Source organism: Callionymus lyra, chromosome 2 (genome assembly GCF_982586985.1).
Source record: "Callionymus lyra chromosome 2, fCalLyr1.hap1.1, whole genome shotgun sequence".
In the NCBI taxonomy this organism is placed as follows: domain Eukaryota; kingdom Metazoa; phylum Chordata; class Actinopteri; order Syngnathiformes; family Callionymidae; genus Callionymus; species Callionymus lyra.
Genome location: NC_141819.1, coordinates 3,123,577 through 3,250,517, shown reverse-complemented (window position 1 = coordinate 3,250,517; position 126,941 = coordinate 3,123,577). Strand labels below are relative to the sequence as shown.

The 126,941-nt window shown below is 38.9% G+C and overlaps 2 protein-coding genes and 1 non-coding gene across 6 annotated transcripts in view; 2 read left to right on the top strand and 1 right to left on the bottom strand.

The window, feature by feature from the left end:
- Window positions 1-15,198, top strand: part of hcn2b (hyperpolarization activated cyclic nucleotide-gated potassium channel 2b) — a 26,402-nt gene extending 11,204 nt beyond the window's left edge. Inside the window, exons 5-8 of the mRNA XM_087783253.1 lie at window positions 4,362-4,508; window positions 5,218-5,458; window positions 7,437-7,601; window positions 13,409-15,198. Of these exons, the coding sequence (XP_087639379.1) occupies window positions 4,362-4,508; window positions 5,218-5,458; window positions 7,437-7,601; window positions 13,409-14,268 (1,413 nt within the window). The 3' untranslated portion in view covers window positions 14,269-15,198. The remainder of the gene's footprint in view (window positions 1-4,361; window positions 4,509-5,217; window positions 5,459-7,436; window positions 7,602-13,408) is intronic.
- Window positions 15,199-24,313: 9,115 nt separating this feature from the next.
- Window positions 24,314-113,632, bottom strand: polrmt (polymerase (RNA) mitochondrial (DNA directed)). Of its 4 annotated transcripts, none has more exons than XR_015710476.1 (22): window positions 113,472-113,632; window positions 109,374-109,472; window positions 106,593-107,734; window positions 102,166-102,299; window positions 95,035-95,215; window positions 91,385-91,534; window positions 87,934-88,101; window positions 87,704-87,874; window positions 84,413-84,655; window positions 71,466-72,239; window positions 71,276-71,398; window positions 66,274-66,396; window positions 64,622-64,801; window positions 61,800-61,886; window positions 56,148-56,261; window positions 35,722-35,774; window positions 28,417-28,515; window positions 28,267-28,339; window positions 26,529-26,620; window positions 25,691-25,764; window positions 24,674-25,256; window positions 24,314-24,637 (listed from the first exon to the last, which is right to left on the bottom strand). XR_015710476.1 is itself a non-coding variant. In XM_087783252.1 (21 exons), the coding sequence occupies exons 1-21, from the start codon at window positions 113,602-113,604 to the stop codon at window positions 25,207-25,209; spliced, it is 4,263 nt and encodes a 1,420-aa protein (XP_087639378.1). In that variant the 5' UTR covers window positions 113,605-113,632; the 3' UTR covers window positions 24,314-25,206. The 4 variants fall into 4 exon arrangements, 1 of the variants encoding a protein (XP_087639378.1); XR_015710477.1 differs by having other exon boundaries at window positions 24,314-24,594; XR_015710475.1 differs by having other exon boundaries at window positions 24,314-24,694; window positions 25,073-25,256.
- An 8,599-nt stretch (window positions 113,633-122,231) lies between these two features.
- Window positions 122,232-122,530, top strand: LOC148085082 (signal recognition particle RNA). The gene has a single exon (XR_015710620.1).
- Window positions 122,531-126,941: the final 4,411 nt, after the last annotated feature.

The window sequence follows — 126,941 nt, the reverse complement described above, 5'->3', positions numbered from 1 at the left end:
ATCCATCCATCATCCATCTATCAATCCATCATCCATCCATCATCCATCTATCCATTCATCCGACGTTCATGTCGTCATCGGAAGTGTACGACAATATCAATTTGCTTCAATATCGCAATATATATTTTACAATACAGTATCGATAATAGACACTGAATTCAATACATCTTTTTTTTTTTTTTACACTATACATTTAAACAAAGTATGTACAATATATAACTAATCATTTTTTATTTACAATAATTATCTAAATATTCACAGAGTTTGTTCATTTTTCTGTTGCTATTCAACTTCCGGCCTCTAGATGGCAGCAGTCATTACGTTCTCCGCAGGTACATTTAAATCCAGCGGTGACTGAGGACAAGAGGATACAGTGGACTTCCTGCAGCTTTTAAAGATGATTTTCTTGCACATATTTGTGGTTGTGTGTTTTCATTATTAAATCAACAAATTATTTTTGTAGTACATTTAATGGTGCATTTATTGATGTATCGTTCTAGAAATACATAGCAATAATCAGTACGTTTTTCTTACCACCACAAACAAAGTACAACCAATAGAACAAAAAACTCAGTTTTTCTCATTTATTGTATCATTTTATTTATCACCAACATTTATGATTGTTTCAATAAAATGAGTTTTGAGTGAGAAAGTTAAAACTACCATCCTGTACTTAAAGAGTACTATTGTGTATTGTACTCACTGTACTCAGTGATTCACAAGGTTGTTTTAAATAATGAATAAACGTAAGAATGAAGTTAATAAGTATATTTTTATTTTCCACAAATGTAACAAAACTCACATCCATGGTTTAGTTTAACTTTACATGAGAACAAAGTACATTTACTTTTACAAACTTTACTTCACATAATATATATTTTTACAAACAATAAAACTTTGTTGTTCAAATGAGACGTGAAGTGAAGAAAACTGTATAAATATAAAATAATAGATGAATACACAAACAAACATATACATACAAGGTATTCTGTGTAACCTCGACTCCTGTCAATCATTCATCAATCAAATCACTGGTTCTTCTTCTATGGTCTGGACGTCACTGAGTTAATGCACAGAAGAGAAACAAACTGTTTCCTGTCAGAGAAATAAAGTCCATGTTATTAAAGTGAGCTGCATCTGTCCATCATCCATCCATCCGTCATTCACACACACACTCATGCACACATGTACGCACACACTCATGCACACATGTACACACACACACACATGCACACATGTACACACACACTCATGCACACATGTACACACACACTCATGCACACATGTACACACACACACATGCACACATGTACACACACACACACATGCACACATGTACACACACACGCACACACACACTCATGCACACACGCACACACACACTCATGCACACATGTACACACGCACACACACACTCATGCACACATGTACACACACACACACACACTCTTATGATATCCAGTCGTAGCAGGAAGTGACACAATCCATTAGTACGAGAACAATTCAATTTATTCTTTTGATCAACTTACAGTGAACGTTGTTTCTTGTCTGGAGCAGAAGAAGTGAAGGACATGATGATGATGATGAAGATGAAGATGAAGATGATGATGGTGATAATGATGAAGATGAAGATGAAGATGAAGATGATGATGATGGTGATGATGAAGATGAAGATGGTGATGGTGATGATGATGTTGATGACGATGATGATGAGGATGATGAGGATGATGATGATGAAGGTGAAGATGATGATGATGATGATGATGAGGATGAAGATGAAGGTGAAGATGATGATGTTGATGATGATGAGGATGAAGATGATGACGATGACGATGATGAAGGTGAAGATGATGATGATGATGATGAGGATGAAGATGATGAGGATGATGATGATGATGATGAAGATGGTGATGGTGATGATGATGATGATGAGGATGATGGTGATGATGATGGTGATGATGAAGATGATGATGAAGATGAAGATGGTGATGGTGATGATGAAGATGAAGATGAAGATGGTGATGATGTTGATGAGGATGAAGATGATGACGATGATGAAGGTGAAGATGATGATGATGATAAGGATGAAGATGGTAGTGATGAGGATGAAGATGATGATGATGAGGATGATGGTGATGAAGATGATGATGATGGTGATGATGAAGATGAAGATGGTGGTGATGATGGTGATGAAGATGATGGTGATGATGGTGATGATGATGAAGATGGTGATGATGGTGATGATGATGAAGATGGTGATGATGATGATGATGATGAAGATGGTGATGATGATGATGGTGATGATGAAGATGATGATGGTGATGATGAAGATGAAGATGAAGATGATGATGGTGATGATGAGGATGATGTGATGATGAAGATGAAGATGGTGGTGATGATGGTGATGAAGATGATGGTGATGATGATGAAGATGGTGATGATGATGAAGATGGTGATGATGATGATGATGATGATGAAGATGATGATGGTGATGGTGATGATGAAGATGGTGATGATGATGGTGATGGTGATGATGATGAAGATGGTGATGTGATGATGGTGATGATGAAGATGGTGATGATGATGAAGATGATGATGAAGATGGTGATGATGATGAAGATGGTGATGATGATGGTGATGATGATGATGATGATGGTGATGATGATGAAGATGATGATGAAGATGGTGATGATGATGAAGATGGTGATGATGATGATGACGATGAAGATGATGGTGATGAAGATGATGATGATGGTGATGATGAAGATGATGGTGATGATGGTGATGAAGATGATGGTGATGATGGTGATGATGAAGATGATGATGATGAAGATGATGATGAATATGGTGATGATGATGATGAAGATGATGAAGATGATGATGATGATGATGATGGTGATGGTGATGATGATGAAGATGATGATGAAGATGGTGATGATGATGAAGATGGTGATGATGATGATGACGATGAAGATGATGGTGATGAAGATGATGATGATGGTGATGATGAAGATGATGATGATGATGGTGATGGTGATGATAAAGATGATGGTGATGATGGTGATGAAGATGATGGTGATGATGGTGATGATGAAGATGATGATGATGAAGATGATGATGAATATGGTGATGATGATGATGAAGATGATGAAGATGATGATGATGATGGTGATGATGATGATGGTGATGATGATGGTGATGATCAAGGTGATGATGATGATGGTGATGATGATGATGAAGATGGTGATGATGATGAAGATGGTGATGATGATGATGACGATGAAGATGATGGTGATGAAGGTGATGATGATGGTGATGATGAAGATGATGGTGATGATGGTGATGAAGATGATGGTGATGATGGTGATGATGAAGATGGTGATGATGATGATGACGATGAAGATGATGGTGATGAAGATGATAGTGATGATGATGATGAAGATGATGATGATGATGGTGATGGTGATGATGATGATGATGGTGATGATGATGGTGATGATGATGATGATGATGATGGTGATGATGATGGTGATGGTGATGATGATGATGATGGTGATGATGATGGTGATGATGAGGGTGATGATGATGATGGTGATGGTGATGAAGAAGGTGATGATGGTGATGATGAAGATGAAGATGATGATGGTGATGATGAAGATGGTGATGATGGTGATGGTGATGATGATGATGATGATGATGGTGATGATGAAGGTGATGATGATGATGAAGATGATGATGATGAAGATGTGTCCTGAGGGAGGATGAAGATGTTTCTGGTGTCTTTCATGAACCAGAAGAACAAGCAGAAGAAGAAGAAGAAAAAGATGATGATGATGATGATGATGAAGCTGGTGAAGATGATGATGATGATGTTGATGATGATGATGGTGATGATGTTGATGATGATGATGGTGATGATGAAGATGATGATGATGGTGATGATGTTGATGATGATGATGGTGATGATGAAGATGATGTACATGTTTGTCGAGAAAGTGTCGCACAAAAAAACACACACAAGTCATTCAGGAAAAAAGATGAAGAACTATCTATGGAGTGATTATCTTCATGAAGAATGAAATCCTGGAGGACATTTGTTGGTGTCTCACATCAGAAGCACATGATGGCTCCAGATGTTGTGGTCCATAAAACCAGGGTTCCTCTCCCCGACGCCCCTCCGTAAGTGGGTCACATCTCTGTGAGCGGCAGCTCAGCAGCCACCGGGACCAAAGGTCGTCTCAGCATCTTCTGCGAGGAGCATCTGGAAGGATCTCCTGCTGATGGCTTCGATGGACCAGCCACAGATCGACAGTTTATTACAGGTTTATGACACGTTCTGATTGAATGTTTTCTTCCCGCAGTACAAGCAAGTGGAGCAGTACATGTCCTTCCACAAACTTCCTGCCGAATTCCGACAGAAGATCCACGACTACTACGAGCACCGATACCAGGGCAAGATGTTCGACGAGGAGAACATCCTGGAGGAGCTGAACGAGCCTCTGCGGGAGGTGAGAGCTCCGAGGGTGGGATCTGATCCACTGCAAGGACACATCTGCAGCAGATGTTTGACGCTCCTGTGAACCTCCCGCCAGCTGAGCCCTGGTTCAGAACCCTCTTGTGTTCCTGGATCAACATCTGAGCCTTTTAAACTGATGGAAGAAGGTCTTTGGGTCGAGAACTGATTATTTTCATCAACAACAGGGTCAGCATGAACATTTATAGTGTTTTTTGACTTGTGTTCTTGGATGAAGATCTGACTCTTCAACGAGTGATGAAAGAAGGTCTTTGGGTCGAGACCCTCTGGTGGATAAATACAACAGGGTGTCATCAGCATAACAGTGAACATTTATAGTGTTTCCTGAACATTCTTGTGTTCACGGATCAACATCTGACGTTTTTAATCTGATAGAAAGAAGGTCTTTGGACGATACGGGACTGTTTCTGCCGATTACTTCGTAGCTCAGACGAGCGGTCGGCTCGTGACCTGAGAAGTTGCCGGTTCAATCCCAGCTGAGCAAAGACGCTTTGATTGCTCCTGATGGTTGAGCTGGTGCGCTGGGTGGCAGCCTACTCCCATCAGCGTGTGATACTTAGTGTAAAACGGCTGTAAGAGCCGTTTACCATTTGACTCTCTTGGAAACGACAACAAGGTGTCGTCAGCATAACGGGGAACATATACATTCAATGACCTTCTTCACTGACCTTGTGTGTCGTCAGGAAATCATCAACTTCAACTGCCGTAAGCTGGTGGCCTCCATGCCGCTGTTCGCCAACGCCGACCCCAACTTTGTGACCGCCATGTTGACCAAGCTGAGGTTCGAGGTCTTCCAGCCCCTGGACTACATCATCCGGGAGGGAACCATCGGCAAGAAGATGTTCTTCATCCAGCACGGCGTGGTGAGCGTCCTGGCCAAAGGGGACATCAGCATGAAGTTGATGGACGGGTCCTACTTCGGAGGTAACCAGAACCGTCTTCGTCCGTCAGTGTCGTCATGTGACCTCGATGATGTTACGAACCTCGGTTTTGTCCGAGTCGGTAAAAGGAAGGACTTGATATGTGTGACGCAGGATTGTTGTCGTGTTGTGTTGCATTGACAAATACACTCGAGTGTCATCAGCATAAAAGGAACGTTTGTATATTTGTGAATAGGATCGGACTAAGAACAGAGCCTTGTGGGACACCGTAGTTACCTCTTTGGTTTTTTTAATCTCTAGAATAGACCTCGGAAAAGTACGGCACGAGGGCCACATGCGGCCCTTAAGGAGTCAAAGTTTGATTGTTTAACTACTAGACGTGATGACTAACTAACGGTACTTGTAAATAAATACCAATAAATGCATTTGTTAAATTAAATTTAAATGTTTTAATACATGTTTTTTCGACAATTTATTCACCAGATAAAAACAAACTTGTCACGTAGTAAATAAATTATAGTTATTTTGATACTTACTGAGTAACTTTATTTATAAAACCATGATAATACTATTCAAGGACGTCCTAATATATATTTTCTTTCTTTCTGGCTGATTCTCTGATTTCTTTCTTTTCGATCATCAGTTCTTTTCCATCATCATCAGTTCTTTCCCATCATCAGTTATTTTCCATCATCAGTTCTTTTCAATCATCATCAGTTCTTTTCCATCATCATCAGTTCTTTTCCGTCATCATCAGTTCTTTTCCATCATCTTCAGTTCTTTCCCATCATCAGTTCTTTCCATCATCATCAGTTATTTTCCGTCATCATCAGTTCTTTCCCATCATCAGTTCTTTCCCATCATCAGTTCATTCCATCATCATCAGTTATTTTCCGTCATCATCAGTTCTTTCCATCATCATCAGTTCTTTTCCATCATCATCAGTTCTTATCAATCATCAGTTCTTTTCAATCATCATCAGTTCTTTTCTATCATCATCAGTTCTTTCCCATCATCAGTTCTTTCCATCATCAGTTCTTTTCAATCATCAGTTCTTTTCAATCATCATCAGTTCTTTCCCATCATCAGTTCTTTCCATCATCAGTTCTTTTCAATCATCAGTTCTTTTCCATCATCATCAGTTCTTTTCAATCATCATCAGTTCTTTTCCATCATCATCAGTTCTTTTCAATCATCATCAGTTCTTTTCAATCATCCAGTTCTTTTCCATCATCATCAGTTCTTTTCAATCATCCAGTTCTTTTCCATCATCATCAGTTCTTTTCAATCATCATCAGTTCTTTTCAATCATCATCAGTTCTTTTCAATCATCCAGTTCTTTTCAATCATCATCAGTTCTTTTCAATCATCCAGTTCTTTTCAATCACCATCAGTTCTTTTCAATCATCCAGTTCTTTTCAATCATCAGTTCTTTTCAATCATCATCAGTTCTTTCCCATCATCAGTTCTTTCCCATCATCAGTTCTTTTCCATCATCATCAGTTCTTTTCAATCATCATCAGTTCTTTCCCATCATAAGTTCTTTTCAATCATCATCAGTTCTTTTCCATCATCATCAGTTCTTTTCAATCATCATCAGTTCTTTTCAATCATCATCAGTTCTTTTCAATCATCAGTTCTTTTCCATCATCATCAGTTATTTTCAATCATCATCAGTTATTTTCAATCATCCAGTTCTTTTCCATCATCATCAGTTATTTTCAATCATCATCAGTTCTTTCCCATCATCAGTTCTTTTCCATCATCAGTTCTTTTCCATCATCAGTTCTTTCCCATCATCAGTTCTTTCAGTTCCTCCTCGACTGTCATCACTGATAAACAACATGTGATCAGAAGAGTCTGGACTAGAACCTGTGACCTTTGTTTCTACGTCTGGTTTCAAAAAACCCACCTTTGTGTGTTCGTGTCTCGTCTGAACGAGTCGAACAAATTGTTTGATTACAGTTGAAAATTGTGTGATTTTAATGTAAAGTTTTTTTTACCTTTTCTTCCTCCTGCAGAGATTTGTCTTCTGACTCGTGGCAGACGAACAGCGAGCGTTCGTTCCGACACCTACTGTCGTCTCTACTCACTGTCTGTGGATCATTTCAACGAAGTGCTGGAAGAATATCCCATGATGAGAAGAGCCTTCGAGACGGTTGCCATCGACCGGCTGGACAGGATCGGTGAGAATCACTGTTTACACACATCTGTGAGAACAACACACATCTGCGAGAACAACACACATCTGTGAGAACAACACACATCTGTGAGAACAACACACATCTGTGAGAACAACACACATCTGCGAGTACAACACACATCTGTGAGAACAACACACATCTGTGAGAACAACACACATCTGTGAGAACAACACACATCTGTGAGAACAACACACATCTGCGAGAACAACACACATCTGCGAGAACAACACACATCTGCGAGAACAACACACATCTGCGAGAACAACACACATCTGCGAGTACAACACACATCTGCGAGAACAACACACATCTGTGAGAACAACACACATCTGTGAGTACAACACACATCTGTGAGTACAACACACATCTGTGAGTACAACACACATCTGTGAGAACAACACACATCTGTGAGAACAACACACATCTGTGAGAACAACACACATCTGCGAGTACAACACACATCTGCGAGTACAACACACATCTGCGAGAACAACACACATCTGCGAGAACAACACACATCTGCGAGAACAACACACATCTGCGAGAACAACACACATCTGCGAGAACAACACACATCTGCTAGAACAACACACATCAGTGAGTACAACACACATCTGTGAGTACAACACACATCTGTGAGAACAACACACATCTGTGAGAACAACACACATCTGTGAGTACAACACACATCTGTGAGAACAACACACATCTGTGAGAACAACACACATCTGTGAGAACAACACACATCTGTGAGAACAACACACATCTGTGAGTACAACACACATCTGTGAGAACAACACACATCTGCGAGTACAACACACATCTGCGAGAACAACACACATCTGCGAGTACAACACACATCTGCGAGTACAACACACATCTGCGAGAACAACACACATCTGCGAGAACAACACACATCTGCGAGAACAACACACATCTGCGAGAACAACACACATCTGCGAGAACAACACACATCTGCGAGAACAACACACATCTGCGAGAACAACACACATCTGCGAGAACAACACACATCTGCGAGAACAACACACATCTGCGAGAACAACACACATCTGCGAGAACAACACACATCTGCGAGAACAACACACATCTGCGAGAACAACACACATCTGCGAGAACAACACACATCTGCGAGAACAACACACATCTGCGAGAACAACACACATCTGCGAGAACAACACACATCTGCGAGTACAACACACATCTGCGAGAACAACACACATCTGGGAGAACAACACACATCTGGGAGAACAACACACATCTGGGAGAACAACACACATCTGGGAGAACAACACACATCTGGGAGAACAACACACATCTGGGAGAACAACACACATCTGGGAGAACAACACACATCTGCGAGAACAACACACATCTGCGAGAACAACACACATCTGCGAGAACAACACACATCTGCGAGAACAACACACATCTGCGAGAACAACACACATCTGCGAGAACAACACACATCTGCGAGTACAACACACATCTGCGAGAACAACACACATCTGCGAGAACAACACACATCTGCGAGAACAACACACATCTGCGAGTACAACACACATCTGCGAGAACAACACACATCTGCGAGAACAACACACATCTGCGAGAACAACACACATCTGCGAGAACAACACACATCTGCGAGAACAACACACATCTGCGAGAACAACACACATCTGCGAGAACAACACACATCTGCGAGAACAACACACATCTGCGAGAACAACACACATCTGCGAGTACAACACACATCTGCGAGTACAACACACATCTGCGAGAACAACACACATCTGCGAGAACAACACACATCTGCGAGAACAACACACATCTGCGAGTACAACACACATCTGTGAGAACAACACACATCTGTAAGAACAACACACATCTGTGAGAACAACACACATCTGTGAGAACAACACACATCTGTGAGAACAACACACATCTGCGAGTACAACACACATCTGCGAGAACAACACACATCTGTGAGTACAACACACATCTGTGAGAACAACACACATCTGTGAGTACAACACACATCTGTGAGAACAACACACATCTGTGAGAACAACACACATCTGCGAGTACAACACACATCTGCGAGAACAACACACATCTGCGAGTACAACACACATCTGTGAGAACAACACACATCTGCGAGTACAACACACATCTGCGAGAACAACACACATCTGCGAGAACAAAACACATCTGCGAGAACAACACACATCTGCGAGAACACACATCTGCGAGAACAACACACATCTGCGAGTACAACACACATCTGCGAGAACAACACACATCTGTGAGAACAACACACATCTGTGAGAACAACACACATCTGTGAGAACAACACACATCTGTGAGAACAACACACATCTGCTAGAACAACACACATCTGCGAGAACAACACACATCAGTGAGTACAACACACATCTGTGAGAACAACACACATCTGTGAGTACAACACACATCTGTGAGAACAACACACATCTGTGAGTACAACACACATCTGTGAGAACAACACACATCTGTGAGAACAACACACATCTGTGAGAACAACACACATCTGTGAGAACAACACACATCTGTGAGAACAACACACATCTGCGAGAACAACACACATCTGCGAGAACAACACACATCTGCGAGAACAACACACATCTGCGAGAACAACACACATCTGCGAGAACAACACACATCTGTGAGAACACACATCTGTGAGAACAACACACATCTGTGAGTACAACACACATCTGTGAGTACAACACACATCTGTGAGAACAACACACATCTGTGAGAACAACACACATCTGTGAGAACAACACACATCTGTGAGTACAACACACATCTGTGAGAACAACACACATCTGTGAGAACAACACACATCTGTGAGTACAACACACATCTGTGAGTACAACACACATCTGTGAGAACAACACACATCTGTGAGAACAACACACATCTGTGAGTACAACACACATCTGTGAATACAACACACATCTGTGAGAACAACACACATCTGTGAGAACAACACACATCTGTGAGAACAACGACAGCTGCCAACGTTTTTATGTCGTTGAATCATTTATATGTTTGTGCGTCTGTGTGTGTATATGTGTACGTGTGTTTGTATTTGTGTGTCACTGTTTTTGTTCATGTAAGTAAGTAAGTAAGTAAGTAATATATATTTATATAGCGCTTTTCGAGACCAGGGTCACAAAGCGCTTTAACAATCAAAACAATACTCAAAACAGTACATACTTCAAAGATCAAGACAACACCGAGAACAACACAGGAGTTCGAGAAATTCAAGGAAAAGCCTGAACAAATAGAAACGTCTTAAGATGTTTCTTAAAGGAGTCAGTAGACTCCATCAAGCGCAAAGAGAGAGGAAGATTGTTCCAAAGCTTAGGAGCAACAGCCTGAAAAGATTTCTCTCCTCTGGTCCTGAGCCGTGTGCGTGGAACCATAAGTAGATTCTGATCCACAGACCTCAGAGCCCGAGCTGGGGTGTAAGGCTGGATCAGATCAGTGATGTAAGGAGGAGCCTGACCATGAATAGCTCTGAAAGTAAGAACCAGAATTTTAAAGTTGATCCTGAAAGAAACTGGAAGCCAGTGAAGAGTTTTAAGGATCGGAGAAATGTGAGTTCTTCTACTAGAGCGGGTCAGAATTCTGGCTGCAGAGTTCTGAATCAACTGCAGACGAGACACATCCTTCTTGTTAAGACATGAAAACAAACTGTTACAATAGTCCAGACGAGAAGAAACAAACGCATGGATTACAAGCTCCAGATCATGTTGTGACAGCATTTTCCTAAGTTTAGAGATTTTTCTCAGTTGAAGGAAACAGTTTCTGGTCAGTTTTCTACAGTGTTGAACAAGAGACATGTCTTTATCAAATACAACACCCAGGTTTCTCAGGCTCAGTTTGACAGACTGACCTAAGTCACCCAAGTACTGACTCAACCCTGGAATCGTATCATCAGGAGCAATCACCAGAGTTTCAGTTTTGTCCACATTAAGCTGTAAAGTGTTTTCACTCAGCCATTGTTTGATTTCTAGCAAACAATTGACTAAGCTGTTCAGCCTTTGGGGCTCAGTTGGGTCAAAAGAGCAGTAGAGCTGGATGTCATCAGCAAAAATGTGATAAGAAACATCTGGAAATCTCTGAATGATTTTACCAAGGGGAATCAAGTACAGCAAAAACAATAAAGGACCCAGAACAGAACCTTGAGGGACTCCACACAACAGATCTGCCGATTCAGACCTCATTTGATTGGCAGATACACTAAAACTGCGCCCAGAAAGGTAAGATGAGAACCATTCTAACACAGACCCAGACAGTCCCACTTCATCCCTTAGTCTTCTCAGCAGGATCTGGTGATCAACTGTGTCAAAGGCTGACGACAGATCCAAGAGAACCAGAACAGTGAATTTACCAGAGTCAGCCGACATCATGATGTCACTGGACACTTTCAGTAAAGCTGTCTCCGTAGAGTGATGTTTACGGAAGCCAGACTGAAACTTCTCATGGATGTCGCTCTGATCCAAGAACAAAGACAGCTGCTCGGACACCACCTTCTCCAAGATCTTGGACAAGAAAGGGAGCTTAGAAATAGGCCTGAAATTACTGAGGTCAGTTGGGTCTAAGCCTGGTTTTTTGAGCAGAGGCTCCACAATGGCATGTTTAAATGCATTGGGAAAAACCCCTGTGGAAAGGGAGAGGTTCACCATATTGGTAACCCAGGGGCCAATTACATCAAATACTTTGATAAAAAGCCTACAAGGAAGGACGTCATTTGAGCAAGAGGAGGGTTTCATCATGTTCACTAGTGCTGAAATATCACCCAAAGATACAGCAGTGAAGGATGACCAAGAGGAGGAGATGGGCTCAGAGACAGTAGGGGTTCCCAACAAAGGGGGAGAGATTTTCTCTTTGATCAATTTAATTTTATGTGTCTGTGTTTGTTTGTGTGTCTGTTTGTTTGTGTGTCTGTCTGTTTGTTAGTGTGTCTGTCTGTTTGTTTGTGTCACTGTCTATGTTTATGTGTTTGTTTGTGTGTCTGTCTGTTTGTTAGTGTGTCTGTTTGTTTGTTTGTTTGTGTGTCACTGTCAATGTTTATGTGTTTGTTTGTGTGTCTGTGTGTGTGTTTCTTTATTTATGTGTCTGTGTGTTTGCTTGTGTGTCTGTGTGTTTGTTTGTTTGTCTGTGTGTGGTGAGGGTGGTTGTATTTCTGAGTTTGTGCGTCTGTGTGTATATGCTTGTCTGTATATGTGTATTTGTGTTTGTTCGTGTGTCTGTGTATTTGTTCGTGTGTTTCTGTGTTTGTTCGTTCGTGTGTCTGTGTGTTTGTTTGTGTGTCTCTGTGTTTGTTTGTTTGTGTGTCTGTGTGTTTGTTCATGTGTCTGTGTGTTTGTTTGTTTGTGTGTCTGTGAGTTTGTGTGTGTTCATGTGTGTCGTGTGTATCTTTGTTTTACTGTGTGTATGTGTTTGTCTGTCTGTGCGAGTGTGTGTTTGTGTGCATGTGTATGCGTGTGTCGTTTCTTCGTTACAGACATGATAGAAAATACACAAACGGAATCTCATGAACACCATCACAAGTATGACGTCACTTCCTGTTGCAATTCATAGAGATTCTCCTCCTGAAACTATTGGTGAAGAACATTAACGTGTCATCGGCGTACGACGTTCAGTCCGTTTCCATCATGTGACGCGAAGACTCTCGTGTTCCTTCGATTCTGACGACTCTGACGTTTGTCTCTCAGGCAAGAAGAATTCGCTCCTGATGCACAAAGTCCAACGCGACCTCAACTCCGGCGTCTTCAACAACCAGGAGAACGAGATGATCCAGGAGATCGTGAAGTACGACCGCGAGATGGTGCAGCAGGTGGACGCGCCGCGGCGGCGCTCCATGTCCGCGACGCCGTCGCCGCACAGCGGGATCTACGCTCCCTCCGGCTCGTCCGCCATCGCCACCCTGCAGCAGGCCGTGGCCATGAGCCTCTGCGCCTCCGTGCAGGGGAACCTTCAGAGTCCCAGGACCATGAGGAAGCTCCAGATGATCCAGACTCTGTCGAGCCAAGCGTCTCCGCTCCAGTCGCAGCTTCTCGCTTCGGGCGCTTTTGCGCCGCTCATCTCCGGCCCCTCGGCGCAGAGTCCACTTGCATTTGGCGGCCAATCCGACCGGTCTGGCTCCGGTGGTCCGGCCTCGGGCTCCCAGCTGTCCTTGGCCCCGCAGTCCAGCCCGACCCACCAACCCAGCACACACAAGAGCACGCATTCCTTGTACATGGCAAGTCTGAGTCAAGACGCCCGAGCGATGTCCGTGTCGCAGCCGTCGCTGCCTCACGAGGGGCTCGCCCCCCCGAGCCCCTCGCACTCCACCAGGGTCTCCTCCACTTCTATTGGACCCCCCCTGATGGTGGTCCGCACCACAGTACCTCACAGGGTGGTGCTGCCCCACCAACTCTCCGTCGGAGCTTTTCCCGAACCAGTCCTGCCTGGTCCGGGGTTGGTGTTCGGGGGAGCTGGTCCGGACCAGCGGCCGACCAAGAAGGACTCCATAGTGAGCCTCCCCGAGACCGACCAGATCCGGATCAGGTCCAGGCTCTCCTCAAACTTGTGAGCGACCGAACTGCAGGATTTTCTTCTTTGACTTGTACGGATGTTAGACGAGAGTTTGTGAGTCCGTGTGAAGATACACAAATACTTTAACCCGTTTACACGAAAACAAGATGTTTTTAGCCTGAAGAGGTCTAGAGAACCAGAGAGCATGAGGTCCGACCGTTGACCCTGGACCTTCGTAGCAACACCTGAGATCAGTGGTCGTAGCCGTAGATGCCGTTACTTTTCCTGAATATATCGTAGACTCAAGTCACTGCCTTTGATACTTTGTACTTCCGGTTGCCTTCGTCCACGGGGTCGCGAGTCGTGGATCCGCTGGAGCACTGAGGGAGCACATGCATCTGCCAAGGAGCTCAATTCACGTGACTTCGAAAACTGTTATTAATATGTATACAATAATAATTCAAGAGTCACAGTCTTAACTTAACCGGTCACTTAAGTTTAACCTTCTTTAAATCTCGACGTCACGTCTCTCAAACTCAAGGTCAAGTCTGTCAAACTCAAGGTCAAGTGCATCGATCCCCGGACGGTTGTGACTGAATCCAGATCAAGGTGAAGCTATGACGATTCTTTAAGACACATTGGCCCCCGAATGACACCCTTAAGTTTGACTCCATGTCTTGTCCGACCCATCAACCCTAAAACTACGTAGTTCACGACGCGAGTACGTTTGTATTCGTGATTATATTCCGTGTTTTATGAACGTTTTTTTTGTTGCCGGTTCCGTGTGAATCCGAACCCATGAGCGAGTCGTGACGATTTGATCGACACCAGAAGTAGCGTCTGAACACAAACCCATTTAAAGTCATGGGTTTGTCGACGCTCGCACAACTTTTTGAGTCATTTTGTGTAGAGACGATAAACGCCGACGACCTCCTTGGCAGAGGTAACCATCGAGTTGGTGCAGATTCATTGCAGTTGTTCACGAATAAAGAAGTTTTACCAGCGACTCCGTGAATGTCTCCGTTTCAAATGACGTTCTTGAAGGTAAATGATGTCATCGACTCTTCAAATGTTAAATATTTGATTATGAAAAACAAACATTTAACATAAAATAAATAAATATAATATAATAAATAAATGAATTGAAGACGATCATATGACCTTCAGTCTGTCGACAAATCTTTTCATTAGATTAATTAAAGAAACTAGTTTGAGTTAATGGTTATGATAATATATTTTATTTAAAAGAGGTTTATAACATTTACAGATTCGTTTTCTCATAGAGTTTAAGAGTCTTATCATCCTAGATATGATGGACGGACAGTTGGATGGACGGACGGACGGACGGATGGACGGACGGACGGATGGATGGATGGATAAATTCATAGAAGAATGGATGGATGAATGGGAGGATGGATGGATGAATGGGAAGATGGATGGACGGATAAATCAATAGAAGAATGGATGGATGAATGGGAGGATGGATGGATGAATGGGAAGATGGATGGATGGATAAATCAATAGAAGAATGGATGGATGAATGGGAAGATGGATGGATGAATGGGAAGATGGATGGATGGATAAATCAATAGAAGAATGGATGGATGAATGGGAGGATGGATGGATGAATGGGAAGATGGATGGATGGATAAATCAATAGAAGAATGGATGGATGAATGGGAAGATGGATGGATGGATAAATCAATAGAAGAATGGATGGATGGATGGATGGATGGATGGATAAATCAATAGAATGGATGGATGGATGGATGTTTCAATGCCAAGGATCCTTCCTTCCATGTTCCATTTTCATGCAATTAAAGATATTTCTAGAAACTTTGATAATCGTACTAGTATTTATATTTATATTTATATTTATAAAAGTGAATCAAATACGTTTTTCAAAGATGAATAAAAATGAAACAATAGAAAATGAAAGATTCATCTTCAGTTCTGATGGATCTAAATAAAAAAAATCAGTTTCTCTTCATGTCGGTCCGTGAACCAGGATCAATACCTGGATACTTTGCAGCTAATGCACTCTGACGTGCTCCTCGGGAACCTCCCCTGGAGGCCACAGCAGGCGTCCTCAGCCGTGAGATCCATGTTGCAGGAGAAGCTTTTCTGTGTCACATGTTTGAACATCTTTTCATTTCTACGTTTGTTTCCTTTGAGCCTCGTGAGCCACCGTAGTCTGCAATGTAAACACTGTTGTGAGTCTCTGAACTACACACAACATCATTGTGTGCGACGATGATTCCAGTGACGACATGTCCTTGAAAACCTTTTTAATTGGTGAGAAGACCTCTAACCGCTTCGCTATTGGTTCATCCTCGAGGCCCCGCCTCTTCTCTGAGAAAGATTAATGAACTCGCCACTCAGCTGGGTGCAGTCCACTTCCTATAAAGGCGGGAAACACCCGCCGCACTTCCTCCAACTGAAAACTCAGCGAGAAAGGCGGCTGCTAGGCGACGAGGTTAGAGGGCTTCGCAGCAATTCGTAGAACCTGAGATTATGTAGATAATTCAGGGGTTCTACTTCATATTGGTGCTCCGCCCTCTAACCGCTTCGCTATTGGTTTAAACCCAAGGTGAAGCCCGACGGGATCAATGTACACCCAGCTAGACGCCGCTCCTGACAGCAGCATCACTAGGGCCCCGCCGGCCCAGGATCCAAATCCATTGGGGTCGCAGGCCTCGGGGGAATGGAATCGCTCAAAAACAGTATGAGCTATTGATCCTGTCGCCATGTCGAGGAGATGGGCTCTAGCGAAGGCTGAGGTGGATGCCCAAGAGGCTCCCAAGACAACACCCCGTGAAAGAGCCACTGAAACTGCCACACCACGGGTGAAATGTGCCCATAATTCGCTAGGAGCAGATCCACCCGCTGCCTGGTAGGCCTGGATAATGGCTGATCCCACCCAATGACAGACCTCTGAGGGAAGACCGGCTCACCAGGCCAACATCTACCATGGCAAAAAATAGGGCATCAGAGCGGCCGAATGAGGCCAGGCGCCGCAAAACAAAACCCGCACAGGACAACAGGTGAAGACGATCTTGACCCTGGTCCAACTGGGGCGGCGGTTGGAAGGCCCGCAGCGTGAGAGTTGTTGCCCGGAAGGACCTGAACCTTCAAAAGACGGAACGCTGGGATCGGACGCAATGACGCTGATGACTCCTCGAGTCAAGGAAGACACTCAGGGCTAATGAGGAGAGCACAAGCTCGCTCGCTCTCTTCGTGGATGTCTGTACCAGAAGGAGTGAGACCTCAAACAAAATGTCCAGTGGGACTTGGTCAAGAGGCTCAAATGTCAGGTCTGCAAGAGAATCCAGCACCAGCTGGAGATCCCAACGAGGGCTGGAAGGCCTCACCGGAGGTCGAAGCCTGTAGGCCCCCAGCAAGACACACACCACCATAGGGTAGGTATGCGCCGAAGCACCTGACGTGCCTTGTTGCTATGGCTGATGGGAACACTCAGTGTCGCCACAGTCCGTCTGTTATCCAGTAATGCTGCAGGAAAAAACAGAACAGCAGAGATCAATCAGGAGCTGTGGTCCAGGGACCTGTCTGCACACCAGTGAGAGAACATCCCTCATTTGGAGGCATAAGCCTACATGTAGACGGGGGGCCCGGGCATTCTCCAGCGTGTGGAGAATGTCCGGGTCCAGAGTCCCGCTCAGCTTGTCCCCCGCTTCGCTCCCCGAAACAAGGGGAGGAGTCGCCGCAGAGGAGGGAAGATAAACAGTAGCCGGCTAGCCAACTTAAGTGGGCCAAAGCGTCCACGCGTAGTGGGGGGCAATCAGAGGCCCTGAGGGAGGATTAAATGTCTATTTGGAGTTCTCCTTTTTGGCCACCGTGTGACCGAACCAAGACCACATCTTGGCAGCCACGACTCGGACAGACCCCATTCGTCCTGGACAGCCCCCCTTGACAGTCTGTCTGCTACTACATTCAGCGCACCCGGCACATACTGAGCTCTGAGAGAGAGCAGGTGACGGTCTGCCCACAGCCATATCTTCTTTGCCACACTCAGAAGGGCTGGGGATCTGACTCCACCCTGGCAATTCACGTAACCGGTGGAACTGTCTGATAGCACTAGGACGTTGGACTGTGACAGTTGGGGAGAGAGAGGTGAAGCAGGACGTTGTGAATTGCTTTCAACACTAGCCAGTTGAAGTACACCGGTCTGTTACAGACACTGCTGGCTTAGGTCTGACCCGAGATGCCTCCCCAACCTGACAGGGAGGCGTCTGTGAACACATGTGTAAATGTGGAGGGATGTGCTAGAGAATTTACCCAAAGCTGATGTGAGTTCAGAACAGATCGCCTGCATGTCGGCACCGCATCACACCGCATCCAGTACATTCTAAAGCTCTGCTGGCGGTCCTGACCTGCTCGCTCGTGAGATCCGACCGCCACGCACCTCTCCAACTGCCTGACCAGCAGGGGCGGCAGTTCTTGCCCTCGTCTGGTCTCGGAAAGGTGGGAAAACCCCGCACGTAAAGGTTCCATGGTGCGTCTGTTCCATGGCGTTTCTCTGCCGCCAAACGAGACGCCATACATGGCGCCGGGATTTTTTGACAACGCTGTGAGGGAAGGAACGTCCTCCGGTCAACATAGACATGTCCGGTCTATTTTCACTTACCTCATCAGCTGTCAAACCCCGTCAGACCAGCGCAAGTCAACACGGAAGTGAAGTAAACACAGCTGATTAAGCCGGTCTCGTGGATATTTGCTTATCTGAAACACACGTGGTTGAGTCTGCCCTTCATTTGTGTGGACAGACTCCGTTATTACAGTCTCGGCATGACCTTGATGAAGGGGTTTAAAAGGTACTTCGAACTGTGTTCTGAGAGGAAACTCTCGCTTACTATGAACGGCGGAGCATGTTAACTTAGCATTAGCGGCGAAAGTGACCCTTGACCTCCAAACACGGGTGAGTCCAATCATGAGAACGGGTATTTAAGGAGGCCAATTGTAAGTGTTTCTCCTCTTTGCATCTTCTCTGAAGAGTGGCAACATCCACATCAAATGCTTTATGGAAGAGTAATGAAGAAAAAGCCTTTTCTCTGCACACGCCACAAACGGGGTCGCTTGAGGTATGCTAAAGCACATTTGGACAAGTCAGCTTCATTTTGGAATAAGGTGCTGTGTACTGATGAAACTTAAATAGAGTTATTTGGGCATAACCAGGGGCGTTATGCATGGCGGAAAAAGAACACAGCATTCCAAGAAAAGAACTTACTGCCTACAGTAAAAGTTGGTGGTGGTTCCATCACACTGTGACTGTGTGGCCAGTGCAGGGGAGTCTTGTTCAAGTTAAGCATGGATTCCTCTCAATATCATCTGGAGAACAATGTCCAGGAATCAGTAATAAAGTTGAAGTTGCTCCGGATCTTTCAACAAGACAATGATCCTAAACACTGCTCAAAATCTACTTAAGTTCATGAAGAGGAACAAGTAGAACGTTCTGGAATGATCTCAGTCCCCAGACCTGAATATTATAGAACATTGATGGTGTGATTTAATGCGTCCATGAAACCATCAAACCTGACTGACCTGGAGAGGATCTGGAAAGAAGGTCCAAAATACCTTCCACCAGAATCCAGACCCTAATTTGGAAGCTATAGGAAGCGTTTAGAGTTATTTCTGAAGAAGATGCACAAAATATTGAGTAATTTTTCTTTTGTGATCTAGATTTATGCGCATGTTTTGTTTAAATAATTCTTGCACACTTTCTGGAAATTATATAAACTTTATTTCACTTCTCATATCACTGTGTTTGTCTCTATAAGATATATTTAACTGTTTTATCCAAACAACCAATGATTTATAAAGAAAATCATGAAAATGTACAGAAGTGACCAAACTTTTTCATACCACTGTAAACACACAGACCTGTTGAAGATAAAAACACAGACCTGTTGAAGATAAAAACACAAACATGTTGAAGATAAAAACACAAACATGTTGAAGATAAAAACACAAACCTGTTGAAGATAAAAACACAAACATGTTGAAGATAAAAACACAAACATGTTGAAGATAAAAACACAAACATGTTGAAGATAAAAACACAAACCTGTTGAAGATAAACACACAAACATGTTGAAGATAAACACACAAACATGTTGAAGATAAACACACAAACATGTTGAAGATAAACACACAAACATGTTGAAGATAAACACACAAACATGTTGAAGATAAAAACACAGACCTGTTGAAGATAAAAACACAGACCTGTTGAAGATAAAAACACAGACCTGTTGAAGATAAAAACACAAACATGTTGAAGATAAAAACACAAACATGTTGAAGATAAAAACACAAACCTGTTGAAGATAAAAACACAAACATGTTGAAGATAAAAACACAAACATGTTGAAGATAAAAACACAAACATGTTGAAGATAAAAACACAAACATGTTGAAGATAAAAACACAAACCTGTTGAAGATAAACACACAAACATGTTGAAGATAAACACACAAACATGTTGAAGATAAACACACAAACATGTTGAAGATAAACACACAAACATGTTGAAGATAAACACACAAACATGTTGAAGATAAACACACAAACATGTTGAAGATAAAAACACAAACATGTTGAAGATAAAAACACAAACATGTTGAAGATAAACACACAAACATGTTGACGATAAACACACAAACATGTTGACGATAAACACACAAACATGTTGAAGATAAAAACACAGACCTGTTGAAGATAAAAACACAAACATGTTGAAGATAAAACACAAACATGTTGAAGATAAACACACAAACATGTTGAAGATAAAAACACAAACTTGTTGAAGATAAAAACACAAACATGTTGAAGATAAAAACACAAACATGTTGATGATAAAAACACAAACATGTTGAAGATAAACACACAAACATGTTGGAGATAAAAACACAAACATGTTGAAGATAAAAACACAAACATGTTGGAGATAAAAACACAAACATGTTGAAGATAAAAACACAAACATGTTGAAGATAAAAACACAGACATGTTGAAGATAAAAACACAAACATGTTGAAGATAAAAACACAAACATGTTGAAGATAAAAACACAAACATGTTGAAGATAAACACACAAACATGTTGAAGATAAAAACACAAACCTGTTGAAGATAAAAACACAAACATGTTGAAGATAAACACACAAACATGTTGAAGATAAACACACAAACCTGTTGAAGATAAAAACACAAACCTGTTGAAGATAAAAACACAAACATGTTGAAGATAAAAACACAAACATGTTGAAGATAAAAACACAAACATGTTGAAGATAAAAACACAAACATGTTGAAGATAAAAACACAGACCTGTTGAAGATAAAAACACAAACATGTTGAAGATAAAAACACAAACATGTTGAAGATAAACACACAAACATGTTGAAGATAAACACACAAACATGTTGAAGATAAAAATACAAACATGTTGAAGATAAACACACAAACATGTTGAAGATAAACACACAAACATGTTGAAGATAAAAACACAAACATGTTGAAGATAAAAATACAAACATGTTGAAGATAAACACACAAACATGTTGAAGATAAACACACAAACATGTTGAAGATAAAAACACAAACATGTTGAAGATAAAAACACAAACATGTTGAAGATAAAAACACAAACATGTTGAAGATAAAAACACAAACATGTTGAAGATAAAAACACAAACATGTTGAAGATAAAAATACAAACATGTTGAAGATAAACACACAAACATGTTGAAGATAAAAACACAAACATGTTGAAGATAAACACACAAACATGTTGAAGATAAACACACAAACATGTTGAAGATAAAAACACAAACATGTTGAAGATAAAAACACAAACATGTTGAAGATAAACACACAAACATGTTGAAGATAAACACACAAACATGTTGTAGATAAACACACAAACATGTTGAAGATAAACACACAAACCTGTTGAAGATAAAAACACAAACATGTTGAAGATAAAAACACAAACATGTTGAAGATAAAAACACAAACATGTTGAAGATAAACACACAAACATGTTGTAGATAAAAACACAAACATGTTGAAGATAAACACACAAACATGTTGAAGATAAAAACACAAACATGTTGAAGATAAACACACAAACATGTTGAAGATAAAAACACAAACATGTTGAAGATAAACACACATACATGTTGAAGATAAAAACACAAACATGTTGAAGATAAACACACAAACATGTTGAAGATAAAAACACAAACATGTTGTAGATAAAAACACAAACATGTTGAAGATAAACACACAAACATGTTGAAGATAAAAACACAAACATGTTGAAGATAAACACACATACATGTTGAAGATAAAAACACAAACATGTTGAAGATAAACACACATACATGTTGAAGATAAAAACACAAACATGATGAAGATAAAAACACAAACATGTTGAAGATAAAAACACAAACATGTTGAAGATAAACACACAAACATGTTGAAGATAAACACACAAACATGTTGTAGATAAACACACAAACATGTTGAAGATAAACACACAAACCTGTTGAAGATAAAAACACAAACATGTTGAAGATAAAAACACAAACATGTTGAAGATAAAAACACAAACATGTTGAAGATAAACACACAAACATGTTGTAGATAAAAACACAAACATGTTGAAGATAAACACACAAACATGTTGAAGATAAAAACACAAACATGTTGAAGATAAACACACAAACATGTTGAAGATAAAAACACAAACATGTTGAAGATAAACACACATACATGTTGAAGATAAAAACACAAACATGTTGAAGATAAACACACAAACATGTTGAAGATAAAAACACAAACATGTTGAAGATAAAAATACAAACATGTTGAAGATAAACACACAAACATGTTGAAGATAAAAACACAAACATGTTGAAGATAAACACACAAACATGTTGAAGATAAACACACAAACATGTTGAAGATAAAAACACAAACATGTTGAAGATAAACACACAAACATGTTGAAGATAAACACACAAACATGTTGTAGATAAACACACAAACATGTTGAAGATAAACACACAAACATGTTGAAGATAAACACACAAACATGTTGAAGATAAAAACACAAACATGTTGAAGATAAAAACACAAACATGTTGAAGATAAACACACAAACCTCTGAGGTCGACTCTAATGGAAACGTACTGTTCCTAGATGGGTTCGATTCCCTCAGGACCAGCTGACCCGTCCTTGGATCTTCTCCTTCACATGGAGCTGCTCAGAGGTCATACTTCTCCACCAAGGTCACGCATGTCAACCCCCAGAAACACGCCTGCACACACATGTTTTTTCCGCGCCAGCAGGTCGCATGTTCACGACCCACACAAGAGCTTGAAGAACATTGGAAAGGTCTCACTGGTGAGTGAAACTCATTGATCCACATCAGCAGCTCTGTGGCTCCACGCGTCACATGACACTAAGGTCGTCACCACGACGACTCAATAAAAGTGATCAATACTTTTGTTTGACTTGCAGTGACATGCTAGCTACATAGCATTGCTAAGCTAGCGCGGTGTTGCTAGCTCCTCAGTAAAGACTCTAATAGAACCTCGGTCGCCATGACGACCAGTGCAACACATTTCAAGGTCAGCAGAGAAGAATTTGATAAAAACATTCTTATTCTTATCATTATATGAAGTCATTATTCCATGTGAGCTCCATGAGTTCGACTCCCCTGAACCATGTGACCAACAAGGACGATTAAACTGAAGATATTTAAATGTAGTAAATACTTCTGTAATATCAACTATTTCAATAAACTTAAACTTAAAACTTTATTTTCTTACGTTTTGATTTTTCTTTCAGGTTCAATTTTTTTGTTTGTTTAAGTCTTGATGGTGAAAATAGAATCAGGATAATGTTCTGATCACAGCCGCTGTCAATCAAGAAACTGAAACTTAAAAATGATCTTGACCTGAAGGTTTCAGTGGGAGGTCAAAGGTCAAGGAGGCAGAAGATTCAAGTCGACAAAACAAGTCAAAACAAGAACAAGAATCAAAAACACTGGATTTAAGAAAAGTTGTGATATTTTCATCGACACGTTTATTAAAAAAATCTTTAAACAAAAGTGTTTAATTTACAAGTTTATATTATAATGTCTCTTGTTTGTGTTTCTCCAGTGACACGTTTATCAAAGTTCTCCATGAAACAAAACAAACATCAGAACCTTTGACACTTGTGAGCTTCATCACCCTGAATGAACACACACACACACACACACACACACACACACACACACACACACACACACACACACACACACACACACACACGCACACACACACACTCTTGTAATTACACACTCAAAGTCGGACCTTCATGGAATCCAGTTCGGACCTTCATGGATCAAAGTCGGACCTTCGTGGATCAAAGTCTCATGGATCAAAATCAGACCTTCATGGATCAAAGTCGGACCTTCATGGATCAAAGTCGGACCTTCATGGATCAAAGTCAGACCTTCATGGATCAAAGTCGGACCTTCATGGATCAAAGTCGGACCTTCATGGATCAAAGTCGGACCTTCGTGGATCAAAGTCGGACCTTCGTGGATCAAAGTCGGACCTTCGTGGATCAAAGTCGGACCTTCGTGGATCAAAGTCGGACCTTCATGGATCAAAGTCGGACCTTCATGGATCAAAGTCAGACCTTCATGGATCAAAGTCGGACCTTCATGGATCAAAGTCGGACCTTCATGGATCAAAGTCGGACCTTCATGGATCAAAGTCGGACCTTCATGGATCAAAGTCGGACCTTCATGGATCAAAGTCGGACCTTCATGGATCAAAGTCGGACCTTCACGGATCAAAGTCTCATGGATCAAAGTCTCATGGATCAAAGTCTCATGGATCAAAGTCAGACCTCCATGGATCTTCAGTGAGTCCACCAGGATCCACACGAGTCCCACAGACGCCGAACATCATGGAGTCTCAGCTGAAGAAATACTTGGATTGTTTCACCAGATCCAGATCAAAGTCTCCTGCAGACACGACAAGAAGATTCAACAGGTCAACACTTCCCATGATGCACCTCAGCATTTACACAGTTTGACTTTAGACCTTCTTTTATTGTCACTGCTCAGGAAACACAGCAGGGAACTGGCAACGAAATTTCGTTGCTTGGCAACCGTTAAAAACACAGCAGATTGAAGGTCTTTATAAAACGTTTCATTTATAAACAACACATTGTTGATTTTCTGATTTCATTCAAAAATACATGTTTTAAGTTGAATATTTTTGAGTTCAAATCATTAAAATTCAACATAAAAAGATATAAAAGTGTCATCAGTCATGTGACCGTCTGCGCGTCGTTTGATTGGCTGAGAGCAGCTCTGGTGTTTTTATAGTGAATCCAGATTAAACGTTGAATAAATAAATATCAACAAATAAACAACAAGCATGAACGAACTCCGACCTTTCTGAGGAACGTTGGACAGAAGCAGCAGCAGGTCTCGATAGCCCTTGAAGTTCTTCTTGCTCACGTTGCTCCTGAAAGAACATCATCAGTCGCTGACGACTCATCATGTGATCGACGCCCAGGCCAGTTATTATCGCTTTATAAACATTTGAAAACACATCCATTATGACCAGCAGAGTTTGTTATTGTAAATAAATATATATTTTTCTCTAATGTCATCATCTTAAGAAGTCGATTCTTTTCTTTACTTGTCATTTTAAAAGCTTAAAAAATCTAGTTCTTTCCATTTAATTGTAAGTTTGAATAAAAAAATGAATTTCAATGACGACGGATGTAAAAGATCAAGATATTCAGCGTCAAAAAGACAAAATAAGTCACTAATTGAACATTTTTGTTCAACAATTAAACAGTTAATATAATAACTCTTAAGATTAAAACTTGTCAGTTTTAAAAGAATATGGAAATAATTCATAATCTTAGTTAAATACAAAGTACAAGAAGATTCATCTTTTAATCTCCAACAAAATGTTGTTGTAAGTAAGTAAGTATGTAATATTTATTTATATAGGCGCTATATAAATAGAGATTATTATTTGAGACCAGGGTCACAAAGCGCTTAAACAATCAAAACAATACTCAAAAAAGTACATACTTTAAAGATCAAGATAATACTGAGAACAACACAGGAGTTCCAGAAATTCAAGGAAAAGCCTGAACAAATAGAAACGTCTTAAGATGTTTCTTAAAGGAGTCAGTAGATCATCAAGAGCAAAGAGAGAGAAGATCGTTCCAAAGTTGTGTCCCAGCTAGTCAGGGCAAGGGGCCTGCGACTCACGGCAGTCCGGTGCAGAACTTGAGGATGAGGTTCCGGGACAGGTCCTCCAGGATGGGTTGACTGTGAAGAACGACAAACTGTTCTCTGCACATCTGACGGAGAGAAGGAGGAGAAACGAGTGAAGATGAAGATAAAGATCTTGAGCCGAAGCTTCTTCAAGAACCTGATAATGAGGTCGAGTTTTGAGCTTCATCAGAACCTTTGAACACGGCTGAGAAAACTGTGGTGAATTTAGATTTTACACTTTTTTTTATTCATTTATGAAGCATGAGCTTCTGTTGTTCTCTCTTAAGATCTTCATTATATACATCTTAAGATCTTCTTTGATTAACGTTAACATTACAGTTGAAAATTGTTTGATTTTAGTTAAAATTGTTTGATTTTAGTTGAAAATTGTTTGATTTTAGTTGAAAATTGTTTGATTCTAGTTGAAAATTGTTTGATTTTAGTTGAAAATTGTTTGATTATAGTTGAAAATTGTTTGATTATAGATGAAAATTGTTTGATTCTAGTTGAAAATTGTTTGATTCTAGTTGAAAATTGTTTGATTATAGATGAAAATTGTTTGATTATAGTTGAAAATTGTTTGATTCTAGTTGAAAATTGTTTGATTCTAGTTGAAAATTGTTTGATTTTAGTTGAAAATTGTTTGATTCTAGTTGAAAATTGTTTGATTATAGTTGAAAATTGTTTGATTATAGTTGAAAATTGTTTGATTATAGTTGAAAATTGTTTGATTACAGTTGAAAATTGTTTGATTTTAGTTAAAAATTGTTTGATTATAGTTGAAATTTGTTTGATTATAGTTGAAAACTGTTTGATTATAGTTGAAAATTGTTTGATTATAGTTGAAAATTGTTTGATTTTAGTTGAAAATTGTTTGATTCTAGTTGAAAATTGTTTGATTATAGTTGAAAATTGTTTGATTTTAGTTGAAAATTGTTTGATTCTAGTTGAAATTTGTTTGATTATAGTTGAAAACTGTTTGATTATAGTTGAAAATTGTTTGATTATAGTTGAAAATTGTTTGATTATAGTTGAAAATTGTTTGATTTTAGTTGAAAATTGTTTGATTTTAGTTAAAAATTGTTTGATTACAGTTGAAAATTGTTTGATTATAGTTGAAAATTGTTTGATTTTAGTTGAAAATTGTTTGATTATAGTTGAAAATTGTTTGATTACAGTTGAAAATTGTTTGATTACAGTTGAAAATTGTTTGATTATAGTTGAAAATTGTTTGATTTTAGTTAAAAATTGTTTGATTATAGTTGAAATTTGTTTGATTATAGTTGAAAATTGTTTGATTTTAGTTTAAAATTGTTTGATTATAGTTGAAAATTGTTTGATTTTAGTTGAAAATTGTTTGATTTTAGTTGAAATTTCTTTGATTATAGTTGAAAATTGTTTGATTAACGTTGAAAATTGTTTGATTATTGTTGAAATTTTTTTGATTACAGTTGAAAATTGTTTGATTATAGTTGAAAATTATTTGATTATAGTTGAAAATTGTTTGATTATAGTTGAAAATTATTTGATTATTGTTGAAAATTGTTTAATTATAGTTGAAAATTGTTTGATTAACGTTGAAAATTGTTTGATTATAGTTGAAAATTGTTTGATAAGTTAGAAATGAACAAAGAAACATAAGTAGGATTGTTTAAAACTGTACTAATAATAAACTAGGATAAGATTGATTGATTAATAACAGTTCAAGTAATAACTAGTCATTAACAAGTACCTGGTTCATGGTGTCCACGGTCACTGCATGTGTCCAGAAGCAGTCGTGAACTGAGACGAACGTCAAACCATGACTGAAAAACAACAAGTAAACACATTGAATTCATATATAGATACATCTTGACTTCTGTCTCGCACAGGTGAGGCTCACCTGTAGCAGTGCAGCGCCGTCAGCATCATGTGTGTGGAGTCCAGAGAGTGGATGAAGTTGGGAGGGAAGGCGTTCTTCTGCTTCAGCACGTCTGGTCTCCTGAGGACAGAGTCAAGGTCACGTCAGACCAGAACCAACCATGAAGAGACTCCAGCGACTCAATGAAAGATGAAACTTTTGTGACGACGATCCATCGAATCTCTCAAGGTTTCCTTCGTCACGTTTGAATGACGCTTGGAATGAGAGTGAAAAAAAACACTCGTTTCCGTTAGTGAACTGTTCAAGGTCGTTGGTTTAAGAGTCGCACAACTGTGTAGCTACTTAAACCATCAAGAGTGTGTAGCTCGTGTCGTCATGTTTCTCTCACAGTTTAAAAATCCATTTGTTTGCTTGAGAGAAGCTGAACTTGCACACGTGTGTGAGTGTTATGACATCACAATGTGAATTTGTGTTGTGTGAGTGTTATGACATCACAATGTGTATTTGTGTTGTGTGAGTGTTATGACATCACAATGTGAATTTGTGTTGTGTGAGTGTTATGACATCACAATGTGTATTTGTGTTGTATGAGTGTTATGACATCACAATGTGAATTTGTGTTGTGTGAGTGTTATGACATCACAATGTGTCTTTGTGTTGTGTGAGTGTTATGACATCACAATGTGTATTTGTGTTGTGTGAGTGTTATGACATCACAATGTGTATTTGTGTTGTGTGAGTGTTATGACATCACAATGTGTATTTGTGTTGTGTGAGTGTTATGACATCACAATGTGTATTTGTGTTGTGTGAGTGTTATGACATCACAATGTGTATTTGTGTTGTGTGAGTGTTATGACATCACAATGTGTATTTGAATTTACTGTGACGACACAGAGGTGACGACAACACCGTGAGGACAACCCTGTGAGGACAACCCTGTGAGGACAACCCTGTGAGGACAACACCGTGATGACAACACCGTGACGACAACACCGTGACGACAACACAGTGACGACAACACCGTGAGGACAACCCTGTGAGGACAACCCTGTGAGGACAACACCGTGATGACAACACTGTGACGACAAAGAGGTGACGACAACACTGTGACGACACAGAGGTGACGACAACACTGTGATGACAACACTGTGACGACAACAATGTGACGACACAGAATTGAAGACAACACCGTGACGACACAGAGGTGAAGACAACACCGTGACGACACAGAGGTGAAGACAACCCTGTGACGACAACCCTGTGACGACAACACCGTGACGACACAGAGGTGAAGACAACACTGTGAAGACAACGCAGTGACGACACAGAGGTGAAGACAACACTGTGATGACAACACTGTGATGACAACACTGTGACGACAACACTGTGACGACAACACTGTGACGACACAGAGGTGAAGACAACCCTGTGACGACAACACCGTGACGACAACGCCGTGATGACAACGCCGTGACGACAACGCCGTGACGACAATACTGTGACGACAACACCGTGACGACACAGAGGTGACGACAACAGTGTGATGACAACACCGTGACGACAACAATGTGAGGACACAGAGGTGAAGACAACACTGTGACGACAACACTGTGACGACAACACCGTGACGACACAGAGGTGACGACAACAGTGTGATGACAACACCGTGACGACAACAATGTGAGGACACAGAGGTGAAGACAACACTGTGACGACAACACTGTGACGACAACTCCGTGACGACACAGAGGTGAAGACAACAGTGTGATGACAACACCGTGACGACAACAATGTGAGGACACAGAGGTGAAGACAACACTGTGACGACAACACTGTGACGACAACACTGTGACGACAACACTGTGACGACAACACCGTGACGACAACACCGTGACGACAACACCGTGACGATAACACCGTGACGACAACACCGTGACGACACAGAGGTGAAGACAACCCTGTGACGACAACCCTGTGACGACAACACTGTGACGACAACACTGTGACGACACAGAGGTGAAGACACAGAGGTGAAGACAACACTGTGACGACAACACTGTGACGACAACACCGTGAGGACGAAAGAGAGATGAAGACAACGCTGTGACGACACAGAAGTGACGACACATGAGGTGACAACAACACCGTAACGACAACACTGTGAGGATACAGAGGTGAAGACAACACTGTGACGACAACACCGTGAGGACGAAACAGAGATGAAGACAACGCTGTGACGACACAGAAGTGACGACACATGAGGTGACAACAACACCGTGACGACAACACTGTGAGGACACAGAGGTGAAGACAACACCGTGACGACAACACCGTGACGACAACACCGTGACGACAACACCGTGACGACAACACCGTGACGACAACACCGTGACGACACAGAGGTGAAGACAACGCTGTGAAGACAACGCTGTGAAGACAACGCTGTGAAGACAACGCTGTGAAGACAACGCTGTGATGACAACACTGTGACGACACAGAGGTGAAGACAACGCTGTGAAGACAACGCTGTGAAGACAACGCTGTGAAGACAACGCTGTGAAGACAACGCTGTGATGACAACACTGTGACGACACAGAGGTGAAGACAACGCTGTGAAGACAACGCTGTGAAGACAACGCTGTGAAGACAACGCTGTGAAGACAACGCTGTGAAGACAACGCTGTGAAGACAACGCTGTGATGACAACACTGTGACGACACAGAGGTGAAGACAACGCTGTGAAGACAACGCTGTGAAGACAACGCTGTGAAGACAACGCTGTGAAGACAACGCTGTGAAGACAACGCTGTGAAGACAACGCTGTGATGACAACACTGTGACGACACAGAGGTGAAGACAACGCTGTGAAGACAACGCTGTGAAGACAACGCTGTGAAGACAACGCTGTGATGACAACACTGTGACGACACAGAGGTGAAGACAACGCTGTGAAGACAACGCTGTGAAGACAACGCTGTGAAGACAACGCTGTGAAGACAACGCTGTGAAGACAACGCTGTGACGACAACACCGTGACGACACAGAGGTGAAGACAACGCTGTGAAGACAACGCTGTGAAGACAACGCTGTGAAGACAACGCTGTGAAGACAACGCTGTGAAGACAACGCTGTGAAGACAACGCTGTGATGACAACACTGTGACGACACAGAGGTGAAGACAACACTGTGAAGACAACGCTGTGAAGACAACGCTGTGAAGACAACGCTGTGAAGACAACGCTGTGAAGACAACGCTGTGAAGACAACGCTGTGATGACAACACCGTGACGACACAGAGGTGAAGACAACACTGTGAAGACAACGCAGTGACGACACAGAGGTGAAGACAACACTGTGATGACAACACTGTGATGACAACACTGTGACGACAACACTGTGAAGACAACACCGTGACGACAACACCGTGACGACAACACCGTGACGACAACACCGTGACGACAACACCGTGACGACAACACCGTGACGACACAGAGGTGAAGACAACGCTGTGAAGACAACGCTGTGAAGACAACGCTGTGAAGACAACGCTGTGATGACAACACTGTGACGACACAGAGGTGAAGACAACGCTGTGAAGACAACGCTGTGAAGACAACGCTGTGAAGACAACGCTGTGAAGACAACGCTGTGAAGACAACGCTGTGAAGACAACGCTGTGAAGACAACGCTGTGAAGACAACGCTGTGATGACAACACTGTGACGACACAGAGGTGAAGACAACACTGTGAAGACAACGCTGTGAAGACAACGCTGTGAAGACAACGCTGTGATGACAACACTGTGACGACACAGAGGTGAAGACAACGCTGTGAAGACAACGCTGTGAAGACAAGGCTGTGAAGACAACGCTGTGACGACAACACCGTGACGACACAGAGGTGAAGACAACGCTGTGAAGACAAGGCTGTGAAGACAACGCTGTGAAGACAACGCTGTGAAGACAACGCTGTGAAGACAACGCTGTGATGACAACACTGTGACGACACAGAGGTGAAGACAACACTGTGAAGACAACGCTGTGAAGACAACGCTGTGAAGACAACGCTGTGAAGACAACGCTGTGAAGACAACGCTGTGAAGACAACGCTGTGATGACAACACCGTGACGACACAGAGGTGAAGACAACACTGTGAAGACAACGCAGTGACGACACAGAGGTGAAGACAACACTGTGATGACAACACTGTGATGACAACACTGTGACGACAACACTGTGACGACACAGAGGTGAAGACAACCCTGTGACGACAACGCCGTGATGACAACGCCGTGACGACAACGCCGTGACGACAATACTGTGACGACAACACCGTGACGACACAGAGGTGACGACAACAGTGTGATGACAACACCGTGACGACAACAATGTGAGGACACAGAGGTGAAGACAACACTGTGACGACAACACTGTGACGACAACTCCGTGACGACACAGAGGTGAAGACAACAGTGTGATGACAACACCGTGACGACAACAATGTGAGGACACAGAGGTGAAGACAACACTGTGACGACAACACTGTGACGACAACACTGTGACGACAACACTGTGACGACAACACCGTGACGACACAGAGGTGACGACAACACCGTGACGACAACACCGTGACGACAACACCGTGACGACAACACCGTGACGACAACAATGTGAGGACACAGAGGTGAAGACAACACTGTGACGACAACACTGTGACGACAACACTGTGACGACACAGAGGTGACGACAACAGTGTGATGACAACACCGTGACGACAACAATGTGAGGACACAGAGGTGAAGACAACACTGTGATGACAACACTGTGACGACAACACTGTGACGACAACACCGTGACGACAACACCGTGACGACAACACCGTGACGATAACACCGTGACGACAACACCGTGACGACACAGAGGTGAAGACAACCCTGTGACGACAACCCTGTGACGACAACACTGTGACGACAACACTGTGACGACACAGAGGTGAAGACACAGAGGTGAAGACAACACTGTGACGACAACACTGTGACGACAACACCGTGAGGACGAAAGAGAGATGAAGACAACGCTGTGACGACACAGAAGTGACGACACATGAGGTGACAACAACACCGTAACGACAACACTGTGAGGATACAGAGGTGAAGACAACACTGTGACGACAACACCGTGAGGACGAAACAGAGATGAAGACAACGCTGTGACGACACAGAAGTGACGACACATGAGGTGACAACAACACCGTAACGACAACACTGTGAGGACACAGAGGTGAAGACAACACCGTGACGACAACACCGTGACGACAACACCGTGACGACAACACCGTGACGACAACACCGTGACGACAACACCGTGACGACACAGAGGTGAAGACAACGCTGTGAAGACAACGCTGTGAAGACAACGCTGTGAAGACAACGCTGTGATGACAACACTGTGACGACACAGAGGTGAAGACAACGCTGTGAAGACAACGCTGTGAAGACAACGCTGTGAAGACAACGCTGTGAAGACAACGCTGTGAAGACAACGCTGTGATGACAACACTGTGACGACACAGAGGTGAAGACAACGCTGTGAAGACAACGCTGTGAAGACAACGCTGTGAAGACAACGCTGTGAAGACAACGCTGTGATGACAACACTGTGACGACACAGAGGTGAAGACAACGCTGTGAAGACAACGCTGTGAAGACAACGCTGTGAAGACAACGCTGTGAAGACAACGCTGTGAAGACAACGCTGTGACGACAACACCGTGACGACACAGAGGTGAAGACAACGCTGTGAAGACAACGCTGTGAAGACAACGCTGTGAAGACAACGCTGTGAAGACAACGCTGTGAAGACAACGCTGTGAAGACAACGCTGTGATGACAACACTGTGACGACACAGAGGTGAAGACAACGCTGTGAAGACAACGCTGTGAAGACAACGCTGTGAAGACAACGCTGTGATGACAACACTGTGACGACACAGAGGTGAAGACAACGCTGTGAAGACAACGCTGTGAAGACAACGCTGTGAAGACAACGCTGTGACAACAACGCTGTGAAGACAACGCTGTGAAGACAACGCTGTGACAACAACGCTGTGAAGACAACGCCGTGACGAGCGTCTCCTCCTCACTGTTGTCTTTCTCTGCTCATCTATTTCCTCTCACACCTCACGACATGAAGGTTTATTTATAGAATAATCTACTTCATCTCTTCTCTTTATTGCACACACACACACACACACACGCACGCACGCACGCACACGCGCACACACGCGCACACACGCACACACGCGCACGCGCACGCACACACACACGCACACACACACACACGCACACACACGCACACACACGCGCACACGCACACACACACACACGCGCACACGCACACGCACACACACACACGCAACTATTGTCTATGTACCTGTACTTTACTTTACCCGTCAACAATCAAAACATAATTATCATCATCATCCTTATTAAGATCATCATCATCATCATCTTCCTCTTCATCATCATCTTCTTCATCCTCATCATCATCTTCATCCTCATCCTCTTCATCATCATCTTATTCATCTTCATCTTCTTCACTATCATCATAATCATCATCATCTTCATCTTCATCCTCATCCTCTTCATCATCATCTTATTCATCTTCATCTTCTTCATCATCATCATCATCTTCATCATCTTCATCCTCATCATCTTATTCATCTTCTTCATCATCATCATCATCTTCATCCTCTTCATCATCATCTTATTCATCTTCATCATCATCCTCATCTTCATCCTCATCATCTTCTTCATCATCATCTTCTTCATTATCATCATCTTCATCATCTTCATCCTCATCATCTTCTTCATCATCTTCATCATCATCTTCTTCATCATCATCATCTTCATCATCATCATCATCATCTTCATCATCTTCATCCTCATCTTCATCCTCATCATCTTCTTCATTATCATCATCTTCATCTTCATCCTCATCATCATCATCTTCTTCATTATCATCCTCTTCATCATCATCTTATTCATCTTCTTCATCATCATCATCTTCATCATCATCTTCATCTTCATCATCTTCATCCTCATCATCTTCATCAATATCTTCATCATCATCATCATCTTTCCGTCAGTAAAACTCCAGAATCCCCAAAAGTATTAAACAAGTCTGAAGAAAGTTTTAGTTTTCAAACGACACCATGAGTAGGTTTCCAGTGACCCGAGAGTCTCGTCTGGAACTGGAAACATGAACCCATGGAAACAGTCGTACTTATGTGAGACTTGAAGGCGACGAGAGACGAGAACTTACTGTGTGGCGTCGTACGAGATGCTGAAGGTCAGCGACTGCATGTCACAGGTGCGCTGAGGGAGAGAGAGAAGAAGACATGAACGAAGGACCGTTTTGACAAACAATCATAAACATCTCAGACGTTCTCGGGTCAACATAAGGTTGTGGGTTCGCTTCCGGCCGGGAGTCGACTCATGACCTTCCTGTGTGGAGTTAGTATGTTCTCCCCGTGTTGTGTGGGTTTACTCCGGACACTCCGGTTTCCTCCCACAGTCCAGAAACATACAGAGGCTGATTGAGAACTTGAGGGAAATTGTCCGTAGGTATGAGTGTGTGTGTGAATGGTTGTCTGTGTTTGTGTGTCCTGAGACAGACTGGCGTCCTGTCCAGGGTGTCCCCTGCCTCTCACCCTATGATACTGGGATGGACTCCAGTCTCCCCGCGACAAGGGATAAAGTGGTAGAAAATGAATTTAAATAAATACTTTTTAACCTATGGAGTTTTATTTTCTGATTCTGATAAAAGAACATATATATATATTTTTATAATCAATGGATTTATTATTCGTGGCCTTTTACGTCCAACTGTTCCACAAGAAGCATCAGACGTGTGGCTCTGGACCCTCATGAAGACTCTTTCGTCATCGTCTTCCCATGATTGACTGAAAGTTCACTGGTTTTTACCAACATTTTAGTTTATAGTCTAGGAATTAAAAACAATATTGAACTAAGAACATTAACTTTAAATGAGAATATCAAAGATGATTATTTTGAAGATATTCCATTTTGAAAATCCAATGATTTAAAAGACACTCAGGCTGGAGTGAAGACCATCATCATCCTCATCATCATCATCTTCACTCAGGTCACTTATTTTAAAGACACTTGTTGAACATTTCAAAAGTACAAATGATTAAATTCAATTCTTCTTAAATCTTAAAGAAACATTTAAGGAATAAAACTGATGATTCGACGATTCAATATTGTGACGGAACTGATGCACGTCCATAATCTCATTTGGGAAGTGGTGAAGACTCCATCATCATCTTCATCATCTTCATCTCGATCTTCATCATCATCATCTCGATCTTCATCATCATCTTCATCATCAACATCAACATCATCTTCATCTCGATCTTCATCATCATCATCTCGATCTTCATCATCATCATCATCTTCATCTCGATCTTCATCATCATCATCTCGATCTTCATCATCATCTTCATCATCAACATCAACATCATCTTCATCTCGATCTTCATCATCATCATCTCGATCTTCATCATCATCATCATCATCATCATCTTCATCTCGATCTTCATCATCATCATCTCGATCATCATCATCATCATCAACATCAACATCAACATCATCTCGATCTTCATCATCATCATCTCGATCTTCATCTCGATCTTCATCATCATCATCTCGATCTTCATCATCATCATCATCTTCATCTCGATCTTCATCATCATCATCATCTTCATCATCATCATCTTCATCTCGATCTTCATTATCATCATCTTCATCTCGATCTTCATCATCATCATCATCTTCATCTCGATCTTCATCATCATCATCATCATCATCATCTTCATCTCGATCTTCATCATCATCATCATCAACATCAACTTTCATCTCGATCTTCATCATCATCATCATCATCTTCATCTCGATCTTCATCATCATCAACATCAACTTTCATCTAGATCTTCATCATCATCATCATCATCATCAACTTTCATCTCGATCTTCATCATCATCATCTTCATCTCGATCTTCATCATCATTATCTTCATCTCGATCTTCATCATCATCATCATCATCATCTTTACTCAGATTGGAGTGAAGACTCCTCCATCACCATCATCATCATCATCTTCATCTTCACTCAGGCTGGAGTGAAGACTCCATCATCATCATCATCATCTTCATCTCGATCTTCATCATCATCAACATCAACATCATCTTCACCTTCATAATCATCATCATCTTTACTCAGATTGGAGTGAAGACTCCTCCATCATCATCATCATCATCATCCTCATCTTCATCATCTTTACTCAGATTGGAGTGAAGACTCCTCCATCATCATCACCATCATCATCATCATCATCTTGATCTTCACTCAGGCTGGAGTAAAGACTCCATCATCATCACCATCATCAACTTGATCTTGATCTTCATCATCATCATCATCATCTTCATCTTCACTCAGGCTGGAGTAAAGACTCCATCATCATCATCATCTTCATCTTGATCTTCATCATCATCATCTTCATCTCGATCTTCATCATCATCATCAACATCAACATCATCTTCATCTTCATCTTCATCTTCACCTCCATTATCATCATCATCATCTTCACTCAGGCTGGAGTAAAGCCTCAATCATCATCATCATCATCTTGATCTTCATCATCATCATCATCATCATCATCTTCATCTCGATCATCAACATCATCTTCACCTTCATCATCATCATCATCATCTTTACTCAGATTGGAGTGAAGACTCCTCCATCACCATCATCATCATCATCATCTTCATCTTCACTCAGGCTGGAGTAAAGACTCCATCATCATCATCATCATCATCTTCATCTCGATCATCATCATCAACGTCAACATCAACATCATCTTCATCCTCACCTTCATCATCATCATCATCTTCATCTTCACTCAGGCTGGAGTAAAGACTCCATCATCATCATCATCATCATCATCATCATCTTCATCTTGATCTTCATCATCATCTTCATCTCGATCTTCATCATCATCATCAACATCAACATCAACATCATCTTCATCCTCACCTTCATCATCATCATCATGATCATCTTCATCATCATCCTCATCCTCATCATCATCATCTTTACTCAGATTGGAGTGAAGACTCCTCCATCACCATCATCACCATCATCATCATCACCATCATCTTCACTCAGACTGGAGTGAAGGCTCCTGAGCCACGAGGGTCACTCAGCTGTGAGACCATCTGTCTGAGTCACTTCCTCGCTGACCCTTGGACGCCTCGGAGGGAACCAAAGACAAGCTGTCGACTCCGTACTGCCCTGTTTATACTCCAGTTACATCATGTACGTCCAGCTTCGTCCAGATTTTTTAAGCGCTTTGTGACCCTGGTCTAGAAAATCAACTAACTACGGTTTAAAAAGTGCTGTGTAAATAAAATGATTATTATTATTATCATGGAGGAATGTGTTACATAATCAACTCATGTTAGGAAATAAAAGTCTGCAAATGTTTTATTCCGTTAATGCACAGACGCACTTTACTTTTATCACTCGTTTCCTGTCTGAACCTTGACATCAACGACACGACGCAGACGAAATAGAAATCAATCCAGTTCAAGTGCGAGGATCTCCTGACACAGGACACATTCATTCATATAACACGTTAGTGTTTATTTTAAAATGGTCAGCGTGTGATTACAGACAAATAAATACTACCGTGAAAGTGAAATAATTTCTTGAATAGTCTTCAGTCACCAAAACACCCTTGATTTGCAGGAACTCTGGGAAATATCAGTCAAGATGATTCCCAACATTCCGGGGTTCAACTAACTGGGGCGAGAGACATTAGAGGGGCGAGGGCGACGTCAGGTGACCTCTAGTTTGAGTAATGGAGCACATGACTTAAAATGAGGTCACGGCAGCACGCTGCAGTACGCTCCTCTGCGCTTTTATAGGCTCTTCTACGCTTTCGTAGGCTCCTCTGCGCTTTTATAGGCTCTTCTACGCTTTCGTAGGCTCCTCTGCGCTTTTATAGGCTCTTCTACGCTTTCGTAGGCTCCTCTGCGCTTTTGTAGTCTCTTCTACGCTTTTGTACGCTCCTCTGCGCTTTTGTAGGCTCTTCTACGCTTTTGTAGGCTCCTCTGCGCTTTTGTAGGCTCTTCTACGCTTTTGTAGTCTCTTCTACGCTTTTGAAGGCTCTTCTACGCTTTTGTAGGCTCTTCTACGCTTTTGTAGGCTCGTCTACGCTTTTGTAGGCTCGTCTACGCTTTTGTAGGCTCTTCTACGCTTTTGTAGGCTCCTCTACGCTTTTGTAGGCTCTTCTACGCTTTTGTAGGCTCTTCTACGCTTTTGTAGGCTCGTCTACGCTTTTGTAGGCTCGTCTACGCTTTTGTAGGCTCTTCTACGCTTTTGTAGGCTCTTCTACGCTTTTGTAGGCTCGTCTACGCTTTTGTAGGCTCTTCTACGCTTTTGTAGGCTCGTCTACGCTTTTGTACGCTCTTCTACGCTTTTGTAGGCTCGTCTACGCTTTTGTAGGCTCTTCTACGCTTTTGTAGGCTCGTCTACGCTTTTGTAGGCTCGTCTACGCTTTTGTAGGCTCTTCTACGCTTTTGTAGGCTCGTCTATGCTTTTGTAGGCTCTTCTACGCTTTTGTAGGCTCCTCTGCGCTTTTGTACGCTCCTCTGCGCTTTTGTAGGCTCCTCTACGCTTTTGTAGGCTCTTCTACGCTTTTGTAGGCTCTTCTACGCTTTTGTAGGCTCTTCTACGCTTTTGTAGGCTCGTCTACGCTTTTGTAGGCTCTTCTACGCTTTTGTAGGCTCGTCTACGCTTTTGTACGCTCTTCTACGCTTTTGTAGGCTCGTCTACGCTTTTGTAGGCTCTTCTACGCTTTTGTAGGCTCGTCTACACTTTTGTAGGCTCGTCTACGCTTTTGTAGGCTCTTCTACGCTTTTGTAGGCTCGTCTACGCTTTTGTAGGCTCTTCTACGCTTTTGTAGGCTCTTCTACGCTTTCGTAGGCTCCTCTGCGCTTTTATAGGCTCTTCTACGCTTTCGTAGGCTCCTCTGCGCTTTTGTAGTCTCTTCTACGCTTTTGTACGCTCCTCTGCGCTTTTGTAGGCTCTTCTACGCTTTTGTAGGCTCCTCTGCGCTTTTGTAGGCTCTTCTACGCTTTTGTAGTCTCCTCTACGCTTTTGTAGGCTCTTCTACGCTTTTGTAGGCTCTTCTACGCTTTTGTAGGCTCTTCTACGCTTTTGTAGGCTCGTCTACGCTTTTGTAGGCTCTTCTACGCTTTTGTAGGCTCGTCTACGCTTTTGTAGGCTCGTCTACGCTTTTGTAGGCTCTTCTACGCTTTTGTAGGCTCGTCTACGCTTTTGTAGGCTCTTCTACGCTTTTGTAGGCTCGTCTACGCTTTTGTAGGCTCTTCTACGCTTTTGTAGGCTCGTCTACGCTTTTGTAGGCTCGTCTACGCTTTTGTAGGCTCTTCTACGCTTTTGTAGGCTCGTCTACGCTTTTGTACGCTCTTCTACGCTTTTGTAGGCTCGTCTACGCTTTTGTAGGCTCTTCTACGCTTTTGTAGGCTCGTCTACGCTTTTGTAGGCTCGTCTACGCTTTTGTAGGCTCTTCTACGCTTTTGTAGGCTCGTCTACGCTTTTGTAGGCTCTTCTACGCTTTTGTAGGCTCCTCTGCGCTTTTGTAGGCTCTTCTACGCTTTTGTAGGCTCCTCTGCGCTTTTGTAGGCTCTTCTACGCTTTTGTAGTCTCCTCTACGCTTTTGTAGGCTCTTCTACGCTTTTGTAGGCTCTTCTACGCTTTTGTAGGCTCTTCTACGCTTTTGTAGGCTCGTCTACGCTTTTGTAGGCTCTTCTACGCTTTTGTAGGCTCGTCTACGCTTTTGTAGGCTCTTCTACGCTTTTGTAGGCTCGTCTACGCTTTTGTAGGCTCGTCTACGCTTTTGTAGGCTCTTCTACGCTTTTGTAGGCTCGTCTACGCTTTTGTAGGCTCTTCTACGCTTTTGTAGGCTCGTCTACGCTTTTGTAGGCTCGTCTACGCTTTTGTAGGCTCTTCTACGCTTTTGTAGGCTCGTCTACGCTTTTGTACGCTCTTCTACGCTTTTGTAGGCTCGTCTACGCTTTTGTAGGCTCTTCTACGCTTTTGTAGGCTCGTCTACGCTTTTGTAGGCTCGTCTACGCTTTTGTAGGCTCTTCTACGCTTTTGTAGGCTCGTCTACGCTTTTGTAGGCTCTTCTACGCTTTTGTAGGCTCCTCTGCGCTTTTGTACGCTCCTCTGCGCTTTTGTAGGCTCCTCTACGCTTTTGTAGGCTCCTCTACGCTTTTGTAGGCTCCTCTGCGCTTTTGTAGGCTCTTCTACGCTTTTGTAGTCTCTTCTACGCTTTTGAAGGCTCTTCTACGCTTTTGTAGGCTCTTCTACGCTTTTGTAGGCTCGTCTACGCTTTTGTAGGCTCGTCTACGCTTTTGTAGGCTCTTCTACGCTTTTGTAGGCTCGTCTACGCTTTTGTAGGCTCTTCTACGCTTTTGTAGGCTCTTCTACGCTTTTGTAGGCTCGTCTACGCTTTTGTAGGCTCGTCTACGCTTTTGTAGGCTCGTCTACGCTTTTGTAGGCTCTTCTACGCTTTTGTAGGCTCTTCTACGCTTTTGTAGGCTCGTCTACGCTTTTGTACGCTCTTCTACGCTTTTGTAGGCTCGTCTACGCTTTTGTAGGCTCTTCTACGCTTTTGTAGGCTCGTCTACACTTTTGTAGGCTCGTCTACGCTTTTGTAGGCTCTTCTACGCTTTTGTAGGCTCGTCTACGCTTTTGTAGGCTCTTCTACGCTTTTGTAGGCTCTTCTACGCTTTCGTAGGCTCCTCTGCGCTTTTATAGGCTCTTCTACGCTTTCGTAGGCTCCTCTGCGCTTTTGTAGTCTCTTCTACGCTTTTGTACGCTCCTCTGCGCTTTTGTAGGCTCTTCTACGCTTTTGTAGGCTCCTCTGCGCTTTTGTAGGCTCTTCTACGCTTTTGTAGTCTCCTCTACGCTTTTGTAGGCTCTTCTACGCTTTTGTAGGCTCTTCTACGCTTTTGTAGGCTCGTCTACGCTTTTGTAGGCTCTTCTACGCTTTTGTAGGCTCGTCTACGCTTTTGTAGGCTCGTCTACGCTTTTGTAGGCTCTTCTACGCTTTTGTAGGCTCGTCTACGCTTTTGTAGGCTCTTCTACGCTTTTGTAGGCTCGTCTACGCTTTTGTAGGCTCTTCTACGCTTTTGTAGGCTCGTCTACGCTTTTGTAGGCTCGTCTACGCTTTTGTAGGCTCTTCTACGCTTTTGTAGGCTCGTCTACGCTTTTGTACGCTCTTCTACGCTTTTGTAGGCTCGTCTACGCTTTTGTAGGCTCTTCTACGCTTTTGTAGGCTCGTCTACGCTTTTGTAGGCTCGTCTACGCTTTTGTAGGCTCTTCTACGCTTTTGTAGGCTCGTCTACGCTTTTGTAGGCTCTTCTACGCTTTTGTAGGCTCCTCTGCGCTTTTGTAGGCTCTTCTACGCTTTTGTAGGCTCCTCTGCGCTTTTGTAGGCTCTTCTACGCTTTTGTAGTCTCCTCTACGCTTTTGTAGGCTCTTCTACGCTTTTGTAGGCTCTTCTACGCTTTTGTAGGCTCTTCTACGCTTTTGTAGGCTCGTCTACGCTTTTGTAGGCTCTTCTACGCTTTTGTAGGCTCGTCTACGCTTTTGTAGGCTCTTCTACGCTTTTGTAGGCTCGTCTACGCTTTTGTAGGCTCGTCTACGCTTTTGTAGGCTCTTCTACGCTTTTGTAGGCTCGTCTACGCTTTTGTAGGCTCTTCTACGCTTTTGTAGGCTCGTCTACGCTTTTGTAGGCTCGTCTACGCTTTTGTAGGCTCTTCTACGCTTTTGTAGGCTCGTCTACGCTTTTGTACGCTCTTCTACGCTTTTGTAGGCTCGTCTACGCTTTTGTAGGCTCTTCTACGCTTTTGTAGGCTCGTCTACGCTTTTGTAGGCTCGTCTACGCTTTTGTAGGCTCTTCTACGCTTTTGTAGGCTCGTCTACGCTTTTGTAGGCTCTTCTACGCTTTTGTAGGCTCCTCTGCGCTTTTGTACGCTCCTCTGCGCTTTTGTAGGCTCCTCTACGCTTTTGTAGGCTCCTCTACGCTTTTGTAGGCTCCTCTGCGCTTTTGTAGGCTCTTCTACGCTTTTGTAGTCTCTTCTACGCTTTTGAAGGCTCTTCTACGCTTTTGTAGGCTCTTCTACGCTTTTGTAGGCTCGTCTACGCTTTTGTAGGCTCGTCTACGCTTTTGTAGGCTCTTCTACGCTTTTGTAGGCTCGTCTACGCTTTTGTAGGCTCTTCTACGCTTTTGTAGGCTCTTCTACGCTTTTGTAGGCTCGTCTACGCTTTTGTAGGCTCGTCTACGCTTTTGTAGGCTCGTCTACGCTTTTGTAGGCTCTTCTACGCTTTTGTAGGCTCTTCTACGCTTTTGTAGGCTCGTCTACGCTTTTGTAGGCTCTTCTACGCTTTTGTAGGCTCGTCTACGCTTTTGTACGCTCTTCTACGCTTTTGTAGGCTCGTCTACGCTTTTGTAGGCTCTTCTACGCTTTTGTAGGCTCGTCTACGCTTTTGTAGGCTCTTCTACGCTTTTGTAGGCTCGTCTACGCTTTTGTAGGCTCTTCTACGCTTTTGTAGGCTCCTCTGCGCTTTTGTACGCTCCTCTGCGCTTTTGTAGGCTCCTCTACGCTTTTGTAGGCTCTTCTACGCTTTTGTAGGCTCCTCTGCGCTTTTGTAGGCTCCTCTACGCTTTTGTAGTCTCTTCTACGCTTTTGTAGGCTCCTCTACGCTTTTGTAGGCTCCTCTACGCTTTTGTAGGCTCTTCTACGCTTTTGTAGGCTCCTCTACGCTTTTGTAGGCTCCTCTACGCTTTTGTAGGCTCTTCTACGCTTTTGTAGGCTCCTCTACGCTTTTGTACGCTCTTCTACGCTTTTGTAGGCTCGTCTACGCTTTTGTAGGCTTTTGTAGGCTCGTCTACGCTTTTGTAGGCTCTTCTACGCTTTTGTAGGCTCTTCTATGCTTTTGTAGTCTCTTCTACGCTTTTGTAGGCTCCTCTACGCTCCTCTACGCTCCTCTACGCTCCTCTACGCTCCTCTACGCTCCCCTACGATCCTTTACGCTTTTGTAGGCTCTTCTACGCTCCTCTACGCTCCTCTACGCTCCCCTACGATCCTTTACGCTTTTGTAGTCTCTTCTACGCTTTTGTAGGCTCTTCTAAATTCTTCTACGCTCCCCTACGATCTTTTACGCTCCTCTACGCTCTTCTAGAATTTTTACGCTCCTCTACGCTCCTCTACGCTTCTCTACGCTCCATGTTCCAGTGATCCCTGCACTGCGACCTACACACTGATGAATGTCAACATCGCTGACCCCCCCGGTGAGAGTTTCAATCAAAAGAGACCAGATGGTCGTGGACAGCACAGACATCTGTCACACATGTCTAAAAGGTATTTCCGTCCATCAGAGGAAGCCAGAGTCGCCGACACTGTTTCCAACTGGACTCGGATCTCGTACTACACAGAACAGAACCACAGTTGCATCACAATGTTTAAGCTGCTCTTATGAAAGCAACAACAGCGAGAAGTTGGTGAAGATGGTGTTCGTTGACGTCTGAACCGTTCCCCGCAGACGCCGATTTTACCATTTAGACTCACTTTGTCAGAGACTAGAAGGCACCGAGACAAGCTGTACCTCTGCTCACGGCATAAAACATAGGGTACCTCTCCGGACAATACTACACATATATACTTGTTACTACACTATCACAACACCAGAGTCAAGTACTGGACAATACTACACATATATACGTGTTACTACACTATCACAACACCAGAGTCAAGTATTGGACAATACTACACAAATATCCTTGTTACTACACTATCACAACACCAGAGTCAAGTACTGGACAATACTACACATATATACTTGTTACTACACTATCACAACACCAGAGTCAAGTATTGGACAATACTAGACATATATACTTGTTACTACACTATCACAACACCAGAGTCAAGTACTGGACAATACTACACATATATACGTGTTACTACACTATCACAACACCAGAGTCAAGTATTGGACAATACTACACATATATACTTGTTACTACACTATCACAACACCAGAGTCAAGTACTGGACAATACTACACATATATACTTGTTACTACACTATCACAACACCAGAGTCAAGTACTGGACAATACTACACATATATACGTGTTACTACACTATCACAACACCAGAGTCAAGTATTGGACAATACTACACATATATACTTGTTACTACACTATCACAACACCAGAGTCAAGTACTGGACAATACTACACATATATACGTGTTACTACACTATCACAACACCAGAGTCAAGTACTGGACAATACTACACATATATACTTGTTACTACACTATCACAACACCAGAGTCAAGTATTGGACAATACTACACATATATACTTGTTACTACACTATCACAACACCAGAGTCAAGTATTGGACAATACTACACAAATATCCTTGTTACTACACTATCACAACACCAGAGTCAAGTATTGGACAATACTACACATATATACTTGTTACTACACTATCACAACACCAGAGTCAAGTATTGGACAATACTAGACATATATACTTGTTACTACACTATCACAACACCAGAGTCAAGTACTGGACAATACTACACATATATACGTGTTACTACACTATCACAACACCAGAGTCAAGTATTGGACAATACTACACATATATACTTGTTACTACACTATCACAACACCAGAGTCAAGTACTGGACAATACTACACATATATACTTGTTACTACACTATCACAACACCAGAGTCAAGTACTGGACAATACTACACATATATACGTGTTACTACACTATCACAACACCAGAGTCAAGTATTGGACAATACTACACAAATATCCTTGTTACTACACTATCACAACACCAGAGTCAAGTACTGGACAATACTACACATATATACTTGTTACTACACTATCACAACACCAGAGTCAAGTATTGGACAATACTAGACATATATACTTGTTACTACACTATCACAACACCAGAGTCAAGTACTGGACAATACTACACATATATACGTGTTACTACACTATCACAACACCAGAGTCAAGTATTGGACAATACTACACATATATACTTGTTACTACACTATCACAACACCAGAGTCAAGTACTGGACAATACTACACATATATACTTGTTACTACACTATCACAACACCAGAGTCAAGTACTGGACAATACTACACATATATACGTGTTACTACACTATCACAACACCAGAGTCAAGTATTGGACAATACTACACATATATACTTGTTACTACACTATCACAACACCAGAGTCAAGTATTGGACAATACTACACAAATATCCTTGTTACTACACTATCACAACACCAGAGTCAAGTATTGGACAATACTACACATATATACTTGTTACTACACTATCACAACACCAGAGTCAAGTATTGGACAATACTAGACATATATACTTGTTACTACACTATCACAACACCAGAGTCAAGTACTGGACAATACTACACATATATACGTGTTACTACACTATCACAACACCAGAGTCAAGTATTGGACAATACTACACATATATACTTGTTACTACACTATCACAACACCAGAGTCAAGTACTGGACAATACTACACATATATACTTGTTACTACACTATCACAACACCAGAGTCAAGTACTGGACAATACTACACATATATACGTGTTACTACACTATCACAACACCAGAGTCAAGTATTGGACAATACTACACATATATACTTGTTACTACACTATCACAACACCAGAGTCAAGTACTGGACAATACTACACATATATACGTGTTACTACACTATCACAACACCAGAGTCAAGTACTGGACAATACTACACATATATACTTGTTACTACACTATCACAACACCAGAGTCAAGTATTGGACAATACTACACATATATACTTGTTACTACACTATCACAACACCAGAGTCAAGTATTGGACAATACTACACAAATATCCTTGTTACTACACTATCACAACACCAGAGTCAAGTATTGGACAATACTACACATATATACTTGTTACTACACTATCACAACACCAGAGTCAAGTATTGGACAATACTAGACATATATACTTGTTACTACACTATCACAACACCAGAGTCAAGTACTGGACAATACTACACATATATACGTGTTACTACACTATCACAACACCAGAGTCAAGTATTGGACAATACTACACATATATACTTGTTACTACACTATCACAACACCAGAGTCAAGTACTGGACAATACTACACATATATACTTGTTACTACACTATCACAACACCAGAGTCAAGTACTGGACAATACTACACATATATACTTGTTACTACACTATCACAACACCAGAGTCAAGTACTGGACAATACTACACATATATACTTGTTACTACACTATCACAACACCAGAGTCAAGTATTGGACAATACTACACATATATACTTGTTACTACACTATCACAACACCAGAGTCAAGTATTGGACAATACTACACATATATACTTGTTACTACACTATCACAACACCAGAGTCAAGTACTGGACAATACTACACATATATACGTGTTACTACACTATCACAACACCAGAGTCAAGTATTGGACAATACTACACATATATACTTGTTACTACACTATCACAACACCAGAGTCAAGTACTGGACAATACTACACATATATACTTGTTACTACACTATCACAACACCAGAGTCAAGTACTGGACAATACTACACATATATACGTGTTACTACACTATCACAACACCAGAGTCAAGTATTGGACAATACTACACATATATACTTGTTACTACACTATCACAACACCAGAGTCAAGTACTGGACAATACTACACATATATACGTGTTACTACACTATCACAACACCAGAGTCAAGTACTGGACAAAACTACACATATATACTTGTTACTACACTATCACAACACCAGAGTCAAGTATTGGACAATACTACACATATATACTTGTTACTACACTATCACAACACCAGAGTCAAGTACTGGACAATACTACACATATATACTTGTTACTACACTATCACAACACCAGAGTCAAGTACTGGACAATACTACACATATATACGTGTTACTACACTATCACAACACCAGAGTCAAGTATTGGACAATACTACACATATATACTTGTTACTACACTATCACAACACCAGAGTCAAGTACTGGACAATACTACACATATATACGTGTTACTACACTATCACAACACCAGAGTCAAGTACTGGACAATACTACACATATATACTTGTTACTACACTATCACAACACCAGAGTCAAGTACTGGACAATACTACACATATATACGTGTTACTACACTATCACAACACCAGAGTCAAGTATTGGACAATACTACACATATATACTTGTTACTACACTATCACAACACCAGAGTCAAGTACTGGACAATACTACACATATATACGTGTTACTACACTATCACAACACCAGAGTCAAGTATTGGACAATACTACACATATATACTTGTTACTACACTATCACAACACCAGAGACAAGTATTGGAAAATACTACACATACCGTAAATTCCGGACTACAAGCCGCTACTTTTTTCCTACACTTTAAACACTGCGGTTTATACTACGGTGCGGCTTATTCATTTTTTTTTCGTGGCGGGAAAACCATTTTGCTCAGCAACAGTAGACCAATAGAATGAATGAGTAACTTTGTGTCAGCAGCTCCCTCCCGACTACGAGGAGAAACTTACTTCATTCCGCACATTCACTCAAACAAAGATAGCGGAGAATTCCATCGGGCCAGATGAAATCATAAATATGGATGAAGTACCTCTGACGCTTTGTAACGGACCTTCTCACAACTCCTCGAGAGATCGTCACACACACATTCTTCATGGGGCGGAGCTCTGGTGCGGACTTGGTGACGCTCCAGAGTGACGGCATTCATTATAACAACACTGACCAACACATGAAGCCGTTATAGAAGTTCATCAAAATATATTTACTTAATAACATTTAACAAAAAGCGCTCCTTAAAGGAGGATCAATCAAACGTGAACAAAACAACGAACACCCACGACACCCCACAGTCAAATCCCCGCGATCAGTGTCCAATGTTCAAGTCCATTATTGTCCAGAAAAAAGGCTGCGTTAAGTGAATCCTAGGTGAGGCGCAGAGACGCAGGACGGCCGTGAAGTCGCGTTTATCCGCGCAATCACTGCGTTACGATCAGGTGGAAAAAAGCAAACTACTCGTCCGTGTTGCCGGCGTGATGAAGAGATAATTCCCCGGTTGAAGGACACGGACAGTTTGTCCACCTGCCAGTTTGTCCACCTGTCGCTGGTTCCTCGGACTGTAAATATCTGAACAATGCTTAAGAAGAATAACACAGTGCTTTATTTATTTTAAGTGTAAGAAATGGACGTGAATTACCGGTAGTTCATTTTTTTGGCTGTTTAAACCTGCGGCTTAAAATCCGGTGCGGCTTGTATAATTACAAAATTGATTTTCTTTCTAAAATTTGAGCATGCGGCTTTTAATCGGTGCGCTCTGTAGTCCGGAATTTACGGTATATACTTGTTACTACAGTATCACTTAATATCACCGTATATCGTATATAGTGGTGGTTCATATGAAAACAATGTATTTTAATGATATGGACCGTTTTATATCATGACAACAATCATTACTTTATATTGAAACTACGATACCAATACTGGTACATTTTTGATACCTTTTCTATCTCATGTGGTCTTTAAGTTCAACAACACCAGATGCTACAAATATTACTACAGTATCACTACATATCATATCGTTGTTTGGAGATACACATGGTGTTGCTATCTTCCTGCTATTGTCTGGTTAATACTCGCTGAACTCTGTGGCACAAGTACATTATCCCTCAAACTTTAAACACACTTTATTCAGCTACACACCATGAAAGAACTACGATACAACATGTCAAAGAAAAGTCGGACGTATCTCTATTTTCTAACAGCCCTAATTATTCACATTATTCATTTCCTCTGTGAAGTGATGGCGTCGACACCTGCACCTGATGATGGAGCACCACTCCAGCCGCTCCAGCACAAGAATAACATCAGAATTGATTAGAATCCAGATCAACCTCTGGCGGTTGATTCCACTCAGAGGGCATCGTTGTGCGTGAACTTACAAACCGACAGACGACGAACATCAGACATGATTCAACCTCGTCTGCGGCGAATGAGAAATAAACAGGGATTATAGTCCAGTGACCTCTGGTGAGATTATGACACTCAGATCAATTGACGAGCTCAAGTACTCGTCAATTGACGACTTGAAAGAACAGGAACGAGCGTAAAAAACACGAGCTGGTTTAAGACTTAATTACCGTGACCCTCAGGACACTCGTGGCCTTGGATTGAGAAGAGTGCATGATGGGAGATTTTAACTTAATCCATCCGCGAAATAAATCAATAAAAAGGTGACCTTTCTTGAAGTGTGTCGTCTCGTTCCGTGATGCAACTGGATTATAGAATTATCACTGGGAACGAGGAGGTTAATCCGCCAGATGAAGCTCGTCCATGATGTTTTTGTTTGACGAGTCACAGAGTAATCTGCTGCTACAGGGACTGTTTAAAAAAAAAACTGATCACATAAAAGTAGAGCTGCATGGTATTGGAAATATTTGCGATATTCGATGAAATGTAGCCATGAGTACAGTAGTGAAGGTCCGGGGGTTTATAGAAGGAAACACTGAGATATTTCCCTTTGGTTTATTTCAACGCTTCAGTGCCGACATGATGGTAGAAAAATATCTCTTCTAACACTCAGTCTCGCGGGACTTGCATCGGTTTCCTGTGAAACTGAGCGACATCAGAGAGGAGCCGCCGGCGCGTCGTGATATCACCAAATCAATAATAAATCCTTGTACACGCACACATAACACTTTATAAATGATGCTAACAACTTAGCTCGTTAGCATACAGTGAAGACGCACACATAACACTTTATAAATGACGCTAACAACTTAGCTCGTTAGCATACGATGAAGACGCACACATAACACTTTATAAATGACGCTAACAACTTAGCTCGTTAGCATACAGTGAAGACGCACACATAACACTTTATAAATGACGCTAACAACTTAGCTCGTTAGCATACGGTGAAGACGCACAGGTTTGTTTGGAAGTTCAGGATCTTATAAGAAAACAACTGAGACGAGATGAAAAGTTCTTACAATATGTTGCTTTAAAAAAGGAGGTTGAAAGAGACGAGTGACTGGATCACTAGTGTTTGACTAGATCATAAGTTAGTATTACTTCACTGGATCACTAGTGTTTGACTAGATCATAAGTTAGTATTACTTCACTGGATCACTAGTGTTTGACTAGATCATAAGTTAGTATTACTTCACTGGATCACTAGTGTTTGACTAGATCATAAGTTAGTATTACTTCACTGGATCACTAGTGTTTGACTAGATCATAAGTTAGTATTACTTCACTGGATCACTAGTGTTTGACTAGATCATAAGTTAGTATTACTTCACTGGATCACTAGTGTTTGACTAGATCACAAGTTAGTATTACTTCACTGGATCACTAGTGTTTGACTAGATCATAAGTTAGTATAACTTCACTGGATCACTAGTGTTTGACTAGATCATAAGTTAGTATTACTTCACTGGATGACTAGTGTTTGACTAGATCATAAGTTAGTAATACTTCACTGGATCACTAGTGTTTGACTAGATCATAAGTTAGTATTACTTCACTGGATCACTAGTGTTTGACTAGATCATAAGTTAGTATAACTTCACTGGATCACTAGTGTTTGACTAGATCATAAGTTAGTATTACTTCACTGGATCACTAGTGTTTGACTAGATCATAAGTTAGTATTACTTCACTGGATGACTAGTGTTTGACTAGATCACAAGTTAGTATTACTTCACTGGATCACTAGTGTTTGACTAGATCATAAGTTAGTATTACTTCACTGGATGACTAGTGTTTGACTAGATCATAAGTTAGTATTACTTCACTGGATCACTAGTGTTTGACTAGATCATAAGTTAGTATTACTTCACTGGATCACTAGTGTTTGACTAGTTATTTAACAAAAATGATCTCATCAAATTTTATCTTTTCTATAGCTTTGACAATATAGATGGAACTTATTTATAATTAGAATAAAAAACAAACAGTGAAACCACATAAAGAAATCCATTAATCTTTAAACTAGGGCTGCACGATATATCGTGATATACATATCAAAAACATGTGATCATTTATAATGTTTTATTGTATAAATCAATCATTTCTTAAACACACACTTCGAACAATCAGTGTCACGTTCTGTAAAGTTGTCAGTTTGTACTTCTATGTCTCGTTGTTGTTTACGTCTCCGTCCGTCTGTGAAATGTGTTAGGCTCGGTTGCTATGGCGACGCGTCTTGGCTCAGTATATCCAGTGAAGTAATACTAACTTATGATCTAGTCAAACACTAGTGATCCAGTGAAGTAATACTAACTTATGATCTAGTCAAACACTAGTGATCCAGTGAAGTAATACTAACTTATGATCTAGTCAAACACTAGTGATCCAGTGAAGTAATACTAACTTATGATCTAGTCAAACACTAGTGATCCAGTGAAGTAATACTAACTTATGATCTAGTCAAACACTAGTGATCCAGTGAAGTAATACTAACTTATGATCTAGTCAAACACTAGTGATCCAGTGAAGTAATACTAACTTATGATCTAGTCAAACACTAGTGATCCAGTGAAGTAATACTAACTTATGATCTAGTCAAACACTAGTGATCCAGTCACTCGTCTCTTTCAACCTCCTTTGTTAAAGCAACATATTGTAAGAACTTTTCATCTCGTCTCAGTTGTTTTCTTAGAAGTATGCTAACGAGCTAAATTGTTAGCGTCATTTATAAAGTGTTATGTGTCCGTCTTCACCGTATGCTAACGAGCTAAATTGTTAGTGTCATTTATAAAGTGTTATGTGTGCGTCTTCACCGTATGCTAACGAGCTAAGTTGTTAGCGTCATTTATAAAGTGTTATGTGTCCGTCTTCACCGTATGCTAACGAGCTAAGTTGTAAGCGTCATTTATAAAGTGTTATGTGTGCGTCTTCACCGTATGCTAACGAGCTAAGTTGTTAGCATCATTTATAAAGTGTTATGTATGCGTGTACAAGGATTTATTATTGATTTGGTGATATCACGACGCGCCGGCGGCTCCTCTCTGATGTCGCTCTGTTTCACAGGAAACTGATGCAAGTCCCGCGAGGCTGAGCGTTAGAAGAGAGATTTTTATACTATCATGTCGACACTGAATTGCATTTATTCCTCATCTAATCCCCGGACCTCCACTACAGTACTCGCATTAACATCGATATCGCAATTCAAGACATCAAAATCAAATATCGCACATATTTCCAATATCGTGCAGTCCTATTGGAATTGCTTATGAAAATATACTTAATATTTGAATTATGTTCCATTTTTTCAAATCTTAACGTATTTTGACCAAATACTCAAGTAGTATTTACCACTCGAGCCACACTTTAACTTGATAGCGCCTCAAGTACCCGGCGTGACTCATGCTCTGTTCGTGGCTGATGTGCTGCTGCTGGCATGTTATCAGACTCTCTCTGGATCACCATGGTGACCGAGAACCAGATGATGTTGTCGAGCTCCATTACAGTCGGAACACTCCAAATAATCATGAATCACCATCAGCACTTCAACGTTCCATCAGACAGACTTGAAGGGCTGTGAGTGTGGTGGAGGGTATAGGGAGGAGGTCAACGCCAGCAGGTCAAGGGGGCACGAGACCCCTATTAAAAATGAAAATGTTTATTTTTAGATTAAGTTTGAACCTTATTCAATAGTGTACTGGCAAGAATCTGACTGTAAGATACGTATCACGATACAACGATATACTATGATACTGTAGGAACAGGATTTATCTGTAGTATTGTGAGTACTTGACTCAGCTAGAGTCCCCTGTATCCTCTTGTCCTCAGTCATTCTTGGGATTTGAATTCTCCCTTTAGACTCGAAGGACGTTGTGGCCATAAATTATAATCAAACAATTTTCAGCTGTAATCAAACAATTTTCAACTTTAATCAAACAATTTTCAACTATAATCAAACAATTTTCAACTTTAATCAAACAATTTTCAACTATAATCAAACAATTTTCAACTGTAATCAAACAATTTTCAACTATAATCAAACAATTTTCAACTTTAATCAAACAATTTTCAACTATAATCAAACAATTTTCAACTGTAATCAAACAATTTTCAACTATAATCAAAAAAAATTCAACTGTAATCAAACAATTTTCAACTATAATCAAACAATTTTCAACTATAATCAAACAATTTTCAACTAGAATACAACAATTTTCAACTATAATCAAACAATTTTCAACTATAATCAAACAATTTTCAACTATAATCAAACAATTATCAACTATAATCAAACAATTATCAACTATAATCAAACAATTTTAAACTATAATCAAACAATTATCAACTATAATCAAACAATTTTCAACTATAATCAAACAATTTTCAACTAGAATCCAACAATTTTCAACTATAATCAAACAATTTTCAACTATAATCAAACAATTTTCAACTATAATCCAACAATTTTCAACTGAAATCAAACAATTTTCAACTGAAATCAAACAATTTTCAACTATAATCAAACAATTTTCAACTGTAATCAAACAATTTTCAACTGTAATCAAACAATTTTCAACTATAATCAAACAATTTTCAACTGAAATCAAACAATTTTCAACTGAAATCAAACAATTTTCAACTGTAATCAAACAATTTTCAACTATAATCAAACAATTTTCAACTGAAATCAAACAATTTTCAACTATAATCAAACAATTTTCAACTATAATCAAACAATTTTCAACTGAAATCAAACAATTTTCAACTGTAATCAAACAATTTTCAACTATAATCAAACAATTTTCAACTGAAATCAAACAATTTTCAACTGTAATCAAACAATGTTCAACTATAATCAAACAATTTTCAACTGTAATCAAACAATTTTCAACTATAATCAAACAATTTTCAACTATAATCAAACAATTTTCAACTATAATCAACAATTTTCAACTATAATCAAACAATTTTCAACTATAATCAAACAATTTTCAACTATAATCAACAATTTTCAACTATAATCAAACAACCATCAAATAAATCAATACAGTGCAGTTAAATAAATAAAAAAAAGATTTATGGCAGTATTTTAGTGTATCAGTATTTACTTACAACCCTATTATTAAACTACATTATTAAATATTTCAGTTTAAATTGTAAGGTCTCCTCCCGCTCTAAAGTGATTTTTGTGTTTTTTAATTTTCAAATATATATTATCTATAGAGAGACGGCAAGAAAGGGTTGTTTCTGACAACAAATGGAATCCGACTGACATTGAAATTCAAATTCCTCAATGAAAATAACTCCAGTCCGAGTTCTTGTACGAGAGAAAATCTGGCGACTCCAGGAAAAAAAAAACACGCTTGATAGACAAACTCACCACTTTCTTGAGCATGCGGTGATAAGGCTGGATGACGGGCAGACCCAGCGGCGTCACCCACTCCACACTGTGTCCGGACATGGAGATGTTTTTGGCGCTCAAGGTCAGCCAGTCCTGGAACAAACACCAGAGTTAAGTGTGGAAGCAACAGACGTTTGTGTCTCATCCTGACAGTCGTGATGGAATCTTTCTCACAGAGAAGCTTCAAAACTTCAAGTTCACCAGCGAAGAAACTACTGTAGCTGAGAAGGAAACAGGTGATGATGGTGTTGCTTCTGCGGACGAACCAGTGTCTGACACGCTTGTTCTAGAAACATCTGAGGAACCATTGAAGTCCCACAGGGATGGAACACATGCCGTCTGGCCCAGTTCTGCTCCGTTCATCTCTTGAATTATTGTAGATATTATTCTTATTTATATCTCTTTGTGTCCCTGACATCGCTTTAAAGTATATTTGTAAGTTTTAGTTTTAGTTTTATAGATCGTACACTTTTGAATTGAACACATTTTTGCTTTGTATGAATCATGAATGAACCACCGTATGTTTTTTAGGGAAATCTAACAATTTCAATGGAAATCTAACTATTTAAATCCAAATTTGAAAAAAACCAGATGTTTTGAGATTGAAAGGACAGAATAACAGTCAGAATAAAGGACAGAATAACAGTCAGAATAAAGGACAGAATAACAGTCAGAATAAAGGACAGAATAACAGTCAGAATAAAGGACAGAATAACAGTCAGAATAAAGGACAGAATAACAGTCAGAATAAAGTACAGAATAACAGTCAGAATAACAGTCAGAATAAAGTACAGAATAACAGTCAGAATAAAGTACAGAATAACAGTCAGAATAACAGTCAGAATAAAGTACAGAATAACAGTCAGAATAAAGTACAGAATAACAGTCAGAATAAAGTACAGAATAACAGTCAGAATAAAGTACAGAATAACAGTCAGAATAAAGTACAGAATAACAGTCAGAATAACAGTCAGATTAAAGTACAGAATAACAGTCAGAATAAAGTACAGAATAACAGTCAGAATAAAGGACAGAATAACAAACAGAATAACAGACAGAATAAAGGACAGAATAACAGAAAGATTAACATAAAGAATAACAGATAGAATAACAGACAGAATAACAGACAGAATAAAGGACAGAATAAAGGACAGAATAACAGAAAGAATAACATAAAGAATAACAGACAGAATAACACACAGAATAACACACAGAATAAAGGACAGAATAACATGAAGAATAACAGACAGAATAACAGACAGAATAAAGGACAGAATAACATTCAGAATAAAGGACAGAATAACAAACAGAATAACAGACAGAATAAAGGACAGAATAACATAAAGAATAACAGATAGAATAACAGACAGAATAACAGACAGAATAAAGGACAGAATAAAGGACAGAATAAAGGACAGAATAACATAAAGAATAACAGACAGAATAACACACAGAATAACAGACAGAATAAAGGACAGAATAACAGAAAGAATAACATAAAGAATAACAGACAGAATAACAGACAGAATAAAGGACAGAATAACAGAAAGAATAACATAAAGAATAACAGACAGAATAAAGGACAGAATAACAGTCAGAATAAAGGACAGAATAACACACAGAATAACACACAGAATAACAGACAGAATAATGGACAGAATAACAGAAAGAATAACATAAAGAATAACAGATAGAATAACAGACAGAATAACAGACAGAATAAAGGACAGAATAAAGGACAGAATAACAGAAAGAATAACAGAAAGAATAACAGACAGCATAACACACAGAATAACAGAAAGAATAAAGGACAGAATAACAGAAAGAATAACAGACAGAATAACAGACAGAATAACAGACAGAATAAAGGACAGAATAACAGAAAGAATAACATAAAGAATAAGAGACAGAATAACAGACAGAATAAAGGACAGAATAACAGTCAGAATAAAGGACAGAATAACACACAGAATATAGGACAGAATATAGGACAGAATAACAGAAAGAATAACATAAAGAATAACAGACAGAATAACACACAGAATAACAGACAGAATAAAGGACAGAATAACATAAAGAATAACAGACAGAATAACAGACAGAATAAAGGACAGAATAACAGTCAGAATAAAGGACAGAATAACAAACAGAATAACAAACAGAATAACAGACAGAATAAAGGACATAATAACAGAAAGAATAACATAAAGAATAACAGATAGAATAACAGACAGAATAACAGACAGAATAAAGGACAGAATAACAGAAAGAATAACAGAAAGAATAACAGACAGCATAACACACAGAATAACAGACAGAATAAAGGACAGAATAACAGAAAGAATAACAGATAGAATAACAGACAGAATAACAGACAGAATAAAGGACAGAATAAAGGACAGAATAACAGAAAGAATAACAGAAAGAATAACAGACAGCATAACACACAGAATAACAGACAGAATAAAGGACAGAATAACAGAAAGAATAACATAAAGAATAACAGATAGAATAACAGACAGAATAAAGGACAGAATAAAGGACAGAATAACAGAAAGAATAACATAAAGAATAACAGACAGCATAACAAACAGATTAACAGACAGAATAAAGGACAGAATAACAGAAAGAATAACATAAAGAATAACAGATAGAATAACAGACAGAATAACAGACAGAATAAAGGACAGAATAAAGGACAGAATAACAGAAAGAATAACATAAAGAATAAGAGACAGAATAACAGACAGAATAAAGGACAGAATAACAGTCAGAATAAAGGACAGAATAACACACAGAATAACAGACAGAATAAAGGACAGAATAACAGACAGAATAAAGGACAGAGTAACAGAAAGAATAACATAAAGTATAACAGACAGAATAACACACAGAATAACAGACAGAATAAAGGACAGAATAACATAAAGAATAACAGACAGAATAACAGACAGAATAAAGGACAGAATAACAGTCAGAATAAAGGACAGAATAACAGTCAGAATAAAGGACAGAATAACAAACAGAATAACAGACAGAATAAAGGACATACTAACAGAAAGAATAACATAAAGAATAACAGATAGAATAACAGACAGAATAACAGACAGAATAAAGGACAGAATAAAGGACAGAATAACAGAAAGAATAACATAAAGAATAACAGACAGAATAACACACACAATAACAGACAGAATAAAGGACAGAATAACAGAAAGAATAACATAAAGAATAACAGACAGAATAACAGACAGAATAAAGGACAGAATAAAGAGTCCAGACAATGAAGGGAGAGAAATATGATAGTTTGGGTGGATCGATGTGATTGATCAGGTGTGACAGGTGAGCCAGGAGGACGTCGAGGTTTCCCGGCGAGTCATCAATAGATGTTCAAGTTGACAGTAAGACGATGGATGTCAGTGGATTGGAGTGACAGGTGACACCTGTGATCATCGACCTTCACAGACTCTAGAGGTCACGTGACCTACTTGACGACAGCTTCATGAACACGACCAGAGAGACAACAAAGCAGGTCATGATGGTTCTTCATCCGAGGCGAGGGATGTCCCGACACACCCTCACCCCCCACTGGGTCGACACCAGCTGGGGGCGCCGTCGCTGCAGGACGCCCCGGCTTACCTGTCTCCAGGTGCAGCTGCCTTTTAAAAATAGAGCGAGAAACACTTGTGCTCGAATGAACCGGTCGTTACTCTTCAGGTGTTGAATCACCAGCACGAGGTATTTTTAGAGTTTGTGGCGAAGAAAAACAGGATCTTTAGTGTGAGTTGATGAAGAGAAGAAACACAAGGATGAGGAGAAAGAAAGAGAAGAACTACAAGAAAATATCAGTGTCATCAGAAGATTTTACACTTTGTTGTTTACTATAATCAAACAATTTTCAACTATAATCAAACAATTTTCATCTATAATCAAACAATTTTCAACTATAATCAAACAATTTCAACTAGAATCAAACAATTTTCAACTATAATCAAACAATTTCAACTATAATCAAACAATTTCAACTATAATCAAACAATTTTCAACTATAATCAAACAATTTCAACTATAATCAAACAATTTTCAACTATAATCAAACAATTTTCAACTATAATCAAACAATTTTCAACTATAATCAAACAATTTTAAACTATAATCAAACAATTTTCATCTATAATCCAACAATTTTCATCTATAATCCAACAATTTTCATCTATAATCAAACAATTTTCAACTATAATCAAACAATTTTCATCTATAATCAAACAATTTTCATCTATAATCAAATAATTTTCAACTATAATCAAACAATTTTCAACTATAATCAAACAATTTTCAACTATAATCAAACAATTTTCAACTATAATCAAACAATTTTCAACTATAATCCAACAATTTTCATCTATAATCAAACAATTTTCATCTATAATCAAACAATTTTCATCTATAATCAAACAATTTTCAACTATAATCAAACAATTTCAACTATAATCAAACAATTTCAACTATAATCAAACAATTTCAACTAGAATCAAACAATTTTCAACTATAATCAAACAATTTCAACTATAATCAAACAATTTTCAACTATAATCAAACAATTTTCAACTATAATCCAACAATTTTCATCTATAATCCAACAATTTTCATCTATAATCCAACAATTTTCATCTATAATCAAACAATTTTCATCTATAATCAAACAATTTTCAACTATAATCAAACAATTTTCATCTATAATCAAACAATTTTCATCTATAATCAAACAATTTTCATCTATAATCAAACAATTTTCAACTATAATCAAACAATTTCAACTATAATCAACAATTTTCAACAATAATAAAACAATTTTCAACTATAATCCAACAATTTTCATCTATAATCAAACAATTTTCATCTATAATCAAATAATTTTCAACTATAATCAAACAATTTTCAACTGTAATCAAACAATTTCAACTATAATCAAACAATTTTCAACTATAATCAAACAATTTTAAACTATAATCAAACAATTTTCATCTATAATCAAACAATTTTCATCTATAATCAAACAATTTTCAACTATAATCAAACAATTTCAACTATAATCAACAATTTTCAACTATAATCAAACAATTTTCTTATAATCAAACAATTTTCAACTATAATCAAACAATTTTCAACTATAATCAAACAATTTCAACTGTAATCCAACAATTTTCAACTATAATCAAACAATTTCAACTATAATCAAACAATTTCAACTATAATCCAACAATTTTCAACTATAATCAAACAATTTCAACTATAATCAACAATTTTCAACTATAATCAAACAATTTTCAACTATAATCAAACAATTTTCAACTATAATCAAACAATTTTCAACTATAATCAAACAATTTTCAACTATAATCAAACAAATGTAATCAAACATTTGAATTCAATTATATAAAAAAGAGAAAAATAAAATGTAAATTCGAAATGAGAAACTAATGAATGTAATTATGCCAAAAACACCTGAAAGAAACACCATCTGAATAAAGAAATCAAAAACTGATCAACAGAGGAACAAGGATGGTGGACGAACATAGACCTAGAGCAGCGAGAGCAGCGAGACAGTGAGGTCATGAGGTCACAACTCACCTGGATCTCTCTGGAGCCCTTGAACATGGAGGACAAGCTGCTGAAGACGCCTCTGGCCAGGTAACTGGACGCCTCCCAGACGCTCTCCTGCGACGAGAAAGTACTTTAAGTCCCTGTGGATCATGACATCAATGACGCGTCATCATTAGTGTGAGGAACACGAGAAGGTGTTTTTGTACTTTTCAATATATTCTGGCTTCAGTGGGTAATGAGGGAGTTCAGCGTGATTTGTTTTCCACAACAGTGTCATGATAGCTGACAGTACTGCATCATTATAGAGAAATACATGTTTGTTGTCATACTTCCTTTAGGGGTTTTATTTTAATAAGGTGTGTGTAAAATATATATATATATATTTATTTTTTAACCAACATACAAATATTTCCTACATTTAAACTTTTTATGTTGCTTGTTACTACACTAGCACAACACCAGAGTCAAGTACTGGACAATACTACACATATATACTTGTTACTACACTATCACAACACCAGAGTCAAGTACTGGACAATACTACACATATATACTTGTTACTACACTAGCACCACACCAGAGTCAAATACTGGACAATACTACACATATATACTTGTTACTACACTATCACAACACCAGAGTCAAGTACTGGACAATACTACACATATATATACTTGTTACTACACTATCACAACACCAGAGTCAAGTACTGGACAATACTACACATATATACTTGTTACACACTATCACAACACCAGAGTCAAGTACTGGACAATACTACACATATATCCTTGTTACTACACTAGCACAACACCAGAGTCAAGTACTGGACAATACTACACATATATACTCGTTACTACACTATCACAACACCAGAGTCAAGTACTGGACAATACTACACATATATACTCGTTACTACACTAGCACAACACCAGAGTCAAGTACTGGACAATACTACACATATATACTCGTTACTACACTAGCACAACACCAGAGTCAAGTACTGGACAATACTACACATATATACTTGTTACTACAATATCACAACACCAGAGTCAAGTACTGGACAATACTACACATATATACTTGTTACTACAATATCACAACACCAGAGTCAAGTACTGGACAATACTACACATATATACTTGTTACTACAGTATCACAACACCAGAGTCAAGTACTGGACAATACTACACATATATACTTGTTACTACACTAGCACAACACCAGAGTCAAGTACTGGACAATACTACACATATATATACTTGTTACTACACTATCACAACACCAGAGTCAAGTACTGGACAATACTACACATATATACTTGTTACACACTATCACAACACCAGAGTCAAGTACTGGACAATACTACACATATATCCTTGTTACTACACTAGCACAACACCAGAGTCAAGTACTGGACAATACTACACATATATACTCGTTACTACACTATCACAACACCAGAGTCAAGTACTGGACAATACTACACATATATACTCGTTACTACACTAGCACAACACCAGAGTCAAGTACTGGACAATACTACACATATATACTTGTTACTACAATATCACAACACCAGAGTCAAGTACTGGACAATACTACACATATATACTTGTTACTACAATATCACAACACCAGAGTCAAGTACTGGACAATACTACACATATATACTTGTTACTACAATATCACAACACCAGAGTCAAGTACTGGACAATACTACACATATATACTTGTTACTACAGTATCACAACACCAGAGTCAAGTACTGGACAATACTACACATATATACTTGTTTCTACACCATCACAACACCAGAGTCAAGTACTGGACAATACTACACATATGTACTTGTTACTACACTATCACAACACCAGAGTCAAGTACTGGACAATACTACACATATATACTTGTTACTACACTAGCACCACACCAGAGTCAAGTACTGGACAATACTACACATATATACTCGTTACTACACTAGCACAACACCAGAGTCAAGTACTGGACAATACTACACATATATACTCGTTACTACACTATCACAACACCAGAGTCAAGTACTGGACAATACTACACATATATACTCGTTACTACACTAGCACAACACCAGAGTCAAGTACTGGACAATACTACACATATATACTCGTTACTACACTAGCACAACACCAGAGTCAAGTACTGGACAATACTACACATATACACCAGAGTACTGGTGTATATACAATATCACAACACCAGAGTCAAGTACTGGACAATACTACACATATATACTTGTTACTACAATATCACAACACCAGAGTCAAGTACTGGACAATACTACACATATATACTTGTTACTACAATATCACAACACCAGAGTCAAGTACTAGACAATTTTTGTCACTTGTTTTCAACACAGCTAGAACTTTTCGTGCATGTTTTTTCTTGTTAATTCAGTGTTGTGAACATAATGTATTTCATATCGTTCCAGAATTCCTCAACAACACTACTTCATAACGTGGCCCCTCAGGAAACATAAGGACCTCCTACTGTCTGAGACCTTCTAGGACAAAACCGTGGCTCTGATGGAGAACGTTTGACGGAAACTTCCGCAGGTCGACGGCATTATCAGGGAAATCAAAATGGCTTCTTGATAACGTTGACGTCCGAGGGAACGACAGCAACACGCCTCAGGGAAGACCTCGATTCCGTTGCCCCACATAGACCCCGTCCATCAGACCCCGTCCATCAGACCCTGTCCATCAGACCCCCTCCGGTCTTCACGCCGGTCTCAGGCTAAAAATAACCACCATGTGAGGAATCTCCTCCTCACACCAGCAGCAACACCTCCTCGCGGTACATACCTTGGGGAACTCGTTAATCTCCTTCAGCCTCTTCTCGATCTGCAGCCGACCTCCGAACCTGGTGACCCCGTAGACCACGGTCATCACCGTCTGCTTGACCACCTTCCTGGTGATGAAGCCCTCCAGGACCTGAGCGATCTTCAGACCCTGCTGAGCGCTCCGGGCTCGGCTTCGTTCCACCTGGAGGCAAACAAACGAGCGGCGATGAAAACCTTCACGACCGCATGAGTCCAGATTACACCAAACAAGTGTGAGTAACGATCAGTACAACTAAATATAGCAATATTTGATCAATTATTTATACTTTTTTTTTTTTATTATAGTCGTTTGATGGTTTATATTTCAATGAAAAAGGTTTAAAATAAAAAGATTCGATTTTTTTTCAAATACAAATAACATGAAAAATATTCACAGTTATACAATATACACATTTTGTGTTGCTATTGAACTTCCGGCCTCTAGATGGCAGCAGTCATTACGTCCTCCACAGCTAAAGGAATAATGATGCAATGACTGAGGACGAGAGGATACAGTGACTCCAGCAGCTTATAATGCAAGTAATGTGAACTTGTGTTTAAAATAAAAGGATTATTTATTTTTGTTTACATATCCTGTGAGATACTGGCGATGACTGAGGATGAGAGGATACAGTGTTGACTGAGGATGAGAGGATACAGTGAGTCCAGAAGCTTTTGAAGCTGATTATAAATCGGTTCGGACATATTTTAGTTTGAAAACAAATGAAAGCAGTAACGAGTTCGTCAAGAGTCATGTGGTCTGTAAATACTACAACACCAGAGTCAAGTACTGCACAATACTACACATATATACTTGTTACTACACTATCACAACACCAGAGTCAAGTACTGGACAATACTACACATATATACTTGTTACTACACTATCACAACACCAGAGTCAAGTTCTGGACAATACTACACATATATACTTGTTACTACACTATCACAACACCAGAGTCAAGTACTGGACAATACTACACATATATACTTGTTACTACACTATCACAACACCAGAGTCAAGTACTGGACAATACTACACATATATACTTGTTACTACACTATCACAACACCAGTCAAGTACTGGACAATACTACACATATATACTTGTTACTACACTATCACAACACCAGTCAAGTACTGGACAATACTACACATATATACTTGTTACTACACTATCACAACACCAGAGTCAAGTACTAGACAATACTACACATATATACTTGTTACTACACTATCACTATATATATCACTATATATATCGTATCCTTGTATCCTGTACGTATCAACACATTCTTGAAAATACACACACCTATGTACAATGTAAGTTGTTGTACCTTCAGAACCACATGACTTAATACTACAATGAACTAAATTTGATCCGAGCTTATGTCAGAGAAAGCGTCTCATTGGTTGAGGTTGTAACTTGTGGTCCAATCAGCGGGAGCGTCACTAACTTCTGTGAGTGTGTCGAGTCAATAAAGCTGTTGCTATATCAACACACACAAGTATAAAACACACACAAATGTCATCAGACGAGGATCATGCAGCTGAGTGAGCTCATGACATCATCACTCGCTGACGGCCATGTTTTCATTCCCACCCTGTGTTTGTACGCGAGCAACCATCACTCGCCTGCTGAGCGACTTCGCTGTACACGTCCATCGGCAGCTCGCTGTCCACCAGGTTGACCGACGCGGCGCCGACGACGTCTCTGCCCAGAGCTGCGTAGTGTTGGAGGCCATTACAGGAGCCGTCCTGGAGGAGACCACAGCGTTAGAGATCCGCAACCACCGGAGACCATGAAACGGAGCAAAAACAAGGACATCTCGTCACAAACGCCATGTTTTTGTTGCATTTCACAAAGTGAAGCGAAGGGGAAAAAAAGTCATATAAATGTGTGGAAATACGTCTCCAAAGAAGTGATTGTTCTGCTTCATCTTAACTCGGTGCCGTCGGTCCGACGTGAGAGACTTTATCTCTCGGACGGAGACAAACCGGAGGTGAAGTTGAAAACAAAACGAGCGTTTGCTTGTTAAACTTTAAAAGTTAATGGTTAAAGTTTAAAAGTCGTTTAATGGTTAAAGTTCAAAAGTTGTTTAATGGTTAAAGTTTAAAAGTCGTTTAATGGTTAAAGTTCAAAAGTCGTTTAATGGTTAAAGTTCAAAAGTTGTTTAATGGTTGAAGTTTAAAAGTCGTTTAATGGTTAAAGTTTAAAAGTCGTTTAATGGTTAAAGTTCAAAAGTCGTTTAATGGTTAAAGTTCAAAAGTTGTTTAATGGTTAAAGTTTAAAAGTCGTTTAATGGTTAAAGTTTAAAAGTTGTTTAATGGTTAAAGTTTAAAAGTCGTTTAATGGTTAAAGTTTAAAAGTCGTTTAATGGTTAAAGTTCAAAAGTTGTTTAATGGTTGAAGTTTAAAAGTCGTTTAATAGTTAAAGTTTAAAAGTCGTTTAATGGTTAAAGTTTAAAAGTCGTTTAATGGTTAAAGTTTAAAAGTTGTTTAATGGTTAAAGTTCAAAAGTTGTTTAATGGTTGAAGTTTAAAAGTCGTTTAATGGTTGAAGTTTAAAAGTCGTTTAATGGTTAAAGTTCAAAAGTCATTTAATGGTTGAAGTTTAAAAGTCGTTTAATGGTTAAAGTTCAAAAGTCGTTTAATGGTTAAAGTTCAAAAGTTGTTTAATGGTTGAAGTTTAAAAGTCGTTTAATGGTTAAAGTTCAAAAGTCATTTAATGGTTGAAGTTTAAAAGTCGTTTAATGGTTAAAGTTTAAAAGTCGTTTAATGGTTAAAGTTTAAAAGTCGTTTAATGGTTAAAGTTTAAAAGTCGTTTAATGGTTAAAGTTTAAAAGTTGTTTAATGGTTAAAGTTTAAAAGTTGTTTAATGGTTAAAGTTTAAAAGTCGTTTAATGGTTAAAGTTTAAAAGTCGTTTTAATGGTTAAAGTTCAAAAGTCGTTTAATGGTTAAAGTTCAAAAGTTGTTTAATGGTTAAAGTTTAAAAGTTGTTTAATGGTTAAAGTTTAAAAGTCGTTTAATGGTTAAAGTTTAAAAGTCGTTTAATGGTTAAAGTTTAAAAGTCGTTTAATGGTTAAAGTTTAAAAGTTGTTTAATGGTTAAAGTTTAAAAGTTGTTTAATGGTTAAAGTTTAAAAGTTGTTTAATGGTTAAAGTTTAAAAGTCGTTTAATGGTTAAAGTTTAAAAGTCGTTTAATGGTTAAAGTTCAAAAGTTGTTTAATGGTTGAAGTTTAAAAGTCGTTTAATGGTTAAAGTTTAAAAGTCGTTTAATGGTTAAAGTTCAAAAGTCGTTTAATGGTTAAAGTTCAAAAGTCGTTTAATGGTTAAAGTTCAAAAGTTGTTTAATGGTTAAAGTTTAAAAGTTGTTTAATGGTTAAAGTTTAAAAGTCGTTTAATGGTTAAAGTTTAAAAGTCGTTTAATGGTTAAAGTTTAAAAGTTGTTTAATGGTTAAAGTTTAAAAGTTGTTTAATGGTTAAAGTTCAAAAGTCGTTTAATGGTTAAAGTTCAAAAGTTGTTTAATGGTTAAAGTTTAAAAGTCGTTTAATGTTTAAAAGTTTAAAAGTCGTTTAATGGTTAAAAGTTTAAAAGTCGTTTAATGTTTAAAAGTTTAAAAGTCGTTTAATGGTTAAAGTTTAAAAGTCGTTTAATGGTTAAAGTTTAAAAGTCGTTTAATGGTTAAAGTTCAAAAGTTGTTTAATGGTTGAAGTTTAAAAGTCGTTTAATGGTTAAAGTTTAAAAGTCGTTTAATGGTTAAAGTTTAAAAGTCGTTTAATGGTTAAAGTTTAAAAGTTGTTTAATGGTTAAAGTTCAAAAGTCGTTTAACGGTTAAAGTTCAAAAGTTGTTTAATGGTTGAAGTTTAAAAGTCGTTTAATGGTTAAAAGTTTAAAAGTCGTTTAATGGTTAAAAGTTTAAAAGTCGTTTAATGTTTAAAAGTTCAAAAGTCGTTTAATGTTTAAAGTTCAAAAGTCATTTAATGGTTAAAGTTCAAAAGTCGTTTAATGGTTAAAGTTCAAAAGTCGTTTAATGGTTAAAGTTTAAAAGTCGTTTAATGGTTAAAGTTTAAAAGTCGTTTAATGTTTAAAAGTTTAAAAGTCGTTTAATGGTTAAAAGTTTAAAAGTCGTTTAATGTTTAAAAGTTTAAAAGTCGTTTAATGGTTAAAAGTTTAAAAGTCGTTTAATGGTTAAAGTTTAAAAGTCGTTTAATGGTTAAAGTTTAAAAGTCGTTTAATGGTTAAAGTTCAAAAGTCGTTTAATGGTTAAAGTTTAAAAGTTGTTTAATGGTTAAAGTTCAAAAGTCGTTTAATGGTTAAAGTTCAAAAGTCGTTTAATGGTTAAAGTTCAAAAGTCGTTTAATGGTTAAAGTTTAAAAGTCGTTTAATGGTTAAAGTTCAAAAGTCGTTTAATGGTTAAAGTTCAAAAGTTGTTTAATGGTTAAAGTTTAAAAGTTGTTTAATGGTTAAAGTTTAAAAGTCGTTTAATGGTTAAAGTTTAAAAGTCGTTTAATGGTTAAAGTTTAAAAGTTGTTTAATGGTTAAAGTTTAAAAGTTGTTTAATGGTTAAAGTTTAAAAGTTGTTTAATGGTTAAAGTTTAAAAGTCGTTTAATGGTTAAAGTTTAAAAGTCGTTTAATGGTTAAAGTTCAAAAGTTGTTTAATGGTTGAAGTTTAAAAGTCGTTTAATGGTTAAAGTTTAAAAGTCGTTTAATGGTTAAAGTTTAAAAGTCGTTTAATGGTTAAAGTTTAAAAGTTGTTTAATGGTTAAAGTTCAAAAGTCGTTTAACGGTTAAAGTTCAAAAGTTGTTTAATGGTTGAAGTTTAAAAGTCGTTTAATGGTTAAAGTTCAAAAGTCATTTAATGGTTGAAGTTTAAAAGTCGTTTAATGGTTAAAGTTCAAAAGTTGTTTCATGGCTAAACTTTAAAAGTTGTTTAATGGTTAAAAAATGTGTGTATATTATGAAATAATTCAACTTTTTTCATCGTATTTTAAAATTAAGATGGACATGTTTTCGAAAGGATAAACATGTAAACACTTTATTCAAATAAATACCAATGTTGTCTTCCATATGTAATCTTTTTTCATTTATTTTCGTCCACAGTTGATGAAAGTTCATATTTTAACACGCATCAGGTTCATAATAGTCGGAGCGGTACATCCCTGATAAACATTTCTTTTAATTCATTTACTTCCAAATTAATTTTAAAAGTGTACATTTTCATTCCCATTTATTTATTTGTAATTTAACCTTTTAAACCCGTTTTTGTTTTATGTTCCAAAATGACTGAGTATACAGTTTGAAATTCATTTAGAGTTTATTACTTTAAGATGGAAAACTGCAGTTGTCGGCGGCTCCTTGTGAACATGACTAATAATAAGTGTAACGTGTTACTGTCACCGGGAGGCGAGTCAAGAGTTGACGGTAATTAAAACATCGCGAGCGATTTGCCGTCGTCACGTGCCTTCAATTACATACTACATAGTTCAGGGAGTCACACGACCATCTTCTCGCATCGTGACCCCAAATGAAACGGTCGGATCATCTGCATCTTTTAATTGTGTTGAATTTGTTTTTATTGAAGAATTGAATTAAAAAAACATGTGAAAATTTATGATTTTTCATAACGTTTGATATCCTTATTCTAATGAAAAACAACTACCGTCTTTTCCGCACTATAAGGCGCACCTTCAATGAATGGCCTGTTTTAGAAGTGTTTTCATAAATAGTTTGCACCGGATTATAAGGCGCAAAGAATAAAAGATACAGTCAAACGTTTGACTGGGGTTGTGTTATCATCCACTAGGTAAAGCTGAGCTAAAGGGAACGTCAACAAAACAGTCAGATAAAGTCAAACTTTATTAAGCGTTCTGACAGCTTTGTTCACTCCCATGGTAACGATGTTCAGATGATGTTTAAAAGGCTTCAAGCAGCAGCTCGTGAGACTGGTGTTGTGAGACAAATGTTGAGCAGCAGGGAAGTTGAGCGCGTGTATGACGGCTAGAGTGCGCGTGTACTGCATGTTGAGCGCACGTGTATGACATGTTGAACGCATGCGGATGACATGTTGAACGCACGTGTATGACTGGTTGAGCGCAGCAGAGTGATTTTCAGTGTACAACAACCAAGACACACTCGCTCAAACCGGTGGCAGTAATCTTACTCCATAGACGTCCGGCATGATGTGACGTGCGTCGTAAATCCCACCCCGCGATGACGCATTCCCTCCCACAGTGTGTCGGTCTCAAGTGTCATGAAAGTGTTTGTAAACAAGTCACCCGCCAGGTAATGTTCATATATAAGGCGCTCCGGATAATAAGGCGCACTGTCTTTTTTTTAAAAGAAATTTAAAGGCTTTTAAGTGCACCTTATAGTGCGGAAAATACCGTAATTTTATTTTTTTAAATTTTTGATTTAATATAAAAACGTTGGTAAAATAGTGCCACCACGATCGGCTGAAAGTTCGATCAAGTACTTGTCTAGTGGTACAATTACACGAGTATTTGAGTTTATCAAATGCAGAAAAGTCCAATAAATAAAAAAAACTGTAACTGCAGAAGTAGTTCTGGTTCAACTAACATTGTTTTAAGGTTTGCTGCACAGGGAATGCACCGTTCTAGATTTCCTTATATTACCTGATGAACTGGGAAATGTGAAACAAACTTCTCGGGATCAGGAGATCTGGTGGCGTTGGCGATCTCCATGCAGCACGCCAGGGCCTGCCACTGCTCGTCCGCCTGCATCCACCACTTCCTTCCCTGGGGTCGGAACACAGGCAGTTATTCGACGTCCGTTTCTAACCAAAACAGTAAGAACGTGACTGACGTCCAGTGGTTTGTCCGCAGAGTCCAGGATGTCCTCCATGACGGTGTTGGCGTAGTCCAGTCTCCCTTGAAGTGAGTTCCTCTTTTGGAGCCCGGTCAGGTTGATCAGGTGGATCTTGAGCCAGTCCAAGCCTTTTGGGCCAAGAGGCTTGCCCTCTGCGAACAGAAGGATGGCCCGGCTTATGTCACTGCCCAGGTGGTTGAAGTACGGCGGGCAGGGGTAGGTCCGTCCTCTGAAGTCCATGTTGTGAGGGAACCAGAAGACCTCGTCTCTCACGTGGTTGGCGATGGAGAGTTTGAAAAGTTCGGACATGCGCTGACTGTACATCTCTCCGCACTTCTTCCTGGCAACCATCAGGTCCTTCTTGAACTGGGACTTCCCTAAGTCGTAGTTGGCGTTAAACTGGGGGATTTTAGGAGCTTCGGACATCGGCGGTGGAATGTCAAGTTCTTCACTCCCGCGGTCGTTGAATACGGAGATGACGATATCCAGGATGACCTTGTTGACCTTCCAGGCACAGTTCCCCAGCTGGTTGAGGGAGTCCAGAACCGGGTCCAGGTTCTGGCATTTCTCCAGTAGGTGCTGGTGTTGTGTGGCGCCGTCCGAGGTACGCATGATTTTGGTGGGAGTCAACAGGTGCCCGCCGAACTTGACGGACACCCACGGCAACGGGGGACAGAGCATCGGCATCGCGTGGGAGTCAAAGGTCAACTTGGTCTCCATGGCTCTCTGCTGGATCTGCGTCAGGATGGGGTGAGGTTTGATGAAGCCGACCTGAACATGGAACACAGTGTTAACGTTTCGTCAGAACAACCGTACTCGCCGTACTTATGGTGTGGAAAATATGAACTCCCATGATGCCTTTCTGCACGGCTCTGTTCTCCGACGGCAGCGACTGCATTGAAACTCTATGTCGACATGTCAAAAGAGATCAATGGCTGTGATTGGACGGCTGTGCGGCAAAGCATCATGGGAGCTGTTCAGGGCACCATTAGCGAGAGGATTGTTGAGAGTGATGACGCCTCAAATGAAATCTTTTTAATCAAAACAACAAAAATTAAATAGTCAATACTTGTATAATTTATATACAAAGTATTCAGAATGAGAACCTACAAAAGAAAGTGCCCCTGAATTTAACCCTCAAGTTGTCTCTGGGTCAAAGGTCAACAACCTCCCTGGCTGCCATAAATAAATATGCAGTGGTGGAGGTCGTTCACCTTGACCCAGAGACGAAACAAGGGATACCACAAACACGTTTGTCCTCTCGTCCTCAGTCATCACTGTAACCTCTCGTCCTCAGTCATCACTATAACCTCTCGTCCTCAGTCATCACTGTATCCTCTCGTCCTCAGTCATCACTATAACCTCTCGTCCTCAGTCATCACTGTAACCTCTCGTCCTCAGTCATCACTGTATCCTCTCGTCCTCAGTCATCACTATAACCTCTCGTCCTCAGTCATCACTGTATCCTCTCGTCCTCAGTCATCACTGTATCCTCTCGTCCTCAGTCATCACTGTAACCTCTCGTCCTCAGTCATCACTATAACCTCTCGTCCTCAGTCATCACTGTATCCTCTCGTCCTCAGTCATCACTATAACCTCTCGTCCTCAGTCATCACTGTAACCTCTCGTCCTCAGTCATCACTGTATCCTCTCGTCCTCAGTCATCACTATAACCTCTCGTCCTCAGTCATCACTGTATCCTCTCGTCCTCAGTCATCACTGTAACCTCTCGTCCTCAGTCATCACTGTATCCTCTCGTCCTCAGTCATCACTATAACCTCTCGTCCTCAGTCATCACTGTATCCTCTCGTCCTCAGTCATCACTATAACCTCTCGTTCTCAGTCATCACTATAACCTCTCGTCCTCAGTCATCACTGTAACCTCTCGTCCTCAGTCATCACTATAACCTCTCGTCCTCAGTCATCACTGTAACCTCTCGTCCTCAGTCATCACTGTATCCTCTCGTCCTCAGTCATCACTGTAACCTCTCGTCCTCAGTCATCACTGTATCCTCTCGTCCTCAGTCATCACTGTATCCTCTCGTCCTCAGTCATCACTAAATCCTCTCGTCCTCAGTCATCACTGTAACCTCTCGTCCTCAGTCATCACTGTAACCTCTTGTCCTCAGTCATCACTGTATCCTCTCGTCCTCAGTCATCACTAAATCCTCTCGTCCTCAGTCATCACTAAATCCTCTCGTCCTCAGTCATCACTGTAACCTCTCGTCCTCAGTCATCACTGTATCCTCTCGTCCTCAGTCATCACTAAATCCTCTCGTCCTCAGTCATCACTGTATCCTCTCGTCCTCAGTCATCACTGTATCCTCTCGTCCTCAGTCATCACTGTATCCTCTCGTCCTCAGTCATCACTAAATCCTCTCGTCCTCAGTCATCACTGTATCCTCTCGTCCTCAGTCATCACTGTATCCTCTCGTCCTCAGTCATCACTAAATCCTCTCGTCCTCAGTCATCACTGTATCCTCTCGTCCTCAGTCATCACTAAATCCTCTCGTCCTCAGTCATCACTGTATCCTCTCGTCCTCAGTCATCACTGTATCCTCTCGTCCTCAGTCATCACTGTATCCTCTCGTCCTCAGTCATCACTGTATCCTCTCGTCCTCAGTCATCACTAAATCCTCTCGTCCTCAGTCATCACTGTAACCTCTCGTCCTCAGTCATCACTGTAACCTCTCGTCCTCAGTCATCACTGTAACCTCTCGTCCTCAGTCATCACTGTAACCTCTCGTCCTCAGTCATCACTGTAACCTCTCGTCCTCAGTCATCACTGTATCCTCTCGTCCTCAGTCATCACTGTAACCTCTCGTCCTCAGTCATCACTGTATCCTCTCGTCCTCAGTCATCACTGTATCCTCTCGTCCTCAGTCATCATTGTATCCTCTCGTCCTCAGTCATCACTGTATCCTCTCGTCCTCAGTCATCACTGTATCCTCTCGTCCTCAGTCATCACTGTATCCTCTCGTCCTCAGTCATCACTGTATCCTCACGTCCTCAGTCATCACTGTAACCTCTCGTCCTCAGTCATCACTGTATCCTCTCGTCCTCAGTCATCACTGTATCCTCTCGTCCTCAGTCATCACTGTAACCTCTCGTCCTCAGTCATCACTGTATCCTCTCGTCCTCAGTCATCACTGTAACCTCTCGTCCTCAGTCATCACTGTATCCTCTCGTCCTCAGTCATCACTGTATCCTCTCGTCCTCAGTCATCATTGTATCCTCTCGTCCTCAGTCATCACTGTATCCTCTCGTCCTCAGTCATCACTGTATCCTCTCGTCCTCAGTCATCACTGTAACCTCTCGTCCTCAGTCATCACTGTAACCTCTCGTCCTCAGTCATCACTGTATCCTCTCGTCCTCAGTCATCACTGTAACCTCTCGTCCTCAGTCATCACTGTATCCTCTCGTCCTCAGTCATCACTGTATCCTCTCGTCCTCAGTCATCACTGTGTCCTCTCGTCCTCAGTCATCACTATAACCTCTCGTCCTCAGTCATCACTGTATTTTCTCGTCCTCAGTCATCACTGTAACCTCTCGTCCTCAGTCATCACTGTAACCTCTCGTCCTCAGTCATCACTATAACCTCTCGTCCTCAGTCATCACTGTAACCTCTCGTCCTCAGTCATCACTATAACCTCTCGTCCTCAGTCATCACTGTATCCTCTCGTCCTCAGTCATCACTATAACCTCTCGTCCTCAGTCATCACTGTATCCTCTCGTCCTCAGTCATCACTGTATCCTCTCGTCCTCAGTCATCACTATAACCTCTCGTCCTCAGTCATCACTATAACCTCTCGTCCTCAGTCATCACTGTATCCTCTCGTCCTCAGTCATCACTGTATCCTCTCGTCCTCAGTCATCACTGTAACCTCTCGTCCTCAGTCATCACTGTATCCTCTCGTCCTCAGTCATCACTGTATCCTCTCGTCCTCAGTCATCACTAAATCCTCTCGTCCTCAGTCATCACTGTAACCTCTCGTCCTCAGTCATCACTGTATCCTCTCGTCCTCATTTATCACTGTATCCTCTCGTCCTCAGTCATCACTGTAACCTCTCGTCCTCAGTCATCACTGTAACCTCTCGTCCTCAGCCATCACTGTAACCTCTCGTCCTCAGTCATCACTGTATCCTCTCGTCCTCAGTCATCACTGTATCCTCTCGTCCTCAGTCATCACTATAACCTCTCGTCCTCAGTCATCACTGTATCCTCTCATCCTCAGTCATCACTGTATCCTCTCGTACTCAGCCATCACTGCATCCTCTCGTCTTCAGTCATCACTGTATCCTCTCGTCCTCAGTCATCACTGTATCCTCTCGTCTTCAGTCATCACTGTATCCTCTCGTCCTCAGTCATCACTATAACCTCTCGTCCTCAGTCATCACTGTATCCTCTCATCCTCATTCATCACTGTATCCTCTCGTCCTCAGTCATCACTGTATCCTCTCGTCCTCATTCATCACTGTATCCTCTCGTCTTCAGTCATCACTGTATCCTCTCGTCCTCAGTCATCACTGTATCCTCTTGTCCTCATTCATCACTGTATCCTCTCATCCTCATTCATCACTGTATCCTCTCGTCCTCAGTCATCACTGTATCCTCTCGTCCTCATTCATCACTGTATCCTCTCGTCCTCAGTCATCACTGTATCCTCTCGTCCTCATTCATCACTGTATCCTCTCGTCCTCAGTCATCACTGTATCCTCTCGTCCTCATTCATCACTGTATCCTCTCGTCCTCAGTCATCACTGTGTCCTCTCGTCCTCAGTCATCACTGTATCCTCTCGTCCTCAGTCATCACTGTATCCTCTCGTCCTCATTCATCACTGTATCCTCTCGTCCTCAGTCATCACTGTATCCTCTCGTCCTCAGTCATCATTGTATCGTCTCGTCCTCAGTCATCACTGTATCCTCTCGTCCTCAGTCATCACTATAACCTCTCGTCCTCAGTCATCACTGTGTCCTCTCGTCCTCAGTCATCACTGTATCCTCTCGTCCTCAGTCATCACTGTATCCTCTCGTCCTCATTCATCACTGTATCCTCTCGTCCTCAGTCATCATTGTATCGTCTCGTCCTCAGTCATCACTGTATCCTCTCGTCCTCAGTCATCACTATAACCTCTCGTCCTCAGTCATCACTGTATCCTCTCGTCCTCAGTCATCGCCGGGATCTTGTAGGATTTCTTTCTTCCTCTAGGCCACGTTGACATCTCGAGGCTGGAAGTTTGTTTACTACACAAATATGAAAGAAGTTTGTTTACTACACAAATATGGAAAGAGGTTTGTTTACTACACAAATATGAAAGAAGTTTGTTTACTACACAAATATGAAAGAAGTTTGTTTACTACACAAATATGAAAGAAGTTTGTTTACTACACAAATATGAAAGAAGTTTGTTTACTACACAAATATGAAAGAAGTTTGTTTACTACACAAAGAAGTTTGTTTACTACACAAATATGAAAGAAGTTTGTTTACTACACAAAGAAGTTTGTTTACTACACAAATATGGAAAGAAGTTTGTTTACTACACAAATATGGAAAGCAGTTTGTTTACTACACAAATATGAAAGAAGTTTGTTTACTACACAAATATGAAAGAAGTTTGTTTACTACACAAATATGAAAGAAGTTTGTTTACTACACAAATATGAAAGAAGTTTGTTTACTACACAAATATGAAAGAAGTTTGTTTACTACACAAATATGGAAAGAAGTTTCTTTACTACACAAATATGAAAGAAGTTTGTTTACTACACAAATATGGAAAGAAGTTTGTTTACTACACAAATATGAAAGAAGTTTGTTTACTACACAAATATGAAAGAAGTTTGTTTACTACACAAATATGGAAAGAAGTTTGTTTACTACACAAATATGGAAAGAAGTTTGTTTACTACACAAATATGAAAGAAGTTTGTTTACTACACAAATATGGAAAGAAGTTTGTTTACTACACAAATATGAAAGAAGTTTGTTTACTATACAAATATGGAAAGAAGTTTGTTTACTACACAAATATGAAAGAAGTTTGTTTACTACACAAATATGGAAAGAAGTTTGTTTACTACACAAATATGAAAGAAGTTTGTTTACTACACAAATATGGAAAGAAGTTTGTTTACTACACAAATATGAAAGAAGTTTGTTTACTACACAAATATGGAAAGAAGTTTGTTTACTACACAAATATGAAAGAAGTTTGTTTACTACACAAATATGAAAGAAGTTTGTTTACTACACAAATATGAAAGAAGTTTGTTTACTACACAAATATGAAAGAAGTTTGTTTACTACACAAATATGGAAAGAAGTTTGTTTACTACACAAATATGAAAGAAGTTTGTTTACTACACAAATATGAAAGAAGTTTGTTTACTACACAAATATGGAAAGAAGTTTGTTTACTACACAAATATGAAAGAAGTTTGTTTACTACACAAATATGAAAGAAGTTTGTTTACTACACAAATATGGAAAGAAGTTTGTTTACTACACAAATATGAAAGAAGTTTGTTTACTACACAAATACGAAAGAAGTTTGTTTACTACACAAATATGAAAGAAGTTTGTTTACTACACAAATATGAAAGAAGTTTGTTTACTACACAAATATGGAAAGAAGTTTGTTTACTACACAAATATGGAAAGAAGTTTGTTTACTACACAAATATGAAAGAAGTTTGTTTACTACACAAATATGGAAAGAAGTTTGTTTACTACACAAATATGAAAGAAGTTTGTTTACTACACAAATATGAAAGAAGTTTGTTTACTACACAAATATGAAAGAAGTTTGTTTACTACACAAATATGGAAAGAGGTTTGTTTACTACACAAATATGAAAGAAGTTTGTTTACTACACAAATATGGAAAGAAGTTTGTTTACTACACAAATATGAAAGAAGTTTGTTTACTACACAAATATGGAAAGAGGTTTGTTTACTACACAAATATGGAAAGAAGTTTGTTTACTACACAAATATGGAAAGAAGTTTGTTTACTACACAAATATGAAAGAAGTTTGTTTACTACACAAATATGAAAGAAGTTTGTTTACTATACAAATATGGAAAGAAGTTTGTTTACTACACAAATATGAAAGAAGTTTGTTTACTACACAAATATGGAAAGAAGTTTGTTTACTACACAAATATGAAAGAAGTTTGTTTACTACACAAATATGAAAGAAGTTTGTTTACTACACAAATATGAAAGAAGTTTGTTTACTACACAAATATGAAAGAAGTTTGTTTACTACACAAATATGGAAAGAAGTTTGTTTACTACACAAATATGAAAGAAGTTTGTTTACTACACAAATATGAAAGAAGTTTGTTTACTACACAAATATGAAAGAAGTTTGTTTACTTCACAAATATGAAAGAAGTTTGTTTACTACACAAATATGAAAGAAGTTTGTTTACTACACAAATATGAAAGAAGTTTGTTTACTACACAAATATGAAAGAAGTTTGTTTACTACACAAATATGAAAGAAGTTTGTTTACTACACAAATATGGAAAGAAGTTTGTTTACTACACAAATATGAAAGAAGTTTGTTTACTTCACAAATATGAAAGAAGTTTGTTTACTACACAAATATGAAAGAAGTTTGTTTACTACACAAATATGAAAGAAGTTTGTTTACTACACAAATATGAAAGAAGTTTGTTTACTTCACAAATATGAAAGAAGTTTGTTTACTACACAAATATGAAAGAAGTTTGTTTACTACACAAATATGGAAAGAAGTTTGTTTACTACACAAATATGAAAGAAGTTTGTTTACTACACAAATATGAAAGAAGTTTGTTTACTACACAAATATGGAAAGAAGTTTGTTTACTACACAAATATGAAAGAAGTTTGTTTACTACACAAATATGAAAGAAGTTTGTTTACTACACAAATATGAAAGAAGTTTGTTTACTACACAAATATGAAAGAAGTTTGTTTACTACACAAATATGAAAGAAGTTTGTTTACTACACAAATATGAAAGAAGTTTGTTTACTACACAAATATGAAAGAAGTTTGTTTACTACACAAATATGAAAGAAGTTTGTTTACTACACAAATATGAAAGAAGTTTGTTTACTACACAAATATGAAAGAAGTTTGTTTACTACACAAATATGGAAAGAAGTTTGTTTACTACACAAATATGAAAGAAGTTTGTTTACTTCACAAATATGAAAGAAGTTTGTTTACTACACAAATATGAAAGAAGTTTGTTTACTACACAAATATGAAAGAAGTTTGTTTACTACACAAATATGAAAGAAGTTTGTTTACTACACAAATATGGAAAGAAGTTTGTTTACTACACAAATATGAAAGAAGTTTGTTTACTACACAAATATGGAAAGAAGTTTGTTTACTACACAAATATGAAAGAAGTTTGTTTACTACACAAATATGAAAGAAGTTTGTTTACTACACAAATATGGAAAGAAGTTTGTTTACTACACAAATATGAAAGAAGTTTGTTTACTACACAAATATGAAAGAAGTTTGTTTACTACACAAATATGAAAGAAGTTTGTTTACTACACAAATATGGAAAGAAGTTTGTTTACTACACAAATATGAAAGAAGTTTGTTTACTACACAAATATGAAAGAAGTTTGTTTACTACACAAATATGGAAAGAAGTTTGTTTACTACACAAATATGAAAGAAGTTTGTTTACTACACAAATATGGAAAGAAGTTTGTTTACTACACAAATATGAAAGAAGTTTGTTTACTACACAAATATGAAAGAAGTTTGTTTACTACACAAATATGAAAGAAGTTTGTTTACTACACAAATATGAAAGAAGTTTGTTTACTACACAAATATGAAAGAAGTTTGTTTACTACACAAATATGAAAGAAGTTTGTTTACTACACAAATATGAAAGAAGTTTGTTTACTACACAAATATGAAAGAAGTTTGTTTACTACACAAATATGAAAGAAGTTTGTTTACTACACAAATATGAAAGAAGTTTGTTTACTACACAAATATGAAAGAAGTTTGTTTACTACACAAATATGAAAGAAGTTTGTTTACTACACAAATATGAAAGAAGTTTGTTTACTACACAAATATGGAAAGAAGTCATGAATATAAGAATAAGAATATTTTCTTGTTAATTGTAAATAAAAACCTAATGAATAAACTCATGATATTTCCTACACGTTATTGAAATATAAAAATATAAAAACACTGGGTTATGATGATCAAAGATGTTCTCGAACCTTCAGACGAGGAACTGACGTCTATTTTGAAAGCGGCTGAAGCTTCTCTGAGGATCTATGATCGTGTCTTCAAACGTTTTCCTGAACTTTCTGGTTCAGTCGCGTTTTCACATCTTTTTTAAGCAAGAGTTTCCGAGACCTGCAGGAAGAAGAGGATTTCTGGACTCTTTGACCTCTGACCTGGAGTCCAGGGGAAGCTTTCTTTGAATGGATATGATTCGTTTTTTAGCGTCTCGAACCTTCGTGGGTCAGATGTTCAGGTGGAGACGGACTCACACCAGCAGCTCTCGTACTTTAATTTATGTATTTCAACCTCTTTTACCTTTTTCTTTTGCGTTAAAGCGGTTCTGATAATATTGCCTGACAGCGGGTCAAGGTGACCCGAATGCCCGAAAACAAATGTGTTTGTGGTATCCCTTGTGTTATCTCAGGGTCAAGGTGACACTATCACAACACCAGAGTCAAGTACTGGACAATACTACACATATATACTTGTTACTACACTATCACAACACCAGAGTCAAGTACTGGACAATACTACACATATATCCTTGTTACTACACTATCACAACACCAGAGTCAAGTACTGGACAATACTACACATATATACTTGTTACTACACTATCACAACACCAGAGTCAAGTACTGGACAATACTACACATATATACTTGTTACTACACTATCACAACACCAGAGTCAAGTACTGGACAATACTACACATATATACTTGTTACTACACTATCACAACACCAGAGTCAAGTACTGGACAATACTACATATATATACTTGTTACTACACTATCACAACACCAGAGTCAAGTACTGGACAATACTACACATATATACTTGTTACTACACTATCACAACACCAGAGTCAAGTACTGGACAATACTACACATGTATACTTGTTACTACACTATCACAACACCAGAGTCAAGTACTGGACAATACTACACATATATACTTGTTACTACACTATCACAACACCAGAGTCAAGTACTGGACAATACTACACATTTATACTTGATACTACACTATCACAACACCAGAGTCAAGTACTAGACAATAGTACACATATATACTTGTTACTACACTATCACAACACCAGAGTCAAGTACTGGACAATAGTACACATATATACTTGTTACTACACTATCACAACACCAGAGTCAAGTACTGGACAATACTACACATATATACTTGTTACTACACTATAACAACACCAGAGTCAAGTACTGGACAATACTACACATATATACTTGTTACTACACTATCACAACACCAGAGTCAAGTACTGGACAATACTACACATATATACTCGTTACTACACTAGCACAACACCAGAGTCAAGTACTGGACAATACTACACATATATACTCGTTACTACACTAGCACAACACCAGAGTCAAGTACTGGACAATACTACACATATATACTCGTTACTACACTAGCACAACACCAGAGTCAAGTACTGGACAATACTACACATATATACTTGTTACTACACTATCACAACACCAGAGTCAAGTACTGGACAATACTACACATATATACTTGTTACTACACTATCACAACACCAGAGTCAAGTACTGGACAATACTACACATATATACTTGTTACTACACTATCACAACACCAGAGTCAAGTACTGGACAATACTACACACATATACTTGTTACTACACTATCACAACAGCAGAGTCAAGTACTGGACAATACTACACATATATACTTGTTACTACACTATCACAACACCAGAGTCAAGTACTGGACAATACTACACATATATACTTGTTACTACACTATCACAACACCAGAGTCAAGTACTGGACAATACTACACATATATACTTGTTACTACACTATCACAACACCAGAGTCAAGTACTGGACAATACTACATATATATACTTGTTACTACACTATCACAACACCAGAGTCAAGTACTGGACAATACTACACATATATACTTGTTACTACACTATCACAACACCAGAGTCAAGTACTGGACAATACTACACATATATACTTGTTACTACACTATCACAACACCAGAGTCAAGTACTAGACAATACTACACATATATACTTGTTACTACACTATCACAACACCAGAGTCAAGTATTGGACAATACTACACATATATACTTGTTACTACACTATCACAACACCAGAGTCAAGTACTGGACAATACTACACATATATACTTGTTACTACACTATCACAACACCAGAGTCAAGTACTGGACAATACTACATATATATACTTGTTACTACACTATCACAACACCAGAGTCAAGTACTGGACAATACTACACATATATACTTGTTACTACACTATCACAACACCAGAGTCAAGTACTAGACAATACTACACATATATACTTGTTACTACACTATCACAACACCAGAGTCAAGTACTGGACAATACTACACATACATACTTGTTACTACACTATCACAACACCAGAGTCAAGTACTGGACAATACTACACATATATACTTGTTACTACACTATCACAACACCAGAGTCAAGTACTGGACAATACTACATATATATACTTGTTACTACACTATCACAACACCAGAGTCAAGTACTGGACAATACTACACATATATACTTGTTACTACACTATCACAACACCAGAGTCAAGTACTGGACAATACTACACATATATACTTGTTACTACACTATCACAACACCAGAGTCAAGTACTGGACAATACTACACATATATACTTGTTACTACACTATCACAACACCAGAGTCAAGTACTGGACAATACTACACATATATACTTGTTTCTACACTATCACAACACCAGAGTCAAGTACTGGACAATACTACACATATATACTTGTTACTACACTATCACAACACCAGAGTCAAGTACTGGACAATACTACACATATATACTTGTTACTACACTATCACAACACCAGAGTCAAGTACTGGACAATACTCCACATATATACTTGTTACTACACTATCACAACACCAGAGTCAAGTACTGGACAATACTACACATATATACTTGTTACTACACTATCACAACACCAGAGTCAAGTACTGGACAATACTACACATATATACTTGTTACTACACTATCACAACACCAGAGTCAAGTACTGGACAATACTACACATATATACTTGTTACTACACTATCACAACACCAGAGTCAAGTACTGGACAATACTACACATATATACTTGTTACTACACTATCACAACACCAGAGTCAAGTACTGGACAATACTACACATATATACTTGTTACTACACTATCACAACACCAGAGTCAAGTACTGGACAATACTACACATATATACTTGTTACTACACTATCACAACACCAGAGTCAAGTACTGGACAATACTACACTATCACTATATATATATATACATCGTATGCATCAACACACACATCATCTCTTTCCCCCTGAATCATCTTAAACATGTGTTTTAGACGTTGAACGCTCATTAAGGTCAAATAACAAGACGACAAAGTATTCTTGTAATCAAAAGCACTGACGTGTCAGAGAAATGTTGCTGGTTCTGATCAAACCTACTGACGGAGATGATGAAGCTTCAGTGAAATGAAAGTATTTCCTGATGCAGAGTCGTGTCGTGACGACGGCGCAGGAAAGTGATCTTCGTTTCTAACCGTGGCTCTGATCTACAGTTTACCTTCCGCAGGCTGCGAAACGCGTACATGTGGTAGAGGATGGGGATGGGCTTCTTCTCGTAGTTGGGGTTGAGGATGTCGCCGTCGATCTTCAGGTTCTTCACCATCAGCTCCATCAGGTGAGTGCCCACGTGCACCATGTTGATGGTGGACCAGCGGCTCAGACCGAGCTGGAGGCTCGGCCCGGAACTGAGCTCCGTCTCCAGCCGACGCCACAGTTCTCTGGGGAGGAGGTTGTTGCAGGTCTGGAGAAGAACGAGAGGTTCTGATGGATGGAACATTTTATCAACTCACTTACAACAATCGTACACAATTTTTGTTTTTCATAAACATCTTATAAGGATAATCAACTATAATCAAACAATTTTCAACTATAATCAAACAATTTTCATCTATAATCAAACAATTTTCAACTATAATCCAACAATTTTCAACTATAATCAAACAATTTTCATCTATAATCAAACAATTTTCAACTATAATCCAACAATTTTCATCTATAATCAAACTATTTTCAACTATAATCAAACAATTTTCAACTATAATCAAACAATTTTCAACTATAATCAAACAATTTTCAACTATAATCGAACAATTTTCATCTATAATCAAACAATTTTCAACTATAATCAAACTATTTTCAACTGTAATCCAACAATTTTCCTCTATAATCAAACAATTTTCAACTATAATCAAATAATTTTCAACTATAATCAAACAATTTTCAACTATAATCCAACAATTTTCAACTATAATCCAACAATTTTCATCTATAATCCAACAATTTTCAACTATAATCCAACAACTTTCAACTATAATCCAACTATTTTCATCTATAATCCAACAATTTTCAACTATAATCAAACAATTTTCAACTATAATTAAACAATTTTCAACTATAATCCAACAATTTTCAACTATAATCAAACAATTTTCAACTATAATCCAAGAATTTTCAACTAGAATCAAACAATTTTCAACTATAATCCAACAATTTTCAACTATAATCCAACAATTTTCATCTATAATCCAACAATTTTCAACTATAATCCAACAACTTTCAACTATAATCCAACTATTTTCATCTATAATCCAACAATTTTCAACTATAATCAAACAATTTTCAACTATAATTAAACAATTTTCAACTATAATCCAACAATTTTCAACTATAATCAAACAATTTTCAACTATAATCCAAGAATTTTCAACTAGAATCAAACAATTTTCAACTATAATCCAACAATTTTCAACTATAATCCAACTATTTTCATCTATAATCCAACAATTTTCAACTATAATCAAACAATTTTCATCTATAATCCAACAATTTTCAACTATAATCCAACAACTTTCAACTATAATCAAACTATTTTCATCTATAATCCAACAATTTTCAACTATAATCAAACAATTTTCAACTATAATCCAACAATTTTCAACTATAATCAAACAATTTTCAACTAGAATCAAACAATTTTCAACTATAATCCAACAATTTTCAACTAGAATCAAACAATTTTCAACTATAATCCAACAATTTTCAACTATAATCAAACAATTTTCAACTATAATCCAACAATTTTCAACTATAATCAAACTATTTTCATCTATAATCCAACAATTTTCAACTATAATCCAACAATTTTCAACTATAATCCAACAATTTTCAACTATAATCAAACAATTTTCAACTATAATCCAACAATTTTCAACTATAATCAAACAATTTTCAACTATAATCCAACAATTTTCAACTATAATCAAACAATTTCTAGCCAAAGAGAGAGAAAACGCTCAAATGGTGAGCATGTGTGTCATTTATAAGTTGAAACAACAGCATTTATTTTTAGAACCTAAAAGACAGAAAACTGTGAATAAATAAAAATTCATTCGACTCCTTATTAGTGTCGAGTTCATGAGAAACATGACCTCGACTCTACGACAACAAAACCAAACGTGTGGTTTAAAATTAGACGCTGGATAATTTACAAAAGATAAGAAGATCACCTTAAATAACGTCCTCCACTAACAACCTCATGTTAACGAGCTCATTACGCTGTGATGACTCCACTGTTTGGTGGGAAGGAAACCCGGCGTGAAAGTGGAAGATGCTGAGAGAAACTCTAGGAGCCGTCGACGACTGAGGGACCTGTGAGGTGATGAGTGGAAACTAGATACACCTGAGTGTAGCTCAGTGTCGCTGGACAACTGCTCCACGCATGTGTGGTAGATGACCTTCAGCTTATTCACTAACAATTTTCAACTGTAATCAATTTTCAACTATAATCAAACAATTTTCAACTATAATCAAACAATTTTCAACTATAATCAACAATTTTCAACTATAATCAAACAATTTTCAACTATAATCAAACAATTTTCAACTATAATCAAACAATTTTCAACTATAATCAAACAATTTTCAACTATAATCAAACAATTTTCAACTATAATCAAACAATTTTCAACTGAAATCAAACAATTTTCAACTATAATCAAACAATTTTCAACTATAATCAAACAATTTTCAACTATAATCAAACAATTTTCAACTATAATCAAACAATTTTCAACTGAAATCAAACAATTTTCAACTATAATCAAACAATTTTCAACTATAATCAAACAATTTTCAACTATAATCAAACAATTTTCAACTGAAATCAAACAATTTTCAACTATAATCAAACAATTTTCAACTATAATCAAACAATTTTCAACTGAAATCAAACAATTTTCAACTATAATCAAACAATTTTCAACTATAATCAAACAATTTTCAACTATAATCAACAATTTTCAACTATAATCAAACAATTTTCAACTATAATCAAACAATTTTCAACTATAATCAACAATTTTCAACTATAATCAAACAATTTTCAACTATAATCAAACAATTTTCAACTATAATCAAACAATTTTCAACTATAATCAACAATTTTCAACTATAATCAAACAATTTTCAACTATAATCAAACAATTTTCAACTATAATCAAACAATTTTCAACTATAATCAAACAATTTTCAACTGAAATCAAACAATTTTCAACTATAATCAAACAATTTTCAACTATAATCAAACAATTTTCAACTGTAATCAAACAATTTTCAACTGAAATCAAACAATTTTCAACTATAATCAAACAATTTTCAACTATAATCAAACAATTTTCAACTATAATCAAACAATTTTCAACTATAATCAAACAATTTTCAACTGAAATCAAACAATTTTCAGGGACCCGTGAGGTTCAGAGCAGAAACGAGGATCATGACCCTGGTGTACCTCGGTGTCGCTGGACAACTGCTCCACGTATTTGTCGTAGATGACCTTCATCTTATCCACGATCTGACTCTGGTGCTTCTGTCTGGCGTAGTATTTGGTGTAGACCTGGTCGCCCAGGAGTTCCACGAGGTACTTCAGGGTCTCCCCGTTGGCAGGAACACTGTTGATACCCTGAAAGTTGAGAAATCGTTAGGAGTCGTCATTTCTATGGAAGCACCTGCTGGTGTTACCTGAACCATGATGTCCACGTAGTCCTGGTCCTCCAGCAGGAACAGATACGGGTACAGACTGAGGCTGTGGGCGGAATTTCTGGGTTTGGTCAGGAGCGACTTGCTTTCCTTGAAAGCCTTGAGCAGAACCTCCTGCCACTGGACCTTCTGCTGGGCCAGCAGCTCCCTCTGAGGAGGCAGCACAGAGTTAAGGACCTGTCGTCAGGGGTTCCCACCGACGCCCCTCGTTCATCACATCACTTAAGGAAGGCGGCGGCGACTCATTATCCGACAGAGGAGCAGAAATTGGGCCATCGCTCTCTGGAGCCAAATCTCTGAGGAACATGACTGAACATCAAAGTCCGTGATCAGGCTGGTTTCTCTCTGATGCCTTCAAGTCCGTCCAGGTTTGCTTCCATTAACACACAAAATGGCTCATTTCTCTGATTTGCAACTAAAGGGACGTGAAGACACGACTCAAGCGATGACGTTGTTGGTTTTCGGGTTTTTTGGCCAGAGTTCATGGAGAACCTGAGACGTTTCTATGAGAATCATGTATCAGTTCTACCCAAAACGTTTAGACTGTCTATGAGCGTGTGTGAGTGAAAACTATATTCAAACTATTTTCAACTGTAATCAAACAATTTTAAACTATAATCAAACAATTTTCAACTAAAATCAAACAATTTTCAACTGTAATCAAACAATTTTAAACTATAATCAAACAATTTTCAACTATAATCAAACAATTTTCAACTATAATCAAACAATTTTCAACTGTAATCAAACAATTTTCAACTATAATCAAACAATTTTCAACTATAATCAAACAATTTTCAACTATAATCAAACAATTTTCAACTGTATTCAAACAATTTTCAACTAGAATCAAACAATTTTCAACTATAATCAAAAAATTTTCAACTAGAATCAAAAAATTTTCAACTATAATCAAACAATTTTCAACTATAATCAAACAATTTTCAACTAGAATCAAACAATTTTCAACTATAATCAAACAATTTTCAACTATAATCAAAAAAATTTCAACTATAATCAAACAATTTTCAACTATAATCAAACAATTTTCAACTATAATCAAACAATTTTCAACTAAAATCAAACAATTTTCAACTATAATCAAACAATTTTCAACTAAAATCAAACAATTTTCAACTATAATCAAAAAATGTTCAACTATACTCAAACAATTTTCAACTATAATCAAACAATTTTCAACTATAATCAAACAATTTTCAACTATAATCAAACAATTTTCAACTAGAATCAAACAATTTTCAACTATAATCAAACAATTTTCAACTAGAATCAAACAATTTTCAACTATAATCAAACAATTTTCAACTATAATCAAAAAAATTTCAACTATAATCAAACAATTTTCAACTATAATCAAACAATTTTCAACTAAAATCAAACAATTTTCAACTATAATCAAACAATTTTCAACTAAAATCAAACAATTTTCAACTATAATCAAACAATTTTCAACTAAAATCAAACAATTTTCAACTATAATCAAACAATTTTCAACTGTAATCGAATGAATACTCCAAAAATGAACAAGATAGATTCAGACTCAGTAAAAAGGAAAACAAACTTCAAATAAGTATTAATTAACATCTACAGTATATAACGAAGATTAACAAGACAATACAAGAATGAAAAAACGGTCGTCATGACACCCATAAATGATCACATGATAAACCCAATGATCACATGGATAAAAACAGCATCATGTGACACAAATAATAATGACAAAATAATAGCATTAATGCAAGTATGTAGTAAATATTGTGTTTAGTTAAATAGAAAAATTATAATAAGAAGAAATAACAAAAACTCTTCTTAGGAAAATGATGTCACAGGATCTGGATCTTATAATCCATGTGTTTGTGTCGTTGACACTATTGTAACAGTTTATTGTGTGTCTAAACCAGAAGGATCTTCTCGCCTGCAGTTCATACTAAACTCTGCAGCCAGAATTCTGAGCCGCTCTAGTAGAAGAACTCACATTTCTCCTTCAAACTCTTCACTGGCTGCTCTAGTAGAAGAACTCACATTTCTCCTTCAAACTCTTCACTGGCTGCTCTAGTAGAAGAACTCACATTTCTCCTTCAAACTCTTCACTGGCTGCTCTAGTAGAAGAACTCACATTTCTCCTTCAAACTCTTCACTGGCTGCTCTAGTAGAAGAACTCACATTTCTCCTTCAAACTCTTCACTGGCTGCTCTAGTAGAAGAACTCACATTTCTCCTTCAAACTCTTCACTAGTTTCTTTCAGGATCATTTTAAAATTCTTACTTTCACATCTATTCATGGTCAGACCTTCATGATCTATTCATGGTCAGACCTTCATGATCTATTCATGGTCAGACCTTCATAGATCTATTCATGGTCAGACCTTCATAGATCTATTCATGGTCAGACCTTCATGATCTGATCCAGACCCGGCTCGGGTGCGACTGGAACATTACGTTGAGCATTTATAAATCGACTGTAATTCAATAAAATGATATCAAGTTCATGACAATTTATCCATTAAATAACTGCAATATTCCCGTTATCGTCGCACCGTTGAGACCATGGTTACTGTTGGACCCGGAGCTTCTCTCAACAACACAATCCATCACTGGCTGCTGCTAAATGTTCCCAGTTCTCCGGGGGACCGTCCTCTGCTCGCTTCCAATGAAGCCCATCTGTTGTTTGGTGCAAATCTATAGACATTGAACAGCATAGAAATACCTTCTTTAACCCTTTAGGAACTCAAATCTGGGTCTATCTTGATTTTACCGGCTGTAAAATAAAAAGTAAAGTAAAAGTATTTCTAGTAAATGCTTCCTGAATACTTTTTCAATACCTGGTAGTTATTTAACATATTAACGGATTTTTTTTTTTTTTTCCCCAAAAAAAGAAAATCCTGCGTGCACGTGCGTCGCCATAGCAACCGAGCCTAACACAGTTCACAGACGGACGGAGACGTAAACAGCAACGAGACATAGAAGTACAAACTGACAACTTTACTGAACGTGACACTGATTGATTGAAGTGCACATTTAAAACATGATTGATTTATACAATGAAAAGATTGAAATGATCACATGTTTTCCATATGCATATCACACGTGACAATATCGCGATGTCGATATTTTTTCGATATATCGTGCAGCCCTAGTTAGGTGTAAAAAACAACGTAAAAACATTTTAACATGGTAGGAAATCTAAAGATACATCAATAAACAAACTGAAATGATGAATTTGAACCATCTTTTTAACCTTTCACAAGATGAATCAAAACTCACACTCGCTCTACTTTAAAGTAAGTCTGTTAAAACTAGATAAAAATAGTGCGAGCGCTGTTAAAAATAGTACCACGTGTTGTGTAAACATGTCGGGTAAACAACAGCAGCGTCTCCCGACAGAAGAGAAGTTAACAAGCAGGTCGTCTCACCATCTTCCTCATGTTGTCCGTGACTTCCTTGCAGGCTTCCACCGAGTCGATGGTGACCGTGCACGACTTCTCCAGCTCCAGCTGCTGCTGGAAGCGCTCCTGGAGCTCGGCCGGCGTGAAGATCAGCTTGGGGTACTGGTGGTTATCTCTCTGAAACACAAACGGGGATACATGTTGTGCGTTTGCACTTTTTGTGCAGTTAAATCAGGCGTAAAAAAAATAAAATAAACCATTTTGTGGCTGAGATTTCCTCGATGTGGTGTCAACATGACGATCACACTTTCGACACACGAAAAGAGTGTGTCTGTGTGTAGACCACTGACATAGCAGTAGAGGTTTTAGGGTGGAGGTCAAAAGCACAACGTCATCATTAGGTCAAGGTAAAGGTCAAATTCAAATATGTGCAACTGCAATGGAATTTTAACCCCATTTAATACAGATGACTTCTGTAAAATCAGCTTTTTTATTAACTCAAAGACCCATAATCCATCTGGGTTTGTTTGTTTTTTATAAATCAATAATAAATCCACCTCCATGTACACGCACACATAACACTTAATAAATGATGCTAACAACTTAGCTCGTTAGCATACGGTGAAGACGCACACATAACACTTTATAAATGATGCTAACAACTTAGCTCGTTAGCATACGGTGAAGACGCACACATAACACTTTATAAATGATGCTAACAACTTAGCTTGTTAGCATATGGTGAAGACGCACACATAACACTTTATAAATGATGCTAACAACTTAGCTCGTTAGCATACGGTGAAGACGCACACATAACACTTTATAAATGATGCTAACAACTTAGCTTGTTAGCATACGGTGAAGACGCACACATAACACTTTATAAATGAGGCTAACAACTTAGCTCGTTAGCATACGGTGAAGACGCACACATAACACTTTATAAGTGACGCTAACAACTTAGCTCGTTAGCATACGGTGAAGACGCACACTTAACACTTTATAAATGACGCTAACAACTTAGCTCGTTAGCATACGGTGAAGACGCACACATAACACTTTATAAATGACGCTAACAACTTAGCTCGTTAGCATACGGTGAAGACGCACACATAACACTTTATAAATGACGCTAACAACTTAGCTCGTTAGCATACGGTGAAGACGCACACATAACACTTTATAAATGACGCTAACAACTTAGCTCATTAGCATACGGTGAAGACGCACACAACGAGATCAGACGCGTCGCCATAGCAACCGAGCCTAACAGTTCACAGACGGACGGAGACGTAAACAACAACGTGACATAGAAGTACAAATTGACAACTTTACAGAACGTGACACTGATTGATCAAAGTGTGTATTTAAGAAACGCTTAGTTTATATTTTTTTTACTGTATAAATCATCACATGTTTTCGATGCATATCACACGTGCCAAAGTATTGGGATATCGATATTTTTTCAATATATCGTGCAGCCTTTATTATAACGAATTTGGGGATCATTTCCATTTCAAAATATACGTCACCCTCTTTATAATTAAAATGTTTAAAATGTATATTCCCATTTCAAGTTAAGTTAATCTGTTTAGTCAAACATTAGATTAAACTTAATTTTCTATGAGCAGCAAACTTTTTTTTTCTTCCAATCCCATTAAAGTAAAAACGGAACCATCACTTCAATTATGCAGCGAGTGGGATAGCTAACTGGGATAGAAAACCCACGAGACCGTCGTGTTCTTCTGTTATCTACTGGCCAGTAACTGAGTTTGGAGAACGACCAAAGCAACAGTAGCTTCACTCGGACAAACAAAAGGTCTTGAAAACAAAAATAGAATTACATGAATGTAGAAAAGAGCGAATTGAGATGTTATCGTTCAAATAAAACAGTCGGTTCACTTTATCCAAAAGAAATCTAGCGTTGAAGCTCTGGAACATTTATTACTGCATCAAAAGCCTAAAAATAACTATAAAAACATGAATCATTGATGTTTTTGAAGCACGTTAATGTGGCCTTCAGTTGATTTTTAATATTTACACAGCAGGTTTCTGCAGCAAAATAATTGATCCTAACATAACGACTACTGCAGTCTGTGTTGGTTAAGAAACATTTGGCAACAGTAGAGTCAGAGATGGTCCAGAATAGAGCTGCACGATATATCTGAGAAATGTGTTGGTACGTGCAATATACATATAGAAAACATTTTTTTGTATAAATCATTTCTTAAATACACACTTTGATTAATCAGTGTCTCGTTCTGTAAAGTTGTCAAGTTGTACTTCTATGTCTCGTTGTTGTTTACGTCTCCGTCTGTCTGTGAACTGTGTTAGGCTCGGTTGCTATGACGATGCGTCTTAGCTCAGTATATCCAGTGAAGTAATACTAACTTATGATCTAGTCAAACACTAGTGATCCAGTGAAGTAATACTAACTTATGATCTAGTCAAACACTAGTGATCCAGTGAAGTAATACTAACTTATGATCTAGTCAAACAATAGTGATCCAGTGAAGTAATACTAACTTATGATCTAGTCAAACACTAGTGATCCAGTGAAGTAATACTAACTTATGATCTAGTTAAACACTAGTGATCCAGTGAAGTAATACTAACTTATGATCTAGTCAAACACTAGTGATCCAGTGAAGTAATACTAACTTATGATCTAGTCAAACACTAGTGATCCAGTGAAGTAATACTAACTTATGATCGAGTCAAACACTAGTGATCCAGTGAAGTAATACTAACTTATGATCTAATCAAACACTATCGTGAACTTCCAAACAAACTGTCCGTCTTCACCGTATGCTAACGAGCTAAGTTGTTAGCGTCATTTATAAAGTGTTATGTATGCATCTACACCGTATGCTAACGAGCTAAATTGTTAGCATCATTTATAAAGTGTTATGTGTGCGTCTGCACCGTATGCTAACGAGCTAAGTTGATAGCGTAATTTATAAAGCGTTATGTGTCAGTCTTCACCGTATGCTAACGAGCTAAATTGTTAGCATCATTTATAAAGTGTTATGTGTGCGTCTTCACCGTATGCTAATGAGCTAAGTTGTTAGCATAATTTATAAAGTGTTATGTGTGCGTCTTCACCGTATGCTAACGAGCTAAGTTGTTAGCGTCATTTATAAAGTGTTATATGTGCGTCTTCACCGTATGCTAACGAGCTAAGTTGTTAGCATCATTTATAAAGTGTTATGTGTGCGTCTTCACTGTATGCTAACGAGCTAAGTTGTTAGCGTCATTTATAAAGTGTTATGTGTGCGTGTACAAGGATTTATTATTGATTTGGTGATATCACGACGCGCCGGCGGCTCCTCTCTGATGTCGCTCAGTTTCACAGGAAACCGATGCAAGTCCCGCGAGACTGAGCGTTAGAAGAGATATTTTTCTACTATCATGTCGACATCGAAGTGTTGAAATAAACAAAAGTGAAATATCTCATCGTTTGACTTCTTTAATCCCCCGGACCTTCACTACAGTACTAACAACTATCGCATCAATATCGATATCGCAATTCACGACACCAATATCGAATATCGCACATATTTCCAATATCGTGCAGTCCTAGTCCAGACGTTACATAACAGTAACACCTTGACAAGTACGTTGCCTGATGTCCTCCTGACCCCCCAAACGTCATGGAGCCACTAAACGATTACCCGACTGTAGAAGTCCTGGATGAGTGACGGAGGAGGATGTCTGCTGCTGGTACTGGGCTTGTAGTCCGGTCTGACGACCAGAACGGCTTTCATGACCATTTCTCTTTCGTCCTCAGCGAAGACGCAGGAGTTGAAGAGATTGTCCAGAGACAGACCGTCCTGCTCCATCCGGCTCAGACAACTGGAAGAAACCAGAACAAATACAATTAACTGCTTTCCATGACTCACCAGAGAGAAGAGGTGTGTGTTTTGTCAAGATTCTGTTGATACGCATCTCAGTACAGGGTCAACGATACATTGAGATATATCGTGATACTGTAGTAACAAGGTGTAGTATTGTCCAGTACTTGACTCTGGTGTTGTGATAGTGTAGTAACAAGTATATATGTGTAGTATTGTCCAGTACTTGACTCTGGTGTTGTGATAGTGTAGTAACAAGGATATGTGTGTAGTATTGTCCAGTACTTATTCCATTTAGATTTTCTTTCTCGTTTTTATTTCTGGGTGTTTTTTATTTCTCTTGCTGTTGTTAAACCGAATTTCCCCTCGCGGGACTAATAAAGGTTTTCTGATTCTGATACTTGACTCTGGTGTTGTGATAGTGTAGTAACAAGTATATATGTGTAGTATTGTCCAGTACTTGACTCTGGTGTTGTGATAGTGTAGTAACAAGTATATATGTGTAGTATTGTCCAGTACTTGACTCTGGTGTTGTGATAGTGTAGTAACAAGTATAAATGTGTAGTATTGTTGAGTACTTGACTCTGGTGTTGTGATAGTGTAGTAACAAGTATAAATGTGTAGTATTGTTGAGTACTTGACTCTGGTATTGTGATAGTGTAGTAACAAGTATATGTGTGTAGTATTGTCCAGTACTTGACTCTGGTGTTGTGATAGTGTAGTAACAAGGATATGTGTGTAGTATTGTCCAGTACTTGACTCTGGTGTTGTGATAGTGTAGTAACAAGTATAAATGTGTAGTATTGTTGAGTACTTGACTCTGGTGTTGTGATAGTGTAGTAACAAGTATAAATGTGTAGTATTGTTGAGTACTTGACTCTGGTGTTGTGATAGTGTAGTAACAAGTATATATGTGTAGTATTGTCCAGTACTTGACTCTGGTGTTGTGATAGTGTAGTAACAAGTATATATGTGTAGTATTGTCCAGTACTAGACTCTGGTGTTGTGATAGTGTAGTAACAAGTATATATATGTGTAGTATTGTCCAGTACTTGACTCTGGTGTTGTGGTAGTGTAGTGACAAGTATATATGTGTAGTATTGTCCAGTACTTGACTCTGGTGTTGTGATAGTGTAGTAACAAGTATATATGTGTAGTATTGTCCAGTACTTGACTCTGGTGTTGTGATAGTGTAGTAACAAGTATATATGTGTAGTATTGTCCAGTACTTGACTCTGGTGTTGTGATAGTGTAGTAACAAGTATATATGTGTAGTATTGTCCAGTACTTGACTCTGGTGTTGTGATAGTGTAGTAACAAGTATATATGTGTAGTATTGTCCAGTACTTGACTCTGGTGTTGTGATAGTGTAGTAACAAGTATATATGTGTAGTATTGTCCAGTACTTGACTCTGGTGTTGTGATAGTGTAGTAACAAGTATATATGTGTAGTATTGTCCAGTACTTGACTCTGGTGTTGTGATAGTGTAGTAACAAGTATATCTGATAATCTGAACTAGTAGAGATTGGAATGTACTAGTAGGATTCCAAATCCTACTGGATTCCAATCTGTACTAGTAGAGATCAGAATGTACTAGTAGGATTCCAATCTGTACTCTGACATATACAGTTTGATTTCACTTCTGGGGTGTTTGGGGGATTGTTTTCTGTCACATGATACGACCTGCATTCATCGTTTCATTACAAGTCCAAGATCTAGATATACATGATATATTATACATGTACAAGTATACAGTACAAGTCACAGGAAAAAGGTTCCACGTTGCAGGTTTTATTTGCTCGTTCACATCATGTGAGGCACACGTCCTTAAAATACTTACAAATTGATATGAGAATAAGAATTTTTGAGAGATAATGCAAATGTACTTTTTACAACAATACATGTTTCCAACTCATAAAAAAGGTCTGAAATATTATATTAAAAAGTGCAGGCAATTTATTTTAGATTAATAGAAATCAGTAAATGTATCAAAAGTAAATCGATACATTAATATTGTGATCACCAGAACGACTTCCACACGAGTCAAACAGACAAAGAAGTAAAGTGTATTTGACAGGTTTTCTTTTTAAGAAGCCAAACACAGCAATAAGTAAAAGTTTTTAAAAATGTGTAGAGCGCCTTTCTAGACCAGGGTCACAAACAATACACAGTTAAAATATATACTTAAAAGATCAGTGTTTTGTTTTATTTTACATACACTTTTTACACTATGATAAAAATGTTAATATGATTCGATGAAATTGATACAGTGCTGTGATACAGTGTCGTAAAAAAGAAAATAAATATATAAGTAATTTAAAATTGTTGTATTTTGGATTATCAAGAATCAGAAATTGGACTTTCAATAGTCGTCTCCAATAGTTAAAATTGTACTTCTCTTGCATTCATCTACTCGTAATAAAATACGATACATGTATATTAAAGTAAGACAGTTACAAATGAATGGTGTTTCGGGTCCTACAGTATGTGCAATTTATTTCACTATTTACGAAAATAAAATCAAACCAATTAAGTTCAATTAAATAAGGAGGTAAAAATATTTTAAAAACACCATTTCGATAGAAACGAGTGTAAACAAACGTAGCCGTTACAAACGGTAAACAAAAATCAAGGAAGTACTGCAAACTACATTTCCACGTGTATGTCCCTTCGTTCACATGAATTATGTAGCTAATATTCTGAGGCTACAACGGTGAACCACGTTAACAAGTCACCGTGTTTACTTATAAGTAAGTAAGTAAGTCATTTGTATTTATATAGTACTTTTCCAGACCAGGGTCACAAAGCGCTTAAACAATCAAAACAATATTCAATAAAGTATATATTTTAAAGATCAAGATAAAACTGAGAACAACCCAAGTTTAAAGTACTTTCAAGCACTTTCAACGGCTACACAACCAGACGCTGCTGGTAATGTCGTTACACACGAACACAAAACAACCCGCGACTCTGTGGTAGAAGCATTGATCGTGAGAAGAACATCTAAGATCATCACTTAACGCTCAAAAGTGTTTAAATGTAAACGAGGAAAACATGTGGACTTTCTAGAAGACAAAGGAATGAACGTGGCATGTTCTTAGTAAACATGTGTTAATGTAAAAGGAGACATTCAATGTTTCCTACATGCATCGTGGGTAATCACGTTAGGAGTTGTACCGACAGATGATTTATTCATAGATTGTCTCGCGTCATGAATCCTGTCATCGTTTGGCTTCGAGATCACGTCGCTCTCTGAACCCCTTAATAACTAATAATTAACAATAATTGTTTTGTGGGTAAATGAAAATGTGGGCAATTTCCAAGTAATGGATTCCGACCATTTCAAAGATTGAACAGAAATAAATCAAGCATTTATCAATTAAGTAGACTTCAATAAAAGTGATTTCAAAACAAGCTTTGCCTAAAAGAAAAATGATTAACGTTGATTTAAATTTGTATTGAAGTTAAAAATCTATGTATTATTCTATCTAGAGGTTTAGAAAAACATGAACGTAATCATTATTTTTCCAAACAAGAATTCCACCAAACAAATAGAAATCTTGTTTTCTTCGAGATAAAAACATTTATCCCAAATATAAAAATGCGAGGAGGCACTGCGCCCTAGAGGTCATCAAAAGAACTACACGACCTGTAAGGAAACCATAGAGACAAGCAAACGTTTCTCTATAGCAGGGGTCGGGAACCTATGGCTCGCGAGCCAGGTGTGGCTCTTTTGATGATTGCATCTGGCTCGCAGATTTCGGCTTTTCAGATAAAACATAAAATATTATCACTTGTTTCAGGGGCGGGCAATACGTCGATCGCTGTTGCGAGTAGATCGCGTGATTTAATGTAAAGAGAGCTCTGATTGGCTGCTGTGCATGTCAATCAAATAGTTATTGTGCCGATTGGTTGAAAATTTGATTGACATGCACAGCAGCCAATCAGAGCTCCTGCCTCTTCCACTGAACGCACGGAAAAGATCATATTAATCGAGAATAAAAAGAGCAAAACGCGCGACAGTCATTTTACGCAATTCAGAAAAACGATATAGAATTATAAGCTTGTTTTTTTAAATAATATATCGAACAAAATAATGCGCGTTTGATGGCTTCAGGTTCTTCTCTAGAGTCACAGAAACATGACGTCAGGTCCATCAAAGTTAAGCTGCAGGTTTCAATGAAAGCGCAACAAATGCTGGTTTTCCTTTTGTGATCGAGTCCTTAAAACACACTTGCATTAATAAACCATCACATGATGACTATTTGTAAATGACCTTTATCTCACGAATGTAATAAGAATACGCAGAAACACAAACACGTTAAACAGGTGCAGGTGAGACACATTCTAATGACGTCAGAGACGATCAGACAGCGATGATGATGTGAAGTTACTGATGAACAGTTTTATTCTCGTTAAACTTCATCTGAAATTGAATTAATCCACTTGTGTGATTCATATCAGACATGTTTAAAATTAACAAATATAAACTGTTAGTTTGAATTCATGTTTTCATTTGTTTTTGTTTTTTCATGATCACAGAAATGGAGAAATGTTAGTCTTGTGCTTCATTTAAATATGATGGACATATTGAAATGGAGGCATGGAAAGGGATGAACCCGTCTGAATTCTTTGTTGATTTTGATGAACAAAGGAAAAAGGGCTTGAATTCGTGTCAAACACAGATTCTTACATCTGAATATTATTTATATGTCTCTCACTGAAATAAATTTCCAAATATTTTGCTTTCATGGCTCTCTGAGTCAAAAAGGTTCCCGACCCCTGATCTATAGGGTCAGATATTTAAATCAAGTTCAGCCATTACTGTCATAAAATCACCTGCACATTTGTCAACGACATAAAGAGATTCAAACTCTCATCATCGCGAAGGAAGAAAAAAACCCACGAGGTCAAATTTTCAAGTGGAAAAAGGCGAAGTGCAATTTGAGATCAGCGTGAGCGAGTCTGTGGCGAACAATAACAGGATTAGTGCGGCGGCTGCCAGGGGCCCCGCGGGGACCCGGCGCTCGGAAGACGCAGAATAATCATGTGGCTCCTGCTCAGCTGCTCGCCAGGGACCAGAGAGTTTGGAGGACACTTGAACAAAGAGTCCAGAGCAGGGAGCGTGACTTTTACACTTTTACACTTTACAATCTTTTCAAAATAAATGTGAGATAAACACCTGGTTACATATATTCAAGTTTATTGGAACAGGTGAAAGTAATTGAGGATACTTTGTTTTCGCTGAAACCAATGTGAGCTCAAATAATCTGTTTGTTTATATTATATTAAAATCATTTATTCATCATTGTGAAGAAGAAAAATATAAAGAGCAACGATAGTGTGCAGTAAAGATAGCATTTCTTATATCTTCATTTATCTTCTTATATCTTCTTATAGCTTAATTTATCTTCTTATATCTTCATTTATCTTCTTATATCTTCATTTATCTTCTTATATCTTCTTATAGCTTCATTTATCTTCTTATATCTTCATTTATCTTCTTATCTCTTCTTATAGCTTAATTGATCTTCTTATATCTTCATTTATCTTCTTATATCTTCATTTATCTTCTTATATTTTCTTATAGCTTAATTTATCTTCTTATATCTTCATTTATCTTCTTATAGCTTAATTTATCTTCTTATATCTTCATTTATCTTCTTATATCTTCTTATAGCTTAATTGATCTTCTTATATCTTCATTTATCTTCTTATATCTTCATTTATCTTCTTAAATCTTCTTAAACTTCTTATATCTTTATATACATCTTATGTATCTTTATGTATCTTTATGTATCTTCATGTATATCTTCATGTATATCTTCATGTATATCTTCATGTATACATCTTTATATATCTTTATGTATATCTTTATATATATCTTTATTTACATCTTTATATATCTTTATGTATATCTTTATGTATCTTTATGTATATCTTTATGTATATATTTATATATATCTTCATTTATATCTTCATGTATATCTTTATATATCTTCATGTATATCTTTATATATCTTCATGTATCTTTATGTATATCTTTATATATATCTTCATGTATATCTTCATATATTTTCATGTATATCTTTATGTATATCTTTATGTATATCTTCATTTATCTTCTTATATTTTCTTATATCTTCATGTATATCTTCATTCAATGTCTGAATGATGTTAATCTGTGTATTAGTACTCATAATTTGATATAAGAAGTTCCAAAGAAAGCATCAATTTAATAGTAATAGGGCTTTAAAATATATATATATATATAGTTATATAGTTATATACACACATGTTCAAAATGTCTAAAATATATATAGAATGTTAAATAAGAACATGAATGTTAAAATAAACAAAAATAATATCCCGAAGGAGACCTACAGAGGGATCAATAAAGTTGATCTAATCTAATCTGATATAATACATATTTATAAAAGTCATTGGAAATAGAAGCAGAAATGTAGATATAGATGTCAAAGAACGTACGGACATGTTAAGAACTGGGGTGTTAGTTATGTTTTATCATAGTCTGTATTGTTTATACTTTAATAAAGTGTGTGTACAAACATTTTAATGTACAATTAACATGCAAATATTCACAGTGTTTGTTCATTTAAACTTCCAGCCACTAGATGGCAGCTGAAAGCCAAAAGCAAACCCTGCGAGATCTTGACGATGACTGAGCACAAGAGGATACAGTGGATTCTAGCAGATTTTAAAGCTGATGTTTGGACATATTTTGTCTTTCGGTTGAAATAATTCGACCAAAAGAGAACGGAACAGTAACAAGATGTCACTAAAAAAAACCTGATATAGAGTAAAGTCACGTTGGGAATATAATTCCTTTCAACAGGTCAACAACGTCACAATATTTTGCAGAAAGACAAGATGTCGAATCTTCTTCTACTGCAATTTCCATCAGAGCTGTATGTTCACGACAGACTCACCCGCTGATGACCTTCTCGGAGGTGTGAGGGTTTCTTCCCATACATTCCAGAGCAGCACTGTACGAGTCCAGGTCAGGCTTCAGACCGACCTCCTTCACCAGATTGAACAGATGACCCACGTGATAAAACGACCCCTGGAGAAGAAGAAGACCTTTTTCAACGACCAATACTGTGTTTTTCTATCAATGCTACGTTTTCAATGCAGCACGAAACTCATGCTCCGATAATATTCATTTGTTTTCTTTTTCAAAATGAGTCTCAGAAGTTGTGAATGTGGTTTTGAATAAAATGTTTTTATCATTACTATTGTCTTGTTCCTCAGTATAGCAAAAGGTTGTTTCACTTTGAACCAAGTACTTTACTTTGATTATAATGATGCACGATATATTGAAAAATATCGATATGCAGCGAAAACATGTGCAATAATTTATATTTTATTGTATAAATCAATCATTTCTTAAATACACACTTTGATCAATCAGTGTCACGTTCTGTAAAGTTGTCAATTTGTACTTCTATGTCTCGTTGTTGTTTACGTCTCCGTCTCTCTGTGAACTGTGTTAGGCTCGGTTGCTATGGCGACGCATCTTGGCTCAGTATATCCAGTGAAGTAATACTAACTTCTGATCTAGTCAAACACTAGTGATCCAGTGAAGTAATACTAACTTATGATCTAGTCAAACACATGTGATCCAGTGAAGTAATACTAACTTCTGATCTAGTCAAACACTAGTGATCCAGTGAAGTAATACTAACTTCTGATCTAGTCAAACACTAGTGATCCAGTGAAGTAATACTAACTTCTGATCTAGTCAAACACTAGTGATCCAGTGAAGTAATACTAACTTATGATCCAGTCAAACACTAGTGATCCAGTGAAGTTATACTAACTTATGATCTAGTCAAACACTAGTGATCCAGTGAAGTAATACTAACTTCTGATCTAGTCAAACACTAGTGATCCAGTGAAGTAATACTAACTTATGATCTAGTCAAACACTAGTGATCCAGTGAAGTAATGCTAACTTATGATCCAGTCAAACACTAGTGATCCAGTGAAGTTATACTAACTTATGATCTAGTCAAACACTAGTGATCCAGTGAAGTAATACTAACTTCTGATGTAGTCAAACACTAGTGATCCAGTGAAGTAATACTAACTTATGATCTAGTTAAACACTAGTGATCCGGTGAAGTAATACTAACTTATGATCTAGTCAAACACTAGTGATCCGGTGAAGTAATACTAACTTGTGATCTAGTCAAACACTAGTGATCCAGTGAAGTAATACTAACTTATGATCTAGTCAAACACTAGTGATCCAGTGAAGTAATACTAACTTGTGATCTAGTCAAACACAAGTGATCCAGTGAAGTAATACTAACTTATGATCTAGTCAAACACTAGTGATCCAGTGAAGTAATACTAACTTATGATCTAGTCAAACACTAGTGATCCGGGGAAGTAACACTAACTTATGATCTAGTCAAACACTAGTGATCCAGTGAAGTAATACTAACTTATGATCTAGTCAAACACTAGTGATCCAGTGAAGTAATACTAACTCATGATCTAGTCAAACACTAGTGATCCAGTGAAGTAATACTAACTTATGATCTAGTCAAACACTAGTGATCCGGTGAAGTAATACTAACTTATGATCTAGTCAAACACTAGTGATCCAGTGAAGTAATACTAACTTGTGATCTAGTCAAACACAAGTGATCCAGTGAAGTAATACTAACTTATGATCTAGTCAAACACTAGTGATCCAGTGAAGTAATACTAACTTATGATCTAGTCAAACACTAGTGATCCGGGGAAGTAATACTAACTTATGATCTAGTCAAACACTAGTGATCCAGTGAAGTAATACTAACTTATGATCTAGTCAAACACTAGTGATCCAGTGAAGTAATACTAACTTGTGATCTAGTCAAACACAAGTGATCCAGTGAAGTAATACTAACTTATGATCTAGTCAAACACTAGTGATCCAGTGAAGTAATACTAACTTATGATCTAGTCAAACACTAGTTATCCAGTGAAGTAATACTAACTTATGATCTAGTCAAACACTAGTGATCCAGTGAAGTAATACTAACTTATTATCTAGTCAAACACTAGTGATCCAGTGAAGTAATACTAACTTATGATCTAGTCAAACACTAGTGATCCAGTGAAGTAATACTAACTTATGATCTAGTCAAACACTAGTGATCCAGTGAAGTAATACTAACTTATGATCTAGTCAAACACTAGTGATCCAGTGAAGTAATACTAACTTATGATCTAGTCAAACACTAGTGATCCAGTGAAGTAATACTAACTTATGATCTAGTCAAACACTAGTGATCCAGTGAAGTAATACTAACTTATGATCTAGTCAAACACTAGTGATCCAGTCACTCGTCTCTTTCAACTTCCTTTGTTAAAGCAACATATTGTAAGAACTTTTCATCTCGTCTCAGTGGTTTTCTTAGAAGATCGTGAACTTACAAACAAACCTGTCTGTCCTCACTGTATGCTAACGAGCTAAGTTGTTTGCATCATTTATAAAGTGTGATGTGTGCGTCTTTACCGTATGCTAACGAGCTAAGTTGTTAGCATCATTTATAAAGTGTTTTGTGTGCGTCTTCACCGTATGCTAACGAGCTAAGTTGTTAGTGTCATTTATAAAGTGTTATGTGTGCGTCTTCACCGTATGCTAACGAGCTAAGTTGTAAGCGTCATTTATAAAGTGTTATGTGTGCGTCTTCACCGTATGCTAACGAGCTAAGTTGTTAGCATAATTTATAAAGTGTTATGTGTGCGCGTACAAGGATTTATTATTGATTTGGTGATACCACGACGCGCCGGCGGCTCCTCTCTGATGTCGCTCAGTTTCACAGGAAACCGATGCAAGTCCCGCGAGACTGAGTGTTAGAAGAGAGATTTTTCTACCATCATGTCGACACCCAAGCGTTGAAATAAAAGAAAGTTAAATATCATCGATTTCCTTCTATAAACTCCCGGATCTACACAACAGTACTACTACATTATTAAGTGAAAGAAAAAAATATTGCATTAATAACAATATTGCAATTCAAGACACCAATATCGCACTAATTTCCAATATCGTGCAGCTCTAAACATAATATTGATGCAACTTCAACAAATGCAGAGAAGAGATGAAAAGAAGGCATTAACAATTCCCTCTTTTTGGTTTTATTTTTACTGATTGCCATTTTAGAAGTTTATTCACTAAACATAAGAAATTAATATAATTTGAATGAAAAAACAACAACTACATTTGATATAATCAACATATAAACAGTTAAACACAGAAAACCAAACCTATAAATTATGATGAAATGAGACAATTTGATATATATAATATATATAATATATAATTAATATAATTTAAACGATTGTTAAAAGAAAAAACCTTCGCAGTAGAAAATTAACTTCAAGCCTTTTTCAACATGATTAAAAATGATCATGAACTCAAACAAATCCGAGAAAGAAACAAAACTCTACAGAACAACACAATGAAAGACCAAGGAAGGTAAAATCTAGTCACTTAAATACATTTTCCCACGATACGGTATATTCAGCGGCGCTATTGATTTTCTATTTTTCACATACATTTTCAAATCTTAATTTTATCGTTAATATTCTATTCAAGTTTATGAAATAAAATGCGAATATTTACAGTTCAATTTTGTGTTGCACTTAAACTTCCACCCACTGTCATACAGTCACTAAAGGAGCAATATGATTTTGGCGCCGACTGAGGACAAGAGGATACAGTTGACTGATAAGATTTGAAACCTTTCGTACGTCTCTTTGCATCCACCTCACATACTGAGCAGATTTTTAATTAGCTTTTAATGTGAGTGTTTGTAATATGGAGGGATATCTCATACTGCCAATTGCATAACAACACTTCATGAAGTACAGATGTCAGGTATTGTAAGTAAGTAAGTAATTCTTATTTGTATAGCGCTTTTCTAGACCAGAATTGTATACATTTATATTATAATATATATATATATATATATATATATATATATATACTGTATATATATATATTTTCTCATGTATACATTTGACTTCAAATATTTAATATTTTATAAAAAAAACTTTTTTATGAAGCCACAGCGTTTGTTTTATAGTCGCATCGATTTTCTTTTCTTACTTACTTTTCAAAGAATGGAAATTAAAAACTTTGAAGAGCCAACACTGCCCCCTACTGTCGCTCCGGGGTTTCTCTTTCCTCAAATCGAAGCCATTGCCATTAAAGATTAGCTTTTCACTTCATTGCAATGATTGGACTTGAGAAAATAGTTAAAGTTTTTTACTTTAAGTTTTCCTGCGTGTATGCATGTAAACAAGAGGTTATTTCACAGTGTCACCAACCATAAGGAGAGAAAATCCAACTGACCCTCTTGGCCTGGACTTTCATCATGATGTTGAACATGCTGGTGTCCAGATACTTCCTTTGATGTAAAGAGCCATGCTTGGCCATTAAGAAATCGCTGGCCCGCTGGACGTCGCCCAGACAGATGCACCCTTCCATGAACGAGCGAAAGTTGGACTGGACCTCCAGGAAAGTTGTTCCTTGGCCTGCATTGTGACCGGACTCGCAGGAAGGAAGCAACAGCGTCTCGGGCCCGCCTAGACTTCTCTGCAGCTCCTGTAGCTCGTGCAGATCCTGAGGGCTCACGGCAACACGAGGCTTCTTCTTCTTGGGTTGTTCAGCAGACGATGGATTTTTGGAGTCTTTGGGATTTTTTTTGGAGGAAGTTTCCTGTTGTGTAGTTGATGTTTCCTGTTGTGTAGTTGATGTTTCCTGTTGTGTAGTTGATGTTTTCTGTTGTGTAGTTGATGTTCTCTGTTGTGTAGTAGATGTTTCTGCTGCAGGCGACGTCGTGGGATTTCTTTTGGAGGAAGTTTTCTTTTGTGTCGTTGATGTTTTGTGTAGTTTAGTTGATGTTTTGTGTTGTGTAGTTGATGTTTCTGCTGCAGGCGACGTCGTGGGATTTCTTTTGGAGGAAGTTTTCTTTTGTGTCGTTGATGTTTTGTGTAGTTTAGTTGATGTTTTGTGTTGTGTAGTTGATGTTTCTGCTGCAGGCACGACAGCAGGGATGGGATCAGGCGGTTTCAACTTCTTCTTGCTTTTCTTCGCCGAGGGAGCAGTCTTAGAAGATACTGTTTTGAGACTTGGACCTGGCAGCTGTGGCTTCTTCTTATGAGCAGCATGCTGGACCTCTGCTTCACGTTTGGTCTGGGAGATGCTCTTTTTCAGTCGCTCCTGTGCGTCTCTCTTTTCGTTCGACAACTTTTCAAGCCAGTTACTATGCTTGGCTTTAGACGAGTCCTTACCGGCCGTGCGCACCGATTTGGAAACGCCGGCGTTCTTTGGAGGCGAGCTTCTGGGAGCCCCCCCGCTGGGAGCCCCCCCGCTGGGAGACCCCCCGCTGGGCAGACCTCCCGCAGAAGAGTGAGCTCGAACCAACTGAACGTTGGTTTGCTGCACATCGAGAACCGTGTCGGATTGAAGTTGATGAATTCTGGCCTCGAGCACTGAAAGTAGAGATCATTGAAACGACACGATTAAATAAATAACCTTCTTAATGTGATAAAACCAAGAAGAAACAACAACATTTAAACTCAATATTCTAACATTGTAATAATAATAATAATAATAAATAACACAAAACAGTTTCAGGAGACGTTGTTCGACCGAACATTCCCGTGTTGTAAGACACTGTGTGTTGCAATGAAATATTTTTTCTTTACTCATTTTACACATTGACCAATAAAAACGAATAAACTATGTTGAAATGTTGCGTGAACTTGAGTAAAACAAATTCATTAAGTCCATTAAAAAAAATAGTATAATAAAATTATGACAGATGTACAAACACTACACAATAAATCCTCTGTTGTGTTGACACTGTCAATAAAAGTCTCCGATTCTGAAATAAATCAAACAAAAATGTATAAATTAATTTGGTGTTGTAAATTAACTTGTGGCCACTAGATGGCTGCTGTCGTTACATCTGTCTATTAAATGCTGCAAGATCCTGGCGATGACTGAGGACAAGAGGATACAGTGACTCCAACAGCTTTTAAAGCTGATGTTTGGACATATTTTGGTTTGAAAACAAATGAAAGCAGTTACGACTTCATCAAGAGTCATGTGGTCTGTAAATACTACAACACCAGAGTCAAGTACTGGACAATAATACACATATATACTTGTTACTACACTATCACAACACCAGAGTCAAGCACTGAACAATACTACACATGTATACTTGTTACTACACTATCACAACACCAGAGTCAAGTACTCCACAATACTACACATATATACTTGTTACTACACTATCACAACACCAGAGTCAAGTACTCCACAATACTACACATATATACTTGTTACTACACTATCACAACACCAGAGTCAAGTACTGGACAATACTACACATATATACTTGTTACTACACTATCACAACACCAGAGTCAAGTACTGGACAATACTACACATATATACTTGTTACTACACTATCACAACACCAGAGTCAAGTACTGGACAATACTACACATATATACTTGTTACTACACTATCACAACACCAGAGTCAAGTACTCCACAATACTACACATATATACTTGTTACTACACTATCACAACACCAGAGTCAAGTACTGGACAATACTACACATATATACTTGTTACTACACTATCACAACACCAGAGTCAAGTACTGGACAATACTACACATATATACTTGTTACTACACTATCACAACACCAGAGTCATGTACTCCACAATACTACACATATATACTTGTTACTACACTATCACAACACCAGAGTCAAGTACTGGACAATACTACACATATATACTTGTTACTACACTATCACAACACCAGAGTCAAGTACTGGACAATACTACACATATATACGTTACTACACAACATACCATAGTTGCTCTATAAATAAAGTTGAGTATCAGACTTAAATATCAGACAAATAGAGCAAAATAAGAAAGAAAGAAAAAAATGAATAGATTTTGTCTTTAACGTCTGTTTGTGCTTCACAACCTCAAGAGTGAAGGATCTTGTCTCTACAAGTTTAGCAGGTCAGGTCCCTCTCTATGAATCCTTGAATTTCCTTTAAGCAATGTTGTACTCAAGATAGTACTTGTGGGTAACGTACCGTCTAAAAGTTGAGTTTGCTCCTGGACTCTTCTGGTGGGATCGTCCGTCCTTTTGAGAGAAAAAGATATTTTGCTTCTTTGTCTTTGTGAGGCCGTCTCTGAAAAACACAAAATAGAAGATCTGTGAGTAAGTAAGTTAACTTTGTACAGTATAGACCAGGGTCACTAAACAAAACATACATATACTGTACATTTAAGAACTTTAGAAGGTCAAGATACACAGTGACAAACATAGCAGCCTCAAGATAATTGAGAAAAATAAATGGGTCTTAAGAAGCTTCTTGAAGGAATCAAAACCTGCAAATCTTAAGTTATCCCTTCGTAACTCTGCATTATTGAGATAACTTCCATAAACGTGTTCCTGCTTTAAAAAAAGATGAAATATTTATTTTCTGTTATAATTTCCCATTTATTATTTTGTTTTCTTGCAAAAATAATTAATTTATGGTTGTTTAAATAATTTAAGTACCGACTTGACGTTCTATTTGCTTAAAAAACTGTTTGTGCACAAAGTATTTTATTAAAATGTATATAAAAAAAAACAACAACATAATATTTGGCAAAGATCTGGCTTTATTTCATGTTCAGCAGGATTTGAAGTATTAATAAAAAAGTTTCATGTATTTTTACTGTAGAAAAATGTATTTATTGTCATTGTAGTAGAGTGTATTATTGTCACTGTTAATCAAGCACAATATAGATTAATTCTTATAAAAACAAAATTAATAGCTGACAAAGATCTGACTTTATTTTCATGTTCAGCTGGTTTTGAAGTATTAATAATATATATATTATATTCTAAGTTTCATGTATTTTTACTGTAGAAAAACGGATTTATTGTCATTGTAATACAGTGTACTGATAAAGAATTAATATATATTGTGCTTGATTAACAGTGACATCAATACACTGATATTTATAAAAAATAAAGTTCTACCTAACCTGTACTAAAATGACAATAAATTAATATTTACAATGTACTCTGGTAGAACCACTTTAGAAAGACCTTCTTGGACAGAGAAACATGTATAACAATGAATAATAAGTGGTAATATGTGGTAATAAGATATGAACGTTAACCATAACAATGCATTAGATCATGTATAACAATGAATAATAAGTGGTAATAAGGTAATGAACGTTATTTTGAAGTATTAATAAACAACGTTTCATGTATTTTTACTGTAGAAAATGTACTTTGTTGTCATTGTAGTACAGTGTATTAATATAGAATGAATATATATTGTGCTTGACTAACAGTGACATCAGTACACTGTAGTAAAATGACAATAAGGTTCTGGTAGAACCACTTTAGAAAGACCTTCTTGGACAGAGAAACATGTGTAACAATGAATAACAAGAGGTAATAAGTGGTAATAAGATATGAACGTTAACCATAAGAATGCATTAGATGTGTAACAATAAATAATAAGTGGTAATAAGATATGAACGTTAACCATAAGAATGCATTAGATGTGTAACAATAAATAATAAGTGGTAATAAGATATGAACGTTAACCATAAGAATGCATTAGATGTGTAACAATAAATAATAAGTGGTAATAAGATATGAACGTTAACCATAAGAATGCATTAGATGTGTAACAATAAATAATAAGTGGTAATAAGATATGAACGTTAACCATAAGAATGCATTAGATGTGTAACAATAAATAATAAGTGGTAATAAGTGGTAATAAGATATGAACGTTAACCATAAGAATGCATTAGATGTGTAACAATAAATAATAAGTGGTAATAAGATATGAACGTTAACCATAAGAATGCATTAGATGTGTAACAATAAATAATAAGTGGTAATAAGATATGAACGTTAACCATAAGAATGCATTAGATGTGTAACAATAAATAATAAGTGGTAATAAGATATGAACGTTAACCATAAGAATGCATTAGATGTGTAACAATAAATAATAAGTGGTAATAAGATATGAACGTTAACCATAAGAATGCATTAGATGTGTAACAATAAATAATAAGTGGTAATAAGATATGAACGTTAACCATAAGAATGCATTAGATGTGTAACAATAAATAATAAGTGGTAATAAGATATGAACGTTAACCATAAGAATGCATTAGATGTGTAACAATAAATAATAAGTGGTAATAAGTGGTAATAAGATATGAACGTTAACCATAAGAATGCATTAGATGTGTAACAATAAATAATAAGTGGTAATAAGATATGAACGTTAACCATAAGAATGCATTAGATGTGTAACAATAAATAATAAGTGGTAATAAGATATGAACGTTAACCATAAGAATGCATTAGATGTGTAACAATAAATAATAAGTGGTAATAAGATATGAACGTTAACCATAAGAATGCATTAGATGTGTAACAATAAATAATAAGTGGTAATAAGTGGTAATAAGATATGAACGTTAACCATAAGAATGCATTAGATGTGTAACAATAAATAATAAGTGGTAATAAGATATGAACGTTAACCATAAGAATGCATTAGATGTGTAACAATAAATAATAAGTGGTAATAAGATATGAACGTTAACCATAAGAATGCATTAGATGTGTAACAATAAATAATAAGTGGTAATAAGTGGTAATAAGATATGAACGTTAACCATAAGAATGCATTAGATGTGTAACAATAAATAATAAGTGGTAATAAGATATGAACGTTAACCATAAGAATGCATTAGATGTGTAACAATAAATAATAAGTGGTAATAAGATATGAACGTTAACCATAAGAATGCATTAGATGTGTAACAATAAATAATAAGTGGTAATAAGATATGAACGTTAACCATAAGAATGCATTAGATGTGTAACAATAAATAATAAGTGGTAATAAGATATGAACGTTAACCATAAGAATGCATTAGATGTGTAACAATAAATAATAAGTGGTAATAAGTGGTAATAAGATATGAACGTTAACCATAAGAATGCATTAGATGTGTAACAATAAATAATAAGTGGTAATAAGTGGTAATAAGATATGAACGTTAACCATAAGAATGCATTAGATGTGTAACAATAAATAATAAGTGGTAATAAGTGGTAATAAGATATGAACGTTAACCATAAGAATGCATTAGATGTGTAACAATAAATAATAAGTGGTAATAAGTGGTAATAAGATATGAACGTTAACCATAAGAATGCATTAGATGTGTAACAATAAATAATAAGTGGTAATAAGTGGTAATAAGATATGAACGTTAACCATAAGAATGCATTAGATGTGTAACAATAAATAATAAGTGGTAATAAGTGGTAATAAGATATGAACGTTAACCATAAGAATGCATTAGATGTGTAACAATAAATAATAAGTGGTAATAAGTGGTAATAAGATATGAACGTTAACCATAAGAATGCATTAGATGTGTAACAATAAATAATAAGTGGTAATAAGATATGAACGTTTACCATAAGAATGCATTAGATGTGTAACAATAAATAATAAGTGGTAATAAGATATGAACGTTAACCATAAGAATGCATTAGATGTGTAACAATAAATAATAAGTGGTAATAAGATATGAACGTTTACCATAAGAATGCATTAGATGTGTAACAATAAATAATAAGTGGTAATAAGATATGAACGTTTACCATAAGAATGCATTAGATGTGTAACAATAAATAATAAGTGGTAATAAGATATGAACGTTTACCATAAGAATGCATTAGATGTGTAACAATAAATAATAAGTGGTAATAAGATATGAACGTTAACCATAAGAATGCATTAGATGTGTAACAATAAATAATAAGTGGTAATAAGATATGAACGTTAACCATAAGAATGCATTAGATGTGTAACAATAAATAATAAGTGGTAATAAGATATGAACGTTAACCATAAGAATGCATTAGATGTGTAAACAACAACTTTGGAGGTTGAGGATGAAGCTACTATTCCATGTTAGAACTGTTGTCCAGACATGACACACAAACGTTAAGTTAAAACGACAATACTTGATCAAATACTTGAACAAATACTCCAGACATTCGTGCTCGTAACTCGTAGAAACCTGTCGTTACGTGCGTGTCCTCTGAGTGTCAGTGACTCTTGAGAGGAACCTGTGCTTCTCACCGGATATTCTCCTCTCTGCGGCGGTTCTGATCCACACGCAGCGTCCACGACCCTCCACGAGCACCTGCGTCCGTCCCAGGAACACCTTTAGACGCAAACATTTGGCGGCGACAGTGACTCTGAGCAGAGACATGCTGACATGAAGCACCCGCGTTCCTACTCAACTTTACGCCTCCATTTTGGATCAGACCGAGCCAGTCGAGCCCAGACGTCGTCGAGCGACAGTGCGTCGCGTAGAGCGTCGAGCAGCCGAGGATCCCGGCTGCGCATGCGCTCATGTCGCAAACCTGATGACGTCACTACGGTTCTCGCTGGAAGAGTCAAAAGTAATAAAAACAATGATTTAAACATATTACAATGATTTAAATACAATGATTTAAATACAATGATTTAAAAACAATGATTTAAACATATTTACAATGATTTAAAAACAATGATTAAAAACATATTTACAATGATTTAAAAACAATGATTAAAAACATATTTACAATGATTTAAAAACAATAATTAAAAACATATTTACAATGATTTAAAAACAATGATTTAAAAACATATTTACAATGATTTAAAAACAATGATTAAAAACATATTTACAATGATTTAAAAACAATGATTAAAAACATATTTACAATGATTTAAAAACAATTATTTAAACATATTTACAATGATTTAAAACAATGATTTAAACATATTTACAATGATTTTAAAACAATGATTTAAACATATTTACAATGATTTAAAAACAATGATTTAAACATATTTACAATGATTTAAAAACAATGATTAAAACATATTTACAATGATTTAAAAACAATGATTTAAACATATTACAATGATTTAAATACAATGATTTAAATACAATGATTTAAAAACAATGATTTAAACATATTTACAATGATTTAAAAACAATGATTAAAAACATATTTACAATGATTTAAAAACAATGATTAAAAACATATTTACAATGATTTAAAAACAATAATTAAAACATATTTACAATGATTTAAAAACAATGATTAAAAACATATTTACAATGATTTAAAAACAATAATTAAAACATATTTACAATGATTTAAAAACAATGATTAAAACATATTTACAATGATTTAAAAACAATAATTAAAACATATTTACAATGATTTAAAAACAATGATTAAAACATATTTACAATGATTTAAAAACAATGATTAAAAACATATTTACAATGATTTAAATACAATGATTTAAATACAATGATTTAAACATATTTACAATGATTTAAAAACAATGATTTAAATACAATGATTTAAACATATTTACAATGATTTAAAAACAATGATTAAAACATATTTACAATGATTTAAAAACAATGATTAAAAACATATTTACAATGATTTAAAACAATGATTTAAACATATTTACAATGATTTAAAAACAATGATTAAAAACATATTTACAATGATTTAAAACAATGATTAAAACATATTTACAATGATTTAAAAACAATGATTAAAAACATATTTACAATGATTTAAAAACAATGATTTAAACATATTTACGTGCTGTAATGAAGTAAACACGTCTTTACTTCATTAGTATTTTATACACATCGCTATTATTTAACGGATCATAGATAAATGTTTGGACAGAGAATAGTCTAATCTAAATATAAACTTAGAAACAAGTCATTTGTTTGAAAATAATTGATCCAATAATTAGCTTCATTAGTATTCAGTTATTTCTAAAGAAGCATTTGATGATGTACAAAATAGTTTTATGAACGTTTGTAGTTAATTCATTTTAATTTAAATTATTTTTTATACATATTACAACATGAATTATTCTAAATAAATTAAATTGTTGTAGATTTAAAAGTACAGAATATTCCAACTAAGGTACAATTATTGTATGCTGAATAAAACAATCATATTTATTTATATAAACACACCATAATAATAATAATAAAATAAAATAACTTCTGTAAATTAACAACTGTCTTGGTTCTGATGTTTTGCTACATTGCATTTAATTATTGACGTCATCAAGTTTGCGCCGTCACCGCACATGATGCATGAAAATGCAAAAGATGTTGACAACGTTTTGATATTCATTAAGTGTTTACTTCATTAAAATTATATAATATATATAAATATGTTTTAAATCAAAATGTAAATCATCTTTCTAGCAAATCCCGCGCATGCGCAGCCGCGATCCTGTAGGATCCTTTACTGTCAGACCTATTTTTACAGTTTTAATGGAAAAATATGATTTAAAATCTTCATAGTATTCCTGTATTTATAAAAACACATTTGACAGGAGCCTCCAACAGAACCAGTGATCATTGTTTGTTGTTGTTGTTTTTTCTTACCTCGTCGGTTCTACGTCATTGGTGCTCCGCCCTCTAACGGCTTCGCTATTGGTTTACCCCGAGGCACCGCCTCGTCTCTGAGAAAGCTTAATGAACTCGCCACCCAGCAGGGGGCAGTCCACTTCCTATAAAGGCGGGAAGCACCCGCCGCACTTTCTCCATTTTCAACTCAGCGAGAAAGCTCCTGGATACAGCATGGCGGACGTGAGCATGAATGTGGATGTAGATGTGTCTTTGTGCCTAACGTGTGACACCCCCCAGGGGAGGGGGGACACACACGCTCTCTGCTTCGTCTGCCTAGGCCCAGATCACGCGTTTGCGGATTGTGGGGCCTGCCGTATGCTTCCCGAGGAGGTCCGTAGGAGACGGGGAGCATACGAGGCCCGTCGGCGCACGCCGCGTCCTCCAGCCAGGTCGTGGCCGACTACGATGAGGAGGACGACCGGCGGTGTTATGAGGCGGATCCGAGCACCCTGTTCGGTTCCGAGCCGGGGGACGTCGAAGCGGTCGGGGGAACCGGGCCGGTTCCTCGCTACCCGCTTGACGTCCTGCCGCGCATATTCACCGCCGCGGCGAATCGCATGGAGGTCGAGCTCCCCCCCGCACCTCCACTCGCGCCACCACCGTTTACATGCGGAGTGAAGGTCGGGCGGAACGAAGCGCGCAGGCCTACGGTTCCGGGGGTTATCTGTCCTAAACTGGACGAGATCTGGGGCTACGCGCGGCGAGGGTCTGCCTCTCCCATGGCTTTAGGGCCTCCCGTAGGATCCTACGGACCCTATTGCCGTGTGGACGGGGTGGACTGGCGGCGCGGTGTCCCGGAGCCCTCGGATACGGTACGTGCCGCCCTCGACCCGGGAGCTCGACTGTGGCCAGGCCGCCCTGTAGCTCTGCCTAGAGCTGAAGACAGGTTGACGGCGATGTTGTTTAATAGATCCTACAGGGGGGGGACGCAGGTGGTCTCCCTCGCAAACAACATGGCTCTCCTGTGCGGTGCGCTCGACAGGCTCACCGTGGACCGAGACGACCTTGGACCTTGGGAGTTGGAGGAAGTCAAGGACTCGGTGGCTGCGCTCCTCCGGATGCGATCCTGGGAGGGGGACTACCATCGCTGGACAGCTGGGCCACCGGCACCTGTGGCTAGACCTGGCCACAGCGCTGCCGGAGAGAGACCGGAGGCTCCTCCTGGACGGACCGATAATGGAGGACTCCCTGTTCGGTCCGGAGCTCCGGAACGTCGTGGCCCGGCAGGAGGCAGCGCAGCAGGAGTCAGCGCAGCTCCGCCATCACCTGCATGGACGTGAGGACGAGGCGCGACGGGGGTCCGGCGCTCAGAGATGGAGAGCCCTTTCGTCGGCCCCATCAGCTGGTGCGGGGGGAAAGCGTCACCAGAGCCAGCCGCCCCAGCAGCACCAGCAGCAACGGCAACAGCCGCGGCGGGCGACGAGCGAGCGTCGCCGGGTTCCGCAGCAGGAGCCGGGGAGCCAGGAGACTGAGGGACCCGCGGCGGCGAGGACGCAGAGGCGTCGAGGCTTCGTCTCGGGGGAGCCCTCCTCCCCCCTACTCTTTCAAAGGGCTCTATGTAAATAAAACTAAGAGAACGTATGACGTTTCTGTGGTTCGTTCTGAGAGAGATGTTGGTAGCGTGCATGTGTTTCCGCCTGTGAGTGTGACGTATTCACAGGCGTCATTAGAAACTTTCGCCGCTAATGCTAAGCTAACATGGAACTAGTCCGGACATGTCTATGTTGACCGGAGGTTGTTCCTTCCCCCACAGCGCTGTCTACAAGCACTGGCACCGTGGAGGACGTCACGTTTGGCGGTGGAGAAACACCATGGAACTGACGCAACCTGGTGTTTTTACGCGCAAGTTTTCTCGCCGTCCTGAGACCAGGCGAGGGCGAGGAACTTCCGTCCCGTCTGGTCGATCAACTGGAGAGGTGCGTGGCGGTCGGATCTCACGAGTGACGAACAGGTCGGGACCGCCAGCGGGGCTGGAGAATGTACGGGACCGGGTGACTGATGCGGTGCCGACGCGCGCGCGACCTAACTCACTTCAGCTCCGGGTTAATTCTCCAGCACATTCCTCCACATCGCGGGTTTTGTCAGCTCCGGTGACACTAAGATGTGCTCAGGGAGTTGGGAAGACTTCCGGGGGGGGAAGGGAACACGCACGACGCGCATCTGAGGTGTCTCACGCGCACTTGCGCGCTTCTCCCACAGAGCCGGTTTTTATGTATGAGAGTGGGGGTTCTAGTGAATCCAACTCGAGTACATGCTCTGTGGATTCAAGAGATAGAGACGCGGCTTGTGTGATGCCCTTTCGTCTACGGCCCACCCTTGGGGGGTTCCATTGCCCGTCAACCCCCGCGTTTTTCAGGGATTCTCTGGACACGTATGGCGGAGCAGGAGAAATTATCCTGTTTGAGAAACGAGTTGTCTACTCTGCTGCAGAAGGAGGTCGTAGAACTGGTCCCTGCAGCCGAGATGATGACAGGGTTTTACTCCCGGTACTTCCTCGTGGCGAAGAAGACCGGGGGTTGGAGGCCCATTCTGGACCTCAGCTATTTGAACAAGTTCATAGCTACCCGCCCGTTTCGCATGTTGACGGTCAAGAAACTGCTTTCAGGTGTAAGTCCAGGAGATTGGATGACATCTATCGACCTGACCGACGCGTACTTTCACATACCGATAGTCAAGAGACATCGAAAGTACTTGCGTTTCGCCCTCGAGGGTCGGGTGTTTCAATACACTCGACTCCCGTTCGGCTACTCTCTGGCACCCAGGACCTTCACCAAGTGTGTGGAAGCGGCAGTGGAGCCATTGAGAGTGAGTGGGGTAAGGATCTTGACCTATCTGGACGACTGGTTGATCCTTGCCAGATCAGAGGCAGAAAGTTACGCTCACACACAGAAGGTGTTGAGCCATATTGCCACCCTGGGGTTCACAGTGAACCTCAGCAAGAGCGCTCTGACTCCAGTTCAACAGTTAGTTTACCTGGGGGTACTGATGAACTCGGAGGAAGGATATGCGCGCCTCCCGGACGTGCGTATCCAGCCCATTCTCCGACTGACAACACAGTTGCTGGAAGCTCGGTGTCACGTGACAACAGCAGGCACTGTTATGTCCCTCCTGGGGCTCATGGCAGCAGCCCACACGGTAGACCTCAAGCGGGAAAGAGGTCGGAAAGTGCGCCTTTCCGCTCGGGTTTTGCAGGACATCCAGTTTTGGAACTCTCTAGCCAACCTCAGGCGGAGAGTTCCATTGGGTTGCGTCCTTCGTTACACTCAAGTGTTTACAGACGCTTCTCTGACAGGTTGGGGAGGCACCTCGGGTCAGGCCTATGCCAGTGGGGTCTGGAGAAGTCCGGTGCTCAGACACATAAACTGGCTAGAGCTGAAGGCGATTCACAATGTCCTGCTTCACTTCTCTCCCCAACTGTCACGGTCCAACGTCCTAGTACTATCCGACAGCTCCACCGCCGTGGCGTACGTAAATCGCCAAGGTGGAGTCAGATCCCCAGCCCTTCTGAGTGTGGCAAAGAAGATTTGGCTGTGGGCAGACTGTCACCTGCTTTCGCTCAGAGCTCAGCACGTACCGGGTGAGCTGAATGCAGTAGCGGACAGACTGTCGAGGGGGGCCGTCCAGGACGAATGGGGTCTGTCCGAGGCAGTGGCGAGCGAGATCTGGTCTCGATTCGGTCACCCGGTTGCAGACCTCTTCGCCAGCAAGGAGAACTTCAAATGCCCTCTTTGGTTCTCCCTCAGGGCTTCGGATTGCCCCCCACTAGGCGTGGACGCTTTAGCCCATTCGAGGTGGCCGGTCGGTCTACTGTTCGCCTTCCCTCCTCCGCGGCTCCTTCTCCCCTTGATTCGGAGGGCGAGGCGGGGGGGGGGCTGAGGTTAATTCTAGTAGCACCAGACTCCCCGGGGGCACTCTGGTTCCCAGAGCTGGTGCGCATGGCGGTCGGGGCTCCGTGGGCCATCCCTTGGGGCCCCGCTGCCCTGTGTCAGGCAGGGGGGACTCTGACAGCGCCCCCGGTGCTGGGCCGGCCTCTCAAGGTGTGGCTCCTGCACGGGACGAGCTGATCGGGACTTTGGACCCGGACGTTCTCCACACGCTGGAGAACGCCCGGGCCCCGTCAACACGCAGGCTTTATGCCTCAAAGTGGGGGATTTTCTCCCGCTGGTGTTCAGACAGGTCCTTGGACCCCAGCTCTTGTTTGGTCTCCGCTATCCTGTCTTTCCTGCAACATTTGCTGGATAACGGGCGGACTGTGGCGACACTGAGAGTGTTCGCATCAGCCATAGCGACGAGGCATGTCGGTTTTGAGGGTGCTTCGGTTCACGCCCACCCCTTGGTGGCGCGTTTCTTGCGGGGTGCCTGCAGGCTTCGACCTCCTGCAAGGCCTTCCAGCCCTCAGTGGGATCTCCAGTTGGTACTGGACTCTCTCACAGGCCCGACCTTCGAGCCTCTTGACCAAGTCCCACTGGATATCTTGTCTTTCAAGGTATCGCTCCTTCTGGCACTAACAACCACGAAGAGAGCAAGTGAGCTTTGTGCCCTCTCCATTAACCCTGAGTGTCTTCCTTTGGCGTCGAGGAGTCTTCAGTGTCTTTGCGTCCTAACCCAGCGTTCCGCCCGAAGATTCTGAGTTCCTTGTTCCGGGCGACGACCTTCACGCTGCGGGCCTTTCACCCGCCGCCCCACTCGGACCCGGGTCAGGAACGTCTCCACCTGTTGTGTCCAGTGAGGGCGTTGGCCTGTTACTTGCGGCGGGTGGCCGTGTTTAGGCGCTCTGATGCCCTCTTTGTCTGCCACTGTATGCCGACGGGGAGAGGCGGTCTCCCCCCAGAGGTTCTCTCATTGGGTGAGATCGGCCATTATCCGGGCCTACCGAGCAGCGGGTGGATCCGCTCCTAGCGGTCTGAGGGCACATTCCACCCGTGGCGTGGCAGCCTCAGTGGCTCTTTTGCGGGGTGTGGCAGCAGAGGATATCTGCTCAGCTGCTTCTTGGGCGTCCACGTCTACCTTGCTAAGGCCTATCTCTTCGACGTGACGGCGGGATCAGTAGCTCATACGGTTTTGAGCGCTGCTGTGCCCCCCCTCGAGGCCCACGGCTCCAGTGGACTTGGATCCTGGGCCGGTGGGGCCCTAGCGATGCTGCTTCAGGAGCGGCGTCCAGCTGGGGGTACATTTATCCCGTCAGGCTTCACCTTTTGGGTAAACCAATAGCGAAGCCGTTAGAGGGCGGAGCACCAATGACGTAGAACCCCTGAGTTATCTATCATAACCTCAGGTTCTACGAGTTGGTGCGAAGCCCTCTAACCTTGTCGCCCAGCGGCCGCCCTTCTCGCTGAGTTTTCAGTTGGAGAAAGTGCGGCGGGTGCTTCCCGCCTTTATAGGAAGTGGACTGCCCCCTGCTGGGTGGCGAGTTCATTAAGCTTTCTCAGAGACGAGGCGGTGCCTCGGGGTAAACCAATAGCGAAGCCGTTAGAGGGCTTCGCACCAACTCGTAGAACCTGAGGTTATGATAGATAACTCAGGGGTTTTCACTCATTGTTTGATTTCTAGCAACAATTGACTAAGTTCAGCCTCTGGGGCTCAGTTCTATTTTACTCAGTTTTCTTATTTAAAATGAAATCACAAATGTCTCAATTAAAGGTTTTTACTCAATTTTTTTGTAGATGAAACATAAACCTTTTCTATAAATACCTCCATCTAGTGGTCAGATGGAGCTACAACACCAACAATGATCAACTCTAAATAGTTAAAATATTAGAGTATTTAAATTCATCTGTGGAGAAAAGTAATCTCAACACAAAAGGATGACGTCACAACAACAAAGTTACATTAACAAGTTAAATCATTTATCGAACGAATTAAGATTTTGGTTTTTGTAGGAGTTTTGTATAAATACCTCCATCTAGTGGTGAGATGGAGCTACAACACCAACAATGATCAATCATAAATAAATAGATAAAGGTTTATTGATCCCTCAGGGGGTCTACTTCGGGTAATTGTTTTTCCAATTAGACACAACAACACTGACAATAGATTTATAAAAATAAGAACAAGTACAAAGTTTCTATAAAAAGAAAGAACAATATGTTGCGATAAAGATCAAAGATAAATAACAAAGAATTCTTTTTTTTTAATCTTAAAGTAAATAAATTCATCTGTGGAGAAAAGTCATCTCAACATAAAAAGATGACGTCACAAAAAGTTAAATCTCATTCATTTATCGAACGATTAAAGATAATGTGTTAATTTCAGATTAAATAAAGATGATTTTATCATAAGATCGTATCTTGAAATATCTCCAGTTATTTATTTCCATCTACCGAGAGGCTCCGCGTTGAGTGACGTCACTCGTGCGACACACAAAAGCGCGCGTCCGCCCGTCAGTCCTCGCCGGGTGCGGTGGCGCGCATCTGTAATCCAAGTCACTGGGAGGCTGAGTCTGGCGGATCGTTTGAACTCAGGAGATCTGAGCTGCAGCGGACTATGTCGATCGGGTGTCCGCACTAAGCTCGGTATCGATATGGTGCTTCCGGGGGAGCTCGGAACCACCAGGTCGTCTAAGGAGGGGTGCACCGGCCCAGGTCGGAAACGGAGCAGGTCAAAGCCCCCGTGCCGCTCAGTAGTGGGATCGCGCCTGTGAATAGACGCTGTAGTGCAGCCTGAGTAACACAGCGAGACACAGTCTTTTGACTCACCTGAGCACACACTCACCTGACGACACTCACCTGAGCACACACTCACCTGAGCACAACTCCCGCCATCAGATTCTTTTTCTTACACGTCACTCACGTCTCTTATGCTGTCATTCACTCTCTGTGGCTTCCTCGCGTCACTGCACTGCCTCCTCCTGGACAACAACAGAACTACAACTCACTCTGTCTTCTATCACTGAAGCTGAAACAATCGATCACAGTTTAGATCGCACTATACGTGCAATAAATGCACTATTTAAAATATTATGTATATACTATTGCACTATTTTTTTTACTTATTTATACATTAATTATAAGCAATATTTAAAGCATTTATTTATTCTATTCATATTCTATTGAACTATTTATAACTTATTTATATTTATACAATCACTCTCAGTTAGAGATGCGCATTTCTGAGGGCGCCACTGCGCATGCTCGTATGAGTACTGTTATTGTGTTAATCCTGTGACACACACACCCTGAAATTAAATCTCATTCATTCAACACAAAAGGGTTTGAACCATCATGATTGGCTGGTAAGGAAAGTCCTGATTGGATGAAAAGTCCTCGCGGCAGTAACGTTCAGTGATAGAAGTCAGAGTGAGTTGTAGTTCCGTTGTTGGCCAGGAGGAGGCAGTGCAGTGACGCGAGAAAGCCACAGCAGAGAGTGATTGACAGAAGAGATGTGAGTGACGTGTGTGTAAGAAAAAGGTGAGTCTCGATGGTGACGATGATGTCGGGAGTTGTGCTGTCAGGTGAGTGTGTCGTCAGGTGAGTCAAAAAGACTGTTGCTGTGTCTCAAATCGCATACTACTCTTAGTATACTAGAAGTTAGTATGCATCAGGATAGTGTACGTACTAACTAGTACGTGAATTCTCCACAGATAGTATGTCTCAAATCAAAATCTGCTGCTACACACTAACAGGAAATCACGTGACAGCTTCTTCTTCTACTACTATTTAACGATGTTGCAACCAGCTGTTTGAACGCTATCCCCACCTGCTGGCAGCACGTTTTGCAAGTTTGGAAAAATAAATAAAGAAAAAATATGACAATCTAAATATTTGTGAGATATTTAAGCTGGTATCAGCAGCGAAGACTGTCATCCTTCTACTGCTGCTGAAAATGCACCTGTAAGTATATATATATATATATATATATATATATATATACACACAGTTTGGGGTGTGTGTGTGTGCGCGTGTGTGCGTGTGTGTGTGTGTAGGTGTGTGTGTGTGTGCGTGCGTGCGTGCGTGTGTGTGTGTGTGTGTGTAGGTGTGTGTGTAGGTGTGTGTGTGTGTGTGTAGGTGTGTGTGTGTGTGTGTGTAGGTGTGTGTGTGTGTGTGTGTCCTCACATCTACCCGTCTGACCTTCTTTCCAACCTTTTATTGTGAAGTGACCTTGAGTCTCTTGAAAGTTTTAAAGCAAATGTTTTATTAAACATGATGAACATCATGAGTGACTCGTGCTCCACTGAACTTCAAGTCTTCAGTCGACTCAACAAGTGATGAAAGAGTTTCTTCAACAACATTCAGATCAACACGTTTGTTTCAGGAGCAGATTTCTTCCATCATCACTGTCAGCACTTTAATGATGATTGACAGCAGCTACACAAGTGTGTTGGAGGAACACACTCACACACTCAGGTCACACACACACACTGAGGAACCAGAACCAGGAACCTCTGTGAGTCCAAATCCCAGGTACAAAGGTTCAGTGGAGATGAAGAAGGTTCTGAGGTGTTTCCGTTCATCAGAGGCGACACTGAAGAAGGTTAAATATCCAGGTTCAATAAAGTTCATCTTCACTCCTACTCTGTGAGAAACTTCTTGACTCTTGATGACATATTCGTTCTTATCGTGATAGAATTTATATCCATCATCATCAGAGCAGCTCAGACTCCAGGAATAACGGTTCTGTCCAAACTCAGACTCGTCTTCTTTCCCTCCGTCTCTTCTGAGAGTCAGTGCGATAGAAGCTCCTCCTCTCCACTCCAGCTCCCAGTAACATGGTCCAGTCACAGCTTCTCTGCTCATCACCTGAAGACACCGGTGGAATCTGTCGGGATGGTCCAGATAATCCTGATCCTGCGTCACAAGTTCCACCGTCCTGTTGTCGTTGGACAGTAGGAGGCGCCGGTGTGCTGTGTCCGGGTCCAGTGAGAGTGGACGGAGGTCTGAGAGAAGAAGACACGAGAGGTGATGATGGTGGAAGAACTTTCTCTTCAAGACAATCATGGACTCAGTGTCCCAGCAAGCCAGGGAGGGCTGCTCTGTTTGTTGACATCTAGTGGAGATCATCACCAAAGTGGGACCACCTCCAGAGAAGAACCAGGAGGAACATCTCAGAATCATCTTGTCACATTTGATTGACACCAGTGTGTCCATATCAAGTCAGCAGCTGAACTAGCATGTAGCTAACATGATGTTTCTTCATGTTCTTGAAACATCTGTGTTTTCATCTCCACCATCATCCTGGACTTGATGAAGCTCCATCAGCAGATTCAAGTGTAACAACATCTCAACATCACAACTGCTCCACTAGAAGCTGACAGAGTCAAGGAGTTTTCATCCATCAATCAAATCAAACTTACAAATCTTATCTCCAGATGTTAACCTCTGTGGTCCACAGTGATCCAGCCTGGAGGAAGAAACATTGAGAAGACCAGATTCATTTGACTTCAGATGCTGCTAAGTGGACGTTCTTTCATGACTGTGTTGACCACAACAACGATGGATCTAGAAACACTCGCTCAGTCTCCACTGTCTCCTTGTTCTTCCACTGGTGTCCAGCAGGAGAACATGGAGAAGCTGTGAGAGTTGGATTCATGTGCTCAGTTCAGATGAAGAGTCTGAGCAGCGTCACACACTCACATCTCTCTGCTTCTGATCACATGTTCAGTCTGAAGATCTTTGGAGCTCAGTCAGTGAGTTCTGCTGCTCCGTCCATACCTGAGAGTCTCCAGTCCAGCAGACAGCAGCTCCAGTCCTGGTCCTCCTGGATGATTGAAGCTCAGGTCCAGCTCTCTCAGATGGGACGGGTTAGATGTCAGAGCTGAGGCCAGAGAAGAACAACCTCCTGCTGAGATCTGACACCCTGACAGACTGTAATGAAGGAGAAACACTTTCATTAAATCAGAAGAACTGAAGACATGATGTTCTGACCTGAGAGTCTCCAGGTGACAGTGTGGACTCTTCAGTCCAGCAGACAGCAGCTCCACTCCTGGATCCTGCAGCTTGTTTCTACTCAGGTCCAGTTGAGTCAGACTAGAGGACGGAGAGCTGAGGACTGAGGACAGAAGTGAACAACTTCTCTCTGACAGTAGACACCTGATCAGCCTGTGAAAGAGACAGAAACGTCAACAAGAGACTTTTTCTCTATTTTGCCTTGAAAGCCTTGATTGGAGGAAACACTGAACTCTTGACGTTCATAAGATCATCACATGATTGTGTGAACATTTGAAGACTTTGATTTCAATCAGGATCAAATTGATCAACACATGAAATAATGAAGTTCTACGTCATTGGTGCTCCGCCCTCCAACGGCTTCGCTATGGGTTTACCCCGAGGCACCGCCTCGTCTCTGAGAAAGCTTAATGAACTCGCCACCCAGCAGGGGGCAGTACCTTCCTATAAAGGCGGGCAGCACCAGCCGCACTTTCTCCTTTTTCAACTCAGCGAGAAAGCTCCTGACAGTGGAATGTAATGATGGCGAATGAATATTGAAGTGAACCATGTGTGCACGAAGACTCCCTGAAGAGGAGACACACATGTCTGCTTCGTTTTGCCTAGAGGCCCAAATCACACAGGATGATTATGTGGCCTTCCGAGCGCTTCCCACGGCTTTTGACAGTGTTGGGAAGCGTTCGAGGCTTGTCGACCCACGCCGCCTCAGATCATGATTATGATCAACACAGGACTGCCGTGTTGTTTAAAATAACAACACGGCAGTCCTGTGCGCTGCACTCGACAAGCTCACGTTCCAACGTGTTGGGCCCTGATGAGTCGAGCTGAGTCGTCCATCGGTCATGAACAGACGTCGACGAGGAGGACGACTGGCTCGCTGCATGGAGTCGACCATGGGGTATGCGAGAGCGATCAGGTGAGTATCTCTTGCAGGTCTCATGGCCCTCCTGCAGCGCACTCGACGGGTTCACTTGAGAGGTATTAGTGTGCATGTGGCTCCGCCTGTGAGTGTGACGTATTCACAGGCGTCATTAGAGACTTTCGCCGCTAATGCTAAGCTAACATGCTCCGCCGTTCATAGACGGCGAGAGTTTCCTCTCAGAACACAGTTCGGAGGAGGTTTTAAACCCCTTCGTCCGGGTCATGCCGAGACTGTAATAACGGAGTCTGTCCACACGAATGAAGGGCAGACTCAACCATGTGCTTTGTTTCCAGATA

Excerpts from the sequence above, each read along its gene's own strand:
- polrmt (XM_087783252.1), bottom strand. The coding sequence starts at position 113,604 with ATGTCTCTGCTCAGAGTCACTGTCGCCGCCAAATGTTTGCGTCTAAAG. Across the intron at positions 71,399-71,465 it reads CTGCGGACAAACCACTGGAC|GGAAGGAAGTGGTGGATGCA; the intron begins GTCAGTCACGTT and ends TTCCGACCCCAG. Across the intron at positions 28,516-35,721 it reads ATCTCGTACGACGCCACACA|GAGACCAGACGTGCTGAAGC; the intron begins GTAAGTTCTCGT and ends CTCTGTCCTCAG.